General features: G+C 37.9%; 1 protein-coding gene across 7 annotated transcripts; it reads left to right on the top strand.

Annotated features, from left to right (window-relative positions):
* Positions 1 to 42996: 42996 nt before the first annotated feature.
* On the top strand, positions 42997 to 119238 carry MYO6 (myosin VI; the record flags this gene model as incomplete). Of its 7 annotated transcripts, XM_080616226.1 has the most annotated exons (35): positions 43399 to 43573; positions 49612 to 49681; positions 55128 to 55201; positions 57266 to 57395; positions 58387 to 58492; positions 60386 to 60441; positions 62736 to 62833; positions 64498 to 64662; positions 69259 to 69339; positions 71191 to 71199; positions 72086 to 72266; positions 74658 to 74802; positions 81105 to 81262; positions 82214 to 82305; positions 82586 to 82658; positions 85074 to 85201; positions 86244 to 86339; positions 88059 to 88232; positions 91884 to 91922; positions 93577 to 93670; positions 94929 to 95059; positions 95176 to 95253; positions 96151 to 96280; positions 98064 to 98154; positions 99384 to 99534; positions 100911 to 101119; positions 101492 to 101570; positions 103858 to 104018; positions 106800 to 106829; positions 107276 to 107314; positions 110741 to 110844; positions 112185 to 112316; positions 115447 to 115473; positions 117408 to 117626; positions 119039 to 119238. In XM_080616226.1, the coding sequence occupies exons 1-35, from the start codon at positions 43457 to 43459 to the stop codon at positions 119236 to 119238; spliced, it is 3867 nt and encodes a 1288-aa protein (XP_080472352.1). In that variant the 5' UTR covers positions 43399 to 43456. The 7 variants fall into 7 exon arrangements, with proteins under 7 accessions (XP_080472348.1, XP_080472346.1, XP_080472349.1 ...); XM_080616222.1 differs by lacking the exon at positions 71191 to 71199 and having other exon boundaries at positions 42997 to 43573; XM_080616220.1 differs by lacking the exon at positions 71191 to 71199 and having other exon boundaries at positions 42997 to 43573; positions 103858 to 104045.
* Between the last annotated feature and the right edge of the window lie 2612 nt (positions 119239 to 121850).

The following is a 121850-nucleotide window of genomic DNA, read 5'->3' as shown; positions in this document are numbered from 1 at the left end:
CTGGTATATCTGACTTTAGTGCAACTGACTTACCGGAATAGTAGTTTATACAAATGCAAGTAAATCAGCTGTGGCTTGTAGAGAGGGAAGGAAAAGAATTTCTTGGAAATACCAAGCAGAGACAATTGCAAGTGTAGTTTTTCCCAATGGTGTATTCTAATTACATGGAATATATCCAGATTTGATCATTATAATAGCTCATTTTACTTTTTCTAACATTTGTGATGCAGGTTCATAATTTGATGCTGTAGAAGGTTCTCTTGCTAGGAATGCCTGGCGCTTCCTGCATTTCCTTCCTCTTTCCTGTCCTCTCCTTCTTCCTCCTTCCACTTTTTCAAAGCTGTGAAGAAAGTGTTTGATTTATTATCATTTATTGTTAAAGGTCTCGAAATCTTCAGTCACATACAGCAAGCTAATATGTTAAATATAGGAAATTTATTTTTTTAATAAAATGTGATATTAATAGAAAAAATGCACAGAATTAAGAATGAGTTATTTAAAACCTTACTGAAAAGTTTAAAAAGCTCACTACTGCGTGTGCTTGTAAGATTTTTGTCCTTAATGCAGTAGTCAGCTGCACTACAGTGTTTTGCAGTCTTAGCAAGGAGTTTCACCAGTGAGCTTTCTGAATCACATTTATTCAGTGGAAGTTAGTGGGGTGGGGGCTAGAAGTGTTTGTTTAACAATTATATGGCAACACATACACTGAAGAAAGTGTAAGTTGTATGTTCTTTTATGAGCTTTTTAATATTACAAATGCTTTAAGAGTAGCATGACTGCATTCTGCAGTGTAAGCTATCAGATGACTGCCTAATTAAATGTATCTTTTTAGATTGTTTTTCACGTCGGGTAGAATAACGGTTAAGAATTCTTATTAAAGTTTTAGATCACGTAGCATAAAAAATGCATGTACTTCTGGTGGATAGCTGCAAAAGCAGAAGAGACATCTAAGTAGTCCCTTGTGCCGTTCCTGTTTTTCTTGCTTAAGGAACTTGAACACTCTGTGTAAAGACCAGAGAGTTCAATAAGCAAAATACGCCATGATGAGAAAACCATGCTGATTTTTTTTTTTTCTCTCTTTTTTTTTTTTGTTGGTCATGTATTGCATAGCCAATGAGTAAAGCAGAACAAGAAGCTATTGCATGTATGATTTTTAATTCCTCTTAATGTAGTTCCTCTGGAAATTGGAGTGAACTACTAGACTTTTCTGATGAACAAACTGCAGCAGTTTCTTTACTAATCTGTAATTTTTTACTCAGATTTTTAAATAGAATGTATTTTCATTGCTCACTGGTTAAAGCTTTACACTGCCCTTCATTGATACTTGTGGTCTAGCGTATATGAACAGAAGTAGCTGCTATAAAGGTGCTTGTTCTTTGGAGTCCTCATTCTTGGGGCCACAATGATGAGAGATGCTGGATGCTGCATAAAAGATTTTTTTTCATTTCGGTATGGCACTTTTTATAACAGCCTTTCTGCATACTCAGTACCCCTGAAGAGCTTCTGTGCAGTGACTGTGTTCACAAAGGTGCTTCCCTTCCCCAAGTCTTCTGACTTCCCATCTACCTCTGGAAATCAAAGGGGAACTGATGTTACAAAGTACAACTTTGAAACATGAGGGGTGAGGTAGCAGCTATTTCTCTTATCTTTCACCACCATATTTTTAAATCAACTCCTTTCTGCTGAAGTCAATCATACCTGCCCAAAGATGTGGTGAAAGATGCCTGTTTCATAGGCTTCAGTTTGGACAAGTGAGTATGTAATCTGGGAAGTGACAGTTTCCTCTGTTGTGGCCTCTTGCAGTTTTCTGACGGGCTAGATTTTGCTTGCTTTTATCAAATTTCCATGTGGACTTGCTCAAGGCTGCCATTACAAAAGGAAAGTTGGTAATGTACACCATAGCTGGGGGATTCTTTATTCAGCTGTGCAAGTAACTGCCAGCCACAACCTAGATCGAAACAGCCAGGCTGCAGCTTTCCAGGGTCTCTGGGTCTCGCTTTCCTTTTAGTTTTTACCTTGTTCTTTTTCCTGTGAGGCTCACAGTTGATGTTCCTGGAGGAGAGTAAACAGCACTATTGTGATGGAAAATGTTTAAGAAGATACATGAGCTACATTCATATATGAATATATACGAACAAAAGGTTATATGGATTAAGAAGTGTCCATTTTTTAGCAAACAAGAACCTTGTCTGCCCTTTTTGTTGGTTTTTTTTTTTTTTTTTCATCTTTTTCATGAGTCCTTATTTTGTCGGGTTTTGTGATCAGATTCTCTTGAGAGTTCTTTGGATATGACTTTACCCAAAGTAATCATCAGTGTGTAATAGTAACTAACTCAGGGGAGGGAAGAAGGACCATGAGGATGATCAGGGGACTGGAGCACCTCCCGTATGAAGATAGGCTGAGAAAGTTGGGGCTGTTCAGCCTGGAGAAGAAAAGGCTGCATGGAGACCTCATAGCAGCCTTCCAGTGTCTGAAGGGGGGCTATAGGGATGCTTATAGGGACTATAGGGACTGTAGTGACAGGACAAGGGGTAACGGGTTCAAACTTAAACAGGGGAAGTTTAGATTGGATATAAGGAAGAAATTCTTTACTGTGAGGGTGGTGAGGCACTGGAATGGGTTGCCCAGGGAGGTTGTGAATGCTCCATCCTTGGCGGTGTTCAAGGCCAGGTTGGATGAGGCCTTGGGTGGCATGGTTTAGTGTGGGGTGTCCCTGCCCATGGCAGGGGGGTTGGAACTAGATGATCTTAAGGTCCTTTCCAACCTGAACTATTCTGTGATTCTAAGGACACTTTTAAACGAAAGATTCTTGTGTATAAGAAAAACAGCAGCAGGGAAAAACAGAACAAAAACAAGAAGCTGGATGTACTTTAAAAATAAATGTTTTATTTTAACGGAATAGTCAAATCCAGGTAGTATGTGTGTCCATTTGCCCAATATCATAGATGCAGATAGTATTTAACAATTCCATCTTCAGGATGAGATTCTCTTATTGTATGTAAGCTGTCTCAATACTTGTAAGTTTAATGGGAGCCAGACTGGTTTGTTTCAGCTGAGTACTTTTTCCCCTGTAGGCAGCAAGGAGTCCACTTAAGGGGGAGCACCCTGCTTCAGCCAGCGGGAGCTTCCTGGGTTTGGAGTCTGCTTCGGCTCTGGTCTTTAATCCAGAAATTCAAGCACATTAGATTTCCCCTGTGGTTTAACTTGGTGAAATTTATCAACTGTTTACACAAAACTGTATCTGTTTAACCATATTTGAAAGTTCAGGAACTTGATTTACTTTTGCACATATACTGATGACAGCTAAATATATATGTACTAAATATACTGATGCCAACTCACAGCAGTGGTGTGTAAACTGTTACTACAAACCTATTCGCCTGTTGTCTACTAAATACAACGGTTTTTAAATCAAACTCTGTGACACTGCCTGTTTACAGCAGGTTTGTTCTTCCTAACTAAAATTTTTGAAAATTACTGTTGTGTTTCCCTTACCTTTACATGTACTTAAGGAGGAGTGCAGTGGTAGCGTGGATAGGGACACTAGTAACTATTGGACCAAACCTACAACAGTGATCACAGAATCACAGAATGGTTTGGGTTGGAAGGGACCTTAAAGATCATCCAGTTCCAACCCTACTGTCATGGGCAGGGACACCTTCCACTAGACCAGGCTGCTCCAAGCCCCATGCAACCTGGCCTTGAACACTGCCAGGGATGGGGCAGCAACAGCTTCTCTGGGCAACCTGTGCCAGCGCCTCAGCACCCTCACAGTAAAGAGCTTCTTCCTAATATCTAATCTAAATCTCTTCTCTGTCAGTTTAAACCCATTCCCACTTGTCCTGTCCCTGCACTCCCTTGTAAAAAGCCCCTCTCCAGATTTCCTGTAGGCCCCTTTAGGCAGTGGAAGCTGCTCTAAGGTGTCACTGGAGCCTTCTGTTCTCCAGGCTGAACAATTCCAACTCTCTCAGCCTCTTTTCATAGGAGAGGTGCTTCAGCCCCGTAGGAACTCTCAGGAAATACTTGGGAATTTGAAGCTCTAGGATGAGTGCATTATTTATGCAGCAGGCTGAAAACAAAGTAAGTATTTTAGCTCTAGCAAACTGCATATTCTGTAGCTTCAAGCCTGGAAATTTATTTCATACTATACGTCAGTAATATGCCAGTGTGTTGGTTTGGTAATAAAAGAAGATCGAACAGGCTAATCCCAAAGGGTTAACATTAAAAGCATGACAATATTCTCCCAGAAAATTACACTAAATAGGACATAAGTTGCACTGGAATGCAAACCAATGGAATATGTTTCTTACTTAAACGTTCCTTGATTCTGAAACCTAAACTGTTTTGTAAACAACATTGTCATAGTATCTGTCCGTGTAACAAAAGGGCAGTAAAAGGCCGTGAGAAGTAACACAGCTTCCTCCCATCCTACAAGACCACTGAAGTTTCCAGACTTCAGACAAAATCTGCACTGACTCCTTACACTGCAAATGGATATTTAGGTTCCAGAAGCAATGCTTGCCTGGATTAATGTGCTGAATGTGTTTGTATGGACAGCTTGTGATACAATATTTAATTAGGAAGTGATACAACTTCTTTTTTTGCCCAGGGAAACCAGGCCTTTGTTGTGCCAAGACAGTGCTCCCTGACTGAATTTCTTAGTCCTTTTTTGCTCACACCTTACTGCACGGTCATTTTTGTGAGCTTTTCATTCTAGTCTCAATTCTTCTCAGGCTTTCACATATAATTAATGAACTCAGGTGCAGCAGTCACCCTAATCTCTGAGTCTAACTTGCATCCCTGCAACCCCTGCAACTGAGGTTACCTGTGTGAAGCAAGTAAGTCCTCTGAGTCAAAGGACATTCCCTTTTTCACAGAGACATTGTCTATTTCAAATGCTTTTATTTCACTTGGCGAGCCCGTGGAATCTCCATCCTTGGAGATACTCAAAAGGGGTCTGGATATGGTGCTGGGTAACTGGCTCTGGGTGGCCCTGCTGGAGCAGGGGGTGGACCAGATGATCTCCAGAGGTTCCTGCCCACCCCAACCACTCTGTGTTTGTGTGAGCTTGCTCTTGGTTCCTGTGCTTGGTGAGACAAACCTGGGAGGTGTAGGCAGCTGCAAAGCAAATCCTGGGCAGCACTGCAGCGGGAGTGCTGCAGTTACAGGTGTGCTTACTGAGAATGAAGCCACAGGGGTTGAGGGCAGCCCATCAGTAACACTCATCAGAAGCTTGCAGCTTGGCTAGATTTGGTGGCATTGAAAGACTGATGGCAAAGGCACATCTCTGGCATACAAGGCAAATTGCTTGTTGAATTCAAATCTATGCTACAAGTCTGTGGGGAACTTTCTTGCAGCACTTGATCAGTGTTACTGTTCTTTAACATCATGAACTGAAACATTTTAGCCAGTAGTCAATTTACAGCACATGCCTTATTTGGACCATTTTAACTGAGCAGCTAAAGGTTAGTGAAGGTGTTACAAGCTACTGAAAGAAAAACATGGCAATTTTTGATACCTGCTATTTTTCTAGAATAATTTAGGTATTTTGTTCACCAGAAAAGTTTTCAGGTAATAACTTTATAATCAATAATTATATAGGCAACCTTAGAGTCTTGTAAAAAGCATTTATAAAACGGTTAGAAAGTGTCAGAACTACTGGTACCAGGAACTGGTGACTTTACCTTCAGAACAGAAATATGACTTGACTGCAGCTATTCTGGGGAAACATGCAAGCTAGATGTGCTTTAAAGTAGAACCTGTCAAATATATTAACTTTTGTGATGTATTAATGATTTCTGCTTTTTGTTCATATGACGTGCTCTAGTTTGTGTCCTGTGTACATCAAACTCTTCAGAGTCCTCCCATTTTTCAGCCAAAGTGACACTAAATTACTATTTATATAGTCAGAAATCCCCTGAGTTCAGGGGAGGAAACATATTTTGATTCCAAACTTATTTTTACCCACAAAGTTTATCCTCATTTGTCTGAGAAGTTGACATTGCTAAGAAGAGCATTCTGAATCCATGAGGTTTGATTATTTATGCCAAGAAAACACCCCCATTTACTAGTATTTGCATTGACTATCAACATCTGAGATGTCATTCTGCATCTGTTTCAGATATGTGGTTTCACAAGGAATTAACTAAACTAATAGGCTATCTTTAGTCTTTCCCACCTGGTTCCCATTACTAGAACTGTGAACAGATAAGTGATTTGGATTATTAGCAGATTTAGTAACTGAGTCAGAACTGGACAATTTGGCACTCCCAGGGCCAAATAAGCACACCAGGAGAGCATACCATGCTGCACTGGGTATTTGCCTTCTCATTGAGGATTGCCTTATCTTAGCTGGTGGTGGAATTTAAGTGTGGGTGTAAATCCCAAGTCAAGGGCTGCTCACCAGCAGGAAAGCACTCAGCGTGAGGTCTGAGGTCATCTGAGGTTGTACATGTACAGGAAGGGTATGGGGAGGCAAGTTTAGTTTGTGCTTTTGATAGTGTTCAAGTGCACGTGTAACTGCACTGCAAAGGAAACTGAACACGGTGCCACTTTGGCAGCCTACATTTCTGGCAAAGTATCACTCTTCCTTCATACAGCAATGATCCTCAGGCAAGTTCATTGAGTGGTTTGCCCAGATGGGTATCAAGACAGAATCTGCATCTTTGAGAGTGGATTTGTTCAACCATCAATGTAAATTAAACTGTTTCTGTTCTGGATAATAACCCCACAGTGATATGGGAGAGCTAGACAGGAGAGAGGTGCCTGCAAGAGCTTTGTAGGATTTCATTCTTGTTTTAGCAGCATTAGCAATCTTCCTTTTCAGCCTAGCAGTGTGTTCCTCACACTGCCTTTAATCAAGACTATATATTTTTAACTTGCTTCTTATATCGACGTGAAGTGTAGGAGAGCTGCATATTTTGTGAATTAGATTACTGCCAGACCTCCTCTGGTCCCTGCCCAAAGGTGTGTCAGCCTTTGAAGGGGATCACTCATTCCTCTTAACTTTTCTTTCTCGAGATTGGCTCAAACGCTGAAGCTAAAAATGTCTAAAATGAAATGTCTGAAATGGAATAGAAAAGAAGTCCTCACAGTATGTTTAACAGGACATGATCATTAAGGAACATTCTAGGTGAGCAGTGGCCTTTACAGAAAGGTTTAAAAATTGATTAATATCCTCACAGAATTCACTAAAAATGTCTCCACTTCTCTAAGAAGTGTGAGAAGCCATCAGCACCATGATCTACCAGATCCATACTGAAGGTCATTGAACTGCAGATGAGTAGCTTCTGCTCTATGAAGGAAGAACAGCTCTATCCCTGACACCCATAAGCTACCTATTTACTGCAGGCTACTTTCATTTTTCAGATCAGCCTGCAGTTATTTTATGGACAATAGCTGTTTGTCACCAAAAAGGTGATCACGGGGGGGGGGGGGGGGGGGGGGGGGCGCGGTGAAGGCAAGAAGTAAAACTTAATTACCATAGGTTTTTTCCATTGTGTATTATCTGTGTGTCTTGTACTGGGTTCTCATTCCTACAGTACAGCCCCTCCCTCTTCTCCAGATGGAATATCTAAACCAGTGGGGCCCATTGTACTTTTAATATGCATGAGAGTGGGCCTGTGTTATCTTGGCCAGAGAGAAGCTTCAGCAGAAACAAAAGCAAATCCTTTCCCTAGAGACATGAGGCGTGTTGCACCAGGAATGAAATCTATCTGTCTTCAAATATTGGGATGACTCCAGGAATATCTTCCAGCTATTCTAGGTAGCTGTAATCTCATTTTCCTGCCCTCACCATTTGGGTTCAGAGAATGAATCTGCTCACAAAAGTAAAACAAAAGCAACGGACTTCAGCAGGATTATAAGTTGACAAGTTCAGTATTCCTTTTACCTCCTTTCATGCTGTTATTTACACAAGCCTATTTCTCTGGAGCTACCCACAATTCAAAATAATCTATTTGCTTAATTAAATTATTCTTTAAGGAAAGGAAATACAAAAACGGCGGATACCCCAATAGACCCACTCCCAGTCAAAAAACAGTTTCAGAACGGGTCACACATTGCTAGGGGGGAAAGGCAAAACCATTTACCTTCCCTAAGTAACATCTTGTCTGATAACACAAAAAAGGAAACTACTTACCAATTGTAATGAAACAGGAAGAATTTAAGTAGGAGCTCTTGCTTTAAAACATAATGTCTGATTCTTTCTAACTTGAACAAAGTTGTTGGAATACAGAAGGCCTGTGGAAAAGTCAGAATATTACAAAAATTAGGGTAGTCAAAACTGGCAATCATGTAAAGTCTACTGGAGAGAAAGAAGAAGGAAAAAATACAAGGATAATTTCACAGATGTCAAAATCAGAGAATTGTGTCTGTGCGCATAACACGAAGTGAAAGGATGCAGATAAAATGACTTACACACCAATTTCCAGTACATAATTCACATGATAAGGAAATGAGTGGTGCTTATCTAGAGTAAGCCTCCTTGGAAAGAAAACAAAGGTTGATCCTGAAAGGAACATCATGTTGGAGTTGGTAAGCAACTACCGCTAAAGTCCCATCAAATGTTCCTGTTCTTTCTCTGTCTCTGAACATAAGCTGCGAAACCTTGAGCCAGTTAGAATTGTTCTTTTGCAAACATATGAGCAAGCTATTCTTTATTCAGACAAGTAACAGATAAATTGTGCTGGCAGGACTACATTGGCAGCTATGATGGCTACGTTTGGAAACTCTGCAGGGGTAATTCCCAAACAGTTTTAAACCCAGTGAGTTCGAGTTTAGTTGTTCTCAGGAATTAACTGCAAAACTGTAAAATCATTTTAGGGAGTATCAAGGCACTAAACTGAAACACTCAAGTGTCAGGGAACTCCAGGAGGTGATGCTGACAAGCTGTGAGTTATTTTAACACAACCACATGACGCAGAGACAGTGTAATGACATCACATTCATACGGAGAGTATGCCAATAAAGCAATGTGCAGTAAATGAACTTCTGGCCTCGTTAAGTCATTGGCTGGCTTAAGTCAATGCCCGTGGACATTTTTGCACGCAGAACTTTACCCATTACATGCAATGTGTGAAACAGTTGTAGCCACGTGTAATCCATGGGGAAACAGCTAATACCAACATGATGTAAACACAAGTGTTCTGTCTGAAAAGATGCATAAAGTGAAGGCTTGTAGTCCATATCAAGCCTGATTTTTGCATTTAATTTTTCATAATTAAGTGTGGGGAGAGAAACTGAACACCCATCGTACTAACCACCTCAGAACCACCATCTCAAGTGTGAGAGCCTTTACCTTTTTTGTATTTATATTGAACGGTCTAAATTTTAATTGACTGAATTACACATAAGAATCCACTTGCACAGAAATGTAAATAGCTAGGACATTGTATCCTGAGATGAAAACATACATAATGACCACCCAGGGTTTTCTGAGAAGACACCTGGGGCCCTTTACCTGCTCATCCTTCCAAACTACCAGTCATCAGCTCTGACAAATGCAGTTGCTCGTGCAATTAACACATATTTTTAAAATATGTGACAACTTTAATGACAGAAACTGCTTACTATGACCTGTAACAACCTGAATTCATATTAAAATATTCAGTTTTACTTCCTGAGTGAAGGAAGACACCTTGGACATGTGGAATGTCATAAGTTCACTGCAGCGGGGCTACAGCAGAGGGGTGTGTGTGTATGTTGATAGTCCTGTTAGAATGTTGTGCTGCCTTGTCTTGGTGATCTTTCTCCCTTTGGCACTGTCGTGGGATACCTGGTAGGCTGTAAGCAATAATGCATTGGCACATTTAACACAGCGCTAATATATATTTCCCGTTCATGGTATTTCTCGTTCATCACATACCCTCATGGTCTGACGGGTATAGCGTAGAGCGTGGTTTGATGGTAGAACCTGCCCCTGGGTGAAAGCAATGCTGACAGACCTCATCTGTGCATTGCAAATTGCCAACAGATGCTCCTTGCCTGACACACTGAGGTGCAGGGGGAACAGTGGGATGCCAAAGGCACTCAGCTCTCCCTCCCAGCCTCCAACTGTGGCTCTCCTGCATACAGCTATTAAGTAAAAATTGGTTGTCTTCTTCACACTGTTCCTGGTGTTGTGAAAAGTCCTGGTTAGACTGGAATTACAGAGGTTCATCCAGCTTTCCTTGGAACTAAACTGGAAATGCTTCTTGCCACCTAATACACAGGCAAAGGGTGCAGTCAATACATTTTGCCTGTTTTTCTCTTTCCACCTCCCCCCACCCCCTTTTGTTTATTTTGAAGTTCTTGCACTCTAATTTTACTTGTGAGTTTTCCTGTGCTTTCCCAGAGGATTTACAGAACAGACACTGCTCTGTCTCTGGCTATTTTTAGATTTTCCAGGGAGAAAAGAGAGGAGAGAATGGAGATGCGCTCCTCCTGATGAGGTAGCGGCATGTCAGATAGCACTTGGCACTGCTCAGCTTCCATGGCACTGAGGAGCCCACCGGCTAGTTGACACTGAAAACACTTTGTTGACTATTTCCTGACATTGTGTTCTGTTTTGTTAAAAGGGGGGGGGGGTGGGGGGTGTGTTCAACCAGTCAGCAAATTTAAGTGTGCATTTAGTTCTCCAGTCTTTTTCTCCTTTTTTCCAGATAATTATTATCCTTATCTGTCTTTTACAAATAAAAGTAAGGCTGAACAAACAAAGCTGTGCTCTGAAAGGTAGTGCCAAAGGCAAACTCCATTCTCTCAGAAGTTATACAGTGTTTTGATTTGTCCAAACTGTTAAACATTCCTAAATTACCTCAAGCAAAGATGGAACTGGCACATTCACCTTGCCGCTTTGCAGGCGTGAGGAATGTTTTAAAAACCAATGCAAGCTCCCAGCACATTTCAGGAGCTGTGGGAATGTTAATCAGGACACAGGATTTAACTCCACCCATGCTCTGCCCAGGATGCAGGATTACTCAGGCGCTTGGTGTACTCCCATTTTCCTTTCCCTGTGTATGGCCACACTGATCCCGAACAGAACCTTTACCTAGAGAACCTCCTGGGTTTTATCGATCGCCTAAAAGAGGCCAAAGCATTGTTATGACTGTCGTATTTACAGGGGTTGATATGGCTGTAACAATTTTGTTTAAATTATTTATCAGCTAGCACCTGTACTCACAATGTCCCTGTGTTGTCCAAATGCTCAAAAAGAGCGCAGTGAAGCATACCCTGCTAAAGAAAGGTAGCTAGGGCTGCAAGATAAAGGAAAACACAAGAGGTTTTTAGAGTATGGCCTGGTTTGTTTCCCTTTGTCAGCAAAACACAGAAGAATTTTACAGCTATCAGGTGGAGAGCAAAGAGGCTTTGCGCATACAATCAGTGACATTGTGTCACTTGTGAAGCATTGTGCGAAGAAAGCAAAGTGTTTACAGGGAAGCTGACGAACCAGCTGGCGATGCTTGGAATGAATGCTCATAAAGCTGAGGGACTCAAACTGCAGCACAACGGGTCAGGGAGGGGCAGCTGTGGGTGCCACCGGTGCTGTGACACCATGGCTGAGCATGATGCAATGCGTCCAGTTGGGCTGCTTTCCCCGAGCCACACCAGCCACCACGGGGATGAACAGCCGGGTGCAGGCAGGTACCAAGGAAATCCCGCAGAGCTGCCCTGTAGAGCGGCACCTGTGCGGCCTTGCAGAAGCTACAGGGAGCAGGGCTCAGGCAGGCGGGTGCTGTTCCACCACCGAGTGTCAGACACAACCATGGCCGCCGCCAGCCGTGCAAAACCTGCCGGTGTAGGTCCCTGTGGATGAGGTTGTGAGGGCAGGGACACCCCAGGCAATGGCCTGGGAGAGCTCAGGGTGGGGGAATAGCGGTTAAACAATCTCTGACTTCTGAGGTTTGCTGCAGCAGGAGGGCAATCACCATCTCCATACCTTTCTCTATGGGGTAATGGCTGCTGAAGTAAAAGGTAACGCAAAACCTGACCCTTTACGTAACTGCATTGGTAAGAAATAAGGAAGAAACCCATTCTCTCCCAGCGCAACAACCACGGGCCATGCCCCCACCCCAGCCCCTGAACAACACCGCTGCAACTGTGTCGGGCTGCCTCAGGGGCGCCAGGCCAGGCCCGTCTCTGCCCTGCGCTGCCCGTGACGGCTGCGGGGAGTCCCAGGGCAGGCGCGAGGCCGAGGCTCCCTGTCACGCAACGCCGGTGCAGTGGGAAGGCCGCCGGGTCCGGATCGAGCTCCACGGCTACCGTCACCGCCTCCTCCCCCTCGGGCCGCCCCAGCCCCCGCCCTCGGCCTGCCCCTGTGGCCGTGACGTCCCGGGCTGCCGAGCCTGGCCGTGCCGTACCGGGCCGGGCGGCGAGGGGCGGTGCACAGCAGCGCAGCAGCAGCGGCGGCAGGGCTGCCTGCCGGGAGCTCAGCGCAGTAGCAGTAGCAGCAGGAGGTAAGGACGCGGCGCTGGGTGTCGGGGCAGGCCCTTGGCCCCTCTTGCCTTCTCCTGCCGGTTCTCCGCGCCCCTCTCCCGCCCGGCCGCTGCGCGCTGCCCCACCGGCGTCTCCCGCCTGGCGCCGGGGCAGCGCGGCCCGGTCCGCCAGCAGGTGCGACCGGATTCCCCGGTGGGGAGTTCGCCAAAGGCTCTGTGGCGGGGAGGGGGGCGTTCCGGCGGCAGGTCCTGTGGTAACCATCGCTGGCTGCCTCCGCGGTTCCCTCTGTAGGGGCTGCTCGGGGCTGGGAGCGAGCGCTACTGCGGGGGGGCCGGGGCGGCAGGGGCGCCCGGTGGTTCGCACCTTGCACGCCTCGGTAATGACGGGAGCGTATTACTGCCGCCGTCCTGGCGCCGGCCAAGGGGTCTGCAGGCTCCGGGAGGGCCGGTAGCTCCAGGGGAGCGGGCGGGGGCCGGGCAGGGCCGGGGCGGTCCGCAGGGTGGGTGTGCTGCACCCGCACCTCGCCGTGAGGGGCAGTCACCGTCCGCAGCGATTTCCCTGTACTTCCTCAAGTGAACTGTCATGGGAATTCCTTTCCTCTCCTTTTTTTTTCGTTTTGTTGTTTTGTTGGTTCCCCCCCCCCTTTTTTTTTTTTTTTTTTTTTTTTTTTTTTTGAGTCTTATGCTCTGTGAGAAGCACTCCCTGGTGAGCTACAGCTGAGCTCTCCTCGTTTCCAAAACATTTCTACGCTGGTAAGACTGCCCTTGTCACAGAAAAGAGGGTTTTTTACAGCCTTGACTGGCCGAACACAATATGATCTGAGTGTACTTGAAAACCATCTTCTCTTGGAGGATTTCTTATTGAAGTACTTTTGCAGGCTGCACTTTTTGGAGAGCAGTGTGCGTAAATGTGATGTCCTACCAAAACCTGATACCCGATTCCTGTAACTTGCATTCACTACTTGATTAGGAAAACTTTAAGAAGATTCACCCCCTTCATGAGCCATCACTTTAATACAACTTGTAATGCAGCATAATTATTGTTGATGCTTGCCTGATACTCATCCCTCAGATTCCTAACGAGTAAATAAATCCTAATGCCACTAGAGGCCTGTGAGATTGAGATAGCTAAATTAACAGATTACAGGTTGTAGAGAAGGATGGTTGTTACCTGTTATTTCATCTGACTATTGCTAATTGTCAGCCCTTTTTTACAAAGATGGAGAGAAGTAGTTTTGACTTGTTCTTCCTCCTTGAAGGAAAAGACCTTTGAGGAAGTCTGATTTCTTACAGTTCAGTTGGCATCGCTGGGCTGCGGAGCGGCCTATGAACCGAGTTTGCAGCCATTAGAGTACAAAGGTTGGCAATGGGACTGAGTCTTCCTTCCATTGCAAATGTGACAGATTAATAGGGTGGGGATGAACTCATGGTTTAAAGTAATCTGCAGTTTTTCTTTTCAAGACAGAGGGAAATGCTGGGGTGAAAAGCTTGATAATGATAGAAATGATTTTCAGATTTAAATTATCCTTTCTCAAATTTAAAAGTATAAGCAAATGTCTTCTTGCAGAATTTGTTTAAAATATCATAAAACTGTGCTACTGCACAAGTTAACTGTGAAGTGTACGGTTTATAAAATAACTGTAAAAGCAATATACCACTATTGTTGGGGTAGCAAAGTAAATATTGAAATTGTCAGAGCACAAGTTACAAACCTTCAAATGTTGTTTTTACTAATGTAGAAATTGGGATTTAGCTTGACTGTATTTTTAGTGGATGTGTTTTTAAGGCGTGTAAGTTAATAAACTGTTTAGTGATGGTACAGTTATGCCTTTGACTGTGAAATTATAAAGCCAGCGACGTGAACATAAAGGCAGTAAAGTTTGCTGCGAGGCTTTATAGCTTTCTAAATTAAAACCATGTCAGTATTAGCTTGCAGAAATTGCAAGATGAACTAATTTCCCCACCTCCTTATTTCTAGCCTGAGTGGGTGTTCATATATAATCTGCGCTAAGTACTGTGTCCATCAGGACCTGGGATCGCCATGTGGTTTGTTTTGATACTGGGTCAGTATTTTGACCGATTAACCATAATGTTCTCCTAAGCAAGGTGAAGTAGTGCTTCCTTGTGCCTGGTGTGCAGGGATGGAGAAGGCTTTGTGACCCAGTCTGACCTTCCTGTGCTCTTGGTATTTGATAGTGCTGGTCAGAGGAAAGCTTTGAGGTCCTAGAAATTTTGACAGCGTCATGAGTGATGTGGCAAAGTTGAGTAGGGACTAACTTTTAATTGTCACTTTCAGTGCAAAACGTGAAAGCATGAGATTAAGCTGGCATGTTCAAATTGAACAAAAGGGGTGTGTTTTGCTTTTGACTCAATGTGTAGTTAGTTAAGCTTTGGAAATCTTTTCTGAAGTATGTGGATATTTAAAGTTTACAAGGAGTCGAAAAGCAGCTGGACAATGGGAGAAAAATCCACTAAGGCTGACACATACAGAGTACCTCCTGTAGCTCAGAGAGTCACTGAGCTGCACAAGGAGCCTGGGAGAACATACTGGGAAATACTGTCAAGTATTTACTCATTTTTTTTAATACTAATTTCAGGCATTGACTACTGCAGGCAGCATACTGAAGACAACAGACCTGCTGCCTAACACAGTAGGGCTGCTCTTAGGATAATTCATCTGAAGCATTTGAGAACAGCCAAGCCAAAGGGACCAGGTCTAGAGATAGCAACTCTGGGTGCTTATTCTTACAAAGTGATTATGAGTCAACATCAAACTGGGGCATCAGCTTAAGTGGTGCTGGGGCAGTTCTGACACCTTTGTACTTGGTGTTGTCATTGATGTCTTTGATAAACAGAATTATCAGAAAGTCTGAAGGAGGGGTTTCAGACCCTATTTTTCATGCTCTGTTTTGGAAGATGAGGTTTTAGATCTATTCAGTGGCTGTGTTCAAATACGAGATATTATTTTCAAGAAGGTGATCCCCGACTGCAGGTAGGTGAAGTCAACTTTACTGTCAGAGCAGTGCCACAGAAGCAGATCTAAGGCTTATAGGGGATCATGACAAGCAGTGGGATGCATCACTGCTGAAGTTAAATGATGAACTTTTTGTACTAGTGAAGCCTAAGTTAGCAGAATAACGTGTTCAGTTTTGGCCACAGCCCTTTAATAAATGGCTCAAACGTCTCAGTCTGGCAGAAATAGTCATCAAGGTTTAGGAAGGGTTTGGAAATCATCATCTACAAAGACCACATGTGTTTGGAAAGTGTATTGTACAAAGGCTAGACAAGCTCAATTCCAGCAGAAAGAGGATGAGATGAGGGCACAGGAAGATGCTACAGTCTTAAAATTAGCCAGAAGTGGTCTGTGTACTTCTGTCAGTGACTGTATTGAGGGAGATGAAACTAGTTTGTATTAAAGATTTAATGTAGTTCTTAAAATCTGTTATGCTTTAGGGAAAACTGTAACAAGCTGAGGTTGTGCAATCTGCTTTATGAGAAATTTTTGAAAGTCAAATAGGACTTTGTGTTAAGGTTATATTGAAGACTTTCCTCACAGCCATTTTACATGTTCTCATGCAGGGGATTAAACTTGATTAATTCTTCAGGTGCTGTCTGTATTCTGGCCTGAGTTTATGTGGAAAAAGTAATGTTAGTGCTCAAAAGAAATGCAGTTTTTGTGAGAAAGACCTAGAATCTTTCAGTTACTGCTGGTCGTCTGATGTTACAGCTTAACGTAGTTAGTTTTAAAATATTGTTGAGGTAAACTACTGCATTCAACAGCAAAATGTTGTGGTTTAGGAGCATAGCCTGTAATCCCATAGGAAATGTAGGTGTAGGATCATACTATGATTTAAACCAGGAAAATCAGAGGGATAAAGCCTGAGGTATTCATTATCCACTGTAATATATACTGTATGTGGCTTCATAATCTGTGTCAAAATGTTACAGTATCTTCTGTTCTGAAACACTTTAAAGAACTGTCAGCCTATTTAAGAGACATAAAGCAGACTTGTTAAGTACTTGTTAAGGTACCTTCGTTTCTTTAGGTACCCTCGTTTTGAGTAAAAATGACATAACACTTTAACATAGCATGCCATCTATTTAAGTTTTTGCTTTGCTGTTTCTTGGAACAGCAGTATTACATTTGTAGTAAATACTGGTGATTGAGACTTATGTTTCTGAAGTATTGATATACGCTATAATAATATAAATAACACATAGGAAAAATACAGGTTTTGAAGTGTATTTTCTCCCCTCCCCCCAAAAAAAAACCCAAAACCAAACCAGTTTGGCGACGCTAAATGTGAAGTAGCATTGGCCTTCATGGTTTTTCCTAAGGTTTTGATGGCAAGGCAGATAAATCTGTGGGCTCTTTCATCTCTTGTAGAATGATTTCTCTAAGTAATGACCATACCTAATTAATGGTATGTATTTTGTTGGAAAGAGCACACTAATTCTGTCTTTCAATAAGCAGCTATCTTAGAATACCAGTAAAAGAACAGTTAATTTAGCCAAAGTGAGTTCTTTGCTTTTTGTCTCATTGAGCAACATGTAAAATTGGAGCAGAGGCAGCTGGGGCTGAGGAGGGCTGGTTTGGTTCGGTCCTGCTGCTGTATCTCAAAGGCAAAGCCTGTTTCCACTTGTGGACTGCTTAGCACAGCCTTGTGAAGGTGGTTTGGGAGCCCCGAACAGCAGCACATTAACTTTTTCCTAGTGAAAAGGGACTGAGTTACAGGGTGAGTTGTAGCCAGGCAGTGTTTACCCTGCAGACATGGTGCTGGCGGCAGATCCTGTAGGCATACTGGAGCTCTGCAAGCTCCATTGCAGCTACTGTCAGTAGCGCAGCATGTACAAATGCTTGGTTAGCAAGAGTTGGTATCTGTGCTGCCATGGCTACTCTGCAGGTCATACCCAGGGCTTACCTGACTCCTGAAGCACTTCTGCCAAGCCAGGGGTCTTTCCTTGTCAGCAGAATGCTTCTCCCCACTCTGCAAGTGGATGGATGAAGGGTAGTTACTGCTTGCTCCAGGGAGTGAGAGATGAATGAGGCATCTGCCCAGGGAGGTTGTGAACGCTCCATCCTTGGCAGTGTTCAAGGCCAGGTTGGATGAGGCCTTGGGTGACATGGTTTACTGTGAGGTGTCCCTGCCCATGGCAGGGGGGTTGGAACTAGATGATCTTAAGGTCCTTTCCAACCCTAACTATTCTATGATTCTATGATTCTATGATTTGGAGTTAAGCTTCACTTTTCATATGTGCAGTTTGCAGTGCTGCTGCTGCACTCATCTGATCTCTTAGTGAGAAAGGCAAACAGGGATAGTCTCCAAACTGGGATCCAGCCCTGGCAGCGATGAATGGAGGAGTCATGAGCACTGTTAGAGCTGAGGTGGCCACATTTGTAACTGCATCTTTTGGCCTTTGGTCTGCTCTCGAAAAATCAGTAGAGAAATTCCCAGAGTCTTCAGAAGGAAGTCTGAGTGAACCCTGGATTTGTAAATACTCAACAAAGGGCTGTTTCTAACATAAAACTAAATTTCTTTTGCAAAGGTAGTTAATCAGACAATTAAATTAAGAGTATTTTTTATGTACTGGATAATTATTTAGTTTCATTAACAAATTTGTTTTCTTTGTAATTAACAAGATTTAGCAGACTGATTTGAAATTTGGGGGAGAGAAAGAGAAGTAGGAAATGGAACAAAGTCAGTTGTTCACAAAGCTCTTTCAGGCATCAGCAAGATTTCTAGCTATACTGGTAGCAACAACTTTCTGAATTATGTCTAAGTTTCTGTGGATCCTTCAGGCCTGATCTCAGGTTGTGTGAGTCTTGCTACATTTCATATTTTGAGCGAGTCCAGCTTGTGATTTGAATGGTCCAGAGCTCCAGCCGTCTCATCTGCTGTACTATCCTTGTTGCGATGACTCTCAGGAAGGTTTTGGTCGTCTCAGGTTTGTTCTTAGTGCCACAGATCCAAAGCAGCCTGACTAAAAGGTGGTACTGTGGCAGCCATATTTCAGAAGAAGAAGCTGCATGACCCATGAGGGAGGCTGTGCCTGTGGTGGGATGAGGACACCCTCTTCTGAATTCCCACCTGTATTTCGCTCTTTCCATGCGCAGTGCACCCTCTACAGTGTGGAGGTGATAGCAAGACAAATCTCTTACAAAATCCTCTCTGGCAAAGATTGATTATTTTGCTGTGTCTTCCTTTTTCTCAGCTGGGTGAACGCTGTGTGCAGTTGGCCCTGCTTACCTACTGCAGAGTTTCCAGGGCAGGGATTGAAGCATTAAGGAATGAATGAAGAACCTGACAAATATTTTTAATAATTTAAATTTTAATGATTCCCTAGGGCTGCAATTTTATGAGTTGCTGGGCTGAGGTGACGGCCTGCTGGCCTCTGAAAGTGGGAAATCTTTCCACAGCTGTGCCTTTCCCTCTGCTCCCTTCCCAGCAGCGCTGATGGTCACTGGGGTCTTTCACACCTCAGTGCAAACTGCTGCCTCTGCAGAAAGCTGCATCACTTTTCTCTGTATCCTGCTGCAGAGGGACATCGTGTTTCAACTGTAGGGCAGCAGGAGCACATAGGGAGAAGCAAAAAGGAGGAGAGGCAGATGAGGGGTTTCCCCTTCTCGGGATGGTAAGCTGTTACCCCTTCAGCTCACCCTCTCTCAGAGAACTACTGCATCTTTTGCAGTCTCTTAAACCTGTGCAACCCTCCGTTGCCTTTACCAAAAGTACACAAGTGTCTCCAATAGCCCTGTTGCAGAGTGAAATGTGGACATAAAGAGTCTATGTAGGGAACTTCAGTCATAGCAGTAGGACCAGAAAGGATTTTAAAAGATCACCAACTTCAGAGGGCTCTGAGATAACATGGTCTTTTATTAATCTGTAAAGATAAGAACACTTGGTTTTAGAACATGTGGTGGTTTTGGGGGTGGGGAGGCCCTTTGCTTTCCATTTTTTACCTTTACCTGGGACCCTTTACAATGATAGGAAAACTAATGAAATAAATCTTTGTCTTGTTTTATGGGTTCTCAGTAGGTTGCTATTTTTGCAGTGTTTGCTGATTGCTTTAAAGCCTTTGCTATGTTCATGCACCGAGCCTTTTTGGCAGGTGCTTGGGTACATGAATGGCTTTCTGCAGCATATTCTATTATTTCTGCTCTACTGCAGGGAGTGCTACTTATGTGGACACTACAGGGGTGATGCAGTTTCTCCTTCTCATGCTTGTTGGCCTGCCTTTTGATGACCATGCTGCCAAGGTTTATTTTTATTTTTATTTATTTATTTTTATTTAGTTATTCATTTCTTTATTTTATGTCATTTTATTTTTTAATTTTATTTTATTTTAATTTTATCCCCCAAACAGACTTGGCAGCTGTGTATTTATTCGTGGGAATACATGTGCATGGTGCATCAGCACTTTATTGCCCCTGTTTGCTCTTTTCTGGGATAATTTCTGAGACTTTAACAGTTTTTATAGGTCTCAGTTACTGATTTTCCTGTGGCTACGGTTAAGGGCATTGCTTCAAATTCCAAAGTTCTTGGGAAACAAAAATAAATGGGCTTGGCTTGAATTGGAGCTGTTGGGAACAAAACATTTAACTGTAGGTGCATGGAAGAAACAGAGGGCTCAGAAATGGTGTGATAATCTTCATCTCCAATTGTCATCCCATTACAGTACTCTTGCATCTTCTCAAGCATCTGAAATTAGTTATGATCAGACATTCCATCTCAGATTATATGGACCTTGAGTTAGTGTTTGGTTCACTGCATGAATGTCATATATTAAAATAAATTTTTCTTTGTATGTTTTGAGATGCATTATGGGCTTTTGAAAAAGTAGTGTAACACCTTAGGGTATTTTAGCTGGTTTATGAAAGAACAAATTTTAAACTTTGTTTAGGGCAAGGATGTTTTTAAATACGTTTTGTATCATTCTGATGGTAATCTGAAACAAATTTTAGATGTTGTTTTATATTTTGCTTTGAAGTTCTGCATCCTTTCAAAGAAAAAGATTATTTCTTACTAACCTAGGGAGAGGAACTTTAAACCTGAAGTTTTTTAGCCTGTTACACTGTACAAGTCATGTCTGCTCAAAAGGTCAACACCCACAGAACATGTTTTTGGCAGTGCAGTGGATAAGTAGCTGCTTTTCTTGGGGCTGTAACAGTCTTTCCTATTGTAAGTGAAATTACAGTCTTTCAGTGATACAGCATCTGGTGCTATGGGTATTTCTATGTTACATGCTAAATTATATATATTCAACACCAAAATAGCAATGATAAACATAAGTAATATGTTAACCGTATTCTCTTATGGATTATTCTCTTTCAATTTAAATCCTTGGAGCCTTGCCCAATTTTTCATACATTTCTCTATTTTTGAAAATATTATTATTTCGAAAATATTATGTCAGATTTCTTTTAACTTGGAACTCAAAGTACTTTTGTGTTAACAAGTGTGGGAGTTCACCTTCTTTATTTCTCTTGATAAGAGTTGTGTGTCTGTTCATGTAGCAGTTGGCCTAGCAGGAATTTTAAGAAATGAAGCTGGTTCATAGACTCTTTAAAACACCCTTCACAGCTTCTGTTGCAAACCCTTCTGTTACGGTCCTGTATCAGTCACTGAGCTTTGTAGAAGGAGAAATATTTTTTTTATCCCTTCAAAAAAATGCAGTTCTATTATTTCCTGATTTTCTTCTTTTTGGACAAAATTGTGAATTCATGTGAGTAATAAGTACTGACTGCTTGAGTGCATCACATGGAAGTGGAAATTTGTGTGGTTTGTTCTGGGTTCAGCTGCAGCAGTCAGATGAGTTGTTTTGTGTGTTAATCCTGGTTTCTTTATGAATCCCTGTGGGAGGGAAGAGGGCGGACAAAGGCCACTTTATGTTGCTGATGTGTTTGCTGAGTGACTCTGCTGCTTTAGCCCTAGGGAGAAGATAGGAGAGGGAAACTACCAGAAGAGTAGTTTGAAGTGAACTCCTTCTTGAGGAACATGTGAAGGGGGAATGATGATGCCAAGGTGCGAAAGGCTGGAAAGCTGAAAGGGCAAAAGGTCCCCATCAGGTTGAAGAGAGAACACTTGAAGATCGTAGTGGAGTCAAAATGCAGGTTTCACTGCTTGAAGGCAAAACTGCTTAGCATCAGGGATTGTGCTTCCTACCCTGCCTGGTCTGAGTTTTAAAGAAGTGTTTTCCTTCTCAACTGAAGGATGCTGCCTGATGCCCATATGTGCCCAGGCAGTGACCCTGGGTGTGCCTGCCGTGGGTGTAAGAAAATCATGAGGTCTTGCAATTTGGGTTAAGTATTTCACCCAAAGACAGGTGAAGGCATTGGAGTGACATCTGAAGGTGTGCTGAGGTGTAATTAATGAAAGCTAATTGGCTCATGTTTTCCTAGGATTCGGTGTGTTCTCTCTAGCAGCCTCTCATTTCTATCGGTCAGCTTGTTGGAAATGGCCAAAGGGTTTTGAGAGGATCCACGTAAGACATGAGCTTTCTCAAAAGGATCTGTTATTGCCTCCACTGTACTGTTCCTTCCTGGAGGAATTTCAACAGGCAAGATACAGCTGTGTATGAAGCTTACATGGCTTTGTTGTGTTTAGTTTGATCTGCTGCTCCATTTTAAATTCATGGCCTAACTTTGTCTTAGTCTTCAAATTACTACTATTGAAAAAGAAGGATAGTTTTTTTCCTGCCGCATCACCACTTCTGTTGAGCATCTGCTGCAGGTGTTTGGACTCTGCTGAACTTTTGATATAAGCTTGTCCTAGTACCTAGTGCCTTCTCTATTATTGTACTTCTGTCAAGGTCTGCACATGTATTTCAGTACTAACAAGAAGAAAATGTGGGAGAGGAATGAAGGTTTTTTTTTAAGATCTTGTAGTTGAGGGGGGATTTCCCCTTTTTCAGGTACTGGGGCTCTCCTCCAAGGGCCCCCAGCCAGCTGGGATGTGAATGGCTTGGTGTGGAGCTTGGGTGCTTCAGGCTATAGCAAGTCATACATGTATGCAAGGATGAATATCTTGGTTTGGTGATAACTGATACCACTTCTTTGCACTACTGGATGTAATGGCAGTCAAATTTTGACCCAGATGCATGTGATTGTGTTCATTTCGAGTTCATCAGAGCATAAAATGTAGTGAATGCTCCAGTATATGTTGTTAGCATGTCACCTGGATTGGCTTCCTGGGTTGTATTGCATCTTGCCTATCCTTCATCTGTCTGGATCATTCTGGGATCCAGGCTGCAGCTGAGGTGTGGTCTGGATCCTTGGTGCTTCAAGTGCAGGTATTTAAGGGTGGCTCACTTTGAATCAGACTGCTTCTTTCAGGATCAGCTGCTGCCCTTAAAGAAGCCCTGTGTAACTTATTCCCACGACACCTGTCTTTTTTAAAAAAACCTTTTTTTTGTTTTTTCTTTTTATTTTTTTTTTGTTATGTTGCTACTTCCAGGATATCCTGCCCTTTGTATTTCACAGCTTGCTGGAAATGGGAAGGATTTGCATGGCGTCAGTTCTACAAATGAGCATGCAGCTTCACATGCTCTTTGTGGACTGTGTACACCAAGACAGATTGCAAATGGAGTTTGTACAATAGAGCCAGTAAAACTGGCTGCATCAGTGTGGTTTTCTAAGGATGAAAGAGATGTTGGTTTTCGTTTTACTTGGCAGCCAGGGTTGGTGTTTTGTGAGAAGGGTAGTGGAGAGATGTAGGGCAGAACATCTGGAGGTAGCAGGATTTAAGGATTGGAAAGAGAGTTTTAATCAAAATCCACGTTTTTCTCTACTCTGCTTTTCCTTGTTGAGGATGACCAATGTCATACCAGTAAGCACTGGATTGCAGATGGCTGTAGCTACTTGGAAGCTGTTGACTTACAGTTAACCCTGCTCATTAGCCTGAGGTTGGAAGGGTGACATGGAGGATGCATTTGCTGTGGGGAACACTCCTTTCACAGCCGGCTTTGCTCATCTGTGCTCAGCATGGCCTAGGAAGCCCTGCAGTAGAATGCGCTTGCTCCCCATGTCAATCAGCAGGAAGCAGTAATTTTTGTTGTTGCAGTCCATTGCGGGTTCCTGCTCTGCTGGGAACAGCCGAGCTACTCACAGTTGGCTGGGAACTTTGGCTGGGAACTTTGCCCTACTCACAGTGGTCCTTGCACCAGATGGTATCGTGTTGATCTTGTCTGGATCAGCAGAAGCACCTCATCACCATACTAAGAGCACCATAGCTAAGAAAGCCCTATGCCTTTTGCCACCCAAAATGCATGTGGATTCAGTAGATCCCTAGACCAAAGCAGCAATCTGTTTTCCTCTTTCAGCAAAAATATTAAGTGGGGGGAATACTGTTGCACTGAGATGAAGATGTACTTTACAAACTTATTTTAGGTGCAGCTTAATGTATAAAGGATGAGGCAGTTTAGACTAGCAAGGTTTGAGAAGATAACTACCAGAGATACAAAATTATTAATGCTGGTGATAACCAGGGTGGGTGATGTAAGCAGAAGCAGCCATGTGATGTAGGGAAAGCGTTATCCCAACAGTGGCTGCTGAGCTACAGACCTGCTGAGCAGAGGAGTCGGAGAAGATGTGTTTGACCTTCTGGGCAGAGCCTTGCTGGCTAGCTGTGTTCAGAGGCATGGCACAGTGCAGGACTGGCACAGCTCCACTGATGAATGGAAAGGTCACCAAAATCAGTACAGAGCATTTCAAGGAATAGCATCAGTGGTGGTTTTCTAGGATTAGCCCTTTCTGCTGCCATGTTTTCTCTTCAGTGTCTTCAGTGATCCTGCTATTTCTGCAGTTTTTGACTTGCTGATAGCTGACAGTTTTAACAATAAATGTGTGTTCCCTTATAGAAAGTAAAGAGAAACTTTACAGTTTCTTTCTAGAGGGAAAAAATCCCCACCCAAAACATTTTGAGGTGGGGGGAAGATATAAACTGTGGGATGCTTAGGGTAAGGGGAGAAGCCAAGTGTCAAAGATGATGAAAATCATTCACTGCAGTCAAGGCCTATCTTTTATTGCACTGCTACAATTGAACAGCAGGCCAGGTAAAAAATTCGTTCCTTCCCTTTTGTTTTTCAGTGTAAAACTAGTTCAAGAGACCCACAGGCTTACAGGAAGGCTGCCATAGTTATTAGAGCACTTCCTGGGTGGCTCAGGATTTGTCTCTGAAGCCACACATCATGTATGAGGGTTTCATGGGCTGTTATTACATAACACACTCTTTATATATTTCCAGAATAATAAGCTTCCGTACCAGAGGAGGATCATCAACAGCACAGGCTGCTGGATGTGTGAAGAAGCTGGTTAAATTGCAACATCCAGTAAAACTTGGGTTTTATAGAATAGAAGCTGAAAACAACCAAATACTTTTTTGATGACCTTTGAAATAATTTGTGCTTCTCTGCTGTGCACTTAAACGTGAAGATCAGCAAATCTTGCTAACTCATAACTTCCAAAAAAATATATATATGTATTATCTCTTAACAGACCAGTGGTTTTTTTCTTTTAGCAAAATTAGATTTGTCTTTACAGTTCATAACACTGGGAGGTTAGCCAGTGTGGCTCACCTTTGTCTGTGAAGTGAGTATAGAAAATGGCTACTGCTGGCTGTACAGCCATTTGAGAAGGCATTTGATTAATTTTTGTTTCTCTTGCTTCCAAGTTATTGGGAGTTATTCAAGAAACGTGTGTGCTTTTTTTGCTTTTATTTTTAAGTTTGTTAGGGTAAACCATTATAGCTAGCAAGTTCTTTTTACTTTTCACCCAAATAGAGCAGAAACTCTGGAAGTTGTGAATTTCCTTTTGACAGAGTATTGATCCCGAAATGCAATGTCAGGCTGATGGTAAATGTGATTAGTTTACTTTCTGCATAGTAAGTAAACTGCTTTTGGTATTGGGGGGATACTGTGGCAAAAATGTACTCTCAGTCTTCTGAACTATAGTCAAATGTTTCTTTTAAATATCCTCTATTTATTAATAGAAATAATAAGCTAATTTTTAAAACCTTGTGTCCTTCAGTCAATAAAAGGCAACACGTATGTCCCTGTAATTGAAGACACGTATACTATTGTGGAAGGTGGAACGTGCATCTTCGTAAAGAGAGGCGGAGTCTCCACTAACATGGTTTGACGGGGGTACTGATTCATCTGCTGAGGCATTTGCAAAATGGATCTGCGCGTTGGCTATGTTATTTTGTTTTTGTCTTGCTTTTTTCAGCTTAGTGGGTTGTGAATTGTGTCAGTTTGTCTGCTTTGTACAATCATCTTACACTTTTGAATGCAGTTATTCTTGAGTTCTTGTCTTAAGACTTCACATAGGTCTCTGGAAGGTTACTGAAACCCATGTGTTTGTTGCTCTGTCTGTCTCTGCACCGAACAGAGGAACTGGGCTTTTCTGGATTCCCGAGGAAGTGCCTGATTTGAATTAACCCTCCAGGTTCTTAATTTTAGTCAGATTTTACATGTAATTATTTCTTTTACATTGTGTTTTGAAATTTTTTCTAAGATGACCTTACATCTCTAATCATATGGTGTTGTAAGACAGCTATACTTACCAGCTTTTAGTTTTCTACTTCCCATGAATAATTCAAAAGCAAAACATCTTCCCCAGGGAAGATCTTTACTCCAGAGAGAAAATACAGGAATTCTACGAGGAGTTTAGTATTAATCCCCCTGCACCTCCAAGAGGGTGCTCAGGTCTTTCAACAGTTTGAAGACATACCCATCATGAAAGCAGATTTGAAATATTTCTGTTCACAAGGAACTATTTGAATTGGTTGTATCTGACTTCCCTGTAGAATTTCCTGATCCACTGTCATTTAAGCCCCTATGGAGCTCAAATTTTGGATGAATTTACCAAGAAGATATATGGCCTGTGTGAATCTGCAATAAAGAATATATTTGCTGTGATACGGAAAGTGCTGAAGACCTCCAGACTGGAGCCCCAGATGGAGTGCTTGAATGAACTTGAGTTGGAGCATTACAGACCACAGGTTTGAAAGCTGAGGAGAATACTTTGTAAAGTACCTGAGAAAGGGAGTCATGGGGTTGTTTTCTTGTAGGTCTGTAGGTCCATTGATGATAAGTTTCATATGACCCTACAGTCTTCCCTTCAATAGCACACAGTCTGTTTTGTATCTTTGATCAACTTGTTTGGTTTAGAATTGTATTTCTTATCTTTTAAAAGTTAGTAACATGTTAGTTTTCCATGAAGAAAATGAGGGACTGTTTCCTGGTTTACTGTTTGGCAGTCAGCAGCGAGGGTCTTGCTTGTAATTATGAATGCATTAATTGTTTTCATCATCAGGACTTTGTGTACGACTTTTAACAATCTGATAGACATTTTGATTGACATTGTTGGCATTTTTGAGTACTTGAAATACCTGCAAACATTGAAACCAGCCAGGAATTTACTCCCAAGTGTTCTGGCAGAAGGTGCTAGCACTTATCTTTGGTTCTGTTTGTGTATGTACTGAAAATAAATAAAAAAGGCAACTCTTTAACAGAGTGGTTATCATGTCTTGCAAATCAGACTGGGAAATATTGAACTTGGAAGACAAAAAATCTAGTAAAAAAATCTGATCTAAATTTAAAATCTGTTTTACTGTTTGAAAGTGATTCTGTCAATGGATTTCAAAATGATTGATGGCTTAAAATAGTGCCCGTTTCTAGTCTATGTGGCCTCTGTTTCCAGTGACTCTATATTGCAGCTTTTTCTGCTAGACTGAAGAATTCTATAGTCTGTTTTCCATGTAAATATTTTATATGTTTAATCTGTGATTCTGTTATTCCTACAGTTTTTCATTTGACAAAGAATTTGTTTAAAACTACATGGAATTTTTGTGTGGCTGTAATTGTAACTGTACCATACAGAGGAAAGTTGTAAAGATGTGCCAGAAGAAAATGTTTTGCCTTGGCCTTGGAAAAACAAGGTGCATGTGTCTTCAAGGTTAGAAATCAGTAATAACGTACTTTTTAGTGGGAAACTGTTGGTTAGATTGGGCTAGCATTGGAGGAAGATGCTGTTCTTGATCACAGAAGGTGTTTGAATGAAAAGAAAAAATAAAAGAAGATTTAAGTATCTTTGAAGCATGCTTAAGAACTATTTCAGGTTATCCTCTTCTCTAATTGATTAACTAGATAATAGGTTTAAATGTGCCAAATAACAAAACCCTTGGATTTTATAACAACTAATCTAAATTGATCTAATTAAATTTGTTTTTTCTCTTGTGTCTTCTGGGTGAACCCTAGCGATGTATAGCGGGATATATAACAAAATATTAAATTGGATTGTGCCTGTTTCTTGGGAATGGTATTGAGAAAGTTAGAAATTACTTCAAGAACTTAAAAGTAATAAGTGGAAATGGCTGTTCAGTGTGGTTCTGCTTCAGCTACATCTGTCCTTCTCACTCATATAGGCAATTCCATTTGATTGCCTTTCTTGATAGTCTTGATATCGAGCCTATTGACTGCACTTTGTATGTGTAGATGTGTGGCTAATACATGGTTTGAACCTCTGATGTCAACTGTGATGTCAGGTTTGTTCATTACCTTGTAGAAATAATTTAGTCTTTTTGATTTCTGGGCCCCTGAAGTTTCTGCTGAGCACCTGGATTCTGTCAGAAATGTCACATCTCTGGGGTCTTTGGAATATTAGTTTTTCTTAATCCCCTTTTGGGGGCTGCCAAAGCAGCAGTTAAAAATAACTATTCTAGAAAAGTGTTACTTAAATTCTAAAGGTAATATTAGTCAAATATCTGTGATCCACATAAAGTGCCCTACTTTTACAGTTGGAAAACATGTCATCAACAATCCTTGACTTTGGATAGCTCAAAGAAATGCTGCTAATTAATTCTAGAAGCTCCTCTGTTTCAGTTATTTTTCATATTTCTGCCTCAAATACTTTGCTTTTAGTAAAGAGAAACCTTTACATCTAAGAATTGTATGTTAAAAATGAATAAAATGAGTCTGCCTTAACTTTGAATTACAAGAGGACTCATTTTTGTGCCTTAGAAAAACCAGATATTTGGTCTGTATTGGTTCTCTTAGACTGCATCCTTTGCACATTTTCAGAGATGCAGAGAGCCAAGGTGACAACTTGTTCCCTCAGGGAGGAGTTTTCTGCTCTCATCTCAGCCTTGTGAATATACTATCTACTTCTGTCTTGTGCTAGCAGTGGAGCTCACCCATCTTCTTTTGGAACTGGGAAGGATTATTTAAGTGAATTAAACCATGCACTTTGGCAGAGATATTTTTCTGCTGCTGAAGTGCAGTGAGCTGGCTTGCAGGCACTAGGGCTGGTACTGGCTGAGCTGGGAGGAGGGGACCAAGAAATGGAGAATGTGACTTGTGCTCTTGGGGCAGAGAGCTGTTCAGTTACCTCACCTGCTCTTTTGGTGGCTTGATTTTTGGTTTTGGGTTTTTTTTTTGGGGGGAAGCTCTTCCTTAAGTCACAAAGTGTCCTTGATACCTCTTGACAATTTCCTATTTGAATGTGAGTGGATCATTGCATAGTGAGTAAGGAGGCTGAGTTGTCCTGGAAGAGAGGAAAGAATATTTTACTTGGCTTTTTTGATAGAGATATCTATGCTTTGTGGGGGAGAGTAACATTGCACTGATCTTGTATTTGGAAATGTTAAACTTGTGTTAGAACCTTGTATGGTCTCCTCAAGGGTATTTTTAATAGTGACCTTCAGTGTGTTTTTAAAACAATTTGGATTTAAATTTTAGATATTGCCCATAAATGAAAGAAAAGTTTACTTTTTAGAATGCGGTGTTGGAACAAGAGCAGAAATTTTCATACATGATTAGGTCTGCACAACTACAAATGTTAGCTGTGCTTTTTGGCTTAAAGCCCTACTTCAAATCTCATCTGTCGGACAAGCAGCAGGAAGATTAATCTCCTCCGGAGAGAGGAATCCATACCCCAGTTTTAGACAAAACATGATGATTAAAGTTATTTGTAGGTTGAATAAGCGCAAGCCTTTGTTTGGGACTGCTGAACAGGGTTATGTTGAAACATGCAGGAACATGGCTTAATCACATTCCTGTTGCTGCTGCTTCCATGCTTCCTGTCCACAGCATCGTCTGACGGGGAGTCGGTGGTAAGTTACCAGCTGAGTCTATAAGCAATACTTTATTTTAAGATTTGTTGCTTGATTAACAGCAGTGCCTTCAGTTGTCTATCTGCAACCAGGGAAAGGGCTGCTTTTCGGGCGCTCATTTTAGTGCAGTGCCTGTGGGTGGACCAGGGAGAGCTCCCAGGCTGAGGGCTGCTAGATCATCTTGGGACAATGTAGAGGCAACTAAAGATAGTTTCAGGCATGCTTTGTTTTTAGAGAGCAAGATCACTACGATTATATAAGCTCTGAAGTGGAAAACTTGGTTTAGCTGGTGTTTGAACTCTGGTTTTTAAAGAAGCGTACATTTCAAGTACTAAACTTTGGAGGTTTAAGGCAAAATTTTTGTGTTGTAGTAGCAGTTGTCTGTCCTTTGGGAGGGAAGAAGGAAGAATAACTCAGCTGATGTTATTTAAAAAAAGTTATGAGAAACTTCGCATTGTTTTAAGGCCTTTTTTGCTGGTTTAGTAGCACTGTATGATGGGTAGCCATATGTTATGTGAACACTAATGCTTAGTATGAAAATATAAAGCTTAGATTAAAATGGCAATAAGTTGAAGATAAAGGGCAGATAAAAAAGGGGGAAAATGCGCTAACTTGGTCCATGACTATGTTTAGAACAACAGACTACAATTTCTGTCTTTTCCTGTGCCAAGAACCAGCGGCAGCTGGATGAAGAATGAGTAGAGGTTTGTCTCCACTGGGGTTTTAGTTCATCTCAGGAGCTTGCTCTTGTGGTGAACCTCCTAGTTGTCTGCACTTAACCGCCCTGCAGGCCCAGGCACCAGACTGAGTCCCATTTGGATGAAAACGGAGTGGAAGATAACTCCTTAGGAAAAACACCTGATACTCTCCAGCTGTGAATTCAAATCCAGTCTGGATGACTGAGATACTTGGTACAGACTAGAACTAGTAAAGCCCTCAAAATGTGTGTAGCATGGACACTGGCCCTTCAGAGCTGCTGTTTAACTGTACAAATTTGCTCCTGTGTACTGTATTACTTGCTAACATAAATGTATCCATTTAGTTTAAAACTTATCTCAGATTTATGTCTGGACAAATAATGATACAAAAAAAATCTGTAAATAATGTACTTTCAATTTCTGAAATTCTTTCATTGATGTAATGGATATTACTCAAATCTTTATAATTAGTGGAAAAAGAAAAACAAAAAATCCAAACCAGAAATATCTAAAGTACATGACTTCCCAAAGACACCTTTGGTTTTGAAAGAATAATACTTTATGATGTTTTACCCTACAGCTGAATTCAGAATATTGTCAAAAGGACTAAAAAGCAACAAAATGGAAGAAATGTGTTAGAGTTGAAAAGAATATTGGTGTTTCCATCTTTCAGTTTGTTCCTGAGATGAAGATCAATGTAATATGATCCTAGCCTCACTGCAGTGTTAAATTTTGGGCTGTTTGTAAAAGAAAAGAAAGTTAAATGGAAACTAAATATTGGTGTAATTGTAAGAAGAAAAGGAAAAAGAGCTCATGATAATTGCAGTATCTTTTTATTTATCAGAGAGCCTGAGTTCCACTACACCTTTTAAAGTGTCTATCCATCAGATTATCATCAGATGGACTAGATATGTCTTGGACATCTAGACTGACACTATTACGGTTGACCTAAGCATGTGGTGGCAGGACTTGGTGACCTGGTGTTGTTTCTTAGACAAGTTTCCTAACCTCTGGAGGTATGCTTTTTGTGTGAAATATTTTGCATAGTCTGAAATGAAGGGCCAAGTGCTATGGATGAATACGCTCATCTTTGAGCTGTTGAGTCGAACTGGGAAGTAGCAGTGGCACCATGATAGTGCTCATTCTCCCTCAGTTTTTTTTTTCTAGCTATAATTGCTCAGGAAGTTTTGAATTTAAAAACACCTGAGCCACATTTTGTGGCTAAATTTACAAGCTGACTAAAAGCTTTTCTTGACTCTGCTGCTGGCCTCCTTGCCAAAATAAATAGGCTGTTCTTTACATGTGACTGTGGTGGTTTGTCCTCTGCATGAGCTTGTGCCTAGAATTGGTAATTATGCTTAAGGGTTGGTCCTAGTAGTCATGATTCTGCATGAATTATTTTCAATTTATTTCATATCAGGTTTATTGATACTGCATATGCCTGCGGTTGCTGTGCCTTAGTACAGTTCCCAGCCTCAGGGATGGCTCTCTTGCATATGAAGAGCCAGTGAGTTCACTGTACTGCCTGCACCTTAAGATTTCCTATTGAAAGCATTAAAGCTACCCCAGATTCCTCTGAAAGATGGGTTTGGCCAAGCCTAGTCTGTTGTATAGGTCTGGTAGCATTTGGAAAGAAAATTAATAATGGTTTTAGTGGTAATGCTGGTTGGTATTTTTTAGTCACTGTTGTCTTTAACAGAATTTTTCAAGCAGCATTCCTGTTAAATTAACAAATAGCATTTTATATGTGGCAGGAATGGGGATTAGTGTTCAGAAGAGATATTTGAGGTTTTAAAATGAATCAGTAAAATACAATTGGACTTTCATCTCAATCTTCTGCCTTACATCTTCTAACCATTTTTGGAACAAGAAGTGACCTGGCTTTCTTATGGACTTGTGGTCCGTAAAAGTACGGAGCTATGGGAGCTGCATCAGTCACTATCTAAAGCTCCCTGGGACACTGAGTCAGTGGCGAGAAAAGCAGCATGTCTGGCAGCAGTATGTTTGTCTTGAGCTGTGGCAAAATTTGAGCAAAGATTAGCTGTGGTCCAGAGTCCCTAGTCTCCGTGACCATACCAAGGTTTAGGAAAGCCCAGAACTTTCTCAAACCTTGCAGAGAGCTACTGTCTTACCAGAAAAATGAGAGGGTTGAGCTGTGTGGTCAGGATGTGGCTAATGTGGAAGTTGTTACGGTCTGCAGCTTTCCCTGCTGCTGAGATCCTGTCAGTGCTAATAGTGGATTTTGTCTGATTTGTTGCTGTTCAGATTTCTAGCCTTTACAGCACTTTCCCTTCTGGTAAAATATGAGTTTTTCTGGAATAGTACAAGAATTAAAGGGGTTTTTTTTTAGCATCACAGAATTGTTTGTGTTGGAAGGGACCTTAAAGATGTCTAGCCCACCCCCTCTGCCATGGGCAGGGATATCTGTTACTAGATCAGGTTGCTCAAAATCCCATTAAACCTCGCCTTGGATTTTTCCAGGGATGGAGCATCCATAACTTCTTTGGGCAACCTGTTACAGTGCCTCACTGCCCTCACAGTAGAGAATTTCTTCCTAATGTATAATCTAAATCTTCCTTCTTTCAGTTTAAACTGTTGTCCTTTGTCTTGTTACTATAAGCCTTGGTAGAAAGTCTGTCCATCTTTCTTCTAAGCCCCTTTTATATGTGAAAAGGCCACAGTAAGGTTTCCCCAGAGCCTTCTCTTCTCCAGGCTGAACAACCCCAACTCTCTCAGCCTGTCTTCATATGAGAGGTGCTCCAGCCCTCTGATAATTTTTATGAGTTTTAGATGGATTTTATTCTGAAAGCATACATTCCTGGTCTTTGCAGTTACTGTCTTTCACTGTAATTACTATTTTCCCTCATCATAGTAACAGGACTATTATAATCATCTTCCCAAGAAAACCAATGGATTTGCCAACAAAATGTGTTCTGTATTACTTCCTAGGTAGCTTTTTTGTTCTTTGCTGTTAAGACTGTCTTAAATGGCTTTTATGTTAAGTGAAGGCTTTCAGTCTCATCCATCAGAATTACTTTATCAATGACATTTATGAACGTGGCAATAGGTTTTTTGTCTTTTTTTTTTTTTTTTTTTGGTAGGCTCAGTGGATTTAGGCAAGAGTCTTACTTTTTTAGTTATGTATTTCTGAAGGAGGAATTTATGCTGAGTTCACTGTTATCTGTAGAGGATTGTTATTTTTTTAGTCCGTTGCGTATAAATTACACCCTTACTTTTGTAAGAAGTACAAACTGATACAGAGAAATGAAAAAGGAGATTGAAACTGGTCATGCAAAAGTTTTCAGGAACTAATTCTGTCTCTGAAAGAATTATGATTTCTGTAGAAAGAGGGATGGCAATAGACAGTTCCTGGATTATACCCATTAATCTGCAAATGCTCATTGTCATTAGTTTCTAGTATTTTCTCCTTTAATCAAGTGGGCAAATCAAAGTTGGTGCTATTTGGAAACCTCTGATTTGCTTGCTATTTGTTTTTCTGGAGGTAAGACAGAAAGTACAATTGTATTTTTTCCAATCTAGCCTCTCTTCAGTGGTGTGAGGTCAAGCATCTGAGGTTTCCTACAGACCCTTCAGGAGCCTTTGATGCTGCCTTCCTCAGTGCTTAGTTTATTTGAGTTGACTTGGATCCTGACTGACTGTGTATTCATATTTTTCTAAAATATCAGTTCCATTTTCACTCTGATACGTAGTGGGAAGTGGTGTTTTGCAATGCTTTTTGATTGCTGGACTTTAAAAACAAATTATCATGCAAATATATCTCACTGTTCTTGTAATTATATGCATATGTATTTATCAAACTGATAGAACCCAGTGCAGGTTTCAGTCTTGCTTATGTCTATATTTACTTGTTTACTTAGTTTTGTTTTATTACCCTGCGGCGAGAGGGTTATACAGGTGAAGTTCAAAACTCAACAAGACAAATGGGTTCAGGGAAGTGGCCAGTGTTATGTGGTGGTTACCCCCTGACCATCCCCGGAGTATTTCTGAAGCATTCACGAGTGCAGCCGGCAAACCCCAAGTTACTGATAGGCTTAAAGTTACAAGTTAGTGCTTGACTTTCTCTGTTGGAATTGTAGGATTGCCTGAGCTTCAGGGGCTGAGCGTGACTCATGTAAAAGCCCAAAATGCATGGTATTGTCACTGGTTAGTGTAGGCTTTCTTGAAGTATTTTCCTGAAAAATTAGGTAAGTTGAGGAGAGTTCTTGAATTTGCTGTCGAACCACCAAAAATGCAGAAGCACTTAAAAATTGGGGCTTTGTTTGTTTCTTCCTCTCTTTCTCTTTAAATTGATGGTTAGGAATCACAGAATCATAGAATGGTTTGGGTTGGAAAGGACCGTAAGATCATGTAGTTCCAAATCCCCTGCCATGGGCAGAGATGTCTCACTCTACACTGTGTCACTCTCTGATTTTCTTGTGAGGGCATGAACTTTGTTGGCTCTATCTGTGTTCATAGGAGTTAGAATATATTGCTGGGATTCAGTCTACCTTAGCCTCTTTCTGAATCAGCTTGGCAAAAGCTGATGTAAAATGCAGTATGTGTTTGTTTTAATTGGTACAAGCCCCTTTGGGTACACTAAAATGAGCTTTTAGCTGACATTTATGATGGTCTACAGAGGACTAAAATTCTGGGGTCCTGATAACTTAAAATGTACAGCTCCTGCAATTCAGATTATGGAAGTTAATGACCAGGTATTTACATACCAAACCAGTATTTGTAAGTGATAGCATTTCCTGTAAGCATTTCAAATGAAGCACTTTCTTACCTGAGTATTCTTTTTTTTTTTTTTTTTTTTATTTTGTGCTGGAGCAGAGGTTCCTTGTGTTTGGCAGACTTGAGGCTCATTGGTAGTTTTTGTTCTATCTTGTATAAAAAGCTCAAAGAGAAACGGATGGGTGCATAGTCTTAAGACAGAATAAACATATCTGTTCTTGTATTAGGTCACCTGAAGATGAGCAACAGCTTGGCAATAGGGTGCATTGGGTGGGGAAATGGGGCACTCTAATTTGCAGTAGGAGAGTTTGAGTCGTACAAGATGAATGGGTGGGGGAGGCTGGAAAATGACATAACTGTAGGAGAATTTAAATTTCATTGGCTTAGAGAGAGTCATCCTCAGCCTTCAAGAAGTATTTGTTCTTTCTGATGTTTACGCTTGGAAAAGGTGGTACAGAAGGGTGTATGTTAAAGTGCTAGCTTAAGGGGTCTGAAGTTACCTGCCTTTGGGGAGACTGTTCATTGAATATGGTTGAAGTGGTCACACAGTGTGGTCTCTCAGCTGTAGGAGTAGTTAACTCCAGAGTTCACCTCATTAGCTTGAACTATTCCATTTAAATCTGCAAGACAGTGTCTGCTTCTGTGTGTTCTTTATATTTTATCATGAAACGGCTTAAGACACCTTTGATTTTGCTTTGATTCCTTTATCTGTTTGCTGAGCTATGCCTTGTACTTTTTTTCTGCCCCTCTCACTGCCTGCTGGTTTCACCAGGGCTGACTTGCACAATCTCTTAGCCGTACTGGGTTTCTTCTGGGTTTTTTTCTGGTCTTCATTTCTGTTTTGCACTGCTTCTGAAGTAGTGTCCAGACCATAACTGAGGAGTTCTTTCTTTAATTTTAACTTCAGCTTTTTTTTTTGTGTGGGTGTATGGGTTCTTGCTGAAATTTGACATTGTGTTTTGGGTTTTGCTACTTTTCCTCTTTTCTGCTCGCTGCTATTACTGGTTTAGGTACTGCTTGTGCAGATCCCCTTGGCATACTTATTCCTTGGTTTGGCAGGAAGTTCCACTCAGGTTATTTTAATTAACAAGAATTGGGACAGAAACCTCTCTATTTTTGTTAGAGCTAAAATAAGACCAATGTTCTTGAAAGAACAGTAGCTTAAAAAGCTGGCAGAAGAGCAGGAGTCACAGAAGAAATTATCAGACCTTGTTGCTCCTAGTATGAATCAAGTTTAACTTCCCAATATCATAGTGAAAAGGCCACAACCTCTATGGTTAAGAGTTTTACAAGCTTACAAGTTGCACAAAATTCATCTCGGTCTTGTATAACGGCAATTGGAATTGGACAAATACTGGCTGCTGAAGTCTGACAGAATTTTAAAGCTAGCAAGAATGTTATTAAGAAATTAATGAGGATGCTACATTGCTGGAAATAGAGCTGTTTCAGCATAGCCTTCGTGATATTGAGGGTTTTTTGTGTGTGTTTTGTTCTCATTTTGAGGTGTTGCTGCAGTAGGATAATGCTGCATAAGTCACATATCAACAGAACCACTCAGTACTTGCCATGAAGAGTGCAGGTAGCACAGTGCAAGTGGGGCACAGTTATGTCAGGTGCCACAAAGACCTTTGATGCTCACAGGGTCTGGTGAGGGATGCAGTTCCAAAAAATAGTAAGCCAAATTGGGCAGAGTCCACTGGGAAACTTCCTCCACAAGCACTTGCTCCTGCAGGCCCTGTTGTTTGGCAGATGAGGAAACTTTGCACCAAGGCTTTTGCAGCTAGTGCTTTTGGTTAGGCCTGGTGAAAGTAAGATGTTGCTTTATGGTAGAGTTGAAATTCTTGAAGTTAGAACTACTGTTAACATTTTTATAGGGTCCCCAAAAAAAATTTCATGTAAGATGATGATGGCTTTTTCTGTCAAAGATCTAAGCAAATGCTTGCACACTACAGCTAGCAATGCTGAGAGCTGTATCTATTGGCATTGATGACAGATGGAAGCTGCTCGTTCCCTTCAGTTTATTCTTTCAGGTTTATAGAAATCAGCTTTTTCTTTCTTCTTCTTCATATATGCATTTGTCCTTGTTCATGGAAGTACATGATGTCAGGTATAGGTGTGATCATGTTTACCTCAGGATTTAATGTGACCCAATGTCAATATGCTAGTTCATACAAAATACATGTCGCTGTCTTCCTTTGCAAAGTGTCATTCAACCTTCTATCTTCTCTACTCCTCATCATCTTCTCAGGTGGTACAGTTCATGAGAGTGTTTGCCAGCATGCAACAAGTGGTCCTCCTTTTGTCTCCAGCCCCTGTTGTGGACTCATTTCTTCTGCCATACCTGCAGAGTTACTGTGTTGCAATTGCCAAAACCCTCCTTCCTTTGGATTTGTTGGAGCTTCATTGTAGTCTCCAATAGCAGATTTCCTTGGCCACACAGTATTTATTTTTGTTTCTTAGGCAGTACTGAAGCTCTTGGCACTTTGTGAGCAGCAGCTGAAAGGCACTTGGCCTTTTAGAAATCTGTTCAGTTAGACTACAAGTGATGTTAGATGAGCTTCCTATGATAGCTGGTTTTGTTTTGATGGCATCTTTTTCTAATAGGCTACATGTTTGTGTGAAAAGTGCATATACATACAAAAGTGATAATTGATTAAACATGATGCATTTGAAAAAGCATGAAAAATCAATTGCTGTGAAGAAAATTTTTACCATTAATTGATTTTACAAATTTGTTCTTTTTAGGAGCTTATTTGAATGTAACAGCCAGATAAATATTTGCAGACAAAGTAGTTGTGTGTTTTTTTCAAAGTACTTGTTAAAACTCAGACCATCTCGTGCCCTATATCAGTATTTCTCAAGGTGGCTGGGAGGGGAAGAGGCAGGAGCAGGGAGCAAAGTTGGAAGCGTAGTTGGGCTGAATTGGTTTGAGCAGCAATTAGGACACAGGAAGGTGGCATGGTTTAGAGTAAGCTGTACAGGTCTTTTGCTAATCCTGTCCCTACCACACACCCTTTTCAGTTCCTTAAAATTTGTTCTACCTGCAGAGTGGGTGTTCCAGGCAAAGGTATTTGAGAAATGATACGAAGTGTTGCAGGCTTGCTTTAGCGAGGTCCAGAGCAGGTTTTTTGTAACTGGGAATTGACACATGTAATGTGGAAAAGTAAAATATTTCTCCTCTGCTTTAAGCATGAGGGATGGGATTGCCTTTTCAGAAGCATTTTGAGTAGTAAACACATCAGAGTAGACATTTCCTATGTGAATGCTAAATACAAAGTGAATACAAATGTGAAAGAGTTATTCTTATGGAAGTACTACAGAAATCAGTTTCTAGCTGCTAAGTATTGAAAACATGTTGATACATGCAAATATACAAGAAAACGTGCATGCCGTGAAAATAACCTAATCAGCTCAAATTGTCTCTGGCATTTAGAGCATGTACCTTTAAAAGAAGTTTTTATCTACTAATATTCAAATGTGTGAACTCCTACTCTTTGTTTTACCTGCATGCATCTACAAAATGTATTGGCAATTAACAAGTCAGTGTTAACATTTTCAAGGCAAATTGTTTTTGAAGATACCTTTTTGCTGGGCTGTATTCTATCCTGTTCTCTTCCTTCCTGAGTTGGCAGAAGTCTCTGCTTGCCACAGCTACCTTGCTGTATGGTGTGTATGAAAAACTGCAGTTTGGTATGGCTAAAGTAAAGTGTCTTAGTGCAGAGAAGTTTTCTAGTACATTGAAAAATTAAATAAGAAATAAAAAGTAAATGGGTTGAATATTCAGTTAAATAATGCAGTTGTGACTGTTGCATTTAGCTAAAACAGAATCGCTGTAATGTATCTGCAGTTCCTTTGAAATATTATGTCGCTTGCAGTAGAGTGCTGAATGCTGCCTGAGCTTTGATTTGTTCAAATTTCGGTCAAACAATCAACTAGATTGAAAAAAAAAAAAAGAACTTTATTGACAGTAAGCTACCACTGTGTATTGATGTTTTCCTCTATCTTCTTTGTCCTGTACTTTTACAGGACCTTTCCCAAAGCATTAGCATGTGCCCAGTGTAATCTGGAGAATATTGAGCAGCTCTTAAACGCATAAGAAGTAGACTTTTTTTTATATATAAAGTTATGTAATTGTATTTTCACTGTGATAATTACCTAATATAGCCATTCTGACTAGTTTATTTCCCTTGGATTTAACCAACCTAATGGGATCCTGTCAGTTGTTTAATGAATTTTGATTTAGCCAGTGTAATGAGATACTGTCAGTTGTTTAATGAAGTTTAATTTTTTATTTCTTTTAATTACTTAATTCAGCAATCTGTACAGTGTCTTCGTGTAGTAAACTTCAGAGGGTAGTAAATAGGATCAGATCATGCAAATTCCTACCTCTGGTCTCAGGTAACAAGTTTAAAATCGTATTACTGTATTTTGCCTTCCTAGAATTCTTTTGCCAGATAGGAGTGTTTGATTTCCTTTTGAATACGCTACAAAATCAAAATGCAGTTGTTTTACATTCTTCCAAAATCAGGAATATCTAAGAAAATGTAAGTGGGATGGTCATGTGCTGGCTTTCAGCTGAGGAATTCTTAGTTGTTGCATATGCTCAATGAGATATGTAGATAATGTTTTTTGAGAAACAATGTTACTAAACGTTCTCCAAAAGAGAGAATAACAGTGCAGAAAAGCTAGAGAAGAGTTCGCTTATGTTTTTCTCACTGTTGTAGTCTGGGGAGTACAGTTCAGTTTTGTCTTGCGAGTTGTTTGAACTGCTGGCTGCTACTGTTTAGCCAGTGCTGAATGCGTTGAGTACTTTTACTGGTGATTAAGGCAAGGTTTATTACTGCTTGCCAATTATGAAAATATAAAGTCTGACATTTGAAGAAATAGCTATTAAATTTACCAACTTCAGACAAAGCCTTATTTTATTACTGTCCCTCCCCTGCTCAACAGAGAGACAAACTCCAGCATGGGTTTCTTGGTCTCTTTTTCTGCTGACTCTTGAAGGAGAAAATGGCAGCTGGCTTCCCGGTTATAAGTGTAGCCTTTGTGAATTCTCTCCCTCATGTTGGAAGAAGTCTTAGTTGTGGAGACCAAAATGACCTAGAAAATTATAATCAACTAATTTAATATGTATTGAGTACATGTATACAAATGTGCAAGATGGCTCCTTTTGGCCTCCTTTATTTGAAAGAATTATACAGGTGATTCGTTGTGTTCGCTGGTGTTCTTAAATTCGTTGCCTTAGTGCTTTTAGCCTGGATTTAAGTCCTTTTTGCTTTTGCAGTTTGCAGGAACAGTGAGCTCTTTTAACAGTGTAGTGAAGTTGGCTTCATGTAGACTGGATTTAGATGGATGCACATGGGGGAAAAAAAAAAAAGGCAGCTTGTTGCCACTCATTCTGTTCTATTCTATGATTCTATATCAGGTAGTTGAACTTTGAACTTGTTTTGTTTCTGTTCACCTTAAAATGCTGGGCTGGAAACTGGCTATTGAAGAGTTGGTTCAGGAATAGACTTTGTGCGTCTCTCTCAAGGGTGGTGGCATATACATCAGATGGAGGGGTAGATAATAGAGCAGATATGACCTGCTGTGTTTCAGTATCCAATTTTAATGTGCTGCCTGTCAGAGTCCCAGCTGACAGAGGTGAAGTGGTGCCAAAACCAAAATGTTACAGCTGGTTTTGTGTCACTTCTCAGGCAGAGGACTGTATTTTTTAAAAGGAGTAACTACTACACTTGTATTTAGATGCTTTCACCCAGTGGCTTTTTAGACACTTGCAAAGCCTCAGGTATTTTTCTTAAACATGCCTTTCCTGGTGGTGGCTGAATTCAGTCACTGCTCTCTCCTTGAAGAGGACTTCTGTTTTCTTTTTTTTTTAAACTTGTGACGCTCCCCAAGAATAATTTATTCATAAAGCATGAGGTGCTCTTAAGAATATGTAAGAATGCAAAAGCCCATGTCAGTGAGCAAAGTAGAAGCCTTCGGCTGCTAACTGGGGAGGTTGGATTCTAACTTTTGGCAGAAATTTTGGCACTAATTCCAGGGTTTGTTTCTTGCGCACCAGAGTTACATCCAGAGCCCTGGCCGTGCTACTCAGGATGTAAAAAGAGAGCCTTGTTTTTAGTGGTTGTGTGACATATCACTTAAGTACTAATTTGAACTCGCATTTTCAAAGCATATGATAGGCTTGTGAAGAAATGAAGGCCTGGGTATACCCAGAAATAAATTCAGCTGTTTAGCAGCTGTGCCCACAATGGCAGTTGTACTCAGAGGTCAGATCTGGCTGAAAAAACCCCACCAAGCCAGAACTAAACCCTAGAACTGTGGTGTACACTAGATCTGATTTACAGTATTCTAAGGTAAAGGCGAAATGGCCAACAGCCAATTGTGAGTGAATACAGATGTTGTTTAACAGGATTTATCATATGGTGCTGGTGACACATGATGAAGATGATGGTGTTTTGTAGAGTTCATGGGATGTGGCAAAGTGTGTGAAGTAAATAGAAGGGAATTTAACACTTGAGGTTTTAGAACATAAACTTTCTATGAGCAGTTAAAAGAAGTTAATATGCTCTGTTTATGGGGGAAGAGTAAACCACAAGCTTTCTTGTGTTGAATATAATGTTTAAATAGCAAGAATTACATGACTAGAATACACTAGAAACATTTGTTAAAATCTTCATGAACTTCTTAGATCCTGAACTGCGTTCAAGGTGGGGAAGGAAAAATCTGTTTAACTGAGTAGATTTAAACACAAAACCAAACACTGGTGCTAAATTCAGTGCTCTATAGCTAGTTTTTTCAACGCTACTTCATTTAAAAAAATTTTGACTTTGCATTCTGAGTCTTTGCTTTAGAATTAATTTTAATCTGCTGTTATTTCACATTAAAGTTAACAGTAAGTGGTCTTATTCCTTGACAAGATGCTAAGATGAGCAGCTTTCTCAAAATGGTCACAGCAGGCGTTTTCCTTCTCTTCAAAGTTTTCTAAAACTCCTTGGAGGCAGCAAAAAGCAGGTCATGTACAGCATGTCCTGACATCCTCTATGGGACAAGAGTGTCCTTTTCTACTCTTGGTTGTACAGCTTTCTGATGGGCCGATGACTCTTTTTCCTTGCTGCTGCTTATGGCAAAGAGGTTGGAGCTTTCGTTGGTAGTGAGAAATTTTGGAGCTCCTTTTTCCTTCAGATGTGGGAAGAAGAAAAATGGGGGACGTTTCCTAGCTTACAGACTCTTGGAGTTTGCTGCCAGGGTTTTCTTTGCTGCTTGGCAGCCTCATTTTGTTCATGCTGAGAGGGGTAACTTACACCTTGGTAAAATGAGATACTTTTTGCTAATTTTTGGAATCACTGAAACATGTCAGTTTAGTATGTGAATGTGTTTTGGAAAGGAGTAAGAAATGGCCAGGAGGCATGAGCCTTTCAAGCTGTGTGGACTCTCTATTCTTATTAGGGTAAGGACTATAAAATAGGCTAAACCCCCCCCCCCCCCAAAACACAACCCAAAAAGGAGTAATTCAGCATATTTAAAATGGCACCATTAGCCATTCAGAGTGTGCCAATCCTGGCAACTTTCCTGGTCAGCTTAATGTGCATTGCATGCAATCAAATACCCCTTTTAATTGGGAGCTTATTTAGCTGCATAACTTGAGGAACCTAAGGTTTGAGTGTCTTGATCTTTGCATCTATTTCATTTGTACATCATAGGTTCTTCTGAAACAATTTCCGTATTTTTATGGAAGGCAAAGTGGGTGTTCCTTAAAAGGCAGAGTTGTAATGTTACAATATCAGAGGTCAGTCTCTCAAAGTATGATAAATCAATTGTGAGTGAACATATTTGTGGGTTATTTAGAAGCCATATGCCCAGGCAGATGAAAAGAGTGAGCACATTCATTCGTCTCGGATGACAAGAGACTGCATTTCTGCTCACATGCCTCAACATGTGCCCTTTAGAAATTCAAGTATTTGCACAGCAAATCATGTACAGAGAAATATCCATTAGTCGTATGACCCCATTGCATGTACATATATATATGTGTGTGTCTGTACAGGTGTGTATATATATATGTGTATATACGCACTCCTGAGTATAGCCCTAGCTTTGAATCGGTCTTGTATTTCTAATTTGATCATGAGATAGACCCCCTTTTGGTTCACAAATTAAGGAAAATGGGAAAAAAGCTGAAGAGAGCAGTCTTTTCCCCAAGTTTGAGGGTCCTCCTGGGCACCCCCACCGAATTTGTCTGTTCTTGAATCTTCTCCATACTTTCCAAGTCTGAGGGTATTCTCTGTAAGCAAAGCATTTCAGGTTGGATAAAGGGTGGAAGAGTCTTGTCCTGACAAGCTGGCTCCATTCTACAGGCGGGTTCCTTCCACACTGACTAATAGGAATAAACATCATACACTAAAGTCTGTGTGGTGAATCCTGATAGCTTACTAAATTTGTATACAATTTCTTTTATATTTTTTTTTTTTTTCCTTACAGGAAATACTGGATAGATCGCACAATGGAGGACGGGAAGCCCGTTTGGGCTCCACACCCAACTGATGGGTTTCAGATGGGGATGATTGTGGACATTGGCACTGACAACTTAACTATTGAACCTTTGAATCAGAAAGGCAAGGTAAGTGCCTTGCAACCAAAGAAACAGAGAAAAACCTTACAGAAACTGTTTTACCTGTAGGCCATATCTTTGCAAGTATCTACAATTACACGCAGCCTGAAAGAGTGGAAGATCAGTTTTCCGTTCTAAGTTTGGCTAAGTGTGTTCAGCTTTAGCTTGCATTGCAAATGAAACATTCCACTGATAAGAAGTGCATGCTTTCTGGCAGTTATCTGCATGTGCTCATGAAAGAGAGGAGGATTGAATCTACACAGCCATTTGATTCAGTATTATATACTTTCTTCTCAGCTAGAGACTGGTTAAAAGCCTACTGTTGAGATTAATTTTTGTCTTTTCCCACACAGAGAGTGTCCTGCAAGAGTGTGCTAGGCTCTGGTTTAGATTAGACTCTTTACTGTTAGATTGATGAAGATTGAGAGATGAAACCTTTAACTTCAAGTGCCTTAACAAGTAACACAATGTCAAACAAAGGTCCTATGGAATTGCTTCATCAAATTAAAGGCAAAGTAAATGTAACTTCTAAAATGAAGTCATAATTCTAATTAGCATTTTCCAGCTGCTTCATTTATCATTACATCTTTCAGATTCATAATTAAATGTAAGCTTTTACTGGAGCCACCTTGTATCTGTCAATTACCCTAGTTCAGATGGTTAGCATCCTGGTTTTTACTAGCTGGAATAAGATCAGACACTGTTGTAAAAGTTGTGATTCTGGTCTTTGTGAATACGTGGTATATGCCCTTCCTAATGTATTTCTTCCTTTCTGTATCTTCAGGTATGAAAAAGACAAAACGGTTTTTGTTAACTTCCTTTTTTTATCTCAGCAGTAGTAGAGAATGTCTTGTCACAGGTTAAAAGGTTATGCAGCAGTCCTTCCTTTCAGGGGAGGACTTCTTTTTTTTTTTTCTGCATCTTGGAGAGGAAGTTGATTTTGCTTTCCTTAGAAATACAAAGCAATTGTAATGTCTGATTTTTGTGCATCAGAGAGAAAGTCCGCAGGTTTAGTATTAGCAATATGCATTCTTCAGTTTGGGGAAGAGCAAAATTACACAGACACAAATATTAAATATTACAAAGCTATGGCTAAGTAGTCTTTAACTGCTTCAATGATTTTGACCCCCACTTCTATTTCTGTTTATATTCCCAAGTGATTCTGATGTGATAAAGAGCAAAAGTCTGTATATTGAAACTGAAACAGGAAATAAGCAGATTCTTGAGTCGCTCTTTATTTCTGACATATGTTCATTTCAGACAGCATATTAAAAGAAAAAATATTAAAATACCAGTATTTTGCTTTATGGTTTACAATGAACAATCTATTTTGTCTAAAAAGTTTGTTATTCTGCTATTGGCTGTTTTCTTGAATTAAGCAGATCAATTAAGGACTTAATGTTCCCTCATCCAAGGGAGCAAACACTTCACAGTTTAAATACCATAGAGATTACAGTCCTATATTTCTAATTATCAAACATCATTATATTAATAGAGGTGAAGTAAAACATTTTCTTAATTACTTTCTCAGTCTTTTCAAGGTGTCATTGATTTTTTTTATAGTGAAATGTTTCTTATTGTTTTCTTTTTAAGATGACTCTGTTCTTATGCACTTAGAACATTAATTTGAAGTAGTCAGCATTAATACCCATTATTATCAACTTTGTTTACATAAAAAGGTAGTTCAGAAGTGCTCTTCAGTAAGAAGGAGTGATCCAGCAGCTCCAAGAGTTGCCCATGATAATTACAGGGAGGAGAGGAGTAAGCTGATCTTGTAAACATATCCGGGCAGTGTAACTTATTATTATTTTTTAATCTGGGTCATTAACATGTCTTACGTATTCTCTGTAGGTGCTGGTAGTTTACCAGAGCTCAGAGGTAGGAAAGGAAATGTGTATGCATATGTTTGATTATTGCCTTTTATACCACTTAATGGTTAATCAAAGTATGTTAAGAACTGCAAAATATGCTGCAAGGCAGCACTTTCATGATGTCCTAAAATCTTCCCTGCTTTCCCCACCCATAGCTAGCTCTGGCATTGCACAGTAGCACCCTCTCAGCTCTGCCTGCTGAGCTGTATGTGATACAGCAAATGGGGTCAGAAAATGGATCCACTTCAAGAAGGAAGAAGTGGGAAGTTTTCAGAATGGCAGCAAGCAGTGGCAGGAGGATGGAAGACAGGAGGCCAGTGTGGCCATAGATTGCTTTGTATTATGAAACCAAGTTACGTAGTCCAGACTGTGTCAAGTTGTCCAACATGTTGATTTACTTATAAACCAGCAATAGCAGTTTTGGGTACCACAGAGTTAACAACAGCGTTTACATTTCCTTGCAAAGGCTGAGTGTCTAAAGAGAGGTGAGGATCTGAGTCACCCAGCTTGCACTGTACAAAGAAGGGTAATCCAAGCTGTAGAAGCATGTTATCAGAACAGAGGTTGCATGTGTTGCATGGCAGGAGCTACTCCCTGAAAACTAGATCATTGGCTTGCAAGGCTGATAAGTACCAGGACAGGAAAGAAAACAGAGAAACTGGAGAGTGGTTTGCTAATGAGTGTGGTCCCACCTAGGACCGTGGGGCTGGCAGCCCTGACCTGTGCCCTACCAGCAGTCACACAGTGTAAAACGGAGGAGGTGGGTAGAAAGGCAGCCAGTTAAACTCAATTAGCTTATGCTTCTACTTGGAGCGTACTTTTCTGGATTTACTGGGAATCCTAACCTCAGATCCTGTTGCATATACCTTATTTTGTTTTGTTGCTTGATGCTGTAGCAGGGAGAAGGTAGAGGCAGGGAAATTGGCAAACAGGGTATTTACTTTTTTCTTGGAGGTAGCAAATCTAAGTAAAGCAATGGGTAAGAGATGCCTCAAAGGGACTTGCACCCTAAGATGCCATCCTGAGACCCTCGTGGCACTGAGGAGTGAAGGTCAGCATTTCCTAGACCATCAGCAGTAATGAGTTTCTGGCAGTCATGGGGAAAGTGTGTGGTAGTGTGGGTGCTTACTGTCACCCCTCCTGCCCTCAACTGAGTGTCATGGTGTGGCTCTGGGCCGGTTCTGAAGGGTAGCGCTTTATGGGGCACCTGCTCTGGTATGCTGTGAATAACCAGAAAGGTATTTTTCTAGGCTAAGTATAAATGAATAAATGTACTTTCAAAGTAGGGATCAGAATGTCCAAAGTTCAGTGTTTCAAACTAAGGGCTGGGTTTGCTGTTTGTTGGGGTTTTTTTTAGCAGTTAGTGCAGCTTGCTTGCACGAATGAGACATGTTCTTGTCTGTCTTAGACAATGTTTTGTACTGCTTTAGGTTGGTCTGTGAAATACAGCTGAGAATGTCTTCTGTCTGTATCTGGAAGGTATAAAGGGAGGCATGGTTACACGTATTGGATTACATGGTAGAAAGAAGATCCTGCTTGAATGGAAAGATATCATTTTTCACTCATCTGGTTTCTGGGAGAATAGTTAAGATTGCCATGGGATTTCAAGGGCTGCTTCATTACAAAGAGGAAAAAATACCCTAAACCCAACCCCTACAAAAAACCCTAAACCCACTCTTTTGCCTCTTGAGTCCACTTTATTGTCTTATAATATTAATAACTTCTCCATTTTCTTAGAATAAAATTGTCCTAAGCTGTGTCTTAATGCAGAAGTCTTCCACCAAATGCCTGAAGTGTTTCCTCCTTGTAATAAATGCCTGTTTTAAAAAAAGGGACAACTTAGTAAAGAATTTTTTTGATAATTTTTTATTGATAGACCTGGGATACCTTGCCCATTTTGCTATTTATTATATTATATTTTAATAGTAATTGGCAATACTTGGAGCTCTGCATGTCCAGCTAGCATACTTGCCTACATAACAGATAATCACCTTACATAAAGCAGTAGTCCAATTGTGACACACAGGAATGAAATTCTTTGCTGACGTAGTTGAAACTGGGCTTCATGTTCTGATCTAGAAAAGTCCAACAGAAAAAAACAGCTTTCAGATAAGCCACCTTCATATTGCTCATTTGTTTTATCACTTCTGGAATATTCTAGGAATTAATATACAATTCACACTGAGTGTAAGAAATGAAGGAGGAGAAACCAGGGTGAATTCTCATTTTTTTCATTGAAATTTATCTTGAATCAGAAGGCTGACTGGTGAGCACATTGAAAAACCTCTTCCTTCTTCTTCTGGGACAGATCTGGTATGGCTGGCTTTAAATCCATGAAATGTTAAAAACATCCAAGATTTGTGAAGAGTCTTACAGGATAGCTGGGTATTGTTAGTTCTCTCCTGTGAAAAAAAAATGTGTCTTTGTTAGTGGTTAAACTTGCGTTACACATCAGCAGACGAAAAGTGAAGTTAGATTTTCATGGAGTCAGTCATACTCTTTTTAAACTTTTCTACTGTTTCATGCACAGGGAACAGATTACAAGGGAAACTTGTGTTCAAATACATCTTTACCCAATGAGATACACATTTATTGTTGAGAAAATCGCAGAGAAAAATTATTATAATAGTATGTTCTAACTGTAATATTGTGAGAGGGAGGAAAGGGCAGGGGGCTCTCTGCCCTGCTAAAACTCTGAATAGCGGCTGGCAACTTTCTGAGGTAGATAAAGATGTTCAGTTCCTCCCTGTCTCCACCAATCTCTGATAAAGGATATTTCAGAGGAGGCTGGTCTGATGGATGTTCAGATATTCCAATGTAATCAAGCAGCTCCATTTCCCTTAGGAAAGCTTTTTGTGCATATTTTTCTTCATTAGATTCTGATAACAGGATAACAAAATACAATTTATTATGGCTACGAATTGCATACTTCATGATAACTTTGTAGGGAAGGGATACTGTTTTCCTACTGTCATCAACTAGTTCTGCTCTGAGACATTTTAAACCTTTCCCCCTTCAAAGAGAGTTGGAATTTGTGAGTTGCTCCTGATGTGAGCTACAAGAGCTCACATATTGTGTCTGTGGCACTGAAGTAAAGATGAAGCAAGTTGCTGTCTTTCTCCTAAACTTCCATGTGGGATGTTTCTCTTGGGACTATTTTGCCGAGTACAGTGTTAAACAAGCAAACATGTTTGTTTATTAAGGTCGTTCTTCAGATCCAGTTGGTTGCCTTTTCAAATATTAGACTAGACTTCTTGTCTCTGTTTCCATGGGGGGAAAAGGAGACTGTGCTTGTGGCAGCATGGCAGCTGTTGTGTTTGATTGGTACAACAGGGTTTTTGTTCATTCATAGGTAGCTCAAACAAGCTATTACTACAGTAAACAAAAAAGTATAATTAAACGCATACCTCTTACAATAGATATTTTTGTGCAGATGCTGTAATGCGTGTGTGTGCTAGGATGTTTTTCCTTCCTTTTTACAACAATATTAATTATGATTTCTGGAGAATAAAGAAGAAACAATGTTGCTTTTGTTATGATTTTTTTCCAGTTGGATCTGAACACTTGATAAATGGCTGTTTTGTGTAACTGGAATACAAGGGTTGAAGGAAGGTTTTGGTTTATGTTAGCATTGATTTACTGAAGAAGAAAAACCAGCAAGCAACAACCAAAGCTACCGTATTTGGTGATACAGAGGATACTATGTATTGAACTTCTATATTATAAGTAGGAGTGTTTTAAAACAGCATATGATAATGATAGCACAGTCTCTCGACTGTGTAATTTGTTTTTAATTCTTTGTGCTGCTTTGGAGAACTGAGGAAACTGTCCTTTACAATGCTGTTACCTTTCCAGTACTTTTTTTTTTTATCCTTATTTTTTATACTACACAATATTACAATATAAAGTTTGGAATTTAGTATCAAATATTAATGCAATTAAATATGTGTTACAGTGACTACATTTTTATAATGTAGTGTAGCCATGTAAATGCAGCAGCTCTTATCTCCATGTAGTAACTCAGTAAAATTTCCAATGCTGAACTATAAAGCTGACAACTTCATTTTAAATCACACACAGTCACAGTGCACTCACTTTTATCATTGTATCCGGACATCTTGGAACTGTTTCTATTTTTATGGAATTCTGACAATGTTGATATTTTTCGTCTAACAGACTTTCCAGGCTGCTATCAATCAAGTGTTTCCTGCGGAAGAGGACAGCAAGAAGGATGTAGAAGATAATTGTAAGTTACGAATTTTAAAAAAATTATGCATTTGGAATAAAAAAAAAATCTGCATAGAGGAGAATATTGTTTCCTTACAAGCTTCCTGTTTCTTCCTTGTAGCTGTCATTTTGCTTCTTTGCTTGAATTTATTTATGACCTCTACTAGTCCTTTAAAGGTCTTAAAGTCAGCCCATTTTAAATATCATTTATTGTGGTTTTTGGTTTTCAAATGGACAATTTAGAGGAATTCATAGTTACATTATTCCCACTTACAACTGTTACTTGACTTCAGATATAGCTCAGATATTCACCTGACTGCATCAGGATCAACTGCATTCAGCATTATGACGGTTAAATTTATCTTTTATAATGCAGCAAAAGAATTAGTTGCTTTATCAGCAGTTGTATTGTACAGCATGTACAACATTTTCCTGCATGTTTCCGATTTCTCAGATAGCATTCCCATGGAAATACAGGTAATTGAAAATCAATTTTAAGATAACCTTCCCAAAACTGGACATGGGAATCTGGACCTGTTGGGGCCACTGGAAAAGGAAAGAAATTATAGTGAATTGGATATAGGAGTACTACTGGAGAACAAGTTTTGAGGTGAACTTGTGTAATGAACTTCAATGTTGATCTGCAGGGCTTTTATTTAGTTAAATATTTTATAGTTAGATATGTGGACAGAAATGCACAGTATTCAGATCTGTAGAGGGGAGACAGAGTACTGGGTAAGGTCTAGCATCAGCTTTTAGAGAACTGTTACATATTTTGCTGATGTTGCTCTGTGTGAACAAATCACAGAGATTTTCCTGTCTTGAAAACCTGATGAAGGAATGCTTTTAAATGCTTCCTCTGGTGTTTACTGGTTGGTTAAAAGATCTACCTTTGTAAAAGGTAGGCAAAAGTATCTTCTATTGGTCTTCATTTAAAATAGATGCTAGGACTTTGAAAGTTGTTTAGGTTATTTAACCACAATTCCTGTTTTGGAATAGGGGTTAGTATTTATATCCCGTGACAGGAAATACAGCTTTTACAGCTGTTCCATGAGAAACATGAGACCTGGGGCTTATGATATGACTTAGATGGTGTGGTGTCGTTACAGGAGGAACCAAGCTGATAGCGTTGTTTCCAGTTGCTTATATTTTTACAAACATTATATGGGTTGAAACTTTTCAAAGCTGGTATCTGTACTCTCTGCGCATGATGATTGCTAGGGAAATGTATTTAATCTGTGCATCTGTCACAGTGATTCTACATGTCCTGACATGTCCTAGCACCTCAGTGTCCTAGTCAGAAACTGAAATTTGGAATCAGATTATGGATATGATTTGAGATTCCAGCAAAAGTCAATTAAATCTAAACACTTCCTATCAGAGAAAATGTCGTCTTTGACTTGCTGAGTAAGCATCTCCAGGATGTGAGAAAGTTAATTTTCCTTCTCTGTAAGAGAGCATTTGTGCTGAGCATCACTGATCTTTAAGAAAATACTTCATAAATACTGTATGCTCTCAGTCTTTCTTTGTAATACTGCTCTGAAAAATCCTGAAAGACTAGTTAATAATATACTTAGCATTCCAACCTATGCATTAGTGATTAACTCCCTTCTGGGAACTAATTTGCTGAAGTATTGCTTTTTTTGCACCCTTAGTCTTCCATATTCCACATGCAGTAGCTGCAAGGGGCACCTTTTTGAGAATCTAACCTTCCTTAAATGTGAATTTTCAGTAGATATTGCAAATAGTACAGAGACAAAGCATTTACTGCCTGTTTTTGGTTTTTTTTTTTGTGTGTGTGTGTGATTCACACTCTTCTTCTGCTTCCCCCAAGCCTCACTCGGTTTTGGGGGGTTGTCACCATATGTGGAATTTTTATTTTTTATGGCCAAGAAAAAGATTTTTTTGAATTTTATGTTTGGGGTGAAACAATTTGAAAGAAAAGAAGGGGACAGGGTGTCAGATAAGAATCTTAAAGCTCATTTTAGAGATGCAGAGCCCTGCAAGTACTTTATAAAATTATTTTTCATACAAACCCTGCTTCATTGGCTTCATTATGCAGCGATGAGCCAATATGAGTAAATTTGACATTGATATTTTCTAGCTTTTAGTGACTTTGCTCCTATGACCTTTGTGTGTGTGTATAAGTAAATATATGGAGTACAAAATGCACATACATATTGCATTTAGGTTATGTTTAGACATGAGCCATATGACTATTCAGAATTCTCTCTCTGGTGAATTCTTTGGCTCTGGATATGGATGCCTCTTTAAAGGATTTATTCTGAAGAAGATGCATTTCAAAGTTGCTGACATAAGCCTTAGTTTACATCTCTTCTGTGAAGGCAGCGACATTCCTTCAGTAGCAAGCGCCCATTATGCACCAAATCTGCAGATGTAACGGACTTGCAAAGAGAGTACTCCGGAAGCACTGAAACCTGGAGTCCTCTGTCCTTTAGTTAATTATCACATTTTTATTAGGATGCTTAACTGATGACTGTTTCCTCTAAAACATCCTGCAAACCCTGAGAGGTTCTTAGGAAGATAGAGTCAAGGGAGATGACTATTTCTGAAGTGTGTGTAGACAATTACTATATAGTAGTTTCTCAACTCAGTATCGAGAATCCAAATGACTTGAAAAATTAGCAAACTTCACAAATCCTGTTGCCCCCAAGGCATACACAAGGGGAGGAGATTTTTTTTTCATTAGAGCAAGCAGGAGTTTCTGTTTCTGGCCCATTTCCTTTTAATGTCTCTTTCTCTTGGGATGACCTCATTAAGAGAGGTGAAGGTGGAAAGAGGTCTGTGGAGGAAATTTGTGGTCTCAGAGCCATTTTCTCAGCTGCATGGACTGAGTATACCTGGGGAGGGGAGGAGGAGAAGTTCTGCTGTGCAGTGCAGTTCTGGATGCCTGGGCTCTGTTGCCTCATGTACCAGTGACCATGGAGTTAGGGGGAAAAGCAGGTCTGCTGAGGTGGCAGGAGAAAAGCCATGGTGATTTGGGCCAGCCTGCTGCTTCAGGTAGGTATTGTGCACAGGTTCAATTACAAGGCTGTTATGATACAAAGGGGGATTTTCTTAGTGTAAAGCTAAAGGGTGCCTTGTATGCCTCTGCCAACACTGGGATGTGCATGCAAGGTATTTTGTGGAGGAAGATGGTTTCTACAAAGCAATCCAGAAGCTGCAAGGTCTTTTGAGAAGAGTGAATGATTCCAGGTATTAGAAGCAAAACTCATTTAGTCATGTGGGGGAATGAAGGGCTGTTGTTCAGTGGAGCTACAAGCCAAAGGGAGGCTGCAAATGGTTGCTGAACCTTCCTTTGCTTCAGGCTGGTCTGGTGCAGGTGGCAGGAGGCAGAGCCACAGCCGCTCCTCGGTCTGCTGTAGGATAAAGGATAGGAGGTTGAAAATGTAAACACAGATGCTCTTGAGAAGCTCCCGTTATCCTTTGCCAGTATCTTTTGGTTCAGTGGGAGGAGTGCTGAAAGAGATATTAAGAGCTGCATACTGAGCTTCACGTGTCCTTGCAGGGAATGTTGACTTCAGGTCATAAGAAATGGTGGCCCTTCTTGTACATATGTGCAAATAAGTTGGAACACGTTCTTCTCTGCTGGAGCCCTCAAAAAAAGACATTCGTCCAACTTGAGAAAAAAATCTTTTGGTCATTATAGATGAGAGGCACATATGTGGCCTTCATATGAGGTGCAGGGCAGCAGTTACTATTACAGGCACAGTGCTTTCTCCATGAACAGTTGCCAGATGTATACAACTTTTTAAGTGGCACTAATACTGTAAGGTTTATCAGTATGATAGTCAGACAGTTGTAACTATACAAAGTAGTGTTGCACAATACTAGGAGGTTTAGCATATTTGAAAATGGAGGCTGTGCAATGAGTAGTGCCCTCAGTTGTTTTATTGATAACGTTTTTGATATTGTTACAATGAGAACTGGTAATGACCTCTGTAATTAAGGCTGCTGGCACTTTCTGGTCCTTCATAGCTGAAAACAAGGACCAGCTTTGCCAGAATGTGAACCCGTATGGTCTGAAGCTTTCTGTGGGTGCTCACTCACTGCCATGAGCTGCCTGCTTGTAACATTTCAGCAGAGCTGTTTCAATTATTTTATATTAATGAGCTAAGGAGGAAAATAAATAGAATCATAGAATCATAGAACAGTTAGGGTTGGAAAGGACCTTAAGATCATCTAGTTCCAACCCCCCTGCCATGGGCAGGGACACCTCACATTAAACCATGCCACCCAAGGCTCTGTCCAACCTGGCCTTGAACACCACCAGGGATGGAGCATTCACAACTTCCTTGGGCAACCCATTCCAGTGCCTCACCACCCTCTCAGTAAAGAATTTCTTCCTTATATCCAATCTAAACTTCCCCTGTTTAAGTTTGAACCCGTTACCCCTTGTCCTGTCACTACAGTCCCTATAGTCCCTATAAGCATCCCTATAGCCCCCCTTCAGATACTGGCAGGCTGCTATGAGGTCTCCACGCAGCCTTCTCTTCTCCAGGCTGAACAGCCCCAACTTTCTTAGCCTGTCTTCATACGGGAGGTGCTCCAGTCCCCTGATCATTCTCGTGGCCCTCCTCTGGATTTGTTCCAACAGTTCCATGTCCTTTTTATGTTGAGGACACCAGAACTGCACACAATACTCCAAGTGAGGTCTCACGAGAGCAGAGTAGAGGGGCTGGATCACCTCCTTCGACCTGCTCTCCTTTTGATGCAGCCTAGGATACGGTTGGCTTTCTGGGCTGCGAGCACACACTGCCGGCTCATGTTCATTTTCTCATTGAAAAATAAAGCTAGGTTTTGTGTTAACCTTCACTCCTCCAGAAGTTTTTTTGAGGAGGCCTAGTAGCAACAAAATTCAGAATTGAAACAGAAAAAGTTGTTTGGTGCCTGGTGTTGCAGTCATCCCTTGTGGCCACCTCTGCAGGAGCCAGCAGTTACTCTGAATGTCAGGTGGCATTATCATGGGGACACTGTGGCTGAGATTGGAGAGGGGAGCTGGAAGAAAGGAAACAGCCAGCATTAAGGATTTTGGTAGGCACTGGTTTCTGTAGTTGTGCACTGGAGTGGAGGGTGGCACACCATGTTCCTCTGCAAGGCTGGTAAAAGGGAGCTTATGCTGAACAAGGCTTGTGTTGAGACTCCTGGAGTCGATGACTCTGTTCAGCAGCTTTCTGTAACTCCATTGTACAGCATGGAGCAGGTCTATCTTTTTTAAAGAGTATCTTGAATCAGAAGTTCTGCCTCAAGACAGAATAAAGAAATGATAGGATTAAACTGTAACTGAAGTTAAAATTCTCCTTAAATTAAGTAAAATTCTTAATTTTTTAATTTTAATTAAGGAGAAAGTAAAATTCTCCTTAATCCTAAGATTTGATTTTTTTCAGCTGCACACGAAGGTAGTCCTGAATTCTTAATGGTACATGATTGTCTTCTACTTGCAGGTTCCCTTATGTATTTAAATGAGGCCACTCTCCTTCACAATATCAAAGTGCGATACAGTAAGGACAGAATTTACGTAAGTATTACGTATCATAACAACAAGCCTAATGTTCTTTCAAAAAATCAACAAAACGAGTGTTTGCAGTTCCATTTTTTCCTATAACTAAACAGAAATGGTAACATTAGAAAGTTAGGAGGCTTCAGGATTATTTGTTTTATTTTTTTTTTTTAACGTTATACTTGAGATCTAATCACATTTAGCACAAATTAATGTTAGCTAGTTTTTACCAGGCAGAGCAATAGTTTTTTTCTCTGCATAACTGTTCATGTGCTACCACAGCACAGCATTCTATCACAAATGTCTGTTCCTACAGGTAACTTACTTTGCCAGTAGAGTAGCTGTTAACAAAGATGGTTTTATTTCTTCATTATTTTTGAACGAAGCAAACAGGTGCCGTCTTTGACACCTCCTAGCTCAGATGTCCATCTTAATCTTTTATATTGCTATCAAATTGCCTAATTGTACTTAATGAATTCTGACTAAATTACATTTTGTCCTTGCCATCTGCCCAGACACTGACAGCTGTGAAATACAAGAAAGATAAGAGTTTTCTTTCTTTCTTTCTCAGTTTTTTTTCCTAACAGAAAGCTAGCTACTGATAATACAAAACAGTTCTACATATTTTCAAGTGTCTGTGTTGAAATAATCAACTTTTATGTTAGCACGCTGCTCTAAAAGGGAGTTGAAGCCTTTTATATAAATATAAAGCAGTTGTTTTTCTTTATTGCAGTTAATTTTACATAGCTTATAAGTTCTTTATGGCTCAAGATCAAGCACCAGCTTTAAAATAAATGAATGAAAATGGCCATTTTAATGCTGTTCCGGAAAAATAATAATTAATAATTTAAAAAAAAACCCAAAAAAGTAAAATTCTAAATCTAATTGGTTACAAGGTAGTATAGTATTTAGGTTCATAAATCCTTTTTTTATTGTAAACAAGAACTACAAATAAGTTGTCATGAGTGGGTGTATCTTCTAGAGAAACAAAAAGTAAAGGTCATTTGTATTTTAACTACCTTTTCCTTTAAGCTTTAAGATACAGATTGAGTCAACCATTTCTTTTTTATTTTTCTTTTTGTTCAATTCTGGTTAGCAATATTTGTCTTGTTACTAAAAGGAGAACTAATATTAGTACTTGCAGCTCTTGAAGAAATGTTTTCCTTCAGTGAAATAAGTGCTGAAAATAGAAACATCAAAGAAAATTCATGTATTGTGTGTGATCCAGCCTTCCATCAACATATCCCTGAAATACAGACACTATTGTGATATGCTCAGTAGCAACAAACCAAATAAGTTATTCAAGCTGAAGGTTTATCTTATTTTTTTGTTAGATCTTTTCCCGCAAATCTGCTTTTTTCTGTGTTTCTGACATCTCTACTTCCTTGTATGTGATCTGGCCATTATAACAAAGCTGTGAAAGCTGGGTTTTGTTTGTTTTTCCATATACCTAAACCCCCCCTTATCTTTAGTCTTCTTTATGCTATGGAAAGTTAAAAAGCAGTCTTGGTTTGAGACTGTTCTCAAATTTTTTCTGTGAGAGAGCACATTTGCATTCCGTATTTCAGGCTGTGGAAGCAGCCGTAGCTGATTTTCTCTCGGCTGAATGCTTTCATTGCTTGGCTGTAGCGTATTCCCAGGCAGGATCCTGTTAGTCCTTCCTGCTGAGCTGCTTCCATCAGATAATGAAAAGTTATCCTCCTCGCTGGGGAAGAGCATGTTATGCTAGCTAGGAGCTTAGTTTATTCACATTTGAAGAGGAGGCTGTGGTGTCCTATCCTTGATCCAGTAACTCACACAATAGGAAATAATTTAAAAGGAGATTGGGGGAAAGGTCAAATTCAGGACATAATCCACAGCTCAGTAGTTAGGAAATTCTCCCGAGAGAATTTCATAGAAGTCCTGAGAAGATAATTAAAGGAACTCTGAAAATATATTCCTGCTTGTATTTGCATTAGCTGTGGAGAATTGTAAATGTAATTGTTGTACTTAGGCTGAAGTCTTCAACAGTACCAGAAAATTGCTGTTAACTGCTTGCTTGGATACTAACTAATAGTTTGCTGTTAATTCTTTTCTTCACAGACCTATGTAGCCAACATTCTTATTGCAGTGAATCCATATTTTGATATACCTAAGTTTTATTCTTCAGACACTATTAAAAAGTACCAGGGTAGATCACTTGGAACATTGCCACCACATGTTTTTGCTATTGGTATGTATTGAGCCTATATTTGTCTTTTACAAAACAAACATTAAATACTTTGCAGTTATCTATAAATTGCCACCTATAACAGCATTAATTTACTTTAAGGTATCGTAAAATAAAAACACTGAATGCTAAAATTGCAGATCTTCTTATCCTTGATATGCAGTTTAAAGAACTTCAAAATTAGCAACCCTGGCGACACTGCTGTCATTATTCTGCACCTGCAGTGTTTTATATCTAAGCAGTTTAAATCTAACTTACAACCATCAAAAAAAATAAAAAAGAAAAAAAGAAATTCAGAATGTACAAGTGAAGAATGACTTAATTATGATTGGTACAGTCTTTTAGTGTAGTGATTTCATTTGCCTTTTATTATGTTGCCAGAGGACATGCATTGTATAATTTTATATGCTAGTGTTCTAGGGAGAAAGTCCATTTAAATGTTAAAAGGATAAACCTGATTTCAGTCACTTATTTAAGAAAAAAAAAATTGTAAACTACAAATCAACACTTGACTTGTTAAAGGCCTTCTCACTGTGTTGCATTTTGTTTTGTAATCAGAAGTATAAATACTTGGGGTTTTAATACCTTCTGCATAACAAGAAACCCACATTTTTCTAAGTTTCCTTGTCTCGGATGTTACTTATTATGAAGTACAACTGAAAGTTTCCCTTTAAAAAGCATATTAAAGCATATGGTTACTCTTCCATAAATACATGTAATTCAAGAGATTTAGTTCTAGGTGGATGGTTTTTTTTTTATCCTGGACGTAGTTCAGTAGGTCTTTGTTTTGAAAGACTTTTAAGCTCTTACGTCTGTTACAGTGTTGGAGGGTGAGCAACTATAAGATAAGGGGAAACAGATGTTAATAAATTTTAAAGATTTACTTTCTATTCCTCAAAAGGTTACATTTTCACTTTTGCATTGTAGCCTAACTTTATGCTTGCAATTCTACAGAGTATTTTTTTGTCATGTTTAACATACCCTTCTTTTTAAGCTGATAAAGCATTCCGTGACATGAAAGTGCTGAAGATGAGTCAGTCCATCATAGTCTCTGGGGAATCAGGAGCTGGCAAGACAGAAAATACGAAATTTGTTTTGAGGTTCGTGCTTTTGGACAAAAGTTACTCTGTGAATCTCTTGTGTTGATGCATTTGGTTGACATACAGCATGAATTGTAAGGTAATCAGTAGGCTTCAGACACAATTCAGTAAATATATACTTCTGTGTGCACTTTAATACAAGAAATTAATTTGCTTAAATTTAAATGCTGACAAGATAATATATGGAAATGACTACATACTCGCAGAAACCCTATCTCAGTTGTAGTGACACCATGTAGTTATTATGGTTTATGATGCTGTCATTTTGGTATTGCACATCTGGTATTGTGGCAGATAAAAACGTAACTAGGCATTTTGACTGAATCTTGCAAGACACTGTTGGTTTTGCCATAAATGTGCATTTCTCTGTTTTCACTGCCTTAGTTTTTTTAGTTTCCTTGAGTATCCAAGGCGTTTAACTCTTGATTTTGAGATGATTGCAGGGATTCTTTAATATACTTTGCCCCAAATAAGACTGAATAATGGGATTTATTTATTTATTGATGTTCATGTATGACCGATACTAAATCAAGCGTATCAAGCTACATAGAGGCCGTATTGCTGACACGTATCAGCCTTGCTTCCTGTTACATGATTCTTAATGTTTTTGACCATATTTGCGTTATAGTTTAAATGCTTTAAGTCACTTTGGAACACTGCAACTGGAGAGCACTTCTCCATTAAATTCACGTATATCATAGGTGGCCTGATTATCCAGGGAAGCACAGTGCAGGCAGTGTGGATGTACTCTCTTCCCCCACTTGTCCTTGTTTCCCTGCATAAATCTTTAATTCCTTTTTCCCTGACATCATGTGTTCTCTAGTATTTATGTACAGTAGCAGTATTATCTTCCAGATCTCATGAAGAGTTGTCATGACTGTCTGTCTGTCCTTTACACTGCTCTTTTCTGCCCCTGTGCAGCCTTTAATAGATAGCTGTAACAATTACTGCAAGGTGCTGGTAATGCTTTTTACATGGGACATCCTAACTTTGGTCCTGCTAAGAGTAAGAAAAGATGGCAGGCACTGGGAGAATATCACTTGATGAATGCTCTCAAAGGAGGTTATTCTGCTTCTTGGCAAAGGAAGTTCTGATTACAGAGCAGCAAATGTCATTGCTGTTCCTTTTCCCCCCACCCCTCTCCCATAGAGTCCATGTACAAAACAGTGAGTTTTAAAAGCAGAAAGGTTTTCCCTTGTATAATCAGAAATCAAAAGCTACTAATACAGCTCTGTTGGTTCTTCTGAAATGTTGGGGTTTTTTTTGAAGGCCCCGTTTTCGAGAACTGTGTTTAACTTGTCCCAGATTTCTGGAAGCATGCCCTGTGTGCACGGAAAAAAAAAAAAAAAAAAAAAAGGCTGCAACTCTGGAGCAAGAACGTTGTGGATTTATTTTCAAATTCTTTTTTTCAATTGCTAAATTAAATCTTACCTTAATTATGCACTTCCAGTTTCCTATCTCACTGTCTCTATGTGGGATTTTTAATAACACTAATAGTTACGAATGCAGAAACTATATGCATGAAAACAGTCTTTAATTCAGGAAATACACACAAAACCTTATGTGTTTATTAAGATTATTAATTAATACAAATAGTACAGTAATAGTTTCATTATATTTGAATAAGAGTGTAATTTCCATATACATGTCTAAAAGAACTTTCTAATGTGCCTTGAAGTATTAAAAAAAATCTGGAGTCTGCAAGAATATTTTTGTTTTAACAAAAAAGAAAAGGCTGCGTTTATGGTCAAAGATACAGGTATTTGGACCTTACAATACATATGCTTTCCCTTTAGTAAATGGTTAGTAAGTATGGTACACAGCCGTGCTAAACTGTTGAATCGCAGTAACATGACACATGAAAGATAATGATATTTTAATCTTGCTTTACAGGTATTTGACAGAATCCTATGGTACTGGCCAAGATATTGATGACAGAATTGTAGAAGGTATTGAATTTTCCTTCATTGAAGTAAAAGTTCCAATGTGTTAATTTTTTATTTATTTATTTTTTTTTTTCAAATATGAAATTTTCAACATCAACTAAATAAAAGCTAGGATGGAAATACAATCAGACTTCCTGGGGCATAATTTAATGCTATGTACTTTACCTTGATCCTAAATTCTGAAAACTTTTTTTTTTATTTGTGATTCACTTTATTTTTATTTAGTACAGTGTCATACAGTCCTAGGTCTAGAAAATATTTTAAGTGTGTGTTTGAGCTGAACTTCACACACGTGTACCCAAGATTGGATTTTAAGCTGTATGAAATCTGCAAGGACAAGATTGTATTCTTATTACTATCTGTTAGTACCAGGATTCTCACTGCTATCTGTTAATACCAGTAATTCTTCCTCCTCACCATAAACTTACCAAAATCAGATAAACAGAGAAGTTCTTTTCAATTATGGTTCTGGGTAGTTTCTCTGTTACATGTGTTTTTGTCAGAAAGCACATAATTTGGATTAACTCTTTCATTGTGACTATCTTTATAGCAGACTCTCAAACAAGGTCCAAAGATACTGTGTGGACAATCCAGTTGAGCCTCTTTAATGCTGCATGTACTACTTAATTGCACAGAAAATAACTTCTTGAGAAAATTCATGTATCTCAAAATTAAACAAACCTCAGCCAAATGAATAATGCTTCAAATGTCAGACTTAGTCCTCTATAGCATATAGTAGATTTATTTTGCAATTTCATTACTCTGTGTCTTTTTCTTAAACCAAAATATTTACTTTTTCTTTTGCTTTAAATTTTTCCCTTTTCAAATTTGAGCCACTGGATTATTCAAGAGAAGTACTGTGGGCTTTAATCTCTTGTTACTGTAGGTTTGCTTAAACCTTAGTGAAATCTACTATGTTCTAAAGGAACTCATAAAGTGGAACTCAAAGAGATGGAAAATGCCAGACGCAGTATGCCATAAAATTAACTGGTAATTGTCGGTATTCTTAGAAGAGTTTGGGTTTTTTTAATCTGAAACAGCATCTGCTGCATGAATTTTGAAGCTTTTTAGGCACAATTTTAATGAGCATGCTTATGGGGTATGTGTTACTAGAGAAACCTTTAACCTGTCTGAAAGACCTCTGGCAATTTGTTTTTATTCATAATCTTTCCTTTAAAAGTGTTAATATTATGTAAAATACCTGAATAGTTATCAAAGATATTTTAAGAATTCAGTTTTGAAAGTCAGATTTGCATTTTCATAAGTTTAAATATTAAAGAAACCCAAAATGTAGCCGAAAAGAAAAGGTTAATGCTGATGTTGTCATACTAAATATTTGATTATCATCTATGCTTTATCCAACCACTGTAGCTATTCCTTCATTCTTCAATTTTTGTAGGGGCAGATTTTTAGATGTGGTGTTGGAGTTTCAGATCTGAGTTTCTTGCTTGCTTAGTTTCCAAGGCATATCTTTTAGAAGTCATAAAAAATCTTGCAGATATTTTCAGTGGTTTATTTTTAGCACGATTCAGTAAATCAGTTTTCTCTGATCCTCAGAGCTAGCAGAATGCAGTCTTTCAGAGGCCTTGTGTTTCATAACTACTAAGCATTTTCAAACTGCTTAAACTGCAAATGATGTTTATACATGTGTGTGTATATATATATGCATGAGATTGCTGACACTCCTTCTGTATGGTGCTTGAAAACAGCAGCCAGTAAAAAAATAAAATCACTCAATCACTTAATTGACCTAATTTGAAAGGGCATTTTTAAGTTGTTTTGTGAAATCAGCACACTCTTCTAATACGTTTTGGTTTGGGTTTTTTTTTCTTTTTAATTCCTCAATCTAACATGTTGGATGCATGACATTTAAGTGGCATTTTTGTCTGCAGGATAAGTGGGTAGTTAAGATTTTATGACTAACAACTCATTGGGAAGTGTCAAATTGTGTGTTGTCTCATACAGTTTACGTATCAATTATTTACCTACTTGCTGTAGAAGAACATAATTGAATTATATTTAGTGTTTGTCTCTGAATTTCTTACAGTATCGATTCAAATATTTTGCAGTGTTATGTGATATTTAAGTACTTCATGGTACGTTCCACCACAGTATACCCAGTACAATTTATGAAATTGATCATTCCTAGTAGGTGGTATTTTTCTTTTAATTTTCAAACCTTTTTCTCAGTAAGTTCACTGAATAATTAGTATATATTTGTTCTGTCTTTCTTTTTGGTAGTTTATTGATCAAACGTTAACACTTCAAAACTTAGAATTTTCATTTTTTTTAAACAGCAAATCCTTTATTGGAAGCCTTTGGAAATGCAAAGACTGTTCGCAACAACAACAGCAGTCGTTTTGGGAAATTTGTTGAAATTCACTTCAATGAAAAGGTACTGGAATTTTGTTACAGATAACCAGGGATGACTTTTTGCCATAAAATGGAAACATTAGACTTGAGTAGGCTGAATAGTTATTAATCTTGCAGCAAATAGCTGTCCTACTTAATAGATTTATTTTGTGTTCTATCACCTTGAAAGGAAAACCAAAGCCACGCAGTACTGTGTCACTACTGGAAAACAGTGGGTCAAGTCAGCAGCAAAATTACTTCATCCACAAAAGAATAAAATTGTTCCCTTCATTTGCAAAAAGGCGTATCTAAAGAATAACTTAATTGCTGTTAAGTATTTGTGTGTTCCTTTAATGCACAGATAAGTGTAAATTGCATATTAAGTATAAACAAATATAATACTGTTTTAATATATTGAATAAATTCTTGATGTTTTTATGTATTAGGATGGAATTTTGGGACCTCACATTAGTATTATATATGTGACAGAAGTAGTGGAACTGTTTTTTGTCAGAAGTACTATTCACTGTGTAGCTTATGAAAATTTTTCTTTGTTTGGGTGTAGTTTTGTTTGGATAGTGTATGTATACACACATTCCACAACTAAGTATGACTGTATGGCTGTCCAGCATGTCCAAGTTGAAGATTTTTCTTGACAATCTTTGTAGAGATTATGTACATGCCCCCTAATCTTTTTGATTGAGGACATGACCAAATTATCGGATTCCCTTCCTGCAGACTCTGAGCTCATTATCTGGTCTTTTCCTAAGTTGTCATCACTTGGTTTTGTAACCGAACTTCCAATCTTTGGTGAATAGTTTAGATAATTCTTTTAAGGGTAGAGGGACTATCTGTTCATCCAGTTCATGTTAATAAGCTTATGTTACTTCAGCTGAAGTAAATAGCATTCCCAATATCTTCAGAAACTGCTTAAATGCTTGTTTCAGCTTTCCAGTGCAAGATCAGTCTGTTTACTTGAGCCTCTTTTTTACTAGACTTCATACTTCACAAGACTTCACTTTGTGGTGACCTTATTAGGTCTGGTTTCTCAAAGCAATATGAGTACTGACTGGGGTCTCAAATTTGTAAGTCAGTAAGTCCTTAAGTTGCTGTAATGGCCATAAGCTCAGGAATTTCCTTGCTATTAAGATTTGTCTAGGCGCAGGTAATTTTATCATAGGCCAGATAAATGGATTTCAAAATCTGTGTCAGACTTCCATCTGGGAAAAGAAGTGCAAGTGTTTGAAATAAAATGTTTGCTCATAATTAGTCTGCCTAAGATGCTGTCCAAATATATCCTCTTCAATTTTAACCCTTCCTTCTCCTTTGCAAGAGTGTTGGTGAAACGCAACTAGGGAAGGTTCTAATTGGTAATGGTGCTTACTGCTGGGCAGAACAAATAAGGGTGGCTGTAGCAATGCTATTTGCAGGAACTACTGGAATTCTACCAAAGATTTCTGCTTGTTTGGGTGAAGCAGACCCTTCTTTTAAGAGGAATGTATGAGTAACAATATATGAGCTGGAGGAGAAATTATCCTGGTAATGGTTTCCTTTATAAGCTGTAAGTATTAGGTGTAGATATATTTTAATCTTCTTTGGAGCAGCGCCTGAGTGAGCTATGATCATACAAATGTAAATTTAAAACTTCTGAATCTCAAATAATTAAAAAAATATTCAGATAATCAGAAAAATATTTTTTCCTCCTAGAATTCGGTGGTCGGTGGATTTGTATCACATTACCTTCTGGAGAAATCTAGGATCTGTGTGCAAGGCAAAGAGGAGAGGAATTATCATATCTTTTACAGACTTTGCGCTGGTGCTCCAGAAGACATTAGGGAAAAACTGTATCTAAGCTCTCCTGACAACTTTAGGGTGAGTATGAAGAGTCAGTGTTTGTAAAGCTTCTCATATTGCATACGAGCTAATAAGATGCAAATAAAATCTCTGCTCAATGTAATACTCCTAAATATACCTAAATGAAAGGGAACTTAAAATAAACAGTAGGAAAATAAGACTTGAATCATTGTGCATAGTTCATTAGAAAAATGTTAAGTTAATGTTCAGTGCCAGGGAAAAGCAGAGTAGAATTTTAGTTGTTAGGAAATGAAGAGAGAATGAAATAGTTGTGCTGCAATGTACATCTATGTTTGCAAATAGCATCCACAGTTTTGTCATCCCAATTCAGAAAGGAACAGTGAAAACCTTGGGTGAAGCAGAGGTCATGGTTGAAGACAAGCTTTTGGATAGTATGGGCCTTTTAATTGAAGCCAGTGGGCCTGTTCTTACTACTTGTAACTTGTTTACTTCCTTCCGTTCTCCTCCCCATGCTTTATTTTTAGGGGTTTCTACCCTTTTCTGAGGCCACGAGGTTTCTCCTAATTAACCCTGATCCTGTGTTATGTTTCTAGTAGCAATCCCACTCCCACAGAAAGGCTGGCTTTCCCTCCTACCATTATGTTCAGTTCTTGCATTCCTTTCCTACTATTTTTCCACTTTTTTAGTACTTCAGCTTAACATGTTCCAGCTTTCCTTCTTTCTCCTCCCCTTCTCTATGTTCAGATTTCACTGGATTGTTTTCTAAAATGATCAAATACTGTGATGTTTCCTTTTGCTTTCTTTTGCTCCTTGGCAGTGATTTTTTTTTTGTTCTCTTTTGTTGTCTGTTTCCCTGAGAGGCTCCAACCTCATTTCCCTTATTTTTAAATTCTCTTTTAATTTCTCAGCGTGTTACATCTCAATTATTGGTTTTTTTTTATTATTTTTTTTATTCTGAGGAAAGAATATTATTGAACCGTTATACAACCAGTGCAGCTTTACTGATACAGCTGTTTCTCATTGTTTTCCTGATTATCCCTTCTTTTTCAGAGTCCTAAGCCTTTTCACATTTTACACTGTCATCACCAATTTTACTAGTAAGGTGAAAACTTGCCTTCAGTCGTTCATTCCTGCTATCTAATTATACATAAAGATATTGTTAGGTTTTTGTTTAGTTTTGTTTTTCTTTTCCTTTTGACAATCACACTTGAATTGTAAGTATTTACAGATACTGTAATGGGCTTTGCTGACTTGCATTAAAATGAAAAAATATTGGCAAATCAAATTCTACTGATAAATACTGGTCCGTTTGCTTGTGTTCTGTCATTTGTCTCCATTTCTCACTGCTTTCTTGGCTTCTGCTTGGCTTGGAATCTCACAGAAGAGAATTCTCTGTATTTCTAAAATAGACCAAATCCCTCCTGTGGGTTTGGAAGGGTTTTGTAACACAACAATGTGGAATTACAAGGACTTATTTTAATCAACTGTCACCTTTTTATACTTCCTTGATCTTAAATGAGGTGAGGAGCACTACTGACAAAGAATACCTTGCTGCGTTGGTTGTTTTCTTTGTTGGTGTATTCTCCTGCTTGATTTTCTAACTAAAACTTGGACTGTACTTTTCTGTTACTTTCCCTAAGATCTTCTGTACTTAGTTTCATCAGAATTCAGCAGAGGGCTGGAAGCCTTAAAGATATAAAATTCTTACTAGTTTTTGCAAAGCAGAGGTTGCTTAGGTGAGACCTGAATTGCTGCATTCTTTGTGAGGAAGATGGGTGTACAGTTGTCACTGCTGCCTCTTGGCTTGGCCAAGTCAGTCTGCTTGCTAGTAAGCCAGGAAGCAGGTGCAGAGCTGCGTTTCCATATTGTGCACATCGTACATTTGTACTGTGATGTCTGGATGATCTTGCTCCATGAAAGACACTGGCAGTATTTTAGGGCAAGCTTCCTTACTTCCTCAGTGGTGTTCCTAGGGGTCTCTATAAAACTCGTATTATTTCTTTAAATATTTAGCTTGTATCTTATTATAGTTCGTCTATTTGTACTCAGTTGTGGGTTGATCTGATGCTTATTAAGAAAGAAACATTTCTGTTCTCTGGGAGGAAGGTTTTTCTTTTGAAACACACAACACAATACTTAAATGGTTGGGATTTTTTTTTATTTTAATGTAATATGGAACTAGTTTCCAAAGCTTTCTTCTTTACTGTGCAGTTATTCTGTACAATATTCTCATCTATGATTTAAAGCTAAAATCTTGAACAAGTTTTCAAATCTATATTTTTTTATTGTGCAGCCATTTTTCTATTAAGACTTCTTTCTTGTAGTTAATAGATTTTTAATTCTGGAACTGACTATGCTGTGTGCCACTCCTGGGGACATTTTTAATCGAAAGCTCCGCTCATGTGAGCACACAATGTAGATGTCATGGTCAGAATTGCAACCTGCTGGAAATCAGGCTGGTGCTATTATAGTACTGGACACCCTGAGTGCCTTTACAGTAGGCACTTGCTTGCCTTTTTCATCTATAATTTACAGTCACATCAGCCTTATCACACTGTGACATATTTTGTTTGACTGCTTCTAAGTTTTGTGGCAGGTACTTTCATTTTTATTAAGAATGCTTATTGCTATACCATAAGTTAGTATTCAAATCCTGAGCTCATGTGAAAGGGCCATCCTGCATGTTATACTTAAAAATTTTGACACTTCTTTCCTCCCCCTACCCAAGTTAAACTACATTATCTTTAATTAAAATACCCTTAGGATCATTTTCATCTTTGTATGTATATAAATTAATATAAACATACTTAAAATTAGTTATAATAAAATTAGTTATATTGCACTAAATTTTCACGAAGTAGTGCTTTATAGAAGAATTTTGGAAAAAAGACCTGTAAAAGGTTAATTTTCTTCCTAAATTTGTATTGCTTTTGTCAAGATAATTTTTTCTGTCTTCTTCATTCTCATTGGTTGCTCCAGGTTCTATCATAAAATGGGTCTGAATGATCAAGCTTGTGCCACTTTTTTACCACATTTTTTGTTGACTGCATGTCTCTCAAATTTCACATAAATACCTTCTTTTAAGCTAATAATAGATGGAGATATTACACTAGGAAAGGTTTGATGATTGATCAGCATTTTGATAGTAATGCTGGCTTTTTTTGGACAAGAACATCATTGAGAAAAAGAAATCATACTCTTAAATTGGTTATTTAAAAACCCCATCCCTAAAGTTGCAGTTTTGCATCGTCTCTTTTGTGCCACCTGTCTTGTGCTTTTTCACTTACCAAGATTCAAGCATGTTTTACTTCATGCCTGGTTTATCTTCACTAAACTCACTTGAAAATAGGACCATCTCAAATCTAAGGTAATTCTCATTAGCCTGAGAGAAATCAGTGTGTCTTATACTTTGGTCACTGATGTTATATGGGGGTGTTGTACTTCACAGTAAAAAGAAAAGGGAAAAAAAGAAAAAAGTATAGTGGTCTGTTAGGTGTAGTATATGGTAACCTCAAGCTGTGTATTTGTGTGCTTCAAAAATACAGTTTCTTCTAGATTTAGTATGTAAATATACTTGAGTTTTTAGCTTTCAAATGAAAGCCATTATCTGGTGATTAAATGTCTCCTACATTGGTTATTACTGAATACCACAGTGGTTCACATTCTCAGCCTGTCAGGTAAGTTTCCACACACTCCTATTGAAAAGTTCACTTCCCATCTCCAGTTTCTGTGATAGTGTTTCTGATACTGTAATACAGGGATACATTGTGTTTAAAATATGCTGTGCTTTGCTTTCTTATTGGCTGATAAAGAAACTTTTCAATATTTTGTTAAATGCAAAGCTAACTTTGAACCGTGTTTCCTGTCACTTTGTTTTAATATTAAATGTGACGCCTAGTTTTATTTGGCTGTTAGAAATGCTGTATTACTTTGTAGAATTTTGTATAGAAATTTTAATCAAAGTGTAGAATTATCTGTGTTCACCTAGTTGAAAACATTTTCTTTGTTCATGGGCTAGAGCAAAGAATCAGTTCACTTCTGTTAGACAAAGAACTCTGTCAAGCTTTTGGACAGAGCTCTTACTTTGAGCTGAACGAATCAGAAGGAAAAAGCTGGCAGTCCCATTTGGCTGGAAGAGTTAGTCATTATCTGAATGCCTTTACTATACAACATGAGATGGATATCAAAAGCCAGCTTCTGAATGAGGCTTCAGCTTGTACCATGTTATAAGCTTTTAATACTCTTCAAACTTTCTAATACACGATGTGTCTTACTACCTAGAGAAATATTTTACTGGTGAGTTAAAAATGAGTAAAATTTGATACTACACGTAAGTCAGAAAATTTATTTTCTTGTTTCTTAGTTTTGGTTGTCTTTTCCATTCATAGGTTTAGTCAAGTAAAACATTGAATATCCCACTGTATCAAAAAGTATTTTAGTTGTCAAAATTAAGAAGCTTTCAACAGAATGTTGTTACTGTTTTACTTTGGTAATTTTGTAGATGTAAATAAATTCATTTTCAAGGAATGGATTCTGAATACCTACTGTATTGTTGGTATCATATGATTAAATCAAGCTATGTAGATCAAGCCTTAAGTAAAAGCATGTTTTCCTTACTCCTAAGTATACATTTCCACTTTTTTGTTATTACAGTATTTAAATCGAGGCTGTACCAGATACTTTGCTAACAAAGAAACAGACAAGCAGATTTTGCAAAATCGCAAGAGTCCTGAGGTATGTTCGTATCTTCAGTTAGTTTATATTATTATCTAATGCAGCTAGAGTTGAAAATAATGATTACAGTTTTACAGTGTGGAACGAAATGTTCATTTTACACATCTTTATAAGTCTAAATGGGTATTGTCAAAGCTGGTATATTCAGAACTCTGGTTTTGGAGTTCAGTCCTAGCAATATATTTTAACAACTTAAAATCCCAAATGGAACAGATTATTCAATTATTTCATTTTCATTCTTATATTATTATAACACTTAATGATGCAGCTTGTCTTCCGTGCAAAACAAAAACCTATCCAAGACTTTGTAATTTTCCTTTTAAATCATGCCACTGCTAAGAAGGCCAGGTTGGACAGAGCCTTGGGCAACATGGTTTAGTGCGAGGTGTCCCTGCCTATGGCAGGGGTGTTGGAAATAGATGATCCTTTGGTCTTTTCCAACTGTAACTGTTCTATGATTCTATAAGCAATAGTTTTTTTGCAGAGCTATTTTTACTGTCTGGATTTTTGAAGTGATGCTCCAAACTGTTTTATAAAACAATGTAGCCTCCATTATAGACTTCCAGCATAAGTCTATACCCCTTCGCAGTACACTGCATTGTTTATTGTTTTTTGTTGTCCCTTGGCTGTGAACTGTTACTTACAGCAGAGCATGGCATTTCCTGAAAGAAAGTGTGAAACATTAAAAGATTTCTTTCCTCTTGCTCCATCTGTCTTTACATTTTGAAAAACTGGAATTACCAGAATTTGTATCTTTTAATCCTTTGAGCTTGTTCACATGAGGACACTAAAGAATTTGATCTGAATTAATAGTATATGTGAATTGGAAGTTGTTCAAACACTTCATTAAACTTCTGCTCTGTTCTCTAATGTAATTTTCATCTCTTCATACCTAAAGTATGAATTTCTGACTTGTATAGATGAAAGATACTTCAGATCTGAATCAAATCTGTACTTCTGATTCAGTAGCAGGGCAAGCTGCATGTACATGTAGAAAAATACAAAGATAGCTTTACTCAAGAGCTTCTCTTCCCCAACGACCATGCCATCTCTTTTACCTTTGAGAAATTGGGGTTGAGCTTGTATGTGGCTCACGCCTAGCTAGGAGACACGGCACAGCTCAAGTCAGTGTTGTAATGTCTGCTTCTGGATTTACAGGGTTTGTATGTTGTAACGCTGAGCATTTAATGCCGGTTTCTTTTGCCTGAATGTAGGCGTATTTCTATAATCAGGATTGGTGGAGAGTGACTTAACAGAAATGCTGATTTGATATTGCCATGAGGCACAAAGCTGGTAGATATTTATTTCTTGTCAAGCATATTGGCTGGGAAATTTTTGCCTCAGTTTACCTAATTTGCCTTAAATGAAGATTTGTAGTAAAGTTGATCATCTGTGTAGGCGTAAAATATCAATATTCACTTATTCTTGCTGCTGGAAGATGAACCTGTGCAATCTTCTGTTACTGATGTGATTTATAGGCGGGTGTTTTGTCATAAAATGTGTTCTGTAAAGGACTTGATTTGAAATAACTGTCTAAACTAAAACATACTGACAGAGTAATTCTGAAAATACGTTTTAGACATTAAGTAGTGGAACTACTATATGAGGCCATACTATATAATCCCTTCAAATTCACAGCCATGTGAATTTGAAGGCTCAATAAAGGATTAAATTCCAGTGATATTTAAACTTAGTCTAGCCACTGAAACACTTATATTGCATTGTTCAGGTTTTTAAATCAGAAATCTAGTATTTGCTCTGTCATATTATGAAAAATAATTGTTTATTTTAATAAAAGTAGCTGGAATAGTAAATTAATACTTAAAATTATTTTTGTGTTTTCCTTATCAGGAAGATGAGGTGATCATTTTACATAATTGAGATGTAGTTTAATTTTATTGATGTGTCTAAGTATTGTGTGAAGTGAATTTTTCAGATGCATGTGGTGTTTTCATGAAAATCGTGTTAGCTTATTTGACATTAGCAAGGCTTCTATTTAGTTAATGATCCTTTTTAGTTGAAAACCTTTTAAAGTAACTAAAAATGTAGCTCAGTCTGTGCATGTTCAGTTACTCTTGATTGCATGCAGATGTGTTACTAGCTACTATTTAAACCCATTAATAGTTAAAATGGCTTTTGATGTATTTAAATTGGGAAAATCAACAAAATGTTAAATTGGTGTTTTAAAAGTAGCTGGTATTCTCCTAACCCATAGAGCACTGCAAACAACTTTTCTGTTTCTTAATCACTAGCAAACATTTGCAAGTATATTTCCCTAAATAAGGCTGTTTAGGATAGGAGTAATTCTTCCAGTTCTTGTTTGTCCTATACTCCTTTCCCATGGCCTTTTAGACTTTCTGTCATACTATCACAAGGACATCAGTCTTCTTTCAACTGCTAGAGACTAGAAGCACTCCTTTGTATAAATGTTTAGATAGCTCCCTAGCTGGAGTCTTCCTTTCCACTGCTCACTATCCTGTATTCCCATCCTTAGATGTAACATTCTCCAACTTCTGCTTTCTGAAGATAGTTTGAAGTTTTCTTCTTTGAAGTTTGAAGGTCATGCTTCAAACTGCTGACAAATTAAAACAAATCAGGGTTCTTGCAATGAAGAGCTCTAATATCTTTCTACTTAGTTTAGCATGCTTTTTCCTGATTTTTGTTATGTTTTTTTTCTTGACTGGTAATAATTGCATTTACTTTAAAATCGCTTACTGAATTTTTTGCTTATCTTGTTATTTTATAGTATCTCAAAGCAGGTTCCTTGAAGGATCCACTCTTAGATGATCATGGAGATTTCAACAGAATGTGCACAGCAATGAAAAAGATTGGACTGGATGATGCAGAAAAACTTGATCTTTTTAGAGTAGTGGCTGGTGTCCTTCACCTTGGAAATATTGATTTTGAGGAAGCTGGGAGCACTTCAGGTTAGAAAAAACAAATCAGTTTTCTGTAAAAATACTGAAAATGTCTCTTGTTTATAGATGATTCCCTTCCACGTGAATTACTGCTTTAGAAAGCTGCCTTGTGTTCACGGGTAATTTAGTCTTAATTCACTCCATTTTGAAGTCAGGTTTACGTGTTTATTTTCAAATTGTAATTCTTTACATGTTTTGAAAGCAAATACTCTCTCACTGAAATTGGTCAAGAAATTTTTCAGTGCGAAGTTTGATATAAAGATATGTTGGTATAAGCGTAACTGAGACTTAATAGTAGAATGTGCAGGAAAGCTGAGGAGAGGGAATGAGTATTTTTGAAACAGTTGTTCTTACCTTAGTACTGAATTCAGTGTCTCTAAGTTAAGAACTGCTGTTCATAGGTTCCTGAAAGACTGAAAAAACTCATGCTCTGGATATACTACAAATCTAACTATAGGAGAAAAGATATGTATGTAGATATTTATCTTCAAGATACACAGGTACAGTGAAATTGGTTCTTCTTACTCCTGCTTCAAGTATGTATAGCTGTTGCCAAACTTGTCAAAGTTGTCAGGAAGGGCATTTACAAAGTGTTTTTGAATGGTAAATTGAATATTAGCCTTACAGGTTCACAAGCTCCCACCCCCAAGCACAGTCACCACAGAACTGTACAGACACTCTGCTCAGAAGAGATCATAGGAGGTCTCTAGTCCAATTTTTCCTCAACAAAGTAGTGCCAATACAGAATTCAGACTGGTTAGTTCACAGAGAAGGGATGTCACAGAGAAGGTGAGGGTTGTTTTTTTGTTTGTTTGGGGGTTTTTTTTGTTTGTTGGTTTGGGTTTTTTCCCCACTTTGGTCAAATCAGAACCTTCCCAGTATCAGTTCATGATGTCTCCATCGTCATGAAGAGGACTGAAATAAACATGATTAATGTAACTGAATCTGGGAATACATTGGAGTAGAGAAGAGTTAGTGGCTTCACAGGGCTCAGCAGTAACCTGACAGGGAGCTCCCTGTTTGAGCTTTCTGTGATTTGGGATTTTGGGATTGACAAGGTGGGACAGAGTGAAGAGGGTGCAAATGTGAGTGCAGAGGGAGTTTCAGGAGACAAACAGAGGAGAGGAAGAACCACACACAGTGAGGAAAGTCAGGATTTAGAGAAGAGGAAGAGGACACCAGAAAACTTATTTTCTTTGAATTTGGAATTTCAGACCTTTTTCCCCTGGAATAAGTTACTGAACTTCTGAAATGTTCGTTGCAAATACAGGCTGTATTCTGCTCTCACATTATATGTGTACACACAGGGTGCACATTTAAACTGCTCCAGGCAGTTTATCTCTTAACAGAGACCCTCTGAAGTCCTGTTGCTGCTTCAAAAACCTGGGAAACACCAAAGAAAGGCTGTGTACTACAGGACAGATGGTGTTTCAGAGCTCCAAAATCAAGCCACAAAAGCTTCAGTCTTTTAAGGGCTCCTTTTACCTTTTCTGTTATTTTTTCTTAGTGTTGTTGTAGAGCTAAGGAATTCAGATAGTGTTTGATGAGTTTTTTATCCCTCTTGGTCTCTTTACTTACCTGTAGAAATAATTTTTACTGAGAACAACAGGAGATGTAATCGTGGCACATGTAATTAAGTGTTAGATTTTGCTGAAGTGTTTGAATGCTTCATTTAGAGTTATGAACCTGTAGTGGCTGGACGAGCTCTGGCGCTGAGGCTGTGGTGCCAGGCAGAAGATACCACACCTCCCAGCCGTTTACATGGGAAAATGTACATACCAGTATCTGAAAATGTAAGTGCTGGGAGTCTGCTGCACCAGGCACTTCTGTTGCAGTGCAAGGAAGTCTGGGGGATTGCAGGAACACCTAGATCCAGAAGTTTACATCGCTACAGTTAGTTGCTACATGTTAGCATTTGTAGTTCTTTCACTTACAAGCAAGTTAGCTTTTGAGCAGTTCATGCTTAGAGCAATATTCAAAAAATACAGAATTTCACACATAGTTTTGAGGGTTTTTTTTCTCCCCCCTTTTTTTTGGTAGCTTTTGTTTTGCCTTTTTTGTTGTTGTTTTGGGGTTTTTTTGTTATTTTGGTTTTGTTTTGGTGGTTCTTGGTTTTGAGAACTGGCTCTTCACATTTAATACATGAATTAATTTCCAGAGGCAATCTTTAATTCTTTCAAAGTTGATGTTACTTCTAGTCGCCATGGCAAGATCATCACCAGTTCAGTGTTTTTCCCTATAATTTCCCATTAAAACGGCCCAACTAGCAGCTGTTGAACTGACACTTGCGAGTAGCTTTTAAAACAGGCGAGCGCGCCAGGGCCTGCCCGCCGCGGGCAGCCCCTGGCGGAGGCGGTGTGCCGGCGGTGTACCGAAGCTCGGTTGTGCCGTTGCTCGCAGGGGGCTGCACGGTGGGGCCGCGGAGCGAGCCGGCGCTGGAGTGCTGCGCGGCGCTGCTGGGGCTCGACCGGGAGGACCTGCGCGGCAGCCTCACCACGCGCGTCATGCTCACCACGGCAGGGGGCGCCAAAGGAACGGTCATCAAGTGAGTCCTGCGCGCCGGCGGGCCGCGACGCCCCTCTCTCTCCTTTCTTGCGGCCCCGGGGTGGTGGAGAGGGGAGAACGGGGCGGGGGAGACGCGCCTCCTCAGGGATCTGCCCTGGTGTGCTCACGGGGGCCCTCGCAGCAAGTGAGGGAGGGGGCCGGGAGCCGCGGAACCGGCCAAGCTTCTCTCCGATCTGCCAGCCTCCGCGCCGCGCCCCAGCGCATCGGGATCTGGTTTGCCCCCTGGAACGGGGTTTGTCCGCTCCCTTACCCGCGGGAAAAACGGGCTCAGACTCCCCCTTGACAAGTATCAACCGAGTTGCAGTCAGCACAAGGGCAGCTGTTCATGTCGCTTACTTAGTGGTTTACACAAGTACAAAAATACAAACCCCATGGTACTGCAAAAATCAGTCTGCAGCAGATTTATATCCTTAGTCTCTTCAAAACGGAAACAACGTGCTATCCTTTTCCATCATGCAAATGATAATTTAGAGATGGCAAATTATTAACAGGGCTTTTTTTTTTTTTTCTTAATTATTTGTTTTTATTTTTTATTTTCCCCAAGCAGTTGATCCAAATGCACATTTTCAGATGCCTGGGCTTGCTCGTTTTGTTGTTGTTAGTTTATTGGAGCATTATCATAATTTTCGGTCAGAAGAGTGGCAGTTGTACGATGTCTGACTAAAATGCGTTTCATTTTCAAAAAAAAAAGAAGGGGTTTGAATAAGTTGCTATCACATTTGATAAAGTCTCTCACGTGCCAGTGAGTACGCTGTGTGGCCAAAGAAAGTGTAGCAGTCAGCCTGTTAAATCCATAGCTCACAGAGAAAATTAAATATGCTAGAAGATCTAACAGGTACACTGTGTCAAGGGTTGTTAATGCTGTGCCTGAAGTATTTCTGAAGATACTTGGATCCGTCTTTCTTGTAATAAAAATAGTGGAACAGGATGAATTTAAGGGAAAGGGGTTTTTGGGTTGGTTTTTTTTTTTTCTTTTTTTTTTTTTTTTCTGTAGCTGTTAAGAGTGCATCACTATTGAAGTAAATGTGACCTTAAAAAATTGTGATTGTCCTTTTCATTTTGTCAAGAAGCTATTATCAAAGTAACTGCCTAGGCACAGAATTAGGGTAGTGTTTTCTTTCTGTATGCGGAGATGTTTACTTTGTTTTAGTGAGAAATATCTAACTTCCACCACACGTTTTTCTTCTTGAGATTGATCCCACTAGCATGCAAGCTGTCAGGGATACCAGCTAAGCTGCATGCAGCTGAATTGTGTCTTTTAACATTTAGGTTTCTATGTTGTGTATTTTCTGGAGGTAAAGAAAACACTGCATCAAAAACTGAACTTGGGCTAAACAGTTTGGAGGGTGTTGAAAGTAATTGTCAATGTTTAGCTGAATGCATCAGTCTTTTAATAAAGAAACTGATTGGCATTCACTTCAGTTGTTGGAAGAATGCACAGGTACTTACTATTGACTGATGGAAACAATCATTGTTTTAGTGAATCAGAAATACAACTTTATGCATATTATACCAGAAGTTTAATATTTGAAAGCTAAAATTACCTGCATTAATGTGGAATATATAAATTCCTTGTGTATTTTATGTCATTTGAAATTTATTGTTATAATTTATATTTATGTCTTGTAATATGAAGTATTTGATAATATTTCATAAACTTGTAGACTGAAACAAAGTAATAGCTGATTGATCTATCCTTTGTATGTCACTGTGGCCAGTAAGGTGGCAGGTGTTAGTTAAGGCATGCTTAAGTTATGTCAGACTTCTGAGGCGAAAAGTGGACCTTTGAGAGCTTGAGAGCATCAGCATTTTTCGTTCCCAAGTGATGTAATGGATTTAAGTAATGAAGGTTTCCAGTGGTCAAGAACTCATTCTGTGCAGGAAAAGTAATCTTGAACTCTACCTAGTTCTAACCAATAATGATAAAATACAATAGCTTTAGTGGAAATACTGTTCAGTGCCTGCTTCCTAATCTGCAGGGTGCAACCGATCTTCCTGGCCAAAACTGGAGCACAGTAAGCCATCAGTGACAGTTTTAATATCATGGGTTTTTTTTTAGAGAACACAGAAGCTCTTCTGAATTAACTCATATTCAGGAGGCTGCAGGGGTGTAGGCAGTTGTTCCAGTAAGACATTATTACTGAATAGCTGATCTTTGAGGTGTACTTCTAGTAGAGCAAACTACAAAAGTAGCTTTTTGCTGGTCTGTTTATTTCTGTTTGAAAGAAGGGATGTTCAAGAGTTAGAACTTCATAGTGACTACCATGGGAAGAGTTATAATGCCAGGACAAATAGTAAGTAACGACTGGGGAGCGGTTATTCTGCCTTCAGTTAAAAGCTCAAGGTCTAGATCTCTTCATAATATATCCAATAATGCATTACTGGAAAGCGGTTATAAATTCCTCTTCTCCCCCTCAGTTATTAGAAATTGAGGACTCTTGGTCACTATCATCTTGCTGCTTTATTAACTGATACAGAAAGTTACAAGTGATTTTTGCCTTATAACAACCTTTAACATGTAGGAGGACGTGGGTCTTGCAGGTCAAAGTGCCTCCAGTGGCCAATATTTTCCAGGTTTTACTGTTTGCTCTCTTCCAGACCATGTCTAAATTGACCACAAAATCTTTGATATATTCATCCAGGATAAATTTTAGCAGTATTATAGACAACATTAGAGTAGAAAATTATATATTACACAGTACAGATGGTGCTCATATTAACACAGGGCAGTATGACAATTGCAGGTTTTGAAAGTTAGTAATGTTTTTTACCTAATTCAACTTGTGATCCACTTTCTCTGCCAGCTCACTGCTTACCTGATTATTCTTCATCTTGCATTTGCATTTTTGAATTCTCCTAAGTATACCATCACACACCTTTACCAAAATTTATCTTGTGGATTTTTTGATTGTGTTTTCAGTTTGTGAAAACAATTTTGTACGCTGATTTTGTTACTAAGATTTTCTGCTTTCTTAGTTCAGTATTATCAGACCATTTTTTGAAAATACCCTTACTTTCATATTCCTTTTAAGTGAAAGTGTTAATGGAAGCACAAGGAGGTTGAACAAATCGTATCCATGTCAGATTCAGATGGCACCCCACTGGAAATGCTCTCAGTGACCTGTTGACTCATCCTCTGAGAGCAGATTAGTTTTGTCTGTTGTACACATAACATAAAGTGTTTCTGTATAGTTTCCCTTTGAGAACATTTGATGGCACATAGCAAGCACTAAAGCAAAGGTTTTTCATAATATATGGGTTCCCTTTCACCACATCTCAAGTAACCCTGTCAAGGAAGGTTTCTTAAGAACAAATTCAATTTTTGATACAGCTTCAAATTCAGTTTGGATTAAGACTGTAAAGATTTTCCATTCAGCATATTTATCCTGAAGAGCCTGGGGCATTGCTAGCAGTGTACTGTTTCAAAAATGTGCAAACACAAGAAGCTATGTTCCTGTGGAAGTACTTTATTTTTCCCCAATGTTTTATTTTGTGGATGGCAAAAATTAATTCAGAGGACTCCTTCCACTATCTCAAAGGATTAATGCATTAAGCCTCTTTATCTAGCCTTTTCTACTTGTGCAGCTAAAAGCAAATACATGCTAACAAGTACACAAATATCTTTTTCTCGTGTGCCTTACTGCATGTACAAGGAAAGTGGATTGTAATGTTTTAGATGTTTATTAAAGAGCCACCAAGTTTTTCCACAGTAGCAATAGTTTCTAAGTTATTTGATTGCCATCAATATTAGGGTTTTGACAAGTACATTGTTTTATTTTGTTCCATCAACCCAAACAGCTACTCATTTCACTCTCTCTTTCTTAGGGACCTTTTGTGTGCAAGTAGATCATGTGAGTCCTAGCAGGTCACAGTGAATGAATAGCTCAGCTGAAATCACTGTGCTTAGAGTATAACAAAGGCTTTGTTCTGCTGGGCACAATGGAGCCAACAAGGAACAGTAGGAGGGTGATGTTAAATACTATCTCTTTGAATTTTATTAGATACTAATGTGCAGTGGACTGCCAGGGACACTTGACAGCTGCACTGTTTATCTGTCCCTGTTAGTCTCCCAGAAAGAGCGTAACGTTGGCTGATGCTTTTGCCATCCATGTAAAGTGTGTTTACATACAGAAATTACGTGTTAGTATTCAAAATCCAATACATCTCTTAGACTGTAAATGCACTGTACTACTCTTTTGCTCAGTTGACTTTCAAAAAGGACTTCATCATCATCCGTGGGGACTGCACGGAATTGCCCACAGGATAAATCTAGCCCATGAGAATGCTTTCCCCTAGGCTTCAGAGTCCTTGGATTGCTGGAAAACATGCTGAATAAATTAGTATGAAGACCAAACAAGTTGTGGGGTTTTTTTGGGGTGGGTTTTTTTTTGTTTTGGTTTGGTTTTGTTTTTATTGCAACCTTACCAAATAGCTCAGAATTTGGTAAAATTTCTTCCCTTTTCCTTACATGTAACTGATGAATGGAGAAGGTGAAATGGGGAAAGGAAAATGTATTTTTTTCCTGGTCAGACAAGAAACTGGAGGAGGAAAGAGATTCCTTTGTTAGTGTGCAGACCACAGGAAGGGAGGAGCTGAGTCGGGAGCAAGTTCATGAGAAGAAAGTTAGTCGTTCTGAATGTCACTTCTGTAATAGGACTGTTTTGTATTTCCTGGCCCAGTGCAATTTCAGCATTATTTTGTGATTCTGTACTTTCAGCTGTGCAAAATGCATTGCAGGGATACATTTACTTTCCATAGATTTCTGCTGCATACTATGAAAGTTTAACTTATTAACAATAAGGTTTCATGCAGCCTCTGGAGTCCTCCTTAATAATGGCAGAATTTGATATTTTTGAAGAACAGAGCTGTTTGATACATACATTCTCTAGAAGTATGACTGTTTGCTGTGTTGTTAGGAAAAAAAAAAGTCAATGGAAAGCATGAATGATTTTAGTGTATTGTATTATGTAATAGGCCTGCAGCTGACATGTGGGAATTAGCATTCTGATCTCTTAAACGTATCAGAATGGAATGTGATGGTACCTTCTTTCTATTTATAAGATAAGATTCCTGTCAGTACTTGTTGCCTTAAGATAAGTCAGGAGATACTTAGTGGAAGACAAGATTGTGTGTTAAGGCTAATTACTATCAAATGTAATGTAGCTGCAGGCGTCCTTAGTGAACAGAGTCTGGTTCCTTGACTTACACAAATCACAATAGAAAGTGATCTCCATCAGTCTCACGTTTCTGTATCAGAAGTACCATCCTTGAAAAAATAAAGAATAAATATGATTTTGTTTAGTGCTTGTGAATTCTGGGAAGTGAAGAAAATGATGCAGTATGGGTAAGCTGTTGTCATGGTTTAACCCCAGCTGACAGCTAAGCCCCACTCAGCTGCTCATTCATTTCTCCCCAGTGGGATGGAGGGGGGAGAGAATTGGAAGGGTGAAAGTGAGAAAACTTGTAGGGGTTGGGTGGCAGGTTTTTTTTGTTGTTTGGTGTGTGGGTTTGTTTTTTCCTTGTTTTTTTTGTTTGGTTGGTTGGTTTTGGTTTTTTGGGGTTTTTTTTTGTTTGTTTTTTGTTGACTGCTAAATTGGGATATAGACTTGTAATAAATAATCACAATGCAGAATAAAAGTTTATGAGTAAGAGAGAGAGAATAAATTATCATCTCTTAAAAGGCCTCTTTTTCCAGTCTTTAAAAAGAACCCTTATTTTGGAATTGCATCTAACTTTCACACTCCCTTATCTATGTTTTTTTAACATCTTGGTGATTAACTTACAGCCTTATAACCTTAGTTATAGCCCTTATGAAAGCACAGGGACAAAGATGTCAGAGCAAAATGGAACTACAGGTTTTATTGTAATGAAGCAACTCAGAAATAAATAGCTGAAGTGTTTTTTGTAGATGGAGCTGTATATACTTTAAATATCTTTCTCTGACAATTGTCAATATAGTTTCTAATTATCTAATAAACAAGTATGAAAACATCTGCATTTCATCTTTACTGAGGATAGTGAAACATTATTTTTTATGTCTGTAAGTAGGATAGTTAGTCTAACTTGGCAAGATTGTTTCCTGCCTAGGCCTACAGCTCAGGTTTTGTTTATCCTTTTTGGTTTTGTTGGTGTTTTTTGTTGTTGTTGGGTTTTTTGTTTGTTTGTTTTTCAATATATATATACAATAATTGGAAATATGTTTTTTAAGTTTAGGCACTAAGCTTGGTATTTCAGGTATTTTAAGGAATTCTGGAAAATAAGATCTGTATTTTTGGTTTTTAGGGTACCCTTGAAAGTGGAACAAGCAAACAACGCTCGTGATGCCTTGGCTAAAACAGTGTATAGTCATCTGTTTGACCATGTAGTGAATAGGGTAAACCAGTGTTTTCCGTTTGAGAGTTCTTCATTCTTCATTGGAGTTCTAGATATAGCTGGTTTTGGTAAGTATAAAAAAAAAAAAAATATTTCTTGTTGTCTTTTATTGCCACCAAAGATTCAGTGATAAATTCTGCAGTGGAGAATGGGAGTGCTTTTTTTGATGGTTGTAGGGGGGGATGAGTTCCAAGGACTTAAGAAAATATCAAGAGAGCAGTTAAAGCCTTGCTTTCCAGAGACACAAGAAAGTAGAGGAAGTCTAGAGCTTCTCCTGGTGACCTAATAACACTAACAAGCATTAGTGTGAAACTGAGCATCTTTGTAATGAGTGGTTTCAGATTCCTGTAATGTCTACATACACACAGATTTAGAAGGACTAATTTGAAACTGCGGCTAGCTAGTAGAATTAGGAAAGATATTGCATGTGTGTGCTGTTTCCCCATTCAGTCCTGAGAAGATCAGTGGATACTAACAGGCAAATGAAGTCTCCAAATTAAGATACAGTTTCCTGGAGGGTGGATAGTGCTGTTACAGATTTGGACTTTGGGCTTCTAGTTGCTCAAAGAAATGGTGGGCATTGGTCATTCCTGTAAAGCTTTTGTCCGGTTTTAGGGGCATGTTTTCAGATTAGGGTGTGCTCTCACCCTGCTAAGGTGGTCCATAAAGAATGAACCAACGTAACTTTGGTTTTCAGGTCTCTAGAGCTATGGTATGTTATGCCAGCCTGTTGTAGCATGGATGGGTGAGGATGTATTGGTACAGTTTTACTGTATGGTAGCATCTTGCTTTCGTTTGCTGCCAGATAAGACTGTTATTTGTCTTGGAAATATGATCTGTTGCAGTAGTTTTATATCTGTTTTATTCACAACTTGAAAATCTGTGAAAGCTTGTATTTTACTGAAAGAAAACAGATACTGATCTGAATACATCTTCAAGTATTAGTGCTGTGAAACTTCTGTTTAATATAAGTTCTTGGAACACTGGTTTATCATAGCAGTTTATTTTCTGTTTTTCAGAATACTTTGAACACAACAGTTTTGAGCAATTCTGTATTAACTACTGTAATGAAAAACTGCAGCAGTTTTTTAATGAAAGGATTCTGAAAGAGGTATGTTAAATTTAATGTTATATTTGAGGATTTTTTTTTTAAGTAGGGAGATACCTAAAGTAGCACTGCTTTCAGTATGACTGCACATTATGCTTAGATAAAAAAAAAATCAGTTGACAGCTTTCCTACTGTGTGACATCTAGTTGTGTCAGAAAAGCATATAGCTCTTTAAAAAGCAAGTCTTTTTTTCCTCTTCTTTTTTACCATTCATTAAAATGAAGCATCCATATGTTGAATGGTGCTTTATCTTTTCAATTACTTTATTTTTTTCCTTTCTTAGGAGCAAGAACTTTACCAAAAAGAGGGCCTGGGGGTTAATGAAGTGCGCTATGTAGATAATCAGGACTGTATAGGTATGTACTTCTTGAAATGTCAAGCTATTCATTAGTGTCATGGAGGAAGAAAGCTTCGAGCAGAAAAAAGCAAGATATATACATAGCACTAGTAACTTGATGCTTATAATGACTGTTGCAACCTTGTGAATTCTTCCAGCTTTGTATAACATTCTAGTTCTGGTTAGTAAGAGCCGTGTTGTTCTACAGCATGTGTTAACTGCAGCTAGGACTCATGAATTTCCTGTGCGTTTTCCTAGAAAACTAAGTGGAACCCCTAAATAGGGTAAATAAAGAAGTGTGTGAGGGTGTCTGGGGAAAAATATTGCGTGAATTTAGAAAAAAATCCTATCCCGTTCTCACCACCTTTTTTGAGCCAGTGGGCAAAAAAGCAAAATCCATTAGGCTGTATATGTTACTGCTGGTTTTAGGTTTCCGCAGACTGATGTATCAGAGGCTTAGGTGTTGTTGCTTCCCCCCCACCTCTTTTCTCTGCATTCAACTTGTGTTTTTCAAATTGGCGTATTATGAACAAAAGTTCATCTTGCTTTTGCATTAACAGTAACTACTTACGGTAACTAGTAAGACTTGGCTGAGCAGAGGATTCAGAGTGACAGAATTCAACATCTGTTGGAAAATGTCTTGCTCTTCTGAGGCCAGGATGGGGCTTTGAGCAACTTGGTCTAGTGGAAGGTGTCCCTGCCCATGGCAGCGGGGGTTGGAACTAGATGATCTTAAAAGGTCCCTTCCAACCCACATTATTCTGTGGTTCTATGATATGATTGTATGATCCCTTGCCACCCAAACCATTCTGTAGCTCTGCCGAAGAAGTGTTTGCTTTGTCAGATAGGACTGTAGAATCAGTAACTGTGACTTAACAAAAGATAACTATTGTAAAGTAAACCTCAAGCTGCTTTGTGAAGAAACAACAGGAAGGTATTTGGAGAAGGGAACAAAAGCATAGCAACAAAATAAGTGGCTTCTGTGAATACAAACCTTAGTCTCTTCTAGTGGTTTAATAGTGTGTATATGGCCCTGAGCCTGTTCCCGAAAAATGTTGTTACAGTTAAAAGACTTGTTCCCTGGTGACTATTGGAAGAAAAAGTCTCTCTCTGACTCCTAGTGGGGTCAGGTTGTAAAGCTCGCTGCCAAGTTGTTGCCGTTTCCTACCCTAGGAAAGGTTTGGGCAGTTTACCTGAGAATACAAGTAGAAGTGCCACAGCCATGACCCTTTGTACTATTCCAGCCAACATACGACACCCCACCACAGATTTGACACATTTCTTCATTATATAGCTTATTATTAAAAGTTAATAAATTACAGCTTAGATAAACCACACGTATGCCTTTTCTTCTCTTTTTGAGTAGTTTGGAAAAAAAGTATCTTCTACAGCCTTTTGAAGTGAGTGAGAAAGATAATGTTGGTTTATGTGTAAATATGCTTTTGTTTAAGATGTTGGACCAGGCTGGTAACAGCAGCGAAAATGTACAAATATTAACTGCCACAAAAGAAAAGGATATTACGTTGGTATGAAAAATTGCTTAACACTATGGACGAATCTTAGTAACAGTCATTAGTAAGTTAGAATGTGTTGGTTGATGGAATGGTAGTCATCTAGCTAAATTAGCTTATTCAGATTTTATGAGTATAAATTCTTTGAATCGAGGCTGTCTCTGTGTTTTATATATAGCCTCATACTGTTTAAAGTGAGAGTTCACAGGCATTGCTGCAGTACAAGTGTAAGTCATTTCTTCCTTTCCACAGAAGAAAACTGAGTGGTAAAAATTCCTCTTACAATAACAGTTTCATAGATAATACAAAAAAGTTTTAAAAGCTGCAAAATTCTTGTGTCTAATAGTTTTCAAGGGCATGAATTTTTATGTGAGCTTTCAAGGGCTTTTGTATATGTATGTGAAAAGTTACTTGTAAAAAGTTGAGAAGCCAGTACGGTATGCTAAAGTCTGATCTGCTTTTCTTAAAAGAAATGCATTTAATTTTTCTTCCTGGATCTTGTTGTGAGTGGGAGTATTTGCCTTGAAATGCTTATTGCTTTAGGATGTGGGATAACCAATTACCACATGAAGACCTGTAGTTATACCACACAACCATTAGAAACATTTAGGCACCTTTTGGGAGTTAGATGACGAAGTTAAACTTGAGACCAAGAGTGAAAACCAAACAATCCATGACTTATCTTTTTTTTCCCCAATTTTGCTTGTGTTAGACTTAGAACTTGGTATGTATAGGACACAGATTAAATCAACAATTCAGATATGTAGAATTAATTTGAAATTACTTTCTGTGCCTTGTGTTAACAGCTTTCTCTAGATACCTTTATACAGAAATGGATAAGTAGAATTTTAAATTTGTAATGTTCAGTTCTGATATGAGTTTATGTATTCAATTTTTGTAAATATATTTTGTTTTATTGATAGATTTGATTGAAGCAAAATTAATAGGTGTACTGGATATTTTGGATGAAGAAAATCGTCTTCCCCAACCAAGTGACCAGCATTTTACTTCAGTTGTGCACCAAAAACACAAGGACCATTTCAGGCTCTCTGTGGGTTTATTTTTGCTGTCTGTCTTGTTTTAATAAACCAGTTCTTGGAACAGTTGAGAGTAACACTTCCAAGTTAATGAAAAACTTTCCTAAGAAATATCATACCAAACAAGTCTGCACAATCCATATCCTTTTGTTAAAGACAAGTTTAGTTATTAGTTTGTTAAAAAGTTCACTGAAGGCTTAAGTCTTGCTTAAGTGGCAATTCTTATTTCCTGCTGAAACTAAAGCCATATTTTTCACTAATGCTTGGAGCTTATTAACATGTAATGCATGAAAGGGAAATAAAGCCACATTTTAATTTAGATTATTTCATATCTAATATGAACTATTTTGTTGTTCCTTTCAAAAATTGCTTGCTTTAGAGAATACGTGACTCACATGGAGTGTCTAGCTAGCACTTCAAAGATGAAAATAAGGAACAAACAAGCAAAACCTTTAACATACAGCACCTTATGGAGTAATCATACAAATTATTGCAATTTACATTACTTCTGTTGAAATGCAAAATAAAACCAAAACAAAACTCTGTTCCCTGCTGAAAAAAATGCAAGCAAAAGGAGCTAAATAAAATTGTCGTCCATTTATCTTTTGTTAAGTTCCCACTTAATAGATTGCTGTGCAACAAAACATTTTTGTCTGTATGTGTATGATCAGCTAGGTGGTTGTCTTCTAAAGTATAGCATCTAAACATATATTTTAAGCTTCTGTCTAATCCTGTTCATATGACAAGGCTGTGAAATGAATGGTATTGAAATCGTTGGTTAAAGGCAGAAAGAAAATCAAAAGCTGATGTTAGCAATCCTGGTGACTTTTGTTTTGAATGTGAGGTATCTTAAGGGTGTGAATGAGAATGAAAATGAAAGCAGGTTTTTGAGTATCTTGTGTTGAATGGGAAGGTCAGTGGTAACATAATTGTACTGCAGGAAATGTCATTTTTAAAACCTAGTGCTCCTGGCAAAGTCATGGTGATGTTTTAAGAATAAACTTTTTCTCATTCTCCAGTGTAATTCTTTTTTGTAATTCAACTTTTAAATTGCAGATTCCTAGAAAGTCTAAATTGGCTGTTCACAGAAATATCAGAGATGATGAAGGCTTTATTATCCGGCATTTTGCAGGAGCAGTATGCTATGAGACGGTAAGTTTACTTTCGCAAAACTATTTCTGTTACGCTTTGTAGGATTTTTGTATTTTTCAGTTAAATAATAAAATTTCCTCTCACAGAAGAGAAATTCAAAAGTGTATATGTCTTAGATCTGAAACTAATGTCGTGAGTATGTGGCAGAATTGACCATTTCTTTTAACTTCTGAAGTTACAGTCTGACAAAATACCTGAAGTTGCCATCCTCAAAATACAGATATATACAAAAACATTGAAACACCTGAAGCCAATATCTAAACTCTTACTTTAAAAATCCCAGTTTTTAGAATAAACAGAAGATCCATAATGGTTTGTTGTTCTGGGCTGTAACTCCAGTGTGTAAAAGCAAAGCTACTTCCAAAGATGATTTTTCTTTGTAATTTAAAAATGCATACTTCTTAATATGTACTTCAAAGCACTCCAAGAATTATAATGATTGCTGTGCTGTTAGAAGTAGGCACATCCTGTAGGTCATTTTACAGATAAAATTGAAGTCAGTGCGTTACCTACCTCATTTTTCTGAGGTGACTCAGTGAGTCAGTGTCAAAATAATCAATAAAATTGGAACACATTTTTCCAGGTGCTCTATATTTAACTGTGTGTCTCATCATGATATGTTAATAATACCTTAGAGTGTCTTCAGGAACAGAGGAGCCAGATACGAGCACATAAGCTGTGCTGTCAGAGTGAATCAGATATGAGGTAGCTTTGGTCCAGAAGCTGTGCTAATATGCTTGACTTAATATATTCCCTTCCCCAGAGGAACTTTTTTAGCCTGGGCCTTAAAACTTTTGGATTATAGCTACCTTGTGCCTCACCTGTTACTTGTTTCTCAATGCATTTGAGGCAATTCTCACAATCTGATTGTGAGATTGTGAGGCAATTGTCACAATCACAAGCTGGCTGCATTTAGGGTCCTATCTGGTGTTTTCATAGTCCAAGGAAATTTTGGAGGCCTGTGCTTGTTTTTTGATTCTGATCCCTGTTAAATCCTTTCATGTGATACCTGACAAATTCATATTTTCTTCAAATTAGCCTTGGCCTCTTCTGTTCATAATTACCAAAGTAACTATTAAAGTTGCTCCAAAAGCTATTGAGAATTCTGTTAGTGTGGAATTGCATACTAGTGTCTTGAACTCAGAATGTCTGTGTAACATTGTTTTTAACTTCTAAAATTAAGTAAGCCAGTTCAAAATAAACATGAGAGGTAGGATTTCTAGGAAAAGACAATATCTTTTATTAAATCAACTGTTCTTAAATAGTCATAGTACTACTAAAATATCCATTTTCCATTTCACTTTCTGAATTGTGTAAATGCACCAATTAAAGTGTGCATGTTAATCCTCATTTCACAACAGATCTTAAGTGATATTACAAGCAGTGAAGAATTAAGCTTCTCATAACTCCTAAGCGATGATGTGCTGAGTGCTGGAAAGGGAAACAAGGAGGATAATCATTGACAAAAACACAGCTCATCTCTTAAAAGGCACTAAACCTTAGCTTGGGTTTCATGATTCCAACAACATCCTTCAAATTTGAGAATATGTTTTCTCTCTCTGCCATTAGTGTTTTTGTGTGTCCAGTTGAAAAGTTGTATGAACTAATGTATGAATACTTACCCCACATATTCTTGCCGATTTTTTGAATTATGTATGTAACTAGTTTCTTTAAGAAAATGAAGCAAACGTGCTGTTATTTCTTGGGTTGTCTTTTCAGACGCAATTTGTGGAAAAAAACAACGATGCTTTGCACATGTCCCTTGAATCTCTTATATGTGAATCCAAGGACAAGTTTGTTCGACAGCTGTTTGAATCTAACACTAACAACAACAAGGATCCCAAACAAAAAGCTGGGAAACTTAGTTTCATCAGTGTAGGAAACAAATTCAAGGTAACAGTATAGCAAATGATCTTATCTTCTTGTAGTATTTGCTAGTTTTAAGTTAACTGACATAAGCAGAACCTAAGGTTAGGAGAACTAGTGGTAACTGGAGATTCAGATAAAGAAAATTCTGTTAAATAGATGTTTTTTTCTATTGAGTTATAAGAAACCAGTATATTTGAGCTACATGCTATGCATCTCTCTTAGAAAGATGTTTTATAATAGTCCTTACAGAGATTATACAGTAGTTTTTCAGTGAGAATTTTGTGAGTCCACAAGGAAGATCGCAAATCTTGAGATCTAAATTTAGATTCTGTGGACTTTAAGCAGTTCTAAATGTGAGAAAAGGTATTCTTCCTTCCTCTCTTAATTGTGCATTCTAGAAGATATATTGATTGGCTACAGTTTGCCAGTCTCAAAATTCAATACCTAACCTAACTACTGTTTTTCCTCTTCTAAGTATAAAGGTAGTCATGGCTTTCACAGAAGGATGTTCATTGTGCTGAATGTTTCCTTTCTCAATACCTGAATCTGATGCTTCTCCTAATTTTCTCCTTTCTTCCGCTTTTTGTAAAGCTGACCTTCAAACTTTGTCTTCTCCAAATGTTTTCTGCATCATTTTCTCATTCAGCAGTTTTATTTTAGCTGGACTATTCCAGCTCAGGATGGCTAGAAAGAGAACTATAGGGGAATTAAGAGATGAAAAGCAGGCACAAGCATGGGCCGCAGGTAAATTTTTCAATCTCATGGATTTACTGTTGGTAGAGCTGCTGCAGTTTCAGCAAGAGCTCTTCTCAACACATCTGGGCCAGATCCAATGAAGGATTTGTATCCTTTCAAGTCAAGCGCTGCACCATTTTTGGTATGCTACCTTACCTAGGGCACCTAAAACCGCGCATCATGTTCCTAGCTAGACTTCTTGTGCAGTCTATGGGGCGAGCGGATCTTAGACAATCCAAAATTTCCTCTGAAGTGGGGCACTACTCACTCTACGCAGAGGAGCATTTCTACTCCATGTCGAGGTTAACTGCTGAATCAGGATGGCAAGATGAGTTCCTACTTGCATAATCATATCTTGTGGCTAGTGTTTAGAACTGTTTTTAATAATGCAGGGGTTGAAAAATGGGAAGTATACGATAGGAGCACTTGCTTTTTGTGTAGAAACAGTATTTTGCTTAAGGTCTATACTTTATTCAGTGTTTTATGTCTATTGTATTTCCTGTAGCACCAAGTTATTGGTCACTCTGACAAAGAGAATTCTCTTTAGATCCTTCTGCAGACGTAGCCAGAAGTAAAATTTTCATGGGGCCAGGAAGAGTAGGAGCCAGCAGCAGAGCCTGACTTGTAGTGGATTTCGATATTTAACTGGGAATTAGGCAGCCTGCCCTCTTGAGTTTTTCTCTGATGATTATTTCATCCTCCTTTTTATTGTATAGTGGTTGTAGAATTAGACTGTAGCAATTGGTTTAATGTAAAATACGTGATCAGAATGCAGACTGAAAAATGGAATTACATAAAAATAAGCCATCTCCTGAGCAGACCCTGCACCATGAGTCTTTTGTGGATGAAGCTAGGATCCGTTGTTTTTTATTACTGAATTTTCAAAATGAAACCAATTGCGGTTTCTTTGACATAGTTTCCACTTTCTTACATCTGGGTTTACAGTTCCTCTTGGATTTAGCACCCCACATCCAGTAGATGTAGACATGTGAATGATACCATAGTCCAAGGAGGGCTGAAATGAAAAGGTAGACTTTTTTTAAGTTAAGCAGCAACTGAGTGGGGAACTTTCTGGATTGCCTTTTGGACTTTGGATGTTTACCTCGTCACTTCGAACATGACTGAAGTCCTCTTTGGATCTGGCCCATCAATCTATAATTCTTTCAATGTTTTCAAGTTTCATGGCATTTTGAATGTATGTGTTACTTCCAGTAATTCATTTACTGTTACCTTCCCAGAAACAACATGTGCTGCTGATGAACACTAATAGCCTTGAAAATTTCACTATTTCACTTCAGATGAAATCAAATTGAGTTGTTATCTTATTAGAAATTTCATCCCTATAAGAATAAGAATTCTTGTTTACCACTATGTTAGTCTGTCTCAAATTCTTCTAATTACATAAATTATTAAATGATGTTGCAGAGACTTCTGTTTATGAAATCCTTCACACATCCCTTCCTTATAACTAATTAAAATTCTCATGAATCATTTGAGGGAATAATGATTAATTAGTTAATCAGATCTACTCAAGAATCTTTGGGATGATTTTATCTTACTATGGTAATGATGGATTAAATCTTGATAATTCAAAGAGCAGTAGTTCTAGCAGAATGTTTTATTCATATGATCATTTCGTTAGTGAAATTTACCTAAGAATGACTGGCTTATTTCTTGTCAAATCACAGAGTATAAGGAAGGGGTATTTTGCCTCTAGCAGAAATGTGGGGTTTTTTTGATGGAAATCAGGCTGTCCCTTTCAAAATTAAGTATTTTTAATTCAAGAAAACATGAAGATTATATTCAAGTAGAAATATGAACAGTATGTGTGAGAACTGAGCAGGAGGTTATTAGTGTTTGTCATGCCTCTTGTGGCACTCCCTTTTTTCTAACCATGATACCTTAAATAAAACAATTTTATCCACTGGAAGGATGACCGGCAGCTGTAGGTGACGCATATTGCCCATACAAATCTGGTTTCTTGGACTCAAGGTAATTGAAAGATCTGGTTAAAAATATCAGTCAAAAGTCAGATCCTTTCAATTTTGGTTCCAGTATGGAAAATCAGGAATATGTTAGGACATACAGAATTTTGTCTTACTTCAGTCTATATATATTTAAAGCTTGCTGGTAAACTAGAAAGGCTGGCACAGCAGTAATCGATGGGGTGAAGCAGACGCTTCTGTGAAGTAAAAGCATAGATGTTTTCCTGATGTGGTTCTGGAATATTTTAAGTCCCTAACAGTTACATTCAATAGCAACTGTACCTTGTTTTCCCTGGTAGTATTAAGTCACTGGAAATCCTGTAGACTTGCCCCCAAATATTATATGACTCTGGTCTTTTATCATGATCGTATGTTTAAATGAAGCTTTGGTAAATGTGATTTTAAAATTATAATCTATTGTCATCAACAGTATTAAAAATTTGGAAGTTTGGAATTAAAAATATATTATGCAGGTTCATTCACATAAATGTTGACTTAGCTTCAAAAAAACCCAAGAAAACTGAACATACCTACTTTTTATGTTAATTACTTAACCTACAAGTATGTGCTTGTTATAGATTAAATTTGGGCTTCAATAAATTTTCAGTCTATTTTTCTTTTAATTATTGCTGATCAGTCTCATTTTCTTTATAACTGTATTGTATAGGCATTATTTCCTTTAATTTCCCACATGGGCTTGCACTTTTTTTTTATAACTATGTTGTAGTAAGTAATTATTCCATACAGTATTGTTGCACAGTTAAAACAATCAATTCCTGCAAGACCATTTGTGTACTCTTGCATGATTTTGTCTGTTAAAATTTGTGAATGTTTATCAATTCTGTCTGGTATACTAACAATGAACATGCATGCAGTAATGCTGTACCACTGTTCTGTGTGCACGTTTCTGTAATTGTTGTAGTAAGCCTCTTGAGATACCTATTTTCTTTTACAGACACAGTTAAATTTGCTTCTTGAGAAGCTTCACAGTACTGTAAGTATATATGCAGATACAGGCTCATAATTTTCTGAAATATGTCATAATAGATTATCTAAACAACATGGTTTACAATAAATGTGATAAGTAATTGCTTTAGTGTTTGACGTTATATGGCACTTCTGAAACATCTTCCTGTGCTGGTGATATTTATTGAGTTACTTATCCCTCTCCCCTTCCCCTTACCCGCTCTTCACCCATTCTGCCTCTCCCCCTTTAAAAAAGTTGTAGAATGAAAGTTACACAATTTGGGTAAACAATATGAAATGTGTGTGGGCTTCAGTCTCCTTTTTTTGTCACTTTTACTTCCTTCCATTCACTGCTAATCACGGATGACTAAATTTGCAGAAGATTTAGAGATGTTATGTAGAAGTAAGGCGATGATAATTTACTATTAATTGTTTTCCAATTCAGTCAAGCTATTAAAAATAAAATTTTTCATTTCACTTTTGTGATAGGTTGTAAATGCACATATGGTCAAAAAACCAGATTCCCGTAATGAGTATTTGCTAATTTAGCAGATGTAATTTGAGAGTTTGTGGAATGTAGTTCTACATACCCACTTTTTTAGAATTTGGAGTTGTAGGAACACATTCTTCTTGCTCTTGACTGCATATTCTAATAAATTCTAGATATAAGGTTATGCCCTGTCAAAAAAAGAAAATAAAATAATATAAAAAAAGAGGGGAAAAACATGGGAAACGAATGGGACAGCTGCTGGAGCGTAGTTTAAGATTTTACTGTACTCATGAAGCTGGTCTGAAAGAAAGATGATCTCTTTAACACAGAACACTCAGTAACTGAGACCCAGTCCAGGAAAATAGCACGTGGCCAGGCTTGCTGTACTCTGAATTTAGCTAACCTGTGACTGAGGATGAATTTTTAATACAAGCTCCCTTGGCAAGTGCTCTCTCTCAGCTGAAAGATGGAAAAAGAGAGAAGACACTGCAAACCAGGAGTAATATTATGTTTTCTAAGTCTCAATTTAGTGTTAGTATATAAGTTACTATTAACAGCCACCTATTACAAGAAAATCTGAATAATTGGGTGATGTTTTGCAAAAATGTCATCCTTAATGAATGTGAAATGATCAGACAAAGCAGTGGTCAAAATTGTAGAGGTAGCACACATGGTGCTAAAAGAGGAGCAGACTAGAACAACATGAAGGGAGAGAGAAGCCATGCCAAAACAAAATGATAAAAAGTAAAAATTAGGAGAAAGGAAGGTCAGGTTCATCTGGCATGATTCCAGTGTCAGGGGGCTGGCAGGATGTTCATCAATGTGAACTTGGGAAGACTGAGGCATTTAGGTTTTGTGGCTGTAGAAGGTAACAAGGGTAGTGGAATCTAGACTGCTAAATTGTAATTAGATTGTGTTAATGTTAAGAAGAACAGTTGAGTGAAAACTCTAAAGTTGAGGGTCCAATTAATAGCTTGAGCATTGAGATCGCTTACATCAAGATCAATGCTAGAGTGCAAAACTAATCTATGAGAGAAAAAGAATGTCAGCAATTCTCTATTAAAATACTATTATTTTGTATCTTCCACACCCCCTGCACACCCCACACCCCCCAGTAATTCTTAAATGATGAATTGTTATTTCAACAGGTTTAAAATGTGTAGATTCTGCTAAATTCTTCTTTTGGTAATAGGGGTCTAGCTTTATTCGCTGTATCAAACCTAATTTAAAGATGACAAATCACCATTTTGAAGGAGGACAGATTCTTTCTCAGCTTCAGTGTTCAGGTAATGTTTTTCTTCTGTTTATTACTTGGGGTATTATTATTGACCTAAGTCTGAAATATGTGAGATGGAAGCAATAATTTCCTAGTTTGAACAGTTGCTTTCTTGAAGGTAGCTTATTTATGTCTCATGAATAGTTATTTAGATTCTTGGTAACTTCAGTTCTTAGTAAGTTAGCTCTTGGTCAATAGAGCCCTAGAAATAATTCATCTGAACAGCCATAAGGTCTCTTCTTCACAAGAAGAGTTGATGTAATTTCCATTGATTGCTTTTCCATTGATTATAATGAGAGTTTAGCCACAAAGTGCCTGTGTAAGAAGCCATGTAGCCATATATTGGTACATAAATTTAGATTTCCCAAGGCAGGGTTGAATCCCTTCTCTTTGTGTTGCCCACAAAGTCAATAGGGCAGCAGTACAGCCCAGAACAATAGAATCCCTTTAAATTACTGTGGCAGATGAAGTGTTAGAAACGTGTGCATTTAGGGGCAGTTGTAGCTGAAATACCCAATAATTGAAACATACCTGTTTTCTTTGATCTATTAAATATTATGATAGAGTTGAATAGTACTATTTTTCCTACTTTTCTGTATTTTTGTACTTAATTTTTTGTGCTTAAAGTTTTTTCTTTTTGAAGCCAAGATACTTCCAGGTTCTGCAGCTGTTGGTTTGACCAGCCCACATGTTTCACGTGTTACGTTATGGTCACAAAAGCTTAACAATTTTTCAGCAATTAGAATTCCATTAACATCCCTATTAGTAGGTTTCTGAAGGTTAACAGCATTAAAATTACATCTTAGCTGCTCATACCTAGCAGTGCAAGCACACTAAAGCAATGTAAATAAACACACTGCATTGATGTTTGCATTTGCACCATATCTCACAAATATCATTGACATGATGGAAAGAAAAGCCTGGTTGGACATTATTTGCTTGTTTTTCCTTTTATTTTAAAAATAAAAATGTCAATTCTGCTAAAAAGAAAAAAATATTTAGGAGAAATATTAGATTGGGTGTTACTTACCTACAATAGGAAGAAGATCATATGGCCTCTTCTTATCTGTTCAGTATTAACCTTTTGTGAATGATCACATGATCAAGAAGTATTAGAGGCTGGAACAAGTGCCATCTGAACTTTGTGATTTAATCTATGAACAATGTCTTTGAGGCTTACATCATAAACTATTGGTTATAATGAAAATCACTGCTTCCTTTGCATTTTACTGATATCAGCTTTTGCGCATGTGTTTCTATGATTTTAGGAATGGTGTCAGTTCTGGATTTGATGCAAGGTGGTTTCCCTTCACGAGCCTCATTTCATGAACTATATAATATGTACAAGAAATACTTGCCTGAAAAATTGGCTCGACTGGATCCTAGGCTGTTTTGCAAGGTAAGAAACAAATTCTTCACCTATAATATCCAGGACAGAAAATGTATTGGGGGAGGGTGAGGAGTGGTGGTTTTGAAGGAGGCAGAATATAATCCTGACTGTTTTTGGTGTTTCAGGCACTATTTAAAGCCTTGGGACTGAATGAAAATGATTACAAATTTGGGCTAACCAAGGTCTTTTTTAGACCTGGCAAGGTAATGTTTCTCTTGGACTTCATGAATATAAATCTTAGAATAATTTCTGTTGGAAGGGACCTCTGAAGGTGACAGTGCTCAGCGCATTGCTAAAAGTGTGGCCAACTTAAATAAGGTTGCCCAAGGTTTTTTGTAAATAGTGTTCATTTTCTATGAAAAAAACCAGTATTAATACTGATATAGTTTGTTTCATAGTCCTGTTGCTAATGCTGCTCAATTTCTAATGCAATGTTTGTATTCCCAGATGTTCTACCAGTCACTTAAGACTTATGTTGACTATTAAAAAGAGCTAGTCAGAGCAAAGAAAAAGTATTTTCCAGTAAAATCTATTCATAGCTGAAAACTCCTGCTGTGATTTTGAGCATTGCTGTTGCTATGCAGAGAAAGATGAAGTAGGGAGCTGTTGTGACTAGAAAGGAATATTATTGTAGTCCCAGAAGAATGTTCTTCCTGCCATAATAACAGAAAAGTAACAGTGCAAGATTTTCGGAAAAGGTTGCCTGTAGTTGGATTCTTATACAAAGGCTGAAAATTGAGAAGTGCTTTCAGGGCTTTATTTTTTTCCAGATACAGAATTAGACATGTCTCAAAGTTGTGGAAGGGGCCAGAGTAAGTATTCAGGATATAGAGAGAATTGTGGCAAGAAATATTTTTAGTGGTTAATAAATGGTTGGATTATTCAAAATGCAAAGTGTTGCACATCAATTAAACAAAAAAAACCCCTGTAGTCATTTCTGTTATCATTAAAGAGTAAACCGATGCCAGATGTACCTGCTTACTTGAAGTAATTGAAACTGATATAATGATTGGATGCACTCAACGTGCTCTTAAATAACAATGTCTAATTCTCTCTGTTCTCCTGCTCTGTAAAACTTTTTTTTTTTTTTTATTCTTTAGTTTGCAGAGTTTGATCAGATAATGAAGTCTGATCCAGATCACTTGGCAGAGCTTGTGAAACGAGTGAATCGCTGGCTCATTTGCAGTCGTTGGAAAAAAGTTCAATGGTGTTCTCTGTCAGTGATTAAATGTGCGTATTTCATGTTTTATTAAATCAAAATGTTAAAAATATAGCTAAGCAATTATTATCACCTTGAAATGTGGCCAAGGACAGGTAAGCAGATGGTTACATACTAAAGTCTGAGCAATTGATTTCAAGGTTGGTGAGATTTCTTTTTTTTATTGTTATTTTTTAAATGCTTTATGTTAGGTACATACAGTGGGACTTAGAGAGGGGTTTTTCAAAGTGGGATATCGAGCCCACCAGCAATCTCCTGAGTCCAGTCTGCTTCAACGCTTGCTGAAGCCTGGGCAACTGCACAGAAATAGCTATCTGTCACAGGTCTTGCAGGGGAGAGACTCCTGCACCAGCAGAAAAGAACAGTAGTTCAACTCTCGGTTAACATGGAGTCACGTAGTTCTGAGAAGTGCCTGCACAGAGGTTGTCATCTCCAGACAGAAACTGCATGTTTGAAAGCACTGACCTGAATTATGAGGCAAACATTCTCTGCTCCAGCAATTAGTGCCTATCACTATTGATACACAGTGCCTAAGTGCTGGGCCTTCCCAGTTTACTGTGCAGAGTAGGAATGAGGCAGTGTGGAACAGAGATTGGTGCTTGTGGGGTGCTTCAATAAAGCTATCTGGGAGGTGGGGTAAGGTCTGATGCAGGATGTTAGGGATCTATACAATAACACGGAGGGTGGAAAGTATGCATTAATATGGGGAAGAAAAGCATAAAGGCCTCATGCCTTATGGCTGTGTTTGGGCCAGAACACTTGTGACGTGTATCCATCACTGATTGGATACTATTTGCTGCTCTTTATACCAGGGCAAATAGAAATTATAAGTTCTTTTCATATAAGTTTCAGATATCAGAAATTGTAACACTAAAATAATTTTTGACCTAGAAATTTATGCCATTTAGTCAGAAAGATAGGACAGAAAGTCTGTCACTGTGTCCAAATAGTAGCAACCCAGGAAAATAATATACTGTTATGATGTACCTTACTTTTTTTTTTTTTAGTATTTTATAAGAAGTTAGAAGCTAATTTTATATCCAGAATAAAGCTGAAATAGGTACACAAAAAGTAGAGTGCATCTTTATGATCACCTAAGTACAGTAGTTAAAAACCACTGTGTTCACAAAACATGCTCAGCTGATAACAAAAGGCAGCATTGATCTTTAGGCATCTATGCTTTATCTAGTAGACATGTAAAAACTTAATTTATTGTTGCACTTCTGAGCTACTTGGCATGCATGCTAGTACCTGTACCTTGACATTATTCTGTTTAACCGCTCTCCTGGTTTGAGAGGGGTTTTTAGATAAAGACACTATTGGAAAAACAGCTGGAGGTTTTGTTTTGTGTTCTTTAATTTCAGTATTGCAGAGAAATCCTCAGCAAAGTTGCAGGCACTTTGTTATCTCTAGCAGATAGTGGATACTTCATTACCCTTCAGCACAGTACTTAGACTTTATGTTGAGCACTTCCTGCTCTCTAGGTCCAGTGACTTTTCACTGAGGTTACTGATGTCTGTGAATCTGGAAGGGGGGGTGTGTGTGTGTGTGTGCATGCATGCATGCGAGTGTGCACGTGCTGAATTCTTCCTGTTTGTTTTGGGTGGGAGTCCCCATGCCTTGTCTAAGGATTGTGAATTCTGTTGTCTGCTGTGTCCTTAGTATTGTTTTATAGACCTAGCTCTCAAGCACATGTTGTCTGCATAGTTTTGAGCCATCAAGTGTGTGAGTAATATAGGAGTTGTGTTAAATTGTAGAAGCCCTTGAGTCTCAGTATGTTTTGTCTCTTTACAGTAAAAAATAAGATAAAATATCGAGCCAGTGCCTGCATTAAGATACAAAAGACTATTCGTATGTGGCTGTGCAAGAGAAAGCACAAACCACGGTAAGAGAATGTTCCTTGGTTGAAGAAAATCGATTCTTAATAATATTTTCTTGTGAATGTAAAGAGGAGATTTACTATGCTTAATTAAATATATCTGAATTCATAGAATGATGCTCAGTATGGCTGAGAGACTTTAGGAGTTTCTGTGTTCCTCTTCTTTCAAAAGGTGTATAGACTAAATCTGAACCTCCTAAGAGATATTTGTTTAGCTCTTTGTTCATAAAGTCCTTCAGTGGTAGCCTAGTTATTAGAAATCCTTAGTTAAGCCTCTCTAAATGAAACTTAAGCTCATTATTTTTTGTCCTTTCCCATTCACACCTTCCTTTATAGGCCCTCTTTCTTTTTCATCTTAAAAATAATTATGTGTTCCATCTGTCTTGTCTTCTCTTGGAATTAAATATTTCCATTAGCTTAAATGTGACTGCGTGGAACACTGGCGGAAAAAGCACTTCAGTCATTACATTCTGCTGACATCTTTTTGTTCTTTGATAGAGATCCAACTCTTTAGTCTTATAGAATGTTTTCTTTTGCAAACTTTGATAAGTATGTTTCATTTTGTACCTTGGCATTTCTGACCATGGCCCTGTATTTTTAAGCTCTTCTGTACTCATCTTTAATGATTTGATTTTGTTTTTACTTTTTGTGTCTTGTTTTCCTGAATCACAGTTCAGTGATTTCTTTCTAGGAAGACCTCTCTGCAGCGTTGTAACTTGTATTTGTGGCCTTCAGTATTGATTCTTAAAAAAATCTCCAAGTTTTCTTGGACTGTTCCCCAGACTTCTCTCTCTAGCCATTGCACCCGTGGGGCTAATGACTAGGTTCATGTAGTTAAGTTTTATCTAATGCAGTCCCGTTATTTGATTAAGTGGAACAACTCAACCTTTATCCACTCCAGTCAAAATCCTCTAGTGGATACTGGTGATTTGTTATTGAAAAAGCATCCCAAAACAACAACCAAAAAACCCACCCCCTCATGATGTCTCAAAAAACCTGCCTTTTTCCATTTTGAGTTGCTGTCTGCTAATCCATTTTAAATATTGTTTGCAAAAATCTCCGTTGCTTGGTTACTTAATGTGATAACTTTTGAATTTCAAAAAAAGAGAGTAGGTTTTATCAGAAGGCATAACTTGTATCCCCTATCTACCTCTTTAATGTGATTACTGAAAGCTTTAAAAATATTACCTTGTGAAAACATCTCAAGATACAAATAAACTGTCTTACCTTCACAGCATTGATGGCCTGATAAAAGTGCGTACACTGAAGAAGAGACTTGATAAATTTAATGAAGTAGTAAGTGCTCTGAAGGAGGGCAAGGCAGAGACGAGCAAGCAGGTCAAGGAGCTGGAGTATTCTATTGATGCATCAATGACCAAAATTAAGGTGTGATAATAAACAGAGAAATAGTTTCTTATTACTGGAATCTTTTAAAAACTTTAGATTAAGTTAAAGACCAGTGTATTTTTCTTAATAGAAAAGACATTTTAATATAGAGGTTTTAATTTTTAGAAGCACTTGGTAAATCGATTTACTCTTTAAAATTACTTGTGAATGTAACTGAAGTGATTCCTGAATCTGGGTGCATACATTTAGACTTTGATAATATTATCTGTGTTTCAAAATTGGCATTAGGAAATGTAAAGCAAAAATGCATGTTGATATTGTGAGAAAAGTGTTGTTAATAATTTGCTTGTTGCTTTTATTATTGGAATAATTCATATTAGCAATGTTTTAAATTAACCAGGACTGAAGCATGCAAGCATTTATCACAGAGTGAAGAGATTTATATTCCACTTATGAGTTTTCTTCAGACTTGATAGTAAAGAGAATTCAGCTTGCTGATTATGCTTCAGGATCTATAGTTGTTTCTTACCACAAAAGCACACAAACAAAATGAGAGCATGCTGGGGTTTGCAAATGTTAGAAAAAAACCTGATGTGTTGAATTTCTGTTTCATGCAAAATTATAGCTTTCCTACTGTACCATATTAAGATTTTCCTATTTAAAATCACAGTTGAAAAGATGATAGAGTTAACCTGTCAACTTAGAGCTCTCTTAAGATAATAATTAAGACAAGATAATATGATCATCATCATGATGTACCCTCAGGAAATGTCAGCAAACATCCCATATTGTAGTTTTATTAGTATACCTTAATGTGAATTGTAAAATGAAATTAAATTGTAGCTATGAATGAGGTTTGCTACACATGTAGCAAAGGTTATTGTATTTTCAACCTGTTATTTGCTATTAGTAACTTTTTAAAAGAAGTTATTCACAGCACAGTCCAATACTTTTTCTGCATGCAAGCACATATAGTAAAAAAACCTATTCTGTGCTATGACATAAAAGGCAAAGCTGTAAATAAACACTCTAGCAGCTAAGAACATGAAACACTGCATGTAGGAGGCCCTTAGTTTTCATTTTAGCATGATGAAAATTGATTTCTGTTACTTAAAACTGCATGGTTCAAAAAAAAAAGGCATGTTTTAAAGAAAATTCATGCTTAATTTCAGAGATAAAATGGAGATTAATTTGTATGGTTTTATATGAGAGGAGAATAAGGGGAGTAATGGATCTGCGGGATTTCAGGAAGAAAGGAAAAGCTAGTGCTCAAGCTCCCCCAACCTAAAGAGCATATATAATTTAATTGTACTGCTCAATACTCTCGCTTAATTTTTTTTTTCCAATATGCATGTTTTAAAAGTGAAGTGCAAATGTAAAAGTATATAATCCCCTCTTATTATTTAATTTTGCAGACCACTATAATGACTAGGGAACAGATACAGAAAGAATATGATGCTCTAGTGAGAAGCTCCGAGCAGCTTCTGAGTGCACTGCAAAAGAAGAAGCAGCAAGAGGAGGAAGCAGAGAGGCTACGACGCATCCAGGAAGAAATGGAAAAAGAAAGAAAGAGACGTGAAGAGGAAGAAAAACAACGAAGGAAGGAGGAAGAAGAAAGACGTCTGTGAGTCTTGAATAAGTTGCTGGTTACAGAATAAGAAGAAAATAGGAAAAGCACTTTAATGAGGTCATTTTTCACACTCCTGTGCTTAAAGAGTCACTGGGATTGTACTCCTGGTGTGCTGTGCAGTGTCAAAACATTTCCTTTACCAGTGATTTATAAGTGTAGTCATAATAGAGTATGGAAGAAATGATATGATGCAGCTGCAAATGCAGATGAACTTAGAAAGTTTCTTGACTTTAAATATAGTGTCCTGTCATCAGATCTGTACTGACTTCTGGATTACCATTCAGTTTTCTGGGAGATGCTTTCCTATCTCTTGTTCAAATGCATCATAATAACATATTTTCATTTCCTCCTTTTCTTTTGTAATAGGAAATCTGAGATTGAGGCAAAGAGAAAACAGGAAGAGGAAGAGAGGAAAAAGAGGGAAGAGGAAGAAAAGCGTATTCAGGTTAATGTTTTAGCTGTGTGATGGTTTGGTTTTGGTTGTGTTGTTTTTGTGGGTTTAGTTTTGGTTTTTTGTTTGGTTTTGGTTTTATTTGTTTGTTTATTTTGTTTTCTAATTTTTAAAAAAATCTTTTTCACAGCTCAGGACCTGCACTGAGTGTAACAGCTTCAGCTTCTAAATATGTGTCTGAGAATCATTTAGCAGCGTTGCTTTAGTAATAAATGTAAAGCACAAATTATGATTAGGGCATCCCAGATTACCTATTTCTAATTCACATGCAAGTTCTGGTCTTCTGAGTAGAGGTGCATTTGCTTTTAAAGGGTTTTTAAAGTTATTTTGAAGTTAAAAATACACAACAATGGAGAACCCTAGTTTAGCCCTCGAAATTTTTGCCAGTGTTCCATGTCAGGCAAGTTTGGCACTCTTGTAATAGAAATCATGCTTGGACCTCGGGCTGTGTCATGTACCAGCTTAACCATAACCACTTTCAGAATATTAGTAATAATGAGAGGATACAGGACTGTCTCTAGTAGCCCCTTTGGCTACTTTCATGTAGAATAAACACTCGCAGTTCAACCCCTGCTCCTCCACAACCTACCCCTTGATTTCTGACACTTCTCACTGATCACATCATGAACTCTTACTTTGAGGCTGTTTGGCCCCTTTACGCTTGTGTTCCTGTTGTTTTTGAGATTGCCTGGGTCAACTAGGAGAGCAGTTGTAGAGAGAAAAAAATCTTTCCTGTAGAGGCAGTTGTAGCAAGCACAGATCTGTGGTCACTGATATTTACAGACTCTTAAGCCTTGACCATGATTAATCAGAAGCAAAACTTTTCTGCTGTATCTTGTTAACCCTGGAGTTAGCCTAGCACTGCTTATCCTCCTTGCATCTGTATACTCTTTTCTGTCCCCTCATACTAATTCTGGATAAGCAGTTCACTGGGACTAATAGAGAAATTATAGCTCAACTTTGATGAAAAATTGCTCTTTCCTGTATTATTGACTCTGCGCTTTAACAGTGCTACCAGCTTGCAGAAGTTAAACATAAAAAAGAGTAAGCTTCTATTTGGTTAGTCTTTAAATCAGTGCTTAGAGACCATTGCACATGTGCCTAGTGTCTTCTGAGAAATTCATAAGATAAGTTTGCATTCAGGAGCAGTTTAAATGGATTAAAGTTTGTCCACTGAGAAAGCAAGATGGCCTGTTGCCAGAAGGTTTTAAAACTTGGTCTGCCGGCACTCTGGGGACCATCTTTATTTATGTTTCTTTGTTTCTGAGATGTGAATATCTGCAATGCAGAATGTAATTTACACTTTTACTTAGAAATGCTGTTTGAATACAAAGCAGATAGAAATACCCTGTTAGATTACCTTTCTTTTACATTCAGTTATTTACTCATTATCTGTCATTCTGGTGGTTGTTACTGTCAGCTAATCTAAAATGGGATTCATGGGGTAAAGTCACTTATGTTACTACATTGCGTTAGTGGTGCAAATTCTGTGATGAGTGGAGGGTGACTTTGTCTTCTTTGTTGGCTTTTGGGCACCAAGAAAGGTACTGCTAAGACTTGAGGTGTATGACTTTCAGAAGTATGAATTGGATGGCTGCATTTCACTTACTGTGTGTACAGGACCCTTTGATAAACTGCAATTACAGTTTTACTGTGCAGAGGCAGTATATCTGTATTGTTTCTGCATTGCCGTAGGTTGGACTTTGACCATTTGCTTAAATTCAAAACCTTGAACAGAGTTTTCCAGTGTTTGACTTGATCCCTTTTCAAAAGGGAACCACGGACCAATATGCAAAGCAATGAGTATTGCGAAGTCCTATAATGCCAAGTGCAGAATATTAAGGGAGTATTGTGTTAGTGTTATGGAGGAATAACCATATTGCTGTGTATCATGAGTTTGAATGAACCTAAAAACTTTTTAAATCTGATATTCATAGTAGCTTCATGTGTTTTTTAAATAAGGAATAACTGATTGGCACTGTAATTTAAAAACAAAATACAAGTGGAGGACAATAATTATTTGATAAACTATACAAAACCCAAGATGCAATCTGTAGCTGTTTTGTTTTTCTTTGGAGTGCTGCTACTTCGGAATGCTGATACTTTTTCAATTCCATAAATTTGCATGTTTTGGAAGCTGTATACCACTTGGCATATTTTTCTAATCATTTGCTTACATAGCATTTTCATAGAATTGTTTGGGTTGGAAGGGATCTTAAAATCATCTAAGTATTTTTATTTTGATTGGATAAGGTTAAAGGTGTGTTTTTTGATGAAACAGGCTGAAATTGAGGCTCAGCTAGCTAGAGAACGAGAAGAGGAAACCCAGCACCAGGCAGTGCTTGAACAGGAACGTCGTGATCATGAACTTGCAATGAGAATTGCCCAGAGTGAAGCAGAACTCATCAACGATGAGGCTCAGCTTGATTTAGGATTGCGCAGGTATGGAATTAAGTGTTTCTGTCTCTTGTAAATTTTGCTTTTGTTAGAAAACTGTCTCCATTTTGCATCTCGCTACTGCAGTAATTTAGTAGGTGCTTCTGAATATGACTGCATTTCTTTTTTTGAGCTCTGGCAAGGATGGTAGCCAATTTAAATTATGATTTCTATGACTCATTTAAACTACTGAATGGAATTTCTTCAGTGGTAAGTATAAATTATACCCTTTCTGGTATAGTAGTAGTAGTTATATTGGTGTCATGATTAGTAAGTTTTTTAATGTGTAATTAATATATTTAACATAGATGGGTTTGAAAATTAAATTCTGTCTTACACTTTCTTTTTCTGTTGTGTGTGAATTATTATGTGTCACAAGAAGTGCTTGGCTTTTGGTATAGGGATCCATGGTGCCTGAAGAGCAAGAGCTCTTCATGTGTAAAGGATAATGCTTTAGAAGCAATTTAGAAGTTCCAATAAAAATAGTACTTATTGGTCAAATTGTGTAAGGAAACCTATAAACATGATCACATAATTGATGACTTCATTAGTGCTAGTCTGCCCAGTTTGTTCTTGTTGAAAGAAGGGGTGTAAGAAAATCCCAAGTGATTTCATGAAAATTCAAGCTCCCAGATTTGTTCTCTTTGTTACTCAAATTTTATCTAGATATATACTTTTTAAATAACTGTGTGTCTATGTGAGATAGGTGGGTAGTTTTTTTGTTATGTATGATACTGATTTTTAGACACACTAAAATTACTGTGGTTTTGTCCTCATTTATGAAATAGCTGGCCTATTGTCTCAGATAAGATTTTGATGTACTCAGTTAGATGTCCAGTTGCTTCACAGGCAGTGTTCTTGAGATTTTTTTGTACTTCACCTGTTTGGATAGTGGTGCAATACTTTGGAGGTAAACTCAAAGTCACTCTAGTGCAGCAACCTGGCAGAATTCTCTTAAATACAAAAGAAGGGAGGCAATAGGAAAGAAGTACTTGGACAATTCAGTAACTTTTCAGTCAGCTCTAATCTCCACAGTGTTTCCAACTGCTCATGGATGATTCTGGTATTTGTTTTTCTTGTGTAGTCCCAGAATGGTAATGAGTAGCCATCTTGATATTTATGACTGCCAGTTTCTGTCCACTGTGTAGGTAGCAGTAGGAGCATGAAGATACTTTCCTGAATGATTGGAAAGTGCAGAATGGTTTGAATACATTAAAATAGCGATGTAAATAATTTCTTGAACAAGATAATATATAAATCTAGAAAAAAGCAAGAGAGAGATTTTTTCAACTTATTATGAGGGGTTTTTTTTCACTTCAGTTTCTACAGTCTACTTCAAAGAGTTTTAAGCATGTCCAAAAATTGAAGAAAGTGCTTTTAATTTCTGCTTTGATTTGATTTTGTTTTGGTTTGTTTAAAAACAAATGAAAACATTCTCCAGACTCCAGTGCCTTCTATGGAAATCCAGGGGTAGGTTTCCACCTAACTGCAGGAATTGGCTAAAAGATAGAAACTGTAGGAATTTTCTGAAATTAAAACTATTTATTGGTTTGAACAAAACACATAATAATTTATATAAATTTTCAGGACTTATTTTAACTGATGCCAGTTAAAATTTCACTAGGGTCTAAAGAAGTTACATTCTGCCATCTTCTATATTCGAGACATGCATGTGACCATATGATACACCAAAATCATTGTTTTTGTGTATGTATATTTGCCTTTTTTGTTAAATTTTGCTTTTGATAGATAAAGCAGGTATCACTCCATACTGAATTAATGCAGTGTAACTTGTTCTACAGTGTTTTCACACAATTTTGTAAATTAAAATTTCCTGCTTAAATTTATGTTGGCATGAATAAAAGGGTATTTTTCCATTGTGCTGAACTACCTATTTAGTGGAAATAGCAAGAACAAGGTGAATTTGATGTGCCGCTTTGAAGGAACTCTTGTGTTTTGCTCATTTTTAGGGAACAATGTCATACTTGCTTGTTGTCATATTTGAAAATGAGTAGCCCCTACTTCATTTCTTTTCTCCTTAATACCTTGCTCCATCCACCATTAGTTTTCATTGATATTTAAGGATTCGTAAGTAGTTTCTCTGAAAAATATACTCATTGGCTGTCAAAGAAGAAGAGTTGTTTGTTGTGGCATTAGAGCATTTTTTTATTTGTGCTTATTCTGTTCTGGATACGCTGGACTTCTCCTAACTTCGTCCAATTGTATTACTCATCCATAATTTGAAAGCATGTGTCATAGGGATTTACCGCACCTAGGGGTGAAATAACAGAAGTTCTTAGCACTTAAATAAAAAATGAGTTAAATAATAACCATCTTGTTTTCAACTGCAATCTTTTTAAATTGTGTGTCTTATTGAAACATATAGTATAGCATACAGCACCAAAATAAGCTAGCCTCAGTGAAGATGGTGTCAGTATATCTGTTCTGTGCCTTGCGTGGAGCAATCCAAATGAATTCTAATTTGTACCATATTCAGTGCTACGTGTGTGTGTGTTGGTCTTCAGTAAGGCAGTTGAATTGACTCTCTTTTGACAGCTTGTGTGAAGAAACCATTTGTCCTGTTACCACAGTACCTACAAGAGAATTGCTGTTATTTCTTGTATGTTATGCCTGGACAAGCACATTATAATAGTAGCATGTCTCAAAATCTTTGATTAATAAGATGAGAGAGATCAGGAAATACTATGACCCACCTTTTAGTTTTTCACATTATTAGAAAGGTAACTAGGAAGTAGTCTATCTAACATAAATATCTTCTATTTGCAGAGCCGATGGAACAAAACTGCAAATGACTGCGTATGGCATTTTTTTCTATTTGAATTCTCTAATAGAAAAAAAGCAATACTAATTAATTCAAATAAAATTGATATTGTCCTCTTATTTACTAATACCCCATAATAATCTTCACATTGATTTGTAATACCTTATATCCACTACTTTGCTGATGTCTAATAAACAAGTCAATAATCTGCCTAATAATATCAATTTAAAAATTATTATGTAATTAGTGTAAACATTTTCACATTCCATCCATTTTTCCCTGCCCTGTGTGATTTATTTCTCTTTGCAGAATTAGGACTGTATGTATGCATATTAGAATGGAAGGAGATTTAAAATAAGTAGCCTTTTGTTTTATACCCTTGAATTAGCTCCACTTTGGTTGGCAAGAGACTTTCACAGTTAAAAAGGCTGTTTTTATATTAATGTGTTTGGTTTATGCTTATTTATCAATTTTCTTATAGGGAACAAATGGCCACAGAAATGTCAGAAATATTGTCTAGGTAGGTGAGAAGACAACACCAAATGAATCAATCATTTATAAAAAGAAATCACACACATGAAATGGGTTGAATCATTACGGAATGAAAAATACTGGAATCTGGGGTGTTTTAAGTGCTAAACAGATAACAATTATTTCTTTCAGATAAATTTCCTCTATCAACACCTTTTTCAGCAATTATTTTTCTGCTATTTTAATTGATTATATATAGGAAAAAGAATAAGAATAGTTCACGTACCCTGGTGTTTTGTGCTCTGTTCTCTTTTCACCTTTCATATAATGATAATAGCAAACTAGGCTCCACATCTTTCAAAGGAGTGTTTCTACAGATTCACCACTGAGTTAATGAGGTTATTTAATGTTAATGTAACTGTTAGTGCTGTTAATAAGATCTTCAAGTTACAATTTCCTTCAAATAAAAGCAGTTTTGAAAATTAGCATGTCGAAAGCATATTAAAACCCCTCTTAAGACATCTAAACAAAATCCCCTTCTGAGATTTCTTGAATGCTAATGCAACATTTTACACACAATGCGGGAGGAAAGGAGAATGGTGATTTTGATCTGAATACAATTCTTCTGGAACAGTCTCATGCTAGTTTCTGTTAGAATACTAATTCTCTGTTGAAAGAAATTGTTATAATGTTCTCCATATCAGTGAGTAATTAGGAAGTATTTTGTGCAGCTTGAGGACAGAAATAACCTTTTGACATTCATTTTCTGAAGCTTACATAAGAAGGAAAATTGTTTAGTTTTAAAAAGTGAATCTGTTGTTAAGCAAGGTACTATGCTGTGTATGTGTAGTCTGAAGGCGGTCAGTCTCGCGTGATTGATGGATTTTCTAGTTGTAGCATTGAAAATTGGGAATGCAGCTGTTAACTAATCTATTTCTTGCAGTGGTATTTTAAGAATAGGAATAAACAATGTTGTGTGTAATTCAGTTTGCATGTGAATTTAGATGGCTAGTTTATATTGCATATATTGATCTAGTTCCAATAACAATGGCCAATTCTTAGTGTGCAAAGTATCACAGAACTTTGGGCCAAAACACAGAGGCTCTCAAGTCAAGAGTTCCAAGTATATGAAAAGTGATAATGAATATGAAAAAAAGAAAAAAGTTAAACAAGCATGCAGTAAGAAGTATTGTAGTTTGAATTCAACCAAAACACAGGGGCTCTGTGGAACTCTTGACTTGAGACTGACAATTTTTTTTAAGTCTGAAAATACTGTTTATGATACATAACTTTTGTCAGATTGAGTGGTGAAAGATTGAACAGGGAAGACTGATTATCAAGTATGATGCTGCTCTTACTGCCAGAATGTTATGCTTAAAGTCATGTAGAAAACAGAAGAATGATCTTCAGAGTGCAGAGTAGCACTGGAATGGAAAGACTAAGCCGTTCAATTGGATTAGCGTTCTTAAAGATTACAAGTTTAATCAGAGATCTTATAGCCTAGTACTGCTGCTCTAAATGATGTAGCAAACTCTTAGAGTGGTGGGTAGTGTTGCTAAATAAGGAAAATCCATAGGATTTGTCAAATTAGGTTCAAGAAGGTTAGAGACCAGGCAATGGAAGTTATATTTATCAGCAATCTTTTACTGTCATACAGGAATGCCAATGATAACAAAATATTAAAATATGTGTTTTGAAGGAGACTGTAATGATTTGTTTAACGTTTGCAAGTAGTGCTTAGAGCGAAGAAAAGTTCTGTCCCTCATCTATGTACTGATTAAAAGTCAAAGAGGTAATTTTTCATGTCAGACTTCTTAGACACCATAACTGGAAGCTGTGTGTTGGGTCAGATTAGTAGTATGAGTAGGCGTAATTAAGCTGATGCTGCAATAAACAGTAAGATTGTGTGTTTTTAATTACATTTGAAGAGATGGTTCAGTTACTATTAAAAAGAACATTTGGTTAAACAGATTGTTTTATTCTATGAAACTTAAATTGCATTTGTTAACTGCTTTCAAAACTGCTACATCTACATGGAGCTGTTAACTAACAAGGAAAAATAAACAACATCAAACTTCATAAGACATTTACGGAAAAATAAACTTCAAAATTATATTAACTGGATTATAAATACTGTAATATGGTAATAGTCCCACAAAGATACTGTGGCGTGCACAGACTTTAAATGAAAAGGCCTAGCTTCTCCTGGTGACATATGTCTCCTGGTGACTGGTTTTAATGTGACATATTGCATCAAGTATTTTGCCACCCTGTTAAATATCTAGTTTATTCTGAACAAATCCTCTCAGATCCCGAAAGATAATTCAGTTTGCCTCATGTTCTTAGTCATGGGCATTATGCAGAGGTTGATAAAATCATGTGGCTGTTCTTGAATTATTTAGTGTTTAAAAAGTATTCTGATCATCACTGAATGTTGAAGTGTTTTGAACTTCGTTTATATCCAAACAATCATGGGAAGTTTGCCCCTTCTAGGGGAGAGTTCTTTCACTTCTCATCCATACAATTTTTAAGGAAAAAACAAAAGTGATAAGAAAAAAAATCTGGTTTATCTTTATATGCATACAGGTGTAATGTTTGTTTGTTTGTTATATGTATAGCCTTATACATATTGTTAAAGATGACAGAGATTTTAGTGATAATTTCTCATTTCCATTTGCTATTGACTTTGCATACTACCTGCAAGATGAATACCTTTTGTCTTTGAAAAACTGTTTCTGGATGACTTTTTTATACCGGTCAGCCTTTCTTCTGAGAGTTTCTGAGTTCTGAGAGTTCTTCTGGTCTTTTTTTTGCCTTGGTACCTCCTGATGATTTCCTCTTTCCTTCTCCCCCTTCCCGCCGTGAATAAATACTGCCTTTGTCAGGCAGCTAATTTATAATTAATACTGAATTAATTTGATTTCTTCTCTCAACTTAGACTTGAGTCAAAGACATGGAATATTTTTTGTAGTCTTGTAACAAGGATTTTGTCCTAGTCTAGTTTTAAACAGCAGAAGAAACACCTTTTCTTACTTCTTGTCTACTCCAGAAATGTTTTCCTTCATCTGTTTTTATGAATGGAACTAAAAATGTATACATGGCTACTCTTTGTTGCCTGTATTCTGCATTTTGACTAGTACTAAGAAAAATGTATACCAGCGTGGGCTGATGTATGCGTAAATAGAATATCTTTTCACACATAAGGGGTAATTATTTATGAGAACTCCTTTTAATGTCTAGGCAACAAATCAGGTTATTATATGAATTTGGATGTAAAAGGTGCTTTCACTTTCTCTTAATCATTTGAACATCTTGAAAATAATATGGTACTTTGGCTTTTAATTCAATCTCTCTGCTGCTGGTTTTCATTGTAATAAGCACGTTGCAGTGTTGATTGTGGGATCTGTTCATCCTGTTTTAAAAATTCCTGTTTCATACTTTAAAAAATGCATTTATATTTTTTAAAAAATTGCAGGGGTCCTTCGGTTCAAGCTACGAAAGCTGCTGCTGGTACTAAGAAGCACGATCTCAGTAAGTGGAAGTATGCAGAGCTTCGTGATACAATCAACACATCCTGTGGTAAGTTTGTTTTTTGTTTGGGTTTTTTTTTTTCTGACTTGAGAAGTCAAGTTGTAGTTAATATGAAAGGTGTTACTTTCTTCCTATGACAAAGATAAAATCTTGCTTGTGAATTTATTCAGGTTTGAATGAATGTTAAATTAATTTTAAAAAGTTCTATTACCCTAAAGGGAACAGCAAACTAACCAATTTCCATATTGAGGAAACAGAATTTCCTTTGTTACCTCCTTTACTGATGGCATATTTGTGATGTTAAACTGCTTGGGCCATGAGATATGCATTATGATTTTTTAATTAAATTGTCTCAGTTTTATGTATTTCCACAAAGTGAATAATGGTTATCGTGCTTTACCAAGAATATGTGTGTTCTAAGAAATATTTTGCTATCACTTCTTGCTGTCACCAAATCACAAAGAAGCAAATGTCATGTAAAGCACAGGATAAAATATTTTCTGCCTTAGATGTTCAGATTATTATATAATTTTCAGAATGTGTAACAATTTGGGAAGTTCTCAGCTGGGACATTAATTACTTTTCCCCCAATTTATGAAGATAGAGACACAATAATTATTACCTTATTACATATTCCTGCTTCTGATTGAAAGCAGTTGGTTAATTTCTGATTTAGGATAGTTGAGAATTTTTCCATGAATGTAAAAGGCGGAAACAAACCCATTCTCTTCATCTTTATTTAAAACCTGAAGTTAGCTCCAAATTCTGACTGTGCATTTATTGTTTTTACATCTGAAAGACTGGAGTAATGTTTTTAGCTGAATAGGTGGTACAGTAATGCTAATTCTAATTTGTTTTCACTCCTAGTGAAGCCAGTTTGGATACTCTTAAGATGTTAGTGAAAAAGCTTTCCAACTGTTCAGTCTCTTAGTTTTATGAAATTCAGAATAATTAAATGTCAAAAAAAGTGGAAGAAGAACCTAGATCTGAGCAGTCACATTACCGATTTTATTTTTTTCAGTTGCAGGCATAAAGTTCAGCAGTGAAATTTTATCTGGTTCTGAACTGTTTGACTTGTGATAAAGTCAACAGGGAAATTTAGTGAAGTGAAAATTTTATTTGTAATATTTCACTGCTCCATATCTCACAGTAGAACAGCTACTTTGGGGACTGCCATTACTCTAAAGGTGAAAATGATATATAGCACTAAAGGGACTTTCTGGGCCATAAAATACAGGCCCTGTTGCTGCAGTGAATAAGGATTTATTATATAACATATTAGTATTAAAACGTGTTCTAAAGTTCTTCACCTCAATATAGAAAATCATTTCATAAATTATTTTTCTGATTTTTCTCACTTTTCCGTTCCTTCCTTATTTTTGAGACAGATATTGAACTGTTGGCAGCTTGCAGAGAAGAGTTTCACAGAAGGCTAAAGGTGTATCATGCTTGGAAATCCAAGAATAGGAAACGTAATGCAGAAGCAGAACAGCGTGCTCCCAAATCAGTTACAGACTATGGTAAAGAAGAACAATTTTGTGTTTATAATAATTTTGGTGACAATATTCCAAAGAAAGTATTTCTAGAATGATTTTTTGCTAAGTTGAAGGAAATTCGTGGGTTTCTTTAAAGAGTATTTTTATATTGATTTAAGGTAAATATTTGAAAAGATGGGAACTGACAAATACTTTGCAGAAAGAGTACTTTCAGGAGGCCCAGATGTACTGAATAGCTCTCCCTAAAACCTTTTCTTATACCATCTCACATCTGTTAGAAATAATTCTTGATTTGCTATTGCAGTTCCTGGCATTTTTGCTAAATGGTAGTTTTCCGTTTATGAAACTATGGTTTGCATTTTGAGACTTTTGAGACTTGTTTCAAGGTTGTTCTGAACTCTGTAATTAAAAATATTGCTTTCTGAGAGTAGTTAGAGAGAGTTCAGTACACAGAATTATAATGAAGGGTAGAATAGAGGTTTTAAAAATAGTTAGAATCCTAGAATTGTTTAGGTTGGAATAGACCTTTGAGATCATCGAATCCAACTTGCAAACCTAGCACTACCAAGTACAGCACTAAACCATGTCTGTAAGTGCTACATCTCCATGTCTTTTAAATACCTCCAGGGCTGGTGACTCCATACTTCCCTGAGAGCCCCATTCCAATACCTGACAACCCTTTCAGTGAAGACATTTTTCCTAATATCCAGTCTAAACCTCCCCTGGCACAACTTGAGGCCATTTCCTCTTGTCCTATCACTTGTTACTTGAGAGAAGAGACTGACATCCGCCTCGCAGCCTCTATCCAGCCTGTCCAGATTCCCTTGTAGACCCTTCCTACACTCCTGCCCAGCTTGCTGTTCTCTGCAAATTTACTGAGGGTGCACTTGATCCTCTCATCCAGGTCACTAAAAAAGATATTAAGCAGAAATGGCTCCAGTACTGAGCCTTGGGGAACACCACTTGTGACTGTTTTCAAATAGTCCATTTAGCAGAACTGCATGGGTTGGGTTTGGGGGGCTTTTTTGTTTGTTTGTTTGTGGTTTTATTTGTTTGTTTGTTTTGTTTTTTTTCTGTTTTGTGCTCTGAAAAATAAGATTGGAAGGAATCATTCTCTGTTATGTAGTATGCTGTTATATTTAGAGTCCTGACACAAGCAGAAGTGTTGGTGATAACATTTTTTTTTCCTCATTATTTTATTCTTTCACAAGGCATAGGTATATAGACGTAGATGCAGATACTTCTAAAAGGTGCTAATAATTTCCTCATTTACAGTACTGTGAGCCTAACATACTTCAGGTTACATTCTCTTTTTTAAAATTTTGTGAGTGTTGTCATCCCAGAAACAAAAATTGCAATATCAAGTTTTGTGTAGTTCCTGTCATTCTGCTGATTTCTTAGATGGGTGTTTATTGTCAAAGCAGTGCACTAATGAGAATAAGTGAGTGCCTTTCAAATTCAACAAGGCATTGTAGGAGTTACAATTTGTAACACTTGGCGGACCTGAAAATTAGGTGCTTGGTTTCTGGAGCAATATTTGCAGTGAATTGTTACTCTCTTACCACCACCGACCCTTAAAGTCCAGTGATTGTCTGTTATAAAAGGAATCTAAGAAATTAACGGAATCATAGCAAATGGATATAATAATTTAGTTGGATTTTTCCTGCTGTCTTCTGATTACATGATTCTTCTGTTATGGCCACGCAGCTAACGGGAGAGGCACAGAAATGGGAAGAAAGGGCAGAGATGCTCTCCCCAAAGCCCGTAAGCCTAGGATTAGAGTATTGTCCCAGAACATGAGGGATACAGACCCCAAGGGGCGCAGGTGCCCTAGTTACTCTCACTGTTAGTCCTTATATAAAAGGTGTCGTCTTCCCCTTGATTAATTTACTGAGTCATATGCATTGCTTGAGCATTACCTGAGAATTTGAGCTTTTCAGGAAACTTTGGTACAGCTATATGGCAGGTGAAATCTGAACCCCTGGAAAAGATATTATCAAAGAACAGGTCCTTGTGGCCATGCCTAGTAACACTTTTTTAAGAAAATTTATGACTGAAACAGCAGGAAAGGGCATTTGAAGCACTTCTGCGAAGTGGTAAGTTGCTCTGAATTTCAGTTTATAGGTTCTGTCTGGAGTTAAATGGCTAAAATAAATACTCATGCACAGTATTGCCAATGGGGAGTATTAAAGAGCGTCTAATCTTTGGATTTGTGCAAACAAAGCTTGGAATATTCATGTTCTCATCACAGACATTTGCAGCATGATTTTCAGTACTTTTAATTGCATTTCTTTACTTTTCTTGAAATACAGCTTTGTATTCCTAAAGAAACGTTGCAGTTCAGAAGAAAGTCAATGAGAGTGACCTTAGAAGAGATTCTTATTAATATCTGAAGTAATTCTTCCTATTGCAAATAATTATGCTACATGAGCATTTCACATCTATGCCACAGTGATCTGAGAAGGGAATAGAAAGGAACTCTGATTTCTTAGCTGTTTAAGCTAAAAGTCTTTCAGGTGTCAGTGGATATATGCTTCCAGTGATACAGTTTCTTCCTTCTGTCTTTTCACTGATGTAATATAATTTTACAAGTATCCCTTAATTAAGTTCATACATTCATTGTAGAAGCTAAATATTGGTTTGTGTTTTATTACTGGAATAGGCAGATTTGGTATTAATGGAGGTCTGGAAATTTTTTCTTAGCAGAAATGTCAAAAATTAACAGGACTACATTAATTAGCTAGCAGATTTGTCACAGCAACCTGTGTTTAGCATCTGTACAACTGAGGTTTCGTAACAGGCACTGCAAGCCACTGAAGTAATCAATTCCAAAATTAAATCCTGATGAAAATAGAAGCAGTTGGTGTCCCTGCCCATGGCAGGGGGGTTGGAACTAGATGATCTTGAGGTCCTTTCCAACCCTAACTATTTTATGATTCTGTGATCTATGAAACTTGAGGAAAGGAGACATTTTATATATGTCTGTGAGCAGAAAATGAATAAAATAGTTAGCTCAACATCTGTCATTATTTTGTAACTAGAATTTCCATTTGTCTATCACCAACATTGGTAAAAAATACTGAGGTAATGAACCAATAACTTATAAAGGATCAGCACTTTAAAGTTTTGTTCAACATGTAATATTTGTTCACAGATTTTGCACCATTTTTGACCAATTCACGTAAGTGGGAAGATGGTTATTTAAGCTAACTTTGAAGAATAGGAAGACTTGAGAGCTCTATACTAACATTAATTAATCCAGTGTTTTGCTACACATATACATAAAATTTAATTGTTAAAAAAACAAAACCAAAAACCAGTCTATTTAGCAATTTGGTAATGTTATTCAACTGTTGGCAATTGCATGTTACTCTAGTAATTTATGAATGTACTTATCTTCACAAGAAGTCATGGGAAGGAAGAAGAAATAACCTTTTTATGTACATTGCTTTAAGGTATACTCTCCTATTTTTTTCTTTCTTTCTTTCTTCCCTCCTTCCCCCACCCTCCCCCCCCCCGCCCCCCAAGAAATACTTTGCTTGTTCTGACACTTTTTTATTGTCTGCACATGACCTTGTTGTAGCAAAACTCTGGAATCAAAATAACAGCTATTTTTCTAGCACTGAGATTAACATTGAGGTGGTGGTTTCTTTTGAGTAAAGCACTACAGTTCCGTAGTACTAAAAAGTAGAAGCTATTTTGGCTGCTTAGCATTCCTATCCTCTAGATTTCTTCTTGGATTTAGGTATGCATAGGTGCAAAAACAGGCCTTAGCAATTACCATTGCAGTGCAAAAAGTGAAGCACTGATCTGCTGTGATAGATGCTCAGACAATTTCCAGAAAATAGAATTAATTTCTAATAAGCTGTAAGATATGTCTCCTTGTCTGTTAGTCTTGTTCATAACTGTAAAAATGCATTATTAGAAGTGATAGTAATTTTTAGTTTATTAGATTTTAGCTCAAAAATTAGCTTGGCTGTTTAATAGGCAATGGATGAAAACAGGAATTATCTTTCAATTATGTCTTTATACTGAAACATGGAACTGTTAATACTGATTTTTTTCTTTGTAGAGATGGCAAAGATTCATACTCAGAATTTCTTGAACAGGGTATTTATAGCAACAGTATTGTAAACCACTAAAACAAGATCACTAATAGATTTTCACAGGAGGCAGTTATTAAAAGAAAGGATCTTGCTTGTAAAAGCATTTACTATTTAAACCTGATTATGATAGTATATACGTAACATTAAGATGATTGATCAATTGATGTGTTAACATAAAGTATTTGCTTTTATCCGAAAGAAAGTTTCTAAGTCTGAAGCGTGTGGGACTCTAAGAGAGTCCAAAAATGCACATGGGAAACATTTACCAAAAATATATATGAAGGTTCTGTATAACTGTCTCTAAAAGTTTGGTGTCTTGATCTTAATGATCTGAAATAAACAATTTCTTTAAAAAAGAAAGCCATCAGAAAGTAATTCTAATGCTGGAGTCTAGGACACAGAAGTCTAGGCAGAAAGGTATGTTGAGAGGCAGCTTTATAATAACAAATATTTGTTGTCAACATTTCTACTAATAAATGTCATTTTTAACAGTATTATACACCCTTCTGTGTTGACTGTCACAAGCCTTCAAGTGGTGCTTTGTATTTTTGTAACTGAAAATGCTTCCTTGCTCTGTGACCTTGTTTTGCAAAGAGATGGACTGAATGTTTCTGGTTAGTAAGAAATTTTATATGTGAAATTTAAGTTTAAATATCGATTTAAAGCAGAATGTGTTATTTTACTCACTTTGTCTAAACATACCCAATGCCACTGAGCAACCTACAGAGCAACATAATAGATGCCATAGTTAACAGGAACCTTTCCTCACTGGTATTGTAGTTAAAGTGGTTAAAGGAGTGCACATTATATGAGATGGGAGTAGTCTTTTGGCTCAATGAGATTTCATATGACCTTGTATTCAGAGAATCTCTCACGTTTTGGAGGGTTTGGTTTTTTTCTTACTTTTGCTGATTAACCAGGCAAGTCATAATACGGTTTTCTTGTTTTCTATTTTTTTGTTTGTTTGTTTGCTTGGTTTTGGGGTTTTTTTTTTGGGGGGGTACAATAGCTCAACAGAACCCAACCACCCAGCTACCAGGCAGACAACGGGAGATTGAAATAAACAGGCAGCAGCGTTACTTCCGTATTCCCTTCATCCGTCCTGCGGACCAATACAAAGATCCCCAGAACAAGAAGAAGGGTTGGTGGTACGCACATTTTGATGGGCCGTGGATTGCTCGACAAATGGAACTTCATCCTGACAAGGCACCCATTCTTCTTGTAGCAGGTTGGTATTGAAAGCAAAATTCAGATGTTGGAAAGGTTCAGAGCTGATAACTTTAGAAGAAGAGGCTGATGATACAGGTTTTTCACATTGTATCCTCATTTTTACATCAGCAGTTCCTGTATAGGCAGCATGTGGGGATTTGGGACTGCTGTTAATAGTGGCCAAATGTTACAAAATATCCCTTGGAGATGTAACTGATCATGTGTTTTACTTGTACATGTACTTTATCTGGGAATCCAAATGTGAATTGCTTTTTTATTAGGTGTCCTCAGATTATTCACAGGAGACCCTGTGAAGATATAACATCACAATTCATCTGTGAGAGTTCTACCCATCATTACATTGGTTTTTTAGTCAGCTTTGGAAAATTACAGTGGTTTGTATCAAAACAAGTTGTGCGTGTGATATATTGCCTTTCCAGTTTGTTTAGTATGGTGCTGATAGCAAATTGATGCTTTTGCCTACATTTATGCTGCCTAGATGGGGAACTAACTTTTTAAACATCTAAAATAAAAACTAAATGCAGCAATGGATAGGTACAGATTGATCTGGTAATGAAATGCATCTTCCTGTTCTGGAGGATAATAAAAGGGGAGAAAACACTGGAGAAATTATGTTTATTGTTCTGTGTTTTGAGGTTTTGTATTTAACTTAGAGACTGAGGAAAAGGCCATAACCAGTTTGTTTCGCTTCGAAGTGATGCTTTGCTAGCAACAAAACTTCCTTTGTTTTCTGCTACTTATTTTTAATAGAATTCCATATAGCAACTGTGCCTGTTCAGTGTCAAAGCCCCTACCTAAAAGTACCTCTGCTGTCATGAATATCACATGCAATGGATCGCCTATTAAAAATAAGATTAAAATATAGTGAGTGAGCTACACTTCTTATTTCATTGGATTCCTTGTGTCAGTCCTGTTTGGTAAATACTGTTTCTTTAGCCTGGGAGGCTGACAGAATAAGAATACTGTCTACTTGATCAAAAATCTCAAGTTCTTAGTTGCTTTGCCTCTTTTAAACAAAATAAGAACAGAAATTTACTCTAAAACTGTGTAAAACTCAGAAGTGTAAAACAAATGCAGTTGTCATTCTGCAGTGGATTTCAGGAGAATATATAAAGATGCTGGTCTTTGCTTCTTTCCTTTGTTCCTTTTTGCTCACTTTTTAAGCACAGTTTTGTCAGTTGCAGCATACAGTACTATTTTTTTTCTGATGTGCTTTTCTGCTCTGTGTGTCAAAACAAAATGAAACCAAAAAAATATCTGTATACGGACTGATTTCCTCATAAGCTCTGCAGTCTGTTAACAATGCAGAGCTTGAGAGGGGAAATCTAATTAAGAAAGATCTGATCAGTCTTTGTTAATGGGATGTTTGAATGATGTGAAACCTTTTTCTTCTTCCCTTCATCATTTCAGGTAAGGATGATATGGATATGTGTGAGCTTAATCTTGAAGAGACTGGCTTAACTCGAAAGCGAGGTGCTGAAATTTTGCCGAGACAATTTGAAGAGATTTGGGAGCGCTGTGGAGGTATCCAGTATCTTCAGAATGCCATTGAAAGCCGACAAGCTCGTCCTACATATGCTACAGCTATGCTGCAGAACCTGTTGAAATAAATGGTCATTTTGCACAGTAGCATTTGAGAGGAGAACCCTTGCCTGTGATACAAAGGGAAGAGTTCCTCTGCATGACAGAGGACATAAACACATTCTATAATCATATTAGAGATGTTTAATATAAAGTGAACAGATTTTATTAATCATGAGGTTTGTTAATTTGTACTTTATGATGTTTAACTTCTGTAGTGACTTTTACTAGGTTTGAGGACCTTGAAAAAGCTTCAGTCAGTGTAGCTTGTTGTGTTTCATTTATATGTTGCATTTTCTTTAACAGTTTCTGTTATAACTCTTAACACTTGGGTACATATTGCTACCACCTTTTTGTAAAATCCCCCTTTAAAACACTGAGTCATCAGCTTCAAGTGGTGGCCTAGTGAAGAAGATATGCTGTTTCTAATAACTGGAATCGTGAGGCCTTAGCTTTGACTTCTGTTCTGGAGAAGTTGGAGTATGCTTTTATATAATCTGAGACATTTTATGTCCTGATTTGAAAACTGGTTGGTGTCTGTATTTACTGACTTTTTCCAGAAGATGATGGGAAATCCTCCTAAATTTGAGACCCATAAATTCCTATTTAATGTGTTCTCTGTCTTGGTTTAAGAGAAATGGGTTTCTGTACATTCTGAGAAGAGCATTCATATATGTCAATATTGTGTAATATTGGAGGTACTCAAAGAATGTACTACTCATTAGGGCTTATACCACTTCTCTCTTAGTTTCTTTTCCTTTTTTTTTTCTCTTTCAGTACAAATTTTCTTATACTTTTCTTTTCCTGACCAAATTTTGATTAGGAATTCTTGGACGGTTTGTTTATCCAGGTAGTGTAATTTCAATATATTATGCAAAACTGTCCAAGGCTTGTAACTGGAGGCATATAAGATTCAGGATAGCATAAGGGAAATACATTCAGCTTTTTGGTGGCAGTATAACTTACCTGAATATAGAGGCCTGAGCCTCAGAGATCCTGTTTATTTTAGTTGTAATGAGATGCTCAAGGTCTGTACCTTCTATAGATTGTATAAAACTTTGGTCCAATAACATAATTCATCATCTTAATCCTATGATGAAATAGCTACAATTTTTAGTATACTGGAATATCATATTCATTCAGACACTGAGCTGTATCTTAATCTCCTCTGTCAGGTTTCATAGCTTGCAACAGTTCCCTTATTAAGCAGTTTGTTATGGGAGGTTTTTTGGGTGGGAAATGTTAATTTCATACAGTTTTAAGATGCATCTTGTTCACTTATGCAAACATTATTTCACCATGCTGGCCATTATTTCAACAAATTAAACTTGATTATTTATTATCTCTCTGATAGGAACTCAAAATGTAAGTAGCTTGATGTCCAATTACTGTTCAACCTCATATCAAAATGAACTGTTTCTCTATGAGTTGACAAAGTTTGCTTACACTATAGAATAATTTCCTCACTGTTTATTCAATTTGAAACCTCTTGGAAACTTAAGTATATTTATGCATTTAAAAACTAAATTAATAAATTTCTCTGAAGCACAGAGAAGGTTCCCAATGCACACATCTTTTCCAAACTCAGATTGTGGTTTCATGCCAGTCTGCTTTTTGTTATAAGTGCACCCGTTACTGTCATTCATGTGGAGATACTTGAGCAATGTTTATGGGTCCACCGCGTCAGGGAATCTCAGCTTCCCCTACCTGCCCACTTCACTCTTCAGTCATGTGGTTTCAAACCAGAAAATGTTTTCATTTTACCCAAATTCTTCACTGAAGCAGTGATTTTTGCCTGGAAGATGAAAGGAGAAGTGCATCAGACTGCTGGCTAGCAAATTGTGTACAAACCTGTACAGTGTTGCGTGAGTCTAAAGGTGCTGCTTATGAAATCAAGATTACTGCTTTAATGTGTTACTGAATTGGAACTTGGTTTCAGGACTGCCAGTCTCCAGAAACTTGACGCTGCAAGAAGCTATGAGTGTTCATGAGATACAAGGAAGAAAAATCGCTGAACTGATAGGGCTGAGGTGCCCTACCCTGTATTTATTTCTATCTGGATTTAGCTTCTTGACTTAATATATTCAGTCTCAGTTTATAGATATATATATGAAACAGATCATATGAGACTGAACATGGAAAGCATGTGTGTACATGTACATACACATATATATGCTTAAATATTTTAGTATATATATGTGTAAACACACTCGTGGGGAACTTCAAATAAATAAGACTGTTAACTGATTTTTCCCAGTCTGTTCCTTTGATTATGCCAGGATTTCCTTGACTGGCATCAGAAAAAAAAATCTATTTTCCAGAATGGGGTATGCAAGAAATTTTGTTAACTAAATGAGAAACAAATATCAGCTATCAGGGAAATTAAAATGACTTTGAAATAGTGGAAGAGGAACTGGTGGCTGGATGTTCTCAAATGAGATGTTCCCAAATGAGATGTTCCCACCTCTCTGCATTGCTCCTGCAGAATGCCTTAGACAGGCAGAAGATGCATTCCAAAAATCAAGGTAGTCCAGTTTATTTGTTGGTTTTTGTTTTATTTCTTTTTTTTTTTCTCTGCACCAAAAGCAGGATGTGCTTTGAGTTTTACTGATCTTTTTGTGCAGCAAAATTAATTTTCGAT

Source organism: Psittacula echo (assembly GCF_963264785.1).
Source record: "Psittacula echo genome assembly, chromosome: 4".
In the NCBI taxonomy this organism is placed as follows: domain Eukaryota; kingdom Metazoa; phylum Chordata; class Aves; order Psittaciformes; family Psittacidae; genus Psittacula; species Psittacula echo.
The sequence above is the reverse complement of the archived record's forward strand: the minus strand, read 5'-3'. Positions and strand labels throughout refer to the sequence as shown.